General features: G+C 42.5%; 3 protein-coding genes and 2 long non-coding RNA genes across 18 annotated transcripts in view; 3 read left to right on the forward strand and 2 right to left on the reverse strand.

Moving 5' to 3' along the window:
* The first annotated feature begins 420 nt into the window (after nucleotides 1-420).
* On the forward strand, nucleotides 421-5,303 carry LOC108496816. The gene is made up of 2 exons (XR_001874597.1): nucleotides 421-976; nucleotides 1,722-5,303. It is a non-coding gene; the product is annotated as an uncharacterized LOC108496816 (long non-coding RNA).
* A 1,781-nt stretch (nucleotides 5,304-7,084) lies between these two features.
* FAM181A (family with sequence similarity 181 member A) lies at nucleotides 7,085-9,462 on the reverse strand. The gene is made up of 2 exons (XM_017813881.1): nucleotides 9,363-9,462; nucleotides 7,085-9,044 (listed from the first exon to the last, which is right to left on the reverse strand). The coding sequence occupies exon 2, from the start codon at nucleotides 8,971-8,973 to the stop codon at nucleotides 8,104-8,106; it is 870 nt and encodes a 289-aa protein (XP_017669370.1). The 5' UTR covers nucleotides 8,974-9,044; nucleotides 9,363-9,462; the 3' UTR covers nucleotides 7,085-8,103.
* Nucleotides 9,463-16,020: 6,558 nt separating this feature from the next.
* LOC108496831 lies at nucleotides 16,021-56,405 on the forward strand. 4 transcript variants are annotated; one of them, XR_001874604.1, is made up of 4 exons: nucleotides 16,021-16,113; nucleotides 16,340-16,621; nucleotides 18,359-18,564; nucleotides 55,455-56,405. It is a non-coding gene; the product is annotated as an uncharacterized LOC108496831 (long non-coding RNA). The 4 variants fall into 4 exon arrangements; XR_001874603.1 differs by lacking the exon at nucleotides 55,455-56,405 and adding an exon at nucleotides 42,793-42,945; XR_001874605.1 differs by lacking the exon at nucleotides 55,455-56,405 and adding an exon at nucleotides 39,133-39,627.
* Nucleotides 56,406-58,587: 2,182 nt separating this feature from the next.
* PRIMA1 (proline rich membrane anchor 1) lies at nucleotides 58,588-113,589 on the forward strand. Of its 3 annotated transcripts, XM_017813921.1 has the most exons (5): nucleotides 58,588-58,826; nucleotides 59,166-59,299; nucleotides 65,522-65,672; nucleotides 90,900-91,029; nucleotides 109,161-113,589. In XM_017813921.1, the coding sequence occupies exons 2-5, from the start codon at nucleotides 59,207-59,209 to the stop codon at nucleotides 109,258-109,260; spliced, it is 474 nt and encodes a 157-aa protein (XP_017669410.1). In that variant the 5' UTR covers nucleotides 58,588-58,826; nucleotides 59,166-59,206; the 3' UTR covers nucleotides 109,261-113,589. The 3 variants fall into 3 exon arrangements, with proteins under 3 accessions (XP_017669410.1, XP_017669411.1, XP_017669409.1); XM_017813922.1 differs by lacking the exons at nucleotides 58,588-58,826; nucleotides 109,161-113,589 and adding an exon at nucleotides 105,970-106,930 and having other exon boundaries at nucleotides 59,095-59,299; XM_017813920.1 differs by lacking the exon at nucleotides 58,588-58,826 and having other exon boundaries at nucleotides 59,101-59,299.
* Nucleotides 113,590-140,518: 26,929 nt separating this feature from the next.
* Nucleotides 140,519-144,179, reverse strand: part of UNC79 (unc-79 homolog (C. elegans)) — a 108,419-nt gene continuing 104,758 nt past the window's right edge. For all 9 annotated transcript variants that reach the window (XM_017813902.1, XM_017813908.1, XM_017813901.1 and 6 more), the window contains 2 exons: nucleotides 142,620-142,661; nucleotides 140,519-141,952 (listed from right to left, as the gene is read on the reverse strand). In XM_017813902.1, the coding sequence (XP_017669391.1) occupies nucleotides 141,752-141,952; nucleotides 142,620-142,661 (243 nt within the window). In that variant the 3' untranslated portion in view covers nucleotides 140,519-141,751. The remainder of the gene's footprint in view (nucleotides 141,953-142,619; nucleotides 142,662-144,179) is intronic.

Consider the following 144,179-nt stretch of genomic DNA (forward strand, 5'->3'; position numbering starts at 1 on the left):
AGATGAGGCTGACTGATATAATATACATATTTAGATTAAAGTGAGACGAAAAGTCACCACTTTTTTTGAAATGAGACTGCCTGAAGTCAGGTCCTTAAGTCTATTCTGCAGTATCTCCATAAGCAGCCCACCATGCAATGGCTCAGTATTCTGCAGCTCGCACTGTGGGCAACAGAAAATTTGCCTGATCCAGGACTGAGTAAGGAAGATGCCTCTCTATTAGGCCCAGGATAGTTCTCTCGTAAGTGAGTAAAACTGCCTGGGATTCATCTGAGTAGAGACTTCTTCCATTCTCCCAACTTGTTTCTAGTAAGGTGTTTGGTCCCCAAAAGCTGCAGACACTAGTGGGTTCATAAGAAGCAGGAGGTGCTGTACTCTGCTGAATCTCCCTCTTTCCCTAAGCCTCCTTTTGCATGGTAGCCCCACAGAGCCCCTCCCAAGAAGGGGAAGGGACCCAGAATGCTTGGTCATAGTGCCCTGGACTGCATGGACTTTTCAGCAGCCCCTCACTGACTTGGGGCAATTTTCCCCTGCCCTCACACTTCTGTGGAAGTAGGACCTTTGGACTTGTAAACAATTCATCATTCTTCCATGCTCCAAAGCTAGGACTTCACCAGGGATTTGTGTCATCCTGGGATTGTAAAGATGGGGTTCTAATCTCAGTTGTCAAAGAATAGGCTTTTAAGTTTTCTGAAGGGAAACCGGTGATTTCCCTCACAGCTGGTAGAAGGGTGGGACCATTGAAGTTGTCAGGGCCATTGTTATTGTTGCTGTTTCCACAAGTGCATTCATTGACTGTAGTCAATCTGTTTTTCCTTGAAGTTTTGTGAAATGGTGTCTACTCCAGAGATAAGTCGCTGGGCTGGGCCAATCATTGATGTTCTCCTGGATTATGTGGGTAATGTGCAGCTCTGTTCCCGGCTCAAGGAGCATATTGACAGCTATGAGGACTGGGCTGTCATTAAAGAAAAAGCAGGTATGGTCACCCAGGAGAGAATCTGACACAACTAGTCCCATTGTTAGATTCAAAACCTCAGTCACCATCACCTAAATATTCATCCCATAAAATGGAAAGGATTTCCTTGCTGTAACTGAATTATACTTTGGACTGGGTATTAGGCGCTAGAAATTTCTGAGATGTCATTGACTGTGATGTGAAACATACACCAGCCATGGATTTGACTCACTGGGAATGAGCACTGTGATGCAGAAAGGCCCATTTGGCTGTACCTGGGGTGCAGTCAGGTCAGGACAGGTGGGCAGTGTGACAATCCCCACAGCAGCCTTATGACCAGAGGCCTTTAAAGTCTTTATTTGTATTGAGCTCTCCTAAATATCCTTTCCCTCAGGATACAAAGTCTTTCATAGACAGTATTAGAATTAGGTTTCTGGTATCAAGGTAAATTTGGTACCTACTGCATTTTTTTTCAGTGGGAAGGCTGAATACTTTGAAGTGGCTTATACAGATCCTCTTAGAAAGCCCACCTCTAAGGCTGAGATGGGTACAACACCCTACTTTCCAACCACACTTTCTTCCCTGTGTCATGTCCCAGAAAGATGATCTTCTATCAATCTCAGACGCCTTATCCCTTCATTACAGAGAACCACCCCTTTTTATATTCCTTCTCCCATTTTCCTCTTCACACTGTTCTGGCCAAGCTGAGCTGCCCATTTGAAGTTAAAACTGTTCTGCTCATGCTTCTAACCTGCCTGTCTTTCAGAACCTCCGCGACCTCTTTCCCATCTTTGCCGCATCAAGGTACGAAGCCTGGTTGGAAGAAATCGCATTAAGCTTCTTGACACCTTGCCTCTCCCAGACAGACTGATCCGATACTTACAGCACGATTACAGACAGTGACCCCAGGCACGATGGATATGCAGTGGCTTTCCAGCATGGCACCCAGCATCACCAGCATGGCAAGGGCCCACAGCGGGGAGGAATTGCTGCTGGCTTGGTCAAGCACCCTCCAATGACTAATCTAAGAGAAATATGCTTTTGAAGCGTGAGTGAGAAGAAAATGGAGGAGACAGAGCTAAAGATAGGACTGTTGTTAGGTTTTTCAAGAGCAAACACATATGATTCACCTCTGCGCTTGTTCTGTAAAGAACAAGAAATGAAAGCTGACACTGACAAATGAGTCGTACCAATATTTGGAGAGGAATACAAAGGTATCCAAGGGTTGTGGTGAATCTTAGCATCCTTGCTGTGATGACAATTAACAAATTGTTGAGAGTCAACATATTTGGGAAGACAATCACATTTCCTTCACTGACTGAGATTTTTATTGTATTTTCTATTCTATTGTTTGGATTTCTGCTAAGTGTGCGGGTTGCTAATTCTCTGATACTTTTACACCACCTTGCTAACACTTTTACTTTCTTTTTTTGTATCTTTCTTATTGAGTAGAGTACTTGATTTCTGAACATTCAAATCTCAGATTTCTTTAACAGACTAAAATCCAGAAATGATGAATCCTTTAAAAATCAAGGAAAGGTTTATTTAAGGAGGAAGTAAGAACTGTATTTGCACATAGTGAATGGAGTTCATTCTGTATTACATTTGCAATGTCATTCTGCTTTCTGTCATTCTGAGAGAATTTCCTAGACTGGGGATTTGAAAGTAAATCTGAGCTCTTTTTTTTTCTTTTCTTGGTGTAAATTAGAAGTAGCTGCACTGTAAACAGTAGGTTTACACTGTCATGAATCTGGTGTCAGAACAAAACAAAGCCCTAGAGGACAGGGAACAGAGTGGTGTGAAGGAGAAAGGCAACACTATTACACAAACTTAATCTGTTCCTCCCCTAGAAGATCTTATCTCTAAAAAACCCAGCCTTTCCTAACTCCTTGGACCTCTGTGGCTACAGCAATACTATCAATGGAAGAAAGAGAAATTATTTCAAAATTATGAAAGTCAGACTTCAAAATTCATGAAAATGAATATCCAGAATTAGGCTTCCAAATCCTTATTCAGGTGCCTAAACAATGTCAAGTTGCTTGCACTAGGTGTAGTTCCACTGAAGCCAGGCGGATCACATTTAGTGTCATCTATTAGTGAGGTAGACTAAAAACCTTGGGATTTAGCCCTGAATTTTCTGACTTTGGAAGTCTGAAATATCTATTAGCTCCCTTTGAAACTGATAAAAGTTATTATCTTAGCTTCTTTGAAAATTAGGTCACCTATTTACAGCTCAGATCCTCAACTGATTTATGGCAGCTTAACAAGTTACCATCTATCTGCTGAACAACTATAATTGTCCGTGAAATTCTTTTATTGAAGTTTTTAACAAGTCACATTCCCTCACAGCTGGGGAGGCCAAGGAGCCCATGAGTGGTTATTGGCAGTGACTACAGCTCAGCTGACAGGTGTGACTTGCTGAACTGCTTTGATGAGTGCTTCATTCCTGAATAGGCACCTAAGAAAGTATGAAAGAACTGAAATTTTGGAATGATGTCTATGCAGATCTTATGCTAGAAGCACACTCATTCTTTCCTTAGGTGATAAAGGAGCTGTGCATCATGGTCTGCTTGGAGTCCCCCCCAGACATGGCAGATCTGGTTTTATTTGTTGGTCTACATACCATGCATGGAATCAGATAGAAATGTAAGTAGGGAAAATGCATTGCACTGACTTTTATTTGTGTGGAGTTTTAAACCTTAACACAGGACTAAAGTGTGTTGCACACATACAGGTCTGTCTGGGCACACAAGTTCAGATTTTGTGATGACTTTGTGCAAAATGTGCTCAGCACTTGTGGGACAGGATGAGAGCAAACCTAAATTGGTTACAGCTACAGCATTCTGTCACAGCTGTCCCCTACCTGGATGCGAAAGTTGAACAACCCACAGAGTTTCAATTCACACTGAACGATGATCTTCTTGCAAAGCTTTGGAAAGTCAGGTGAGATTCCTCCACTGGTGATGTTTCATCCAGTGACTTCCTTTACTGTCAGTTTAGGATCTACCTCCTTGTCTCCTCCAGTGTGAACAGGGAATTTCATCAGGTTAGAAAAATACTGGGTGGAGAGAAAAGGATGGGGTACAGAAAATCTCTAGACCAGTTTTGCCAGTGGAGGCCCTGTATTGGTAAGCAGTACTTTGAGAGACAGAAAATCACCTGTGGAGTTCATCCATCTCTCACTTTCTGAGGCTGAATAGCGAAGGCCTGGGTCCTACTTACGTTGATATAAATCAGAAGAAAAGTCCCTGAAATTAAATAAGTGTAACAAAGCAGAGTTGTAGAGGGTGATGGATACAAACACAGCTTGCTGGAGACCACTTTAGTGTTTGTTTGGTGTGCGGTGACAGCACTGGAGACCCTGGCTGAGAGAAAGGATTCACAATCACCAACTGCAGGTATAACCAGAGAAGTGGGATTTCATAAGCTATCCCAAAATGGGAATTTCCCCTGAGCCAACACTGTTGTGTCCACAACAGTCTAGCAAGCTGCAATTTCTTTTTATGTCCTTGGAGAAGTTGAAACTAGGTTTGAATGGCACAAATATGGAAAGCCCATTTTTCTTTCAACCAAGAGCCCTTCATTTCTATTGGGAGACCCAAGTCCTGGTTTGCTGTCAACCATCTGTCCTGAGCAGGAGTCACTAAGCTGGAGAACACTGGTCTGATGGGAATATAACACAATTGTGGGAAGGATAAGTGCATGCTGTGCACAGAAACTGAGGTGAGAAGAGTCTATTAGAGGGGGAATCTGGTAATTACAATGTTATTGAGTCCTTTCTGCTTGATCGTTACAGCAAAACTTCACATACTCAGTTTACAACTATTTGCACTGAAATGGAGCCTGCTACCTCTCCGCTCCAGTCACTGACATACTATTTTGTGCAAAATACTGAATCTGCACAAATTCAATGTGCCTTTAATGCATCTGCTTAGAAGTTACTGTGAAAAGAAAAATAGCCCAAAACCCAACCAAACCAGGCTTTATAAGCAGATCAGTAGTTCTAGTGCAAAGTAAAGTGGCTTGTTTTTACTGAGTGTGATAAATATTCTCCTTCCAAGACAATGAATTTATGTGAAATGTTCTAGGAATATTTCACGACCAGGTTACTGTACTTTTTTTACTGCAAAATGTGCAATTCACTTGATGTTCTTGTGCACTTTTTTTGATTTTTTTTTAATTTCATTTTGTATGAAAGCTTTTTCATTTACCTCTCCCTTCCCATTATTTATAAAAGCTATTGTGGTTTTAAAAGTTTAAATTTGCATTGTTTTTGTAAATAGCAGCTCTCAAATGTTATGTTTCCATCTTTCAAACAAAGTATGAATAAACAAGTAGATTCTGAAGAGCTATCAGCTGTCCTGAATAACAACAGCCAAACACAAAAATATCCAGGAAAATTCTGATTCAATCCCAGCTTGAACAATTAATAATTCTGATTTTAATCTCAGGGATGAGAGAACAGTACATATTACTAAAGAGGAGACAGAGTTGCTATTCTTTGCAAACCTTTCAGAAAGTCTCACACATCCCCATTCAGTGATTTTGAATATACTTAACAATTGTCTTCTGTTCATTTATGTTTTACTTCACTGCTGCTCCAGTTCAAAGCCCCAGCAAGGGCCATCCATGTCACAAAGGATTTTAAAAAGTAACATTAGTTTAAATCTGAGAGTAAGAGTATAAATATCTGAGTCAGAAGTCATTTAGAATGATCTGGTTCGATCCTTTAAAAAACACTATTCTACTACATGGAAAATGTGCAGCAACATACATTTAAAAAAGAAAGACTTTAAAAGAAAAAAAAGAAAACAAAGAATTTAACATTCAAAAGAGAGAAACTTGATTTTAACTCTCTTCTTTCTCTGGATTTCTCCAGAAATAAAATTTATACAGAGGCTATACACTTTGCCAAGTATTTTAATTTTGATAGAAATGCATATGCTGGTGTGATACACAGCACTGTGAAATTTCCCTTCTGAATTCAAGCAGGAACACTTGTGCACAGCAATCTCTGCAATACCTGTAGTTCATTCCATGACCTGCTCTGCTCACCCAGACCAACACCAAGGAGGCTGCTCTGCACTGACAGCACTGAGACAGAGTTCAGCATCTGGCTTCATCTGGATTACAACAGTGACCCAGAGCTATTGATGGACCCTTATTTCCATGTAAAAAATTCCTTGTCTACAGCTCTGTAAATTAAAAGCCATTGCTCTCCAATTAACTTCAATGGGGGTACTGCCTCTGGTTTCTGTTAGTGTCCTTGGGGAGAGGGACAGCTTCCTCAAGGATTTTTTTCCAAAAAGGGAAAGGCATATAAGTATGTTCCTATCTTCACTTCTGGATCAAGAGCTAACTTGATGTCTTTAACCCCTAGATCAGCTCTTTACCACCTCATACCTTGCATGTAGTTGCAGGTATGTGCTATCAAAGATAGCTCCTGCTCTCTTCCTAAAGGAATAGTTTATGCAGGATTGATACATATATTAAGTGCTGGTAGCAAGGAGAAAGCAATGAAAGCCATCTCCAATTCTACTTTTGTCTTGCTCTACTAACACATTACAGATGTTGTTTCCATAAAAGTGAACATTGTTGGGATATGTGAAGTTTGGGGAAAGAACTAAATACTTTTAGCCTGTGAGTAGTTCGTATTCTAACGAAAGTTGCAACCTGGTTATACAACACCAAGGCCCATCAGAAGATCCAAAATGGCATTCTACAGTTGCCTCAGATGATAATTTTTTCATGACTGCAATGTGCTTGAATGAAATGTTGCCTGTTTTTTAACCCTTGCAGAGATACTAGGAGTCATAAAGAGCTTCACTAGTCAGAGACCAAATCAATCAAGGCCACTTTTTATTGAACCTGGGTGAAGTTCCCATTAGCTCCAGCAACAGTACAGGTTCAGGCCTTGGGATATCACAGGTGTCCATTCTCTGGCCCTTTTACCCCTCAAAATATTCTTCTTTTGACTTCAGTGATATACTCCAGTATAACTGAATAGATAAATACACCTGCAATATTAAACATCTCAGATCTCATGTTCTGTGTCTTAGTAACACTTTCGCCATGGGTTTAAGAGAAACCTAACTTTAAAAAAAATTGTAATAAATTCTTCAATGCCAATTTGTTGAAATAATTAGGAAAATACTAGGCAAAACATTTACAGCCAGGTCTTGGGATAGCATCTTAAAATCGGGCAAAACAAAAAACATCTGTGAGCCAGAAATCAAGGCAGGCTGTTCTTTACACTTTTTTCCTTCTATCATACTTCATGGTTTTGTATTAAACTAATACAATTCTTCATTTGTTCTGTTAGTGCAGAGTAATTCCTGATGTGGGAATTCATCCTGCTTCCATTTGCACCAGCTTAATGCTAGCTAATTTCCCAGCATCAGAATTACTTTTAAGTTTATATCAATCTGCATAGGCAGAGATTTCAGCCCTCATATCTCCCCACCAGTTGCAAATAAAACCTGTGTCTACTCCCTGGGATAAAATTAGACAGACTGCATTTGCAGAATCACCAAAATAAAATTAACCTCCTTTCTTCCCTTATTTTTTTCTTTTAATTCTTTCAGTATTTACATACAACAAGAGCTTAAATCATTCACAAGTGTGGTTTCTACATTAAATACTGTCCTTTCAGTCTCCTGCATGCAAAACCAAGTGACCTGAATGTCTTGACTTCTCCGGAATGACTTTAAAGTACAAAAACTTTTTGAATGGGTTTAATTCATGTCATTTCACTGCTGCTGCTGCAGGGTAGCCCCAGAAAGATGTTCCCACATGGAGGAGGTCTCCTAGGTGTTACAAGTGCAGCTATGAATGGCCTGCAGCCCCGCTCACCGCGCCTCAGACAATGCCCATCCATGAAAGAGCCCTGGTTTGCCTCATGCTCCATGCCACCGGCTTCGTAAGGTTTATTCTCGATTTACACCCGCGTACTGAGAGGAGAGTGGAGCCCAAGTAGCTTCCCAACAGTTACTAATTCCCCCCAGCCCGCCCACGAGGAAGAGGGTGTGATCACTGGTCTCCTTCCCTTGCCGCTCCACGCTGCCAGCAGCTCATGCCTGGTGGCTGACCGGGCGTTTCAATTCACCCTCAGGAGCTGTCGTGTTCAGCATGACTCTGACACTGCCCCGCTAAAGATAGCCAAAAACATTGAAGATGGGTGGGGGGATGGCAGGCTTGGTGGGGATGGGTTTCAGAACCATGGGCCTGTAGAGTTTTTGCCCCGTGCCATCGGCCTCCTTGCAGAAGTGTGGCACCTCCGCCGGCAGTGTGGCTGCACTCTTCCTCCACAGTCCCAGCCCTGGGAAGGGCGATGGGGGCAGCGCTCCCGGGGGCTGGTACACCCCTGTCCCGGGGCAAGGGAAGGGGCAGCAGGTCCAGGCACCCACCCGGCCTGAGAGGACCCCGGCAGGGTCCTTCTCCCCGGCATGTGGTGCAGGGTCAGGAGGGCTCTCTGGGCTAGCAGCATCTGGGCTCCATTTGCTTTTCTTCCCCTCATAGGGAGGAGGGTCTCTGGGGGCTGGGAGCCCCTCAGGACTGGCAGGAAAGGCCCTGGCTGTCAGGCTCTGAGCTGGCCGTGGCTCTTCCCAGAAGGAGGCAGGGAGCTGTCGCTTCCTCATGGGCACCTGGTCTGGCCGGACAGCCTCAGGTTTTTGCTCCTGCAAAACCCGTTCCCCAGTGAGGCTCTCCTCTGCCTCGGCTGTCTGCATCACCTTCTCGGCGGCAGCCCCACCATGGGGGCTGGGGTCAGGTGCCTCGGGCTGGGGGCCATGGCCTCGATCCTCTGCCCCCCTGCGCCAGCCACACTCAGGGGGTTTGCTGGGGTGACACCGTGGCATCCGTGAGTACTTCTGAGAAAACCGCTTGAGCTGCTTCTGTAAGTATTTTCTGTGGTCAACTGACCGGCGACAAGGAGCTGATTTATCCAGAGCCGCTTTGATGTCGCTGGAGGCCAGGTTGACGAAGTTCAGTAGGGTTTTTACCTCACTGTCTGATGCCATTTCACTGGATGCACCGTGCAGAGTTTCTCATGAAAAGTTTATAATCCGCCTTTGGACAAACCTTGGCAAACCTGCAAAACATGACGGGCAGACTTAAGAGCAAGAAGCTTTGGTTCAAATAGCACCAAGCAAATGGAGGGAAGGTGGGGGGACGTGTCAAAGTTCTCAGCCACCCAAACAAGTTGTCCGTCAGCTCGCCTCCTTGCAGGCAAACTCCTGTCGCAGCCGACGCGTGCCCGCAGCCCACCGCCCCGCACTGCTGCCCCAGCACACACCGGCACGGGGACTGGCTCATGAATGCCAGCCAGCTCGGCGCCTAATCTTGTTAGATAGCTCTGAAGTGGGCAGAAGCCGGGGTGGCCTCCCTGTAAGCAAGCACGGACACTCACCCGGCGCGCGGCAGCTTTTCTCACCGGTGCTGGCGGCCGCGTCGCTGCAGAGAAGAGCCCCTTCCCTGCTAATCTCGTTAGGCAGGTTACACACCGCCAACCTCGGCGGAGGCAGCCAGGGCCCGCCAGTGTTTGGATGCAGTTTAGCAAGCACTTGAGCAAGCTGAATGAATATCGACTCCGGCGAGTTCGGGGCTCTCCCAGGCCAATCAGAAGCCACTTTGCCAAATACAAAGCATCCCAATCAGGCATCAGCCTCCCCTCCTTGCATTCTTTGCCATCACAAATTGTCTCCATGGGGACAGCCGCAGAAAGACAGCTAATAAATACAATCATTTCCCCACGATTTCTACCATTCTCCCCATCCTCTTCACCCCTACGGAAGCCTTTCTTTTAAAAACAACACAATCTAAGAGAAAATGCTTCAGGATGAGGACGAGTTAGGAAAGTTTAGACACCCTTTTCCCTGCACTCCCCAAAGCTCTCTGGGGGCTGATACTAACCATGCTTCATTGGCACAGGACAATGTAATACGGGGGACTGGACTAGCCTACTTTTAACCGTTCCCCATCAGAGCCTTTTTTTTTTTTTAAGGGGAGGATGATGTCAGAAAAAGGTAGGAAAGGAACAAATCTCTAAAGAGATGTGCAGATATCCATGGAAAGGGAGCTTGAGCGCTCAAGAATCTTGTCTTTATGTTTGCCCCCTCAATTGAGTTACACAAAAGCTGAATTACCCATTCAAACTACCCGAACAAAAGGATGGAGTTGGATAGTACTCTTGCATCTGTAGTCAAACAGTTAGAGACTTAAATCGAGTCGTCATGATGGAGAAAGAGTTAGACAAAGCCCATAGAATTGCCATCAGCAAACATTTTCCTGTGTCATATTAGTGGGTCTCCATGACTCCCCCTGGCCTGGGGACAATAGCACAAGTTTGCACACTCGACTACTGTCACCCTGCCAACGCTGGCAAGGAGCAGAAACAGGACAATCCTTTAAGGGGAAAGCATGCCCGCTGCAGGGAAGGTAAGAAGAGAGGGAAGAAAAGGCGTGTGAAATGCTAATTGAGCTGCTTCCTTTACTGATGCAGAGTTATGTGAGCCCTTCGCCTTCTCGCAGGCTTATCCCTAAGGGGTGGCAATTACTTAATAGCACAGTAAAACCTAGAGCTGGAGGAAGAGGAGAGCAGAAGAGCTCCCCTTCATGTGCACTGGACACACTGATGACACAGAGCTGGCAGCAGCCTATATGCCAGCCGGGATTTGTTGCCTTCCGCAGCTGGAGCAGCGATGCTCCCTCTCCAGTCCACACTCTAGGGATGGGAAGACTAGAGAGGGCCACAGGACCTGTGCACCCACTGTCACAGAGATGCTGCCAGCTCTGAACCAAACACACACATACCGTGCAGAAAGCAGGGACTGAAGTCCAAGCCGTTTTGCAAGTAAAATCTACCTTACTGATGTAAGGCATCAAAGGCCTGAGCACTGAGGGTTGAAAACAGCTATATTTTACAATTATTTTACTGACAGTTATTTTACTTTATTTCTATCAATCCAATTTTCATCAGAGGAAGTCAAGATCTGGACTGTGCCGTTATACGAAACTCTGGGCAGAGGCCTCAAGGATGACTCTTCAGTGTCTCTGTATTGGTGCACGCAGTGCTGACATCCCTATTCACATAATTTCTTCCAGTGTGGCGTGAGCCACATATGATGGTGCCCAGGCTCAGGTGTTTCAGGTCTAGGGAGACCCTGGAGTCAGGACATCCTGCAACAGAATGTGCTACAGAGTTTATGGCACTGCAGTGGGCTGTAACAGAGTGGCTAATTTGCTACTTGCAGATGTGCCTCTCTCCTCCAGCTTCTATTTCAGAAGCAATTCATTCCCTAGCAAACCTGGGGCAGCAAGCCCTGTCTGCACTCTCTGTCATCTACTTATGCCAGCATTCAGACCTCTGTTCTCTTTTCAGATCATTTGTGGGGGGTAATTTCCAGTCACCTACTTGAGCATCTATTTCAGGATTCACTATCTGGAGCTTGGCCCCTCTCTGTGGCCCGACACAGACACTTCTGTGCACCTGAGGCTATAGGGAGAGGTTTTGTCTAGCTCATTGAAAGAGATCTACACCAAGGGATCATGTCTCTGTTTGCAGGAACAAACTGCCTCCAGTGCTTGAACTTCCAAACCCAGTCTGGACATCACAAAGCACCGTGCAGTCTCCCATTAGAGCTAGTTGATCTCCCAGGGGGGTAACAGGGGGAGACAGAGAGACATGTGACAGATGCCTGGGAGTAAAGGATTGTCTCAGCATTTTAATGAACTATATCCTCAGAGACCTAAGAAACTCATGCCATGTATTATGTGACCTACATCCAATCACAGAGGCTCAAGACCCTGTTCTCTGAGACTGATGGCTAAGGGGTCAGTTGACTGAGGAGGGTGGATATGGCTTGCCTGCTTAATGGGGGATAATGAAAACCCAGCACCCCTCCAACATACTTACTGCAGAAGCCCATTCCAAGCTCCTAGACTACAGCCATGCCCATCCTGTCCCAGAAGGATGCTTGTGCAGGATGTGGCTTCTTGGGCACCACATAGCAGGGCTGGAGGGGCTCCCCATGCCTTGCTATGCTCAGTGCTCCTGCATCTCATTCTCCTGCAGCTGGGTAACAGTGGGGTGCCACAGGGGAATGAACCAGCAAGCAGGATTTAAAAACCAGAGCAACCCACCCTTTCAAGGTCAGACTCAGGTTGAGCTGCACAGGGTTTTCTCTAAGAGGCCACCGGAGCCCTTTTGTTCCTCGCTGCTCTCACCATGTTCATCCCAATGTACATGTGAAAGAAACAATTAACAATAGGGCACTCCTCTACGAGGATCCAATGCACTTTGAAGTGTCCACCAACCAAAGGCTCAAGAATGATACATCATTTTCCACTGTGAACGTGTCAAACTAGTACAGCAATTGAAAAAATGTCTCCACATGCCTTCCCAGCATGCAGACAGGGACCAGCTGGAGAGCCACTTCATATCCGACATGTCACCCCCTGACAGCTGTCTTCTTGGGAATTTTTGGTATGTAAAGTTTTCTGACTCCTTTTTTAAAGTAAAGCACAAGAATTAATCAGTTCATTTGAAAATTGCAGCCAGGTCTCTCCTAAAATGCAGTATTTCCTTCAAGACTGAATGAAGAAGATTTTCTTGCACAAAAATACCTGCAAAGTGTTTTTAAAGTGTCACTCATTGTAAGTGATGTCAATATTTAGTCACTTGTACATCAAAATCTCCCACAGCTTTTTTCCAGGCTGAGGGGCCCATTCAGCAAAGGTATTCCAGCACCAGGCTGTCCTGGACCGTGTGAGCAGACGCACTAACCACAACACACACCATTAACCAGGGCAGGGATCCCTCTCTCCTAAGTGTCACAAGCATTTCAAAGAGCAGGAACACCCAAATCATGCTGGTAAAGCAAAAGGCAGCTCACTAAACAGATGAGCAGCAAAAAAATGTCTGAGGTCACTGTTCTGACACTAGTTCACTCAAAATTCTTTTTCCTCCACTAAAATGAAGCTTTTTCTACATCCTAACCTGAGCAACAGGTTTTGTCACAGGGTTCACCCTACTGTCAGGAGGAGAGGAGAGGTTCGGAGAGGAGAGGACTCCTTGTTGAGGCTAGTGGATGTGCACTTCAAAGCAAAGAGAAAATGGGGCTCCAACAATTGGGAAACGTAAGACAATAAGCTGGAACATTTCCAGATGGGTCACCAGTGAATTGTTCCTTTACTTTGTCCCCTACAGGCAGTTAAAAGCAAAGATATTTCAGTTGCATAGTATCTTTTCACTCACCTGCTGCTTCCTAAGTCTCTGCTTTGCCTCCACACTTGAAAAAGAGAGCCAAGAGTGTGAGGGGAGGTGATAATGGTTCATGTGAAACCAGAAGTATTGGCCTGGAGAGTAGTATTGAGATGGAGGAAGACCACTAACACTCTTACTCAGGGATCCTGATTTTAGATTTCATGTTGACAGTGACTGAAGTGGAAGGATGTCAATGACACACTGATGGTATAAAAATGGATGTTATTTAACATCAAACTGCAAGAATTGGGTAATCTTAGGAGTAAATGGAATGAGAGAGGAAAAGATTGCAGTAACTCTGAGCCACGCACCTCAGGAACTGATAGCAGGAATTTCTGTCATGAGGAAAAATATCACTGCCTGGAAATGAGAAGGAACAACAGCTCATAGGATGAAAACAAACCTCCCTTCATCTAGTCTGACCTTCAAAGTGGCAGGGGGGAAAGGGGTGAGGGAGACAGGTAGTGTGGTACTGATACTGTTCAGGCCTCCAAACAGGTTGTTCTCTAGACTTAGAGCCTGGTCTCAGCCTGGGATGTGAGCCTGGCCAACTCAGGACCTGTGGGTTCATATGAAAGGAATGTCTGACAGAGTGTGCATAGGGGTGCAGCCAAAGCCCTTGGCATCCCTTCCTGCACCCCAGCACACAGGTGCTGCAGACAGCAGCAGGGATGTCTTGCCCTGGCACTGATCCTCATGAAGCCTGGTCCTGCCCCAGAGCTCAGGGAAGGAGTATATGAGTCCTCTAATCTCAGGGAAGGAGAATATGGAATTTCTTCCCAGATTCCTGCTGTCCAGTTGTCCACTTTGCTCTCTCCCCTCATCTTCTCGTTGAAACTAACACCTCTGCTCCCAGGAGAAGAGCAACCTGGCTCTCCCAGCAGATAAAGCTTTGACTCTTTTGCCCCACTCCTTTTTCTTCCCTTCTTGATAGTCTGCTTTGACCTGAGTGACATCCTCTCTTTGCTTTCAATCCCTGATTTTCTGCACTTGGGGACAGACTTTGAGCAGGCACTAAGTGCTGAGGCTATGCAGAGACGGTGAGGGGGGGCTGCAGCTACCCCGCAGCCTGCCATTCAGGCAGATGGTGGAGAGGGCCGATATGAATAGCTCCTGTCAGTCTCATAGAGCGAACTTTACAATTGTGCTACGTGTTGGACTGCACGTGACTAATGCCATTCTTCTGCAGGCTGCAGGCAGGACACAGCTGTTTCTTTAAGGAGAATTTTGTTTTTCTGGGCAGAAAAGAAAAGCACCCATGACAATGTTGTATTCATGTATCCGATATTACACTCCATAATTGGGCACGATCAAAGCTCATCCTGCCTCTCTCTCACTGCGTCTCTTTCTAGTAAATAAGACAATGTTTAGAAAAGAGCATGGCCTTGATTTGGTCCTTCTGGAGGTTTAAATTCTACCTCCCCACACAGCAGGTATGCACTGAGAAGAAGCAGCAGGGCCAAATATAGTGTTTTTTAAATAATTCTGAATTAATTAATTTCAAGATCAGTAATGAACTCCACACCAAACACTACATGGAGCTTCTGTTGATGAGAAACTGTGCTGCAGAAAAGATCAAAAAAATACAGACATCAATATAAACGTGAAAAGGTGAAGACCTTCTCTTAAAAACTGCAAAATAAGAAATGCACAATGGGCGCTGGACAGGGGATGAGTCTGGATCTTGAGCTTACAGTGCAGAAGGGCCATGTGAGACCAGAAGTGTAGTGCTCCTCCTACCCACATTTTGGTCAGGCTCACAACCCTGTTCTCTGTTCCACTGTCTTGGATGAGGCTTCTCCACATCAGTGTTTCAACACTGAAATCAGTGCTGGGTGCAGCCAGAAACACACCCCTGACACTCCTGCACTAGCAATTCCTTACCCTGGGGCATGACCCTGTCCCACAGCCCAGACAGGGCTGCATGTGCAATTGGGCAGCCCTTGGCATTGGGATAAGGTGCAGACAGCCCCAGGCAGTGCTGCCCTGAGCTGGCCCCCAGGGCAGTCTGGCCACGAGGCATGCAACTGTCTATTTAGCAAGGCACAGTTACATCCCTAACATTTCCTTCCGATTGCCTCCCTTACTGTGTTTCCAGACAGACCATCTGCCCACCAGCACTGGTGATCCACACCATGCAGCTACACTACCTTTTATCTTATCTCATAACTTTAGCACAATTCATAATTTGGGGAGTTCAGCCACCTTTGCTGTAGGCAGCAGTTCTCAAAGAAGTAGAATCAAAGTTGTACCAAGTTCAGTGTCATCCCTCCATCCCAGTTTTGGAAATGTCCTTCTCTAAAGTTGTCCTTTTGCTTCAAAGGAGTGTGGAAAGGTGATGAGGGCTGTAGCTGCTGCTGAGGGTCACCCTGGGAACCCCTAGAAGGGTCCATGGGAGGTGAGTGTCGGGAAATGCAAACAGCACACTGCACTTGCTGAGCAAGCTGGACACAAGGAGCTTTGCAGGGCCTGCTTTTCTGCAAGGTGGGTAGAAACTTCCACAGGAGAGGAAATTATCACAGAGACGGAGAAGCATACACTTCTCTGGAGTGCTGCTGCCATCCTTACTACCCTGACGGTGCCCAAATGTGCGCCTTTGTGCTGAGCACCTTGGGACTAAGTGTGTATGCCAGGGTCTGCCTCTCAGCGTGCCGCATTTGATTCCCAGGCTGTGCTGGCACAGGTACGTGGCCATCACCCGGGGAAAACGCCTGTCCGCCTCGCCGCTCTGCTCCGGGGAGCAGCCACGTAAATCCACGTGCCCTTCCCCGGGGTGCGCTGGAACAGCCCGAGCCGGGGCCGTGCCGCGGCGCTGCCGCGAGGCGGCGCTGCGGGAGCCCGGCTGGGCCCGGCCCGCTCCCTCAAGTTCGCGCCGTGGGTTTTCCTCTTTGCTGTGGTCCGTCCTCTTCCCTCTCTCCCTCCTTCCTTCCTTCCTTCCTTCCTTTTCTCCCTCCCTGCTTCCTTTCCTCCTTTCCTGCCTTCTTCCTTCCCTTCCTCTCCCCAGCGCTGCTCCCGGCCCCGGCAAGCCGCAGCCTTTACTCCGGTCAGAAAAGCCAACATCAGGGGTTAACTGTTATTTATAACAAATCCCCTCCCTCTCTTCTCCCCTTATCCCCTTTCAGACGGTGCTGAGGGGTGCGTTCGGGAGTTGCTCTCATCTCCCCACACTGTGCTGCTGCTGCTAAAACGCTGCGCACCAGGAGAGCAGGAAAAACCATCGCAGGGAAACAAACGAGCCTCTGTATCCAGGAGTCCCTTGCACGGGCAAAAGGTTCAAGGATGCCTGAGCAAAACCCAGGACAGCCCTAGAGCTCCCTCAGTTCAATGCTGCCTGAGCGTCCTCAGCGCCTTCCAGGCACTTGAATCCAAATCTTCGGGACCAATCCTGCATTCATAAAGCATCGGTAAGATTTTCTGAGGAAAATAGGGTCTGCAGCACATATTCCGGTGAAGAAATTGAGCAAATCACAGAGCCAATATTGATCGAGGCATTAGTGATCAGAATCAGTCTCCGCTGGAGCTCAGCATTTGCTCTAGAAGCTCTGGGCTTGGTACTCCCACTGAAGCCAAATTTTAACTGGGCATGGATTTTTACAGGTGCCAAATTAGGTTCCACCATGAGTTTTCCATTAAAAACACGAGAGCTGGGTACTTGGAGCACATTAGCACTCTTCTTTTCTGGGACATTACATCCCAGTGTTTATGTCCACTGGGATTCTATGGTGGGTGCTGACAGGAGGCAGCAGAGTTTGGTATGTACTCCTGCAGAATGTAAACTACTTTGAACACCAATATGCTGAAGTAAAAAAAAAAAAAGTTTGTTTGCCTTAACACAATCTCTTCAATCATCTTTTGAAGAGAGAATGCTAATAAAGAAAAAAATAATGTGTAATTGCTCATGACAAATAACAATAAGAATATATTGTCCAAATTGGGCGGCCAAACCAATTTTTCCAACTCTGATGCCAAGTTTGTCATTTTTCTTCTTTTCTTTCTGCCCCCAGTGAATGTAGTACATAGGAAAGCCTGTCACTGTTGCACAAGCTAGATCTGTGCATCAAGCTGCCAGGCACGAGCAGAGCTTCACATGAGAGATAGTGGTATTGGAGAGCCTGGTCTGATCCATCATGGGGGACCAGGGAAATTAATCCAGATGGATAGTGCTTTTAAGTAGTGCTTCGCTCACAAAATTCTCTAATCAGTGCCTCATGGTGAATGAGAAGTATTTGTAGCTATTTGTGAGAGTAGCTTAAATGTCTATTGCTTGCAGTGTGATTTGCACCTTGGCAATGAAATTAATAGACTTTTATATCTGATGAAACTTTTATGTCCGAGGAGGCTTTTATACCTGAAATACTTAGCAGAAGTTGTGTTCTTTTCTTCATGGAAGTATAATCTGATGCTAGGCTCAAGGACAGCAAAGAGTGGTACAAGCAATACTTTGGCATAGCTTTGGCAATCCTCAGCTTAGTGACTGCTGTTTGTTCTATCAGATAGGAGTGACACAAAGTAAACTAGAGGAGACTTACAGTTTGCCAGCCTGACTAAAACAGAGTTCTGCCTCTGCATCTGCTTGTCAGATGTCTGTAGACTATAGAGCTACCTGCACTGAGAGTAAATAGGAAAAGAAAGGGTGAAAATGCAACTTGCTGTCCTGCTAGGAGTCTCCTTCTCACTGACAGGAAGAGGTATGAGCATATATGTGTGCTGCTGTAGATCCCAGTTCAGAGGAATACATGAGCACGAGCTTATGTGCACTCTAAAGATGTCAACATATTCTTATTTATATGGACTCTACTAAATTAACCTTTGATTAGCAGCAATCAGTTCTCCCTAACCCACTTGTTTTGGACAATGCGAAAGACACTACTCCACTGTATTCAATGCTGAACAGAATGCTAATTCCAGCAGTCCAGGTTTACAATGCGACATATTTGAAACAATTGTCCAGTTGCAACTGATAGAACTTAAATGTTGGATATTGAGGGAGTCCTCAGGCCTGAGCTGGTCGAGAAATCCCCCTCAGTCTAAGAGCTTAACCTAGATGTACAGGACCCTTCTGTTAAGGATTAGTTTTGATGGAAAATGCAAAAGGTTTACATTTTCTGATAAACAAGTGATTACATCTGCATTATTCCCAGAGCTGAAGCTTTGATGGCAAGGTGGAACATCTTTGGACAAAGAGAAGTGCAGCCAGCCTCTGAAAAGCAGACCCTTTTGGATAAATTGACCTGGATAAAACAACAAGGACAAGATAGCATTCAACTCAGTGTGCTGAAAGAGCAAATATGAAATTTCTGAGCTACCAAAGCAGAACTTACACCAGCCACCACCTCAAGGAACAAAGGTGAGTAATGTGATAGGGAGCCGTATGAATAACAGAATAAATATAGCAACATTTCCTCTGGATTGGTGGTAGGTTTACAAAAGGGGTGTCCAAAGGCTTATGCTAGGATCGATGCTGTTCACCATCTCTATATGGGGCATGGCAAAGCGGGTGAATACTGGCAAAGTTTGCAGATGATACAAAATTATTCATAATAATCAAAGCTAAAGCTGACTTTTGCAGAAGGAGCTTATAATACCAACTGACAGTGAAGTGCCAGATGAAATTCAGTATTGACAAGTGCAAAGTAAGGCACTTAGGGAAAAAATAACTCTACTTATACATCTGCAGTGACGGTCTCTAGATAGCAACACTCAAGAAAGATCATGGGTAACTGAAATTGAGGTTTCTGAAAACATCACTTACTGCCCTGCAACAGTCAAAAGGCAAATTGGATAGTAGGAATTGCTAAATGAGAGAACACAATAAAACAGAACAGAAAATAGTGTTCCAGCACTGAGCTAATAACTTTAGAAAAGATATAGAACAGGTAACAGGGATGGTCAGAGTTTTGTAACAGTTTATTTTTCAGGAAAGACTAAATTAGACCTTTTCAACTTGGAAAGAAAACTACCTGAGGTGACTAGATGTAAGTGTATAAAGTCACCAATGGCATGGAGAAGGTAAACAGACCAAGGTTAATTTGTATTTCTCCGATACAAGAATTAGGGATAACAAATTGAATTATCCTACAATAGATTTAAACCATAAGGAAGAAATTTTCCACATGATGCATTAAATCATGGGACTTGTTGCCAAAACAGCAACTTGTTGTTGCACAAATGTGTTTAAATAAGACTTAGACAAAGTCATGCCATATAGGACCACTGTTAGGATGAAAAATCCACCTTCAACCTGTAGCTCAGGGACTCTTGAAACTATCAATTGCCAAAAACCAGAAGAGGGTATCAGGTGCAGATCACTGTATACTGCCCCTGTCCTTGTGCCCTTCCTTAAATATCTACATAAGCTGATATCTGAGGTGAGATACTGGGCTATAGAGACTTTTCATCTTATTCACAGGAGCATTTTTTATTTGAAGGAATGGGAAAATACATCCTGGATATGATTACACAGTGAGAGGCAAGGAATGTGTGTACTGGAACCATGTGAAAAACAAGGTCCCATTTCCTTCCGTGCACTACTTACAAGTTTGTTTGGGACTATTCTGCATTGATAGCAATTTTGTTTTGATCCTCATAAAAGGACGTCTGCAGCTCAGGAAGATTTAGTTATGATTTTTTTTAAAAGACGAGGTTGTTCTAGGGAGCTGACGTAATTCAAAGTGTCATCTATCATGAAAAAAATATTTTTTTGTGAAGATTTTGTTTGAGTTGTTGTTGTATTATGGTCTCAGTCACAGCACCTTTTCTTACACCAGAATATACAGTACTGAGCCCATCAAAACAAAAATCCCAGTCCAGTTCTGAAAGCAGCAACATGCCTGCTTACCTCTGAAGCCTCTCTCCAGCATGGCAGGAAGTCAGGGTGGCCATTCATTTCTATACACTTGAGTGTGTGTGTGCTTGCAGATTTGTGGTGCAGGAGAAAATCCAAGCCAGAGAGAGAGAGAGAGATAAAATTATTTTTCTTCTTATTTGCTTGTTTGCAGACTCTACCAGGGGCTCAGATGCACTAGCTCAGTTGGCACAGTGTCTGCATCTAGGCTGACTGTGGGGTCTAAAACATAAACAAAGTAGGCAGTTGTTGAAGGCAGCACGCAACTGGCAGCAACCAGATGCGGGCCTGACAGCAGGAGCAGACAAGCTCCTGGGGCAGCACAAATTCAATTTTGCTCAACTTGCTGCTGAGTCTCATGTTGCATTGCCTGGTTTGCAAAGACAGGGAGGCATTTTCCCACTGGAGCTAAAAACCACTGAGATGGGGATGTTTCTGCTGTCCCATTTTATCATACAGGTTTCATGACCACATTTGAGGACATATCTGACATAGAGACAAAGGTGAAAGACTTTGAGATTTCCCAGGAGTGAGACAAATACCCATCCTCAGCCCCATGAGCCTTCTGATACTGCAATGAAGTGTTTTTGGTAGGAAAACTTTGGTTGCTTTCTGTTCCAAACAGCTCAGCTTTGATAAATGCAGCAGGATTGATCTGTGCTGTGTGTCCCTTAACTGAGTTACCATGTATAATCCTCTCTGGAACAGAACATTTACATTCCACTGACCTAGTTGAAAAAATGCATTAATTTTAATTTATGCAAAATTCTCCCAATAGAAGAGTGAGAGGAGAGAGGCGATTTTTTATTTGCAGTCCTTGCCTGCTTGGAGCTAGAAGTGAAGGCCAGCTTTTTAATCAGGATTTTTTTAAAATGTTGAAGCATTTCAGTGGGTGTCTTGTTCATGTAAATCCAGATAGAGCTTTATTACCTCACATACATCTCATGGAGTCACAAATACAAAATGTACCATCAACCTGTCTCCTCTCCACTGCAGGGTGTCTCTCTGCCTCTGGAGAACCCTGTGCAATGGGGCACCAAGGATAGTTTAACACAAGAAAGAAAACAAAGCCTTCACCGAGACACCTCATTTCAACTGGCCCTGTTGCACATCTCTGTGAAGGCTGATCCCATATGGAGGGATTGGGGAACTTTATTGTTGAAGAGGGGTTTAGTGGTGCATATTCCTATATCAGCTGACCTGAAAAGCTGACCTGAAAAGCTAACCAGAGAGCATGGTTAGCCCACAGCCCAGCCCCAGTGCTGCAGTTCCATCAAAGGAAAAATGGCCAGTAACATTTGTGAGAGTTGGCTGTGTAGCCAAAAATTTGGCTGTAGGGTCACTTCATCTGTCTCCATGAGTCAAACACAACAGGTACATTTACAAAAGGAACTGAGTGGAGGGTGCTTTGCTATTGCTTCAGCATGGAAAAACAGAGGGAAAGATGCCTCATGTTAGAATTCCCTTTAGTGAGAATCATTTTGGGGTCTTGACTCAGCAATGTGGCTGCAGCCAGCCAGCCCCATTTCCACATGGGAGGCTGGCAGAGCAAGGAAGAGGTAGGAGCCATCATAATTGCTCAGCAAGCTCTTTGGCGGTTACCAAAATTGGTGCAGTCAGTGTGAAATAAAGCAAATTCAGGAGCTTTTCATACCAAAATGGCCTAGGAACAGGAGAGCACCACAGTGTCTAAGTCATCTTTTTCTTTACTCCTGCATAAAGGGTAAATTTGGGGCAGGTGAGCACAAGGTCTTTTCTCTATCCCTGGGGGCTCAAACCCAGCCTGTCTTATGCTGACAGCCCAGCTGTGGCTGAGGGGACTCCTCTTTCTGTGCCCAAAGCAGGAGCTCTGCGAGCCTGAGCAATGCCACAGCTGTCCACAGGAGCCTGTGTGTGACCTGAGGGGGCAACTCAGAAACCCACTGGTCTGAGGAGATGTTTGGATCCCAACTCTGTCATGAACCCTCATCCTATAGCGGAAACATGAAACGCAGCCTATGCTTATGCACTGTTGCTGCATAGTATTTTGTCTCATGCAGTCCTTGACAAGGTTACCATGCAAACATAGGAACCACAACTTGAGCAAATGAGAGGAAAAAAAATCCCAAACCATACAGTTATCTGCAACTGTGTAATTCTTAAATCTCCTTATCATGTAGTACCCTGCTGTTTACAGTCTTGCACCTTTCTTTGTTTCAAAATCATCTCTATAATAACTTCAAGAATGAGAAAAACTTCTCTTGTAGGTGCAAGTAAGCATCTGTGTTTACTGGAGATATCACAGGGATGAATTTTATTGCTAATGTGTAAGGGCAAGAGCCACCATGCTTCCAAGAGACTACTGCCCACCTGACATGATATTTTTTCTTGGTTGCTGGTATCTTTAGCTTACAGTAAAGCTCATTTCAGATGGAAAGTACTGTAGATGTTTCGCTCATTACCAATGGAAATGTGATGGTGTGTTCTCAGTAAGGCTCTGAATGTGCTTATCTCCAGCTGTTTAAGAACACATTCATGTTGCTGAAGAAGGGCAATCCCTACACTAAACTGCAGCTGCTCAGAGAGATATAGTATTGTAAAATGCAGACAGTGATTTGTGACAATAGAGAAATTTTCCTTTTTTTCCCCAGCCAAAAAGCAGTCATTTTACAATCTATCTTATGCAGCATGAGAAAGCTATTATGGAAAGTAACCTTTCCCTTTTTCCAAATGAATAGATACCAAGAACATCAGAGGTATAGTATCAGGCAGGTATAAATAATGAAAGGTGAGGAAAGCAGAAGGTATATTGTCCACAAAAAAAAGTACCCCATCAGCTCCCTGAACATATACAAAGATTTATTTGGTAATTAAACCAGCAGTATTAATTTCAAACATTACAATCCAATTGTCAGGTTTTCAAGCCTAGATAACTCACAAGCTGTCAAATCTCCTTCCAAACACATGTACACTCTTACAAACCTGTCTTTCTCTGCAGCTGGACTTCGGCAGAGTCTTAATTACTTCAAGAGAGAAAGATGCTTATGCAATGATACAACTTTTGCTAAAAATAAAGAAAACAGAAATCTATAAGTAATATCAATGAAACAATGCACATCTCTCTATACAATTTAAGGTTTGGAGAACTCTGGCAGAATGGAGGGAATTTTATCAGCCATTCTTCCAGGTATGGAAGTGTTGAGAAGAGACCAGACAGTAGCACTAGACCAGTTGTTCACTTGAGTAGCTTGGTAAAAGCAGTCTGCAGGTGGAGATATTTTTTCAGAATAATCTTTATCTTCCATGGAATTTGTCATGATATTCAGGAATTTGAATTACTCATAGTTTATAGGGATTTGCTATTATTAATCTAGTTTGTTTTAAGATTTCAAATGTCATTCTGTAATGTCACTCTAAGGACAAAGCAGACCAAAGCTTTCTGACAGAGAAGATCATTCCACAGTTTTGAACACACCTGGTGTTTTGTGCCATCACATCCAGACGCTTACTAAGAAAAGCAGCACATAATCATGAGCGTCCCACCTCTGTGGTCAGGTAGGATTTGTTCAAATAGGGGTGACCCACTGTGCTATACCCTGGACCAGACCCTGTTCTCTGTGCAGGGTCTTTACCAGTGCAAGGAACTTGGCGGACCAAACTGGAGATGTTGCTAAATCTGTTTTGAGGGAAGGAGTGATCTATCAAGAGTTTGGCAAGGCTTATTGTATGAGCTGAATTGGCCTGATGTGATCCTACAACATCTAGGAACAAAAGTATCCCTGAACATGTGGGAATTTTGCCACCTTCAGGACAGGCTTGGTTGCATACCAGAAGGGCTTCTGGCATGGTAGCCTCACTGGCTTGATGCAGATGCATTAGTCTCTTCCTTCTTGCTATTACATTAGTTCATATTTGTGCAACCATACTGGTCAGAAACTCCTTGAAACTAAAATAAAGCTTTTATATTTTTTCTTTCTAAGAATTAATCATTAATTATCCATTCATGATTTCCTGGACCATTTAGGTAACCCACGTTTCAGCTAATGGGTTAATTCATTTTATGTCAGTTCAGCTGTGTCACATTGTATCATGTTTTTTGATTGGGTGAACGAAACCTTTAAAATGGGATGTAGCAAGTAATGAATACCCTGTTCATACAGTAGAGTAATTCTTCGTTTTGTGTGTGACTGACTATGCAAACAAGATTACATCCAGGCCAGTGCAGCCAGCCACCACAGGGTGAATGCAGCAAGCCAGCTGCACAGGGAGTAAGTGGAGTTTGAAAATGTCATGGCAGACCTGGTCCAAATGCTGTGAATGAAACATCCCCTTTTCACAAAGTTTTTGTAAGAAAAAAATTAACTGGCCCTACAAAACAATCAGTGCTATCATCTGTTTGTTTGCTTGTTTGTTTTTGTTTAACAGTGGCTTTTTAAAACCTTTAAAGCGTATTGTTACCACTGGACTGAGTCTAATTTTGTTATCTGAATACACTTCCCAGGAATAGCTGTTACAAAAAAAAGGAGTAAATATAAAGAAAACCACAGTAAAACAATTTTAAAGTGAACAAAGTGAACAACTGAAAATTGAACTAATTCAGAAGAGTTTCTTTCTAAAATTGTTTTTGTATTTTAATGCACAAGCGTGCCCATCAAGCATGCCCACTCAGCATTATTTCTGCAACTGTAGTACACAGAAACCTCAACATGAGAGGGCTTCATTGTCCTTTGCTTTACTCTTCTGTACAGGCTGAGCTTCAGTCATGAAAATCTATTGCTCCAACAATTTCAGAGGGGGGGGGAGAGGATTTTCTAGAAATATCTGTGAAGGTAACTACTGTACGGATCAGAAACATGGATGAATCCAGCAGCATTCAGAGGTTTTCACAAATATTTACAAACCCTGTTTGCAGTGTGCAGGCAGCACTAATCACCAGTACAAAAGACATATCAGCGTAGTGTTTAGCAACTGTGGTGAGCACTAAGAGTGTGAATGCTTGTTGGCTCTGGAGAGATTGCTTGGTAGTGGGAATATTGATTTGCAGACAGAAGATTTAGATAATCCATTTTCAGGAAGGCTTGTAGAAAAAAATAAATTCTGATTGCTGTGTATTTGACACAAAAGAAGGCTGCACTTTGTTTAGTTACATCTGCATTTTACACATCAGAACCTGAATAGATTTCCCTTAAAAACTGCCTTTTACCAGACTTCACACTGTTCTACTACAGGCAGATAGAAGCAAGACAAAGGGGTGTAGAAATTAGTTCTATCAGTGCAACTAAAATAGTTGGAAAAAACAAGTAAACTTTTGAATACAGAAATCATTCTTTAGGTCTGAAACAGGCACCAAGCTTCAAACTCAGTTTAAATTTGTTATGGTAACTGAAACAATGGTTCTGACTGATTACGTACAAAGGCTGGTTGGTACTCATGGAACAGGTGAACGGAGCAAGAGGAGACGCGATGAAGTCCTGCAGCCCAGAAAGAAACATCTAACACTGGAGCAGCTTTCAGAGTCACAGATCATACCGAGTTGGAAGGGACCCACAAGAATCATTGAGTCCAACCCTTAGCCCTGCACAGAACCATCCTCAAGAATCACACTATGTGCCTGAGAGTATCATCTAAATGCTTTTTGAACTCTGCAGGCTTGGTGCTGTCACCACCTGACAGGCTGGGGAGCATGTTCCAGTGCCCAACCACCCTCTGGGTGAAGAACTTTTTTCTAATATCCAACCTAAACCTCGCCTGACACAACTTCAGGCCATTCCCTTGGGTCCTGTCACCAGTCACCACAGAGAAGAGATCAGTGCCTGCCTCCCATCTTCCATTGCAATGAGGTGTCACCTCAGTCTCCTCTTCTGCAGGCAGAACAGACCAAGTGACCTCAGCCATTCCTCACACAGCTTCCCCTCAAGACCCTTCACCATCTTCATTGCCCTCCTTTGGACACTCTCCAATAGCTTAATGTCTTTCTTATATTGTGGCACCCAGAACTGCCCCAATATTCAAGATGAGGCCACACCAGTGCAGAGCAGAGTGGGACAATCCCCTCCCTCGACCAGCTGGAGATGCTTTGCCTGATGCCCCCCCAGGACACGGTTGGCCCTCCTGGCTGCCAGGGCACTGCTGACTCATATTCAACTTGCCATCAACCAGGACCCCCAGGTCCCTTTCCACAGCACTGCTTTCCAACATCTCATTCCCCAGTCTGTCCGTACATCCAGGGTTGCCCCATCTCAGGTGCAGAATCCAGCACTTCCCCTTGTTGAACTTCAAATGCTTGATGATTGCCCAGTCCTGTAATTTGTCGAGGTCTCTCTGCAGGGCCTCCCTGCCTTGGAGGGAGTCAACAGCTCCTCCGAGTTTTGTGTCATCTGCAGACTTGCTTAGTGTCCCTTCCAGTCCTGCGTTGAAGTAATTTATGAAGATGTTGAAGAGCACAGGGCCTAAGAAGGAGTCCTGCAGAACCCCACTAGTGACAGGTCACCAGTCTGATGTTTCCCCATTCACTGTTACCCTCTGTGCTCCACCCATGAGCCAATTGCTCACCCACTTCATGATGTGTTTATCCAGAAGGATCCTGTGAGAGACAGTATCAAAAGCTTTACTGAAATCCAAAAAGATTGCATCAACTGCTTTCCCTTCTTTAGCACAAAACTGATGTCTTTGCTGAGCTGGTAATACCTAGTCTTCAGCAGAGAGATTTTTTGGGTAGGTTGGCTAACCTGTTGAGTACACCTTATCTGCTGATGTGACAAGGAAAATGGAACGGATCCTTCACAGTGTTATATCAAGCAGATTATATTAAGTGCAACTGGTCAATGAAATACATCCAAGCTGACATGTCTCTGAAATGCTGAGACGTTTATTCAAAACAAGATTGTGAAGCAGAATGAAGGACCAGTGGGAATATATGTGGCTCATATTGATTCAGTTAGGAGCTAAAACACAACAAGCTTCCAGTGAGTTCATCTGTCTGTCTCTGTTCCAGGCCCTTCAGTGCTTCTGTCCATTAGTGAGTCTCTTTTAGCTTAGGGTGAGTTGTTAAAAGATCTTGGACTGCTCTGGATCAGGGCTTCAGGTTCCTCCTCCTCATCCTCCTCTGCTCTTCTGCACCAGGACTCCTTTCTCTATCATTCCTTCTCTTTGTATTTTCCTCTGTCATAGATTCATATCATTTCTATCATCATCTTGCTAACAGTTCTTATTTAGAAGTAAAGTAGGATCTCTCACCCGTATGTTTATCTTGCTAATGGAAATTATCTGAATAGAAAATGAACACAAGCAGCACTCATTTACCATGAAAGAGCAAGCTGGAAAGTGTCAGAGAGATGCAATGAATGAACTCCTCTTGCTAATGGCTAGCTGGCCTTGTTATTAATATAGTTATAATAATGTTAAGCTTCTTTATTAAGTCAGCAGACTGGGGCTATTGGTTACACTTCATTTCTATGAAACAGGCCCATTTTTCAATTACATTGTAATTCATGGTGCCTTTAAATGCCTGGAAAATGCAAAAAGTTCGAGAACATCTCCAAAGTTTAACTAAAACAAAAAACTCTGTACAGAAAGACCACATCCACTGGCTTGTGATTTACTTCTTCCCTGTTCCCAGATGAAGAGAAGAAAGTGATTACGCCCATGCTGATTTGGAACCAAAGTTTGTGACAGATAAAACTGAAAGTAAGCGAAGATTATCCTGAGGACATAACTGAAATTGTCTTCTTGAAACCCTCTGCCAGAGACCTCCAAATGCTGAGTTACCTGGTTGTGCTTAGCAGTCACATACTGGTGTGCAGCTGCAATTTCAGAGAGCCTGGCAGCATGAGGGGACACGTGTTAGAGCACCTTTATCTCTTCCTCATGCCTCTGTGTCCCGATGTAAGCGCTGGGTCCATTTTCAGTCCCTACCTATTGCTGGGGCATAGACATGGTACAGTCCATCCTGGGGCTGTAGGCCACCCAGGGGAGCACTAGGATCCTCATGTCTCTCAAGTTTCTGGTTGTGTGGGGAAATAGCATTACCCTAAGGATGCTCTTGGACAGTGATGAAAGCAAAATGCTGTTTGCCTCTGGATCACTATAGACACTGTATATATCTGAGCTCTCAGCCTTGCCCAGGTCTCAGCAGCACTATTGCCCTGTCCTGCTGTTCACACTGATGTGAGGGCTGGCTCTCAGTTACAGCTTGTCTCATGATGCCTGTTCAGGAGGGAAGCAGAGTCTTTTTCCTTTTTGATGTCCTTGTTTTCATCTGTTCCATTTAGTGGTGTTTTGAGGTCTAGCAGGTAGGAGTCCCAGGGGATTCTGTATTCTGGTTAGAAATCCTTTTCAAAGGAGACAGTTAATGGTTGCTGAGGAGGGTGAAGCATGACCGTGGAGGGAATGGTTGACTCCCAACTTCATCAGGGAAGACAAATGTAATAGTGGTTGGAAGGAGGAGAGCAGAAAACAGCTATCTTTTCTTTAATTCTCTTTTTCTGGGTCTCCTGAGTCCCATCTCAGTTGCACAACTAGGCATTATCTTTAAGCTTACCCCTATCTTTCCAAGACAGTCAAGTCCTTTCTAAAGCTAAAGCTATGGTTACACCCTCACAACACAGGAGGAAGAGACTGAACTTTGAGAAACGATTGGAAAAACTGCAAATATAAACTTGAAGTTGATCCAGTTACCACCGTTTGGGAGACCCAAGTGGTAGGTTTTTGTAAACCCTTGGCTGCTGATGAAAGGCGGTTCAATTGCTCTCTGACTCTTTCTCATTCTATTTGTATTGTTCCAGTGTGACAGCTCAGCTTTTGCCAGCATGGCAGCAGTGATTTACTGTTCACATTATGGATAGGGACAGGACCTGAGGTACGTCCATTATTCCCCCATCTCTTGGTCTTTCAGCTCCAGTGATTTCCACTGCACTGTGACATGAGCACACCTTTGCCTGGTGTCCAGCTCAGCACAACTTACGGTAAGGGTCCTGGTGCCAGGCAGTGGGGGCTGTTGGTCAGCTAGTCATCTCCTTTTGTTTGGGCGTGTAGGGGTGTCTATGATAACACTGAGCATCTCTGATATTCTCAGGGCAAAGCACTGGCTGCAGAAAACAGCCAGCGACATTTCACCTCCCTGATTAGGATGAAGCAGCCTTTTGAATTTGAGAGTGACTGATATTCATGACCTTTTCCTCTCAGAAGTGAAGAACTGTCTTTAAAACATGCTCCGCCTGTGTCTGGGGATGTGCAGTCAGCTGAGCTGCCCTTGAAGACGGAACTTGAAAGGACTTCACTTCCCAGGGTCTTGGTCCTATGAAGGGAGGGGAATAGGGGGTTTGCTTATTGAGGGTAAGAAAATGCACATGAGCGATCAGGGGTAGGCAGCTGCACTTTCTATCTTGCTCAGCTGTGACCAACACCGAGGCATCCTGTGCCTCAGGCTGGTGATGGCAGTAGGGCTGGCTGGAGGAGGCATGCCAGAGCCTGAGTGCAGGTTCCACCACAGGACACAGGGCAGGACCTGCCCCAGTGCCAACTAGGTGATGATAGTGTGTAGCTTATCCTCCCGGTGTATCTTGTGCTGCCATTTTGTGGTGGGAAAAGTTTCACCCACTAAGAGAGTTTGAGAGTTAAAGCTGCCAACAACTTGTCCCACTAATGGACTTGAAACCCTTAGAGCTGCCAGGAGGTTTGGAAAACTGAAACCACATTCTGCAGATTCACCAAACTGTTGCAGTTTGTCATGCATGAGGAGGAACCCCTGCACATTGTGCCAGAGATGAAAAGGCTTCCTTAGAAGGGATGAAAAATTAGTTTAAGATATGAGTTATCTCCATGCACAGACTTATAAAGACAGATGTACAGCTGAGCAAGGGGGTTGAGGTGTTTTAATCACAGCTACAGGGCTCTTTCCTAATTTCCTACATATCTTAAGACAAACTAGGGGTCTGATGCCAGTTCCTTGCAGGAAGTAGCAATACCAGGATTGTAGCTTGCAGCCTTATCAAAATTATAGCAAGATACAATTCTGTATTAAATGATTGAAAAAATAAAAAACCACCCCAAGAAATAGAACCAAGGAGTCATAGAAGATGATCATAGCACTCTTATGATCACAGTGAACCTTTTAAGCTTTGAAATTTTGAGACTATAAAAATGATATTATTTTCTATGCAATACAAAAATGTCTACTCATTGCTAAAAAATATTGTTTTCATTATTGCTACTACTGTCTATGCCAAGGCAGAGTTTGTTTCCTCTCTACATAGTGGAAGGGAAGTCCTGAGAATTGCAGACCTGCAGCTGAGAGTCAAATTACACTGAAGATATTTTTACAGCTTTTGGCTTCTTTTAGTGGACCTCCTTTTGCATGGATACTCTTTTCAAGCTGGAGCTTTGTGGATGTAAGTAGGCACAGGAAAAAAAACCCAGGAAACTTTCTCAAGTATATGCATTAGCAACTAGTCCTGAGGCTCATCTGAAGCTGTTGTACCTACTTAGGCGGTGTTTGAAGAGCTTTCAGATCATAATGAATTCATGCACCCTACTTAATTTAAATACACGGAGGCGCCATTTTTCAGTGCATAATCCTGAACTCTCCTGTTTCATTTTGCACAGGAAGGTACTTGGGATCAGTCTGACCTCATGCACACTGCCATTATGAGAGAATAAAAACTATTTCAATGGATGCAATGTTTGGGGCAGTGAGCAGCATCCAAGGGATTAATCCAGGACCCCTGGTGCCCAGCCAGGCTGGCAAGGGGGAGAGCACAGCTGAGGGGCAGTGTGTGGCTGTGCCTGTGAGCCCCCCACCTCAGTCTGTGCCAAAACTCCCAGAGGGTCCCAGCCCTGAGGCAGGGCAGGGGGCTTGAGCTGCATCTCTCACTCTGTTCATCCATCTATCAACCTTATGCAAACAGAGGAAGGGATGACAGACTGATTACTGCAGATAATACAGACAATACAGGTAAAATAAGAGCTTTTCAGACGTTGGGGGAGAGGGGAGGACTTTTGCAAGCACGGAGGAGGGTGTGTGTATTGATAGGCACATCAGTTGCTGCAATTCCCAGGAAAGAGTGGCTTCTACTTCCAACAGTCTTTCCATCTGCATACTTTTTAATGTAAATAAGTCTTTCAGCTCCATCACCTCCTTATCCCAGTGGTGGACTTGGACATGTCCCCATACAGCTTTTGGACACAGAAGCTTACTGTGGCTTACATGGCAAGAAAACTGTCCCTGCCTATGCAGAGCAGCCTTACACGAAGGCCACAAGTTACACATGTTATACACATATCTTTAGTTAATACAAGGGCATCTCCACAAATGTGTAGTGTGATGTGTGCTACACAGAGCTCTCTGTGACAAAAAACTTGTCTCCTCCATGACAGCCTATAAAGGTGCATGGAGTTTCTTGTAATGCTAGTGGCAGGGGCTTGGTTTGGCACAAGAAGCTCTGACCACTAGTTATATGACCTTAGAGATTTTCCCTCTTCCCTTTCCATCTGAACCTGGCCCAATCCAGGCCTCTCCCCAGTAGGGAAAGTACTGAAGAATGGGAAGAAAACAAGGGAGAAGAGATGCCAGGTCCAGAGGAGTTACAGATGGCCATGGTGTATCGCAGAAATCTGTCTGCAGATGAACCCTGGACTGGCCTAACACTGTTACCATCATTGGCAGCAAGTGGTGGAAGTTGATGGCACCTAATCCACCCTTGGCCCCAGATACCAAGCTCTCTACCTCCAAAACGCTTCTGATGCTCAAAGTGCACCTCACCAGACCTTACTGCTGTGAAAACTGCAGTTACTTCAGACTCACTATTGCCTTTTCACACCTGCCATGGCTGCTCTAATATGCCAGCACACTTCAGCCCATGGCCACCCTCCTCTCCAGGACCCTGTCTACAGTGTACTAGCCCTTCTCCTTCCTCAGCCAGGCTTGCCAATCGCTGGTCTGGGGTCATGAGTGCAGTTCTGGAGTACTTCAGCAAAGGGAAAAGGGGAAAAGCCTGCTGCAGGCTGTGCCATAGGTACCTGAGCAGGTCCAGCAGGCACCTCACTAGCTTTTTGTGTCTCTTTCTGTGCAGCAGCTAATCCACAATCCAGATAAAGTAGTTGTGGGTGATGGAGAGCTGACAGGACCACCCTCTGTGCCGTGGGGATCATGGACAGTGAACTGTCTGGAAGAGGTGGCTCTAGAGAGGTGCCGTGGGGATCGTGGACGGTGAACTATCTGGAAGAGGTGGCTCTAGAGAGGTGCCAGCAGGCCCCATGCACACTGCTGTCAGTGAGAGTGCTTCCGATCATGCACTGCCTGTGGCTGATTTGCAAGAGTACGCGCAATGGATGCAGTCTTGCACATGAATCACAGAATATGCCTTCCTGTGTAATTTTATCAGCCGTAAATTGTGAGTCACAACCAGGTGTGCCAAGTATTGAGTTCTGCGTGAGCCCACAGACAGAGTCCACACCTGGAAGATCCAGACTTTGGAGCATTTTGAACAGAATCGTTTTGCCATGTTGCCCATAGCTTGGTTTTTTACCTTAGGCAACAAGCTTGAAGAGGTCATCTAAAGCACAGTAGATCTCCTTCCCTACATGTGCCCTATTACTCTTGTTTTGAACTAGCGGCATCCAAGCCTTCCCAGTGTCTTTCAACGTCCTTTTTGCCATCTCCAGGATGAAGGATGAGAAGCAGGAAGAGCTATTTTTCCATACATAAAAAAAAAAAATTAAGTAAAAATTAAGTTAAAAAGTACAAAAAGTAAAACATGCATCTCAGGCCCAAGTAGACCGAAGTCACTATGTACTTCAGGGGACAGATCCAGATGAAGCCTCACCCATGCAGATGAGGCTGACAGCTGCCCTGTGATGTGAAGGGGGAAGAAGGCCACTGTCTCCTGAGACAGTGATACTAGGAGCTGGCAAAGCAGCAGCAAAAATAGCTTCCACAGGAGTCTGCAAGGTGGCAAGTTTGCCCTAGCAGACTAGTTAAAGCCACCTTGGGTACCCTTACATGACAGGGCAGACATGCCAAGATCCTTCGGATCCTTTTGAAATTGTACTGACCTCAGCTTGCCCCTTAATCCATGCTCTGGTTGCCTCCTGTCTAAAGAAGAAAGTCCTTTGGCAATCCCCCTGCTCCGCTCACTGACACTGCCCCTTACCAGTAATTAAATAATAATGGACTAATGGAATATGTCATGATGGTAAGTGCTCAAAAGATTTATCTTTGTGTCTTCATTTAAGGCATTTTAGCATCACCCAGCAGTTTCCAGTCATCATGATAATTTATTTGAGTGATTTATATGGAAAAACAAGACATTCCACAATACCTCTAAGACAGCTCCTGGAGCGTGGCTTGTTGCTGGCTAACACTGCCTCTGGGAGCAGAGGTACTCATTTACACCGTGTACTTCTCATCTCCGCAGGAGGGTGATTACCCCTGACAACACCACCCCTTGCCAGGGATTTTAAGCATTTCTGTTTGAACAAATATGAAGCTGCATGGAATAATTTAAAAAGCACAGAGCATGGGAACAACATGGGAAAGGATTATTTCAACAGTGCTCAATGCTGCAAAATGAAATGAAAAGGAAAAAAAACCAAACCAACAAACTCAAAGAATAGATCCTAAGTAAAACCAAAATGTATTTAGGGACTCCAGAACAAAAACTGAGGGGAGAGGGGGCCTGATTAATCTGTGGGAATAATCAGACGCTAGACACTACCACGTTAAAGCTCTCGGAAGCACTGACTGAGAGCAGCTGCAGAAAGTACATTTTTGTCCATAAAAGAGCAGTGAACCATTCTGCAGAAACATACAACCAATTTACAGGCTCACCATTGCCTCTAGAACTGCCTGGTCTATCCATTTGCAGTGAAATATTGCCAGTTAAACAATACTGCAGTGTACTAAAAGTTGACTTATTGCATTTCTGAAACCCTTCAGTGATCCGTGCCATCCTTTCCTCCCTGGACTCAGTGATGTCCCTGCATGTTACATTCATTTGCAGAGCATCAGTGGCCTGGCCGCTGGCACACAAGTCATGGAGCCAGGAGGCAGAAGGGAGCATTCCAGCTCGCTTTGCAGTCAGAGACAGACAGCAAGGCTGGAGGAGACATATTTCCAAATATTAAGTATCTCTAAGACTAAAGAGCAAGTTATTTTCTCCCAAGGACCATGACACCTGTTAAGCAGTACAGAGGGATCGGCATGTTGAGTCAATCAGCAGATAGAATGTCTCACCACAAGCTGCACCCAAGCAGGGGGTCTCCAGGCGGAGGACAGAGAGCACAAGTCTGAGGGAGAGACTGTCCTTGTTCTCCTGCGCTCTGCTGGTGTAATGAGACTACCAAAGCTTTCCTGTTACAACCTGAGCAAACCCTGCTGGTGCTGCCTAGGGAGTAATGTGCCCTGAAACTGCTGCGAGTGTTTGCCATGTGTCTCCCTCCTTGTCCCTGCATCCTCAACCCTATTTCTCCATCTCTGAGATAGCTGGGGTAATACCTGTTTCCCAAGGCCACTGCCGATGTGAACAAAGTTAAATAGCCTTTTGTCCGACTGGGAACCTTGTCTCTGAAGCACCTGCAGTTCAGGAATTTGTTATTGTTACACTCTGCAACAAATTCCACCAGTGAAGGCTTTCTCAAAAGCAATAGATTTTTAATAGACTCCTTAGCTCTGATGAAGTGATGTTTTTTGATAAATAATAAAATACCCAACTCAGAAATAGCTATTAATTATTCAGTGGAATAGCAACTACAACTTCAGATGCTTCATGTCCCAAACCAATGGGGAGGATGGATAAGGGGAACAAAATAAAAATAAGCAAAAAACCCAAACAAAAAAGCCCCCAACAACACAACAAAATAATCTCACACAAAACTCCCTTACCAATTTGTTTCACTCTTTGCTCCACAGTTTACTGAACCTGTGGGCTCACAATACTGCTTCAGCTCCCTGGGAGCAGAGCTATGTATTTACCTATCTTACACCCCAAGGAAGTGAATATGCTGTTATCAGGTAAATTAAATTAGTTTGGTAACCAGGCCAAGCCAGTGTAGGTCCCTGGTGATTAAAGAAGATATGTCAAAACACATCAGTTGCAGTCCAGCCTATATTACTCATATTAGCTTTTGCAAGAAAGGAAAGCTCTGAACAAACTCTAAATTCCCTTGAAGGGACTCTGGGACTGCAGTCAGGCTGCAGTGTTACTTGAGACGAGCCGGCAAAAGACCATCAAACACACAAGATGAAGTACTAAGATAGCAAAACGAGCTGACTTTTCAGGATCACTCTCCCCAAGTGCACCCCACAGGCATGAACAAGCAAGAAACCTCCAGACCCTATGTCTAGTTAAGCCCATGTCATTTAAAGAAGTTAGGATTTTCATGCCATTTATCAATCTATGGTAGTGATAGGTGATACCTGCCACCAGGCATTGATGCTTTCCTTATTGACCTTTCCTGCATGAGTTATTACTCTAGAAATAAGGGAGGATGAGCATGATGAAGTAAAGTGATTTGTACTAATGATCACAGTTATTATGGAAAGAAGCAACAAATGAAAACAACCCATTGGGTTCCCAGGCTCAGTGAGCACATGAGTCTTTGCTCTCTGTTGCTGTCCTCTTTTCCTAAGCAAAGGAAGGGGAGGGTGGTTGAGATAAGAAGACCCACATTCCATTTTTTTCATAAGTTCTTTCTAATAAGAGAGGCCTATCCAGGAAAGTAAACTTTATCCCTGATTATTGCTAAAAAGAAATGTTTAGGAGTATATATTTGTTTTAAGAAATGTTTTGTTGTTCCCTAGTGCACGGAGAGGGCTCTGCGTGTGCGTGTGTTTCTCTTTGTGTACAAGGCTCCCATGCAAGCCATGGAGGAAGCCTCCTAGTTTGGTCAGAGACAACAGATAAAACTGTACCCAGGCTCCTATGGCATGGTTGCTGCAGCAGCAGCCACCCAGCCACAGCAGGATCTTTGATCTCCTCCAGCTTTCTCCTACCCCCAATATATTCTTTGGAGATGTTTTCATTAAATGCTTGAGAACAACATTTGTGCCAGCTTTCCAGTCTTCATATGCATCAGTCATTCCTCTTGAGACAGAAGGGGACTTTTGCTACTGACTTAGGGCTTTGTACTTACAGGTTTTTATAAGCCAGTGGTAGGAATATTAAAACCAGCTGTATTTTTAGCACATGGAAAAAAAATGTTGAGGTGTATTATTGAAAGCCAATAATAAAGGAAACATAGGTTGTAAACAAATACTTGGGGGGGGGGAGAAGAAAATAATCCCCAACACCACTGTCTGTACTTCCTTTTCTCACCCAAGGAAATCCACAAACCAGCTTAGTGACCACTCTTTCTTTCTCTCTTGAGTCTGATTCTCCTCTCATTTACACAGTTGTAAATCCAGAATAGTCACTTTGAAGTCAGAGGAGTTTGAGAAGTTCTAAACACATGTAATAGGAGAAGAATCGGTTTATCTATAAACAGACACTCCCCAGCTGACCAGATCATGATCCTGTTGATTTAGGGTATTTCTCAGTTAGTTCAACAAGAGCAGGAGAAGCCACTTCATTCAGTGAATTTACACTTGCAGACAGATCTACTAAATCCATGGAAGTTATGTCAGTCTCTGATGTCAGAAGACTGGGGGTTTGATTTTGTGCATACTGGCATAGCTCAGCAAAAATATGATAAGTAGGAGAAGTCCAACTTAGATCCATTATTTACAATGAAAAATACCTGCATTATTTTTCATCAAAACACTCATTGTTTGTTAATAGCCTGAATTGAGCAAATCACTAGCAATAAAATATCATTAAGCCTCTAGATGAAAGTTTGATAGCTGATAGGCAGTTTTGAATATTAATTGATGCAAATAAAAGGTAAAGAATACCTAAGGACAGCTCTGACTGTGGACCAAGATGAAGTCAATAGATAGGTGTCAAATGGGTACTAAGCAGGAAAAGCAATAGGCCTTGCTATTAGCAGAGCATTTTGATTCACATGCTGTAATAAAATGACATTGTTAAGAGGATGGACAAAAACCTGGAGTTCCGGAAAAAAATATCTTTGGTAACAGAAGGTCTTGTTGATTCCTATAGCAATCAGATTCCCCAGTAAAATCTAGCATCTTACCCTTGTGGGGATTTTAAGAAACACAAATGCTTTTTTATGTTTTAAAACAGAATTATCTTTTGTCTTTGAAGAGTAATAGCTGATCACTGGTTCTTCAGTGATCTCTTGGAATATGGGTTCTAAAGAAGGTGCAGAAGTTATACTAAAACCACGATTTATAGAGCTGAAAGTGCTAAGGGTTGTTCTTCTGTTTGCACACATGGCAGTAACTGACTTTATTTTCCTTTAACACACCACAGACTACAAGATATAGCACTTTTCTCCCACCATGCTTTCTCCTGAGCATAGATAATACTGGAAATGATGGCTCCTAAAAACTATTAAGGGGCCTAAATACTGTGGAGTATGGTATTTGCTTTGACGAAATCAGGCAGAAAGTCAGGACTGAAGCAAGCCAACATGACCAGCTGAGATGGGATGGTCCTGCTGGTGGACTCTGGACTGACACAACCACTGAAGGAAAGCCCAGCTAGGAGGCATGTGATAAATTCATACCCACAAAAGCATTATAAGATAACACCAGCACTGCTGTGTTTTCCAGTTTGGAAGGAAACCATATAACCACAGATTTGATTGAGCTTCTGCTGGGAAGTCAGTGTAATCATCACCTTGAAAAACAGGTCTGTTGTCTGTCACATAGACACAAATTGCTTATGACACTTTGGGTTGTTCAATTATTCTTACTTCTAACAAGATTAAAAAGAAGTTTTTCAGGGTGCTTTTTATCACTTCCCTTTGCAGCACTAGTGAGGATGCTTGGCTTTAGCAGGTCTTTTGATTCCCTAAGTTGAGGAAGTTATCATTTCCAAATAGCTGGGCCTCTGGCTTTTTGTATCACATGTTGCTCTACAGGAACCTTTGGGAGCTGGCCACAGGCAGGTCAACATGAGAAAATGTGGCAGAAATCTGCAGGATGTCATTGGCTTCAGCTCTTCTATCAGCACATATTGCACAAAGCAGAACTTGCCCTTAATATTCTTTTGTTGTTCTAACATCAAAGGGCTAAATTATGCCCACTAATATGTGTAAGAGGCTTTTCAGTTATCTTTCTGATGCAAATTATATCATTTTGCATTATCCACTGATTATCTGTGGTTTGAAAAGTACCGCAGATGTTGAGCAAAGCCTATATGTCAGTTCTCTCCTCTGAGAACAGCATCCAAGTAAGAAAAATTGAAACAGCCCTGTAGGAATTCTAGTTTAACTGTAGCTCAAGGGTGAAATCAGTTTGGGCTTTAAAAAATTTGTCAGGTATTTGATGAAACTGTGATTAAAGGACTGGGTTTGCCCAGCTCAGCACCTGGATGTATACCAAGTCATCTCCAGCACATACATCCTCTCCCCTTGCTAGATACCTATATTTAGGATGCTGTTACATTTAACAGGCGCTCCAGGTCCATTAGACAACAGCCCAGTGTGAGATCTGCCCTTGGCTCTCACTGCACAACATGGAATAAGTTGTATTTGATTGTGGCAACATGCCGACAATACCAAGGTTAATGAATTAAAGATGTAAAACAAAGAATGCTTAAAGAAGTCCAATTATGAGTGATTGTTTTACTAGGTGGTATTTAGGATTCAGAATAATGATTACAAAATAAATCCTCTACTCGCCTCTGACTGGGCTCTTGTAGAGGTGCACAGCATTTCAAAAAACAGTTGAGTTGAGAAAAAGCAAATACAACAAAAAGCAAGGCAACATCAGCCAAATGTGGTATTACTTCCTGGTTTTAAGGAGCAGTGATAGGAAAGTATGGGGGAAAAAAGGAACTATATCATGACTCCGCCTTGTGAGTGTTATTATCATAATGTGGATAGATCACCTTTCTGTTTTTGCTTGTGTTAAATCTCAGTAACCTAGCTCATTTGCAAGTGCAAGCTTTTGTATGTCTGTAACATAGCCTGTGACTGTAGTCAACAGTTATTAATTTAATGGTAGTTTCTGGACCATATCTTATTATCTAGTCAGATATATTGAATTATGACAGAAGACTTCTCCAGAAGTCCACTGAGGGCACTCACAGAACATTGCCAGATGATCCAACATCCAAGACAAGGAGGAGTGAGAGGAGCCTTATCACCTACTCCCATCTATGCCTCTGAAGGTCTGAAGCTCTATCGAACTCACCCAGTCCTTAACTTGTGGAAGTTAGGGAAGATGTGATTCTATTAGACTCTCCTTTTTCCTCCTATGCTGAACACCCTACAAGGTTGCAACAGGACCACAGACAGGCCTTGACCACACATTGAAGGGCACAGTATGAAAGGCAGCTGCCAGAGTTGGAAGAATCAATGTCAGCTCTTTCTCTTTGCCAAAAAGACTATTGATTCTCTATACTTACTCCTGTAACTTGGCTGACAGGTTCGTAGGACAACAAGAATCTCAGCTAAGAACAGTGCTGCTTCAGCCAGTTGTTCTTAATAACACTGCCAAGAAAAGATTTATAGACAGGAACACGACGAGAGACTTTTTTTTTTTTAATGTAAGAACATATTTCAGGAATTTGCTTGGGTACCAGTTTTCTCATATTCTTTTCCACAAAGCTGCAAGAGTACAGTCTCTCTGGAGTGCTTGATGAGTAAGACGTGATATATGAAGTGGAGTAAGAGGATGTACATAAAGCTAGTCTATGTGTTCCCTCACACAGGAGCAGCTGTACAATAGCATGGGTTCTTAAACCATGACCTTCTAGACTCACAACTAACCCATTCCCTCTTGAAGTTAATTAGAATTAACTTCAGATCTTGGTGATCTGTATGCAGATTATATGTTTACCACAGTCAAGGTCTGGCCCTCCATATGTCCTCTTTTCCTAAGGCCGTCCACTTGTTTGGCTGTTCCTGCCATGTGCATATATTCTTCTTCAAAAATAATAACCAGATCTTTACACGACTTTTCTGCTTTATCAGACATCTATATCCTGACCTGTTGTTTGAGAAACACTACAAAATCTGGCACAGTGCACTGGCAAATAAAGGCAATACAATAAAAATAGTGGTGATTGGTGGGATGTTACTGCTATGGTAGAATATATGTCAGAAGAGGGAATACGCTATGCTGACTATAGGATAGCTCTGATTTACTGTACTTTCAAACCATAACTCAAATACCCTGTGTTTTTCAGAATGTCTGTAACTTTTTTTCTCTCATCTTAATGCAGTCCCTTCTATCCATTATCTTTATGTACCCTATCCTGTCCAGAGAATATCTGGTGGAAATACCAGCACAGAGCACCTTGCAGGCTGGCAACTTGGGCTTTGCAAAGCTTTTATGGGAGCTATAAGGAAGACAACCAGCAAAAATAGATTGATATCTGAGATAGTGTCTACACATGCTTGTTATGTGATTGACTGTGACAATGCCAGATGATGGAAATAGATATTTCTCAAGCTTTACTCATCAAAAAGAAGCAGACAGAAGCACGAGCTTCTTTCATATGTTTTCTTTTTGTAAATCATGTTTCAGTAAAACACATGAGTAAAGTCCTATTTAATTTGAACTTTAAGTCTTAGCTATTTGTTGAACAGCATCAGGCAGGTAATGTCTGGGGGACTTCTGAGGACTTGAAGCCTCTCACTTTGGTCTTCCAGCTTATTTCATATCGGAACAAAAAGCCAGCATCCTTGAAAACAAAAAATCTTGTAAAAACATTACCCCTCTTGGATTCTGGCAATACACTGAATGGGAGTGAGCTTTGAACTCTGAGACTACAAGGTTAGGTTTAGTGCCCAGGTGAGGAAGTCCCCGGCAGAGCAAGTACTGCAGGGGGAGAATTCAATCACTAAGGTATTTTCAGGCTGAAACACCTGGATGGTGGATTAGACTGAAATACATTCACAGAATGTGCTGAGAGGTTTCTTCCAAGCAGGAACCAATTACAGAAAAGAGGACATTTGTTTCTTTAAGTAAAAATCTAATTTTGGTCATTCTACTGGATATACAATATAGAAATTTTTCTACTTTAATAGATAGGGATGAATTCTAACTTGTGCCTGAGCCTCTCCCAGTACTAAGCAATTATTTCTCCCTTTTTCCCACCCAGAAGCCTTAGGATAGTATATAAAAAATAACAATATTCTTCTAAAAGATTTGGCTGTCAATTTGCTGAAGAGTGTCTTCTGGCTAATAGGACACAGTTCACATTCAACCTTAAAAGGCCTGTGATAGAAACTATTAAATACCCCAATTAGGAATGAGAATGAGCAGTCCCTTAGGGACCTTTGCACTCGGATGTTCTCACTGCCAGTGGAAGAATAAATAAGTGCAAAGCCTGTCACCCTAGCTAATAACTCCCAGAGACAGAGGTTACAATGACACAATGGGAGTTAGCCCATGTTTCAGTGATGTTTTGCTATTAAATCTGCCTCTCTGAAAGGCTTTTTATGACTGTGAGAAAAAAAGAGGTGTCATGCTCAAAGCATATGACCCAGCAGTCTGGGTTTTATGACAGCCAGCACTAATCAAGCACAGGAGACTTTTATTTTTTTAAAATAATGTACCAGTAGCTTTCCTTTGGAGGGGAGTATGAGCTAGAATTGACCCTTCTACAGGGAGCAGATATTTCTTGACCAGGCAAAATCCTGGACAGAATGCTGCCAGGTCCCCAGGTCCCCAGTAAACATAACAAATCATAACAAGGAGGAACCAGGAGAATGATGAAGATTCAGCACTGCAGTAGACATCACAGGGGCCAGTGAACCCATATTCCTGTTATTAGGAGCATCTTCATGCCACAGTCTTGTCCTGCTACAATTTTGATGACTGCTGGATAAGCACTCAGATTAATGTCTGATCTCTCATGATTAAAAAAAAATTTTGCATGCTTTAAACCTCGTATTTAGATAAATGTGAAAAAAAAACAAGTGTTCTAGAGGTATTTTTTAAGTGAAATTAAATTTCATACGCATTAACAGAAGATGTCATGTGCAGCAATATGGCTTCAGAGATGCAGAACATTTAAGATGAAAATTCTGCTTATGGGAGAGTCATGAAAGGAAATGATTGCTGGAGCCTGCAAGACTAGGAAGGGTGATGTTAAAAACATTTAATGTTTTTACAGGTTGGTCTACATGAATCAAAGTCAAGTAAGAAGGCAGTAGGTGTTAAAGTTGTTAATGCCAATTATTAGTTTAAGGAGTTAAGAAACAGCAATGGAGACGAATTATTTAGGGCTTTTAATGCAAAAAGAACAAATGATCTGCAGTGCTGGTTAGAGCAGCCAGTATGATGGATACACTGGGAGGTTGGTTTAGGCAAGAATGGAGAAACTCTGGTTTTCTTACAAAGTTTTCAATTCTTTACCTTCATCATATGTCTTTATTAAATTTTCAAGTAAAAAATGGAGCTGGATGTCCAAGCTGCAGCAGAAATAAATAGAAAAGCTTTTTTACAGTGTGTAGGGATTCCCACTAATTGCACCATGAGGGCAGATTTACAATCCCTAAAAAAGCCAAATCTGAGGATCTGACCCCTGCTTGAAAAAAAAAAATAATTAGAAATAACTGAAGTTATAACACTTCTTTAACACCTTTTTCATTTGCAACCCTCAAAGTGTTTTACAAACATTAATTTTGTGCAGACCCCAGGAGAGCTTCATTACTCTTCCCCGGCTCCCTATTTTACAGGTGAAAAAACAATGCAGAAGTGAAATGTCTTTCTCAGGACCACATACTGCCTGCCTTGTACCTACCAACTTCGATGCCCCTGCTCATACCACTAGATCATGCTGACAAGTTAGTGTGATAATTCCCAATGTGAAATAGTCTCCTGGAAAAGAAATGTATAACCCATTAAATATACAGCTTACTTACATTTTCTTACTTTTAAAGTACATCTTTAAATAATATGTTTTCAGTGAGCAATTTGAATAGTTCATAACATTAAATCATGCCAAGGTGTTTTTTTGCAGTCAAATCTAATGAAATTGCTGTTAACTTCAAACCAGAATTTGAGCCTGTGATTCATTGAAGGGTTTGTCACTGTCAGATTTGCAGTTAAACATATTAAAAATTGATCCACTTATATATACTTTGCTGCAGTTGAAGTTATCAAGGTTATAAATTCCGAACAGTTCCCATGCTTGTGGTGAGGAATACCAGTTTTAGGATGACAACATTCAGCATAACCTTTCTTTTTGCACTAAAAAGCATTTTCCTCCACAACCTGCATGTTTAACCTCTGAGATTTCCCCTTTACAGAACACAAAGACTTCAGTTTTCCTTGTGTTTTAGAGATCATCAAGAAGCAGTATACTTCCTTTTTCTTTTCTTCAATGAGTGACTGTCTTTGAAATCACTTTAAGTGCAAGGCATGAAATACTGCTTTGTGAGTTTACATACCTCTTCCAAAAACACTGGAAATGCCAGACTAATGCATTCAAAACAGATTGGTTTTGTGGTTGTTTTTGTATTTAGGTGTCTGATTTGGGGTGTCTGGAAAGAGCCCAATGAAAAGGATGGATTTTAAACTTCAAGTGTCTCCCCAAAGATAATATATATTTATATATGCAGTATGTGTGCCTATGCACTGAGCTCTCTGAGGAGGTGACTCTGGTCTCTTCTGTGAATGTTCTCAGCCCCCTCGAACGGAATAAAAATTCCCAGTCTTGTTTCTCCTAACTGTTCATCTCAAGCCTTCAGATCTTTCTTGGATCTATTTTTAAAACTATTTTTTTCCCTATAATATATAATCGGCACTCACCTGACAAGAGAGTTTACTCAAGACTTTGAAAAAGCTTCTTTAGGACCACATGATAATAAATTCTCCTTAATCCCAAATATATACGAGATACAGAGCAGGGCCCACAACAAGTTTTATAGAGAGCATTAGTGTCATCAGTTTAAAGAGAATTAAAAAGAAAAATAACATTGCATTCCTGAGGAAAAATCCAAGTAGTGCATAATACTAAAAGGAACCTTTCTAGAGGGAATTGCTTATGAAAGAGATTTTTAGTTCAAAATAAAGAAATCACTAGGCACTGCATTAGCATTATATTCATCAAAAAATAGTCTTCTGAAATATCAGGATCCAAAGAAGAGACCAAGTAAAAGACACAAAGGAAAGTAAGCAAGCCAAATGGAGAAACTCCATCTTGCATTTGCAGCAAAGAGTGTTTGTGATCAGATTCACAAATAAGACAGACTCTACCTGCAGTTGGGAACATTCGAAACCTGACTTATAGCTATGATCCATTACACTGCTAGATTTATTGACCACCTGCTGTGAAAACAGACCCTTTTTCACAGCAAAAGCTCAGCTCACTGTTTGCCAAGTATCTCCTGTGTTATTTTCCCCATTTCCTCGAAGACGCGATTAACCAGTGCTGCTCCATCCCTGCACGCTCACCAATCAGTGCAGTATTAATAAGATGCCAGGTGAGACAACTGAACCTCCTGGTGAGCTATTGAAAGGAAAGTGAGCTTGCTAAAAATATTTAGAGATTTATTTGATTTCTCTACATGAAGTCCTCTATAATTTATCACTTCAGCTCACACTTGTTCTGTTTTCTGCTTTGTTTTATTTTAGAAGGGGGCCTTTCTCTCCTGATATACAGTAAGCACATCAGATGTTTTGATCTATGATGGTTATCTGTGCACTCCAGTCCCTGTGTTTAGCTATTTTCCTATCTGGTACACTAGCAGGCTTCTCTGGTTGTTTTGCTGAGCACAGAGAGGCTGAGATATACATCTCAAATGTGTATGTATTGAGCAATACGGTTACAGTGTTCTCTTCTTTAGGAGTTATATTGTTCATAAATATCCAGATATGAATGGGCACAGCGCTGGGGAAAGCAGGAGATTGATTCTTATTCTTCTGAGATGCAGAAGCAGCCTGCTCTGCTTTACTAAATCACAGTAAAACAACCCCTCATATAATGGTTATTTAATTTTATCAAACAGGTCCCCTTGGAACAGGCAGGTTTTCTGTGAGAAGCTGAAAGCAAAATCAAACATGACATTTTGTGATATTCATCAAAAGCAGTTGAATGAATGAATGTCTGAAAACAAACACTAGTTTTTCCCCAATATTTCAATAGCCAGGGTTGGAGACATGACAAATTTTAGAAATAAAAAAAATCATTGGGTTTACATTGTTAACTGCTGACAAATAAAAACAATCTGTTAAATTTGTTTGAAAACTTGCGTTTGCTTAGCATTATAATGGAAAGTCTTATAAGCATAGAAACAGTCTCATGGAGCTGTTGGATGCCATGTAGTCAGTAACAGCAACTATTCTGTGTATGAAAGTCTGTCAAAATCAGTAAGGACTGCAAAGTCCGAAAGCAAAATAGGTACGGGAACATACAGGTAGTGGATGTAGTTGCCACTCAAGATGACCCAGAACTGGTTATCTCACTACATTTACTAAGAAAGGTAACAAGGCACTTTTGTTTCTGGTACTTCTAAATGAACACCAAAACTGACTACAGGACAAGTACATGGAACAGACTGGTTGATACTACAGAATAAAATTAAGTTTTTACTATAAATCAGTCTCAAAATGGCCAATCCTAGCCAGATTGAGAGGTCATTGTATATCTAGCCATCTCCTAGGTAATGTTGAAGTAGGAATAATTGATAGATTCATATGTGCCTGGGTGGAAAATTACCTGAAAATGTAAGAGGTCAGGCCTGGTATAATACAGAAGGCATGAATGATATCCAGAAAAATGTTTTGGTGAATGGCTTGAGTTATATCTCAAAAGTCTCAATGAAGTTGATGTTGTTATCTTAGGCTGAGCACTCAACAATGCTGCTCAAAATCATTAACTGTCTTTGGAGATCTTGATTTTTTAATGTGGAGAGCCATTTGCAGGTGAGGAGTTTTTTTTAAAAAAACACATTGCTGTATTACATTAAAAATACATTATATTACATTGTATTACATTTAAATACATTGATATATAGCCATGTAAGTAAATATATAAATTAATTTATTCCGTTCAAGAGAGGGCTATGGGCATGTTATATTTATCTCCACTGAGCACTGAATAAAAGCTTAAGAGCCTGTGGAAAGAAGTAAGGGCTGAGTACTCCTGAAAGATGGAAGCTTACCAGTGTTTTACTGCTCAGTCTTAGTTTCACAGGATTTAACCTCAGGCAGAGATTAAATGGCAACTTTTTACAGGTTTAGACAAACTTACTGAGCCCATTGCGTGCAACAGGGCATTTTCTTTCAAAGGTGATTTATGTCCTCTGTGTGGCTGGAGCAATAAATACTCTGCAAATTAACTCCATGCTGGCTTGTAAAACAAAATCTACATTAATCTCAACTATCAGAGACAACTATAAATCGAATGAAAGTGAAACAGGGTAAAGAGAGTTTGGAAACAAAGCTCCATCACTGGCAACACAGCCCTCAGCAGACATTTTGGCAATGTTGGCTGAGTTCAGCTGTCAGGAGGCTCCAGAGGACTGACTCTTGGGGCACCTTCAGCAAGGTTGAACATGAAGCTTCAGGTCTCCATAGGCCACATGCAAGGTCCTGGAGACCACTGTGGGGAATAATTACCTCTGCTCCAGGAAGGAGATCAGTAGGAAAGCTGAATTTTTTGTCAACGGGAGGAGGAAGGAGTAATTGGAGAGCAGGAATAGGAACATGGAGAACGTAGCAGAGTCTTTAAATTTTAACATGAGGCACATTGGTCCTCATGGGTCAATAGAACAGAGAAACTTCACCTTTTCCAGTTGATATGTATGAGTCACATGTGTTTGTACCCAATGTGTGAGTTATCCTGGCTCTATCTTTCTGCAGCCAGTGCTCTGGGAGAATCACATTATTGAAGCCTTCTATAAAACTTGTTTCCAAATTATCTTTCCTGGATGAAAGGTCAATGCTCTTCTTTTTGAGCTAGCTCTGAGGAACGTCCCCCATAACTAAACATACAGGATTTCCTACAAGCAGTGCCTCCAGCTAATGCCAATGGAGGAAGCAGGAGTTGTTTCAGATTTGAGAGCTAAAGGTAAGGAGGAGAAGGAAAGAAGTATACATAGCTGTTGTAGCTATTTCTACTGGACTATGAAGTGTGGCGAAATTCCTATAGTTTTCTTAGCCTGAATAAATATATTCATCAAGGCCCCTTTTCATCAAAGAATACTGTATGCAAGTATCTGTAGGTGCGTGGACCCTACATCCTGTAGATGATACACAGATGCGGTGTTAGGTATACACTTACAAAGCCTCCTTAATTGCAATATAAGCAAGCACCATTTGCTATCGGATTTGCAGCACTCTCATATTCTGTGCTCCAAATTAGTCTTGGGTGAATTCCATCCCCGCAGCTCACCCATTCTTCTATTACAGCTAATCCAATTACTTCAGACTCTTATCTTCCTTCCAGTGTGCACATATGCCATCTTCCTCATGGAAGTCATTCTGTAGAAAAGTTAATAAGCATATTTATGTTACAGAAGTAATGCACCAAAGTTTTTATGAGCACAGGAATTTATTATCTTTGTGGTAAGCAAAGCAACACATTGATGAACAAGATGGATGAGCAGTTTAAACAAATGAAAAGGAAGAATGAATGGATGACTGAAAAAGGCTACACCTCACCCCCAGTTCAGACTGGAAATAGCACAAAGAGCAATGTTCTTGAAAACAGATGGTTGACACTACAGAAAGCTTTTGGACTCAAAATTTCCCCCTTTCCAAAATGAAAATATGCAGAGTGCCTGTTGATGACGGAGTTTCCCAACCTGTAGGTGTCAGTAGGATCTGACAGGGCACACCAGAACTCTCTACTTGAATCAAGTCAAAGCTGAAACTTGACCTGGTTCTAACTAAAACTGGTTGTAAGGAGAGGAGAAGCAGTGTTTTTTTGCACTTGAGCTAGTTACAGAAATGAGTTTGAATTGTGAGAGACATGTTATCAGAGCTGAAGGTGCCTGGAGGCCTCTGTGTACAGGTGGCTCACTGCAGACAGGGGACCCCACTGAAGCCTCTGTGTGAAAATGCAACCACTGAGTTTGCCGGCTCACATTCCAGCAAATGCATTCTGGTGCAATTATTCTCTTTCTGCATCTGTGTGGTGTCTTATTTTCCAAACTGGCAGTGGAGAGCTCAGCTTCCAGATTCAAACACCAAAATGGGATCTAATAAGTGCTCATATGAGATGCTTGGGAAGAAGGCTGATGACTGAGTTACATTTTAAAAGATGAGAGGGGCAAGATCTGTACTAGCTGAGAGCTAATCATGTTCCAGCACCATAAAACTGGAGAGAAAAGGACTAATGCACACGCCAAACTCCATCAATGTGGCCAGGAGAGAATGTCCTGGGACTCTGGAGTTGCACCCCGGGACTGGCTCTACCTTTCCACCACCACCAGGGCCAGGGAGAAGAGGATATCAGCACCAGGTTAGCCTATAGAAGGAAAAAGGAAGGAAAAAGGGGAAAGAGAACCAGCCTGTTTGCTCTGGCACCCAAAGCAGCTCTTAGCTGTTCTAAACTGTTCTGTGTGGGACTATCAGCATAGTTGATGCTGGATTATTACAGCAAAAATGAGCATTATGAGAATATATTTAAGTGCAGGAGAAGGATAGGGTAAATCAGCATCTGGTAAAACAGCTTTATTATGAGGCAATTTTTTAACTCAAGAGTAAACATTTGTTCCCCTGAGCAAGAAGTCATCCCTCTTAAAATCCCCCATAATGAAAAGACCCATAGGATATACCATCTTCAGGACTCTATTTCCTTTCCCAGTGGGAGGACTCATTGCAAAGACATTCAAAAGGACAGTGGGGTTTTTTTATGGAAAGCAGCATGGCAGGCCCATGGAGGTCCTAACTCTTGTCGTGTCGCTACCTGAAAGCAACAAAGAATTGCTCCTGCCTGCAATATCCAGTATACAATGGCAGAATTACATTCCTATATGTCTAGGACAAATGTGTGGAGCTGGACTGTGGATTTCCAGTTCACTGGACAGTGTTCTACAGGCATGGGTACACACAGGCTGCTGCAGGCATTTCAGCTCCTCTCCCACAGCTGGGACTCAGCAGGACTGCTGCTGTCACCTGGTCAATTTTTTTAGGGGAAACCAGAAAATGGCAGCTAAGGAGCTGATTAGATAAATAACATGGTGTTTCCAAGAAAAAATAAGCTGCCCTTTGCAAACAAAGATACTTCAAAGACAGTTTGCTTATCACTTTCCCTTAATACCATATAATTTATATAATTTAATACCATATACAATTGGGTAAAATATATACCTTCTCAATGTTCTGCTCTTTAAGACTGCAAGTGCACTGGACATCCCTGCCTATTCCTTAGCATTTGACCTGGGCCATATTAAGTGAAGGCCCAATACTAGTTCATCCCTTGGCACTACAGCAATAAGGAAAAGGAAATGATATTCACATTAAACAGTCACTATAGCTTTGGATACAAAGCAAGTAAAATGGATTCACCAGTTCATAAACAGAGAAATGTTTCCTTTGGTTATGGGTTTTCTCCCTGTTCATACAGACAATTGCCAATTATTCCTGCCTATAGGTATAGAAAGATTACTCGTCACCAAGTTAACAGCAAGGTAATCCACAATTGCTTCTGTAATTCAGGTTTAGAGTTATTACAGCAGCACGAGTCAGAAGGATTAAATGAGAAGGAGGGTATGCTGAATACAGGAAAATATTAAATGCAAATTGTAATTATTCATGACTGACTCACGAAAAAAATTTGTATTCAAAATCTGTCATGATTTAAACATTGAAGAATACAATGCTTTGCATTTATGTAATGACTTTCATCAGAGGATCTCAAAATGCTTAGGTGGCACCGAGATGAATGCAAAATAATGTCAATCTTGCAGAGGGGCTTTAGGTGTGTTTCTTCTCAAATTAGCAACCAGTGGAAGGTCCTGCATTTGGGATTTGAAGCGAGGGATAAGCTAAAGGACAGAGGAAGCATCTTAAGACAGAGCCTAACAGTCAGTTAAACAAGACAAGGGGGCAGACAAAATGGTGCGAGGGGCAGTCAGCAATGAGAGACATACCACACATCAGCATGTTACTCCTCTGGGAGTGAGTGACCCCAACCAACACTGCTAAGGCTGCATGTGGCTGTGTGCTTAGGTGGACACTGTGCCAGGAGAAGCTGAAATGTGTCGTCATTAGCAAAGATCAGCTACTGCTGCCTCCATTATCTCTTCATAACACCTTGTACACTAGTTATCTTCCACCACTGCATCAGATAAATTGATGGGAAGGTTCCTCAAAACAGTGCCTCCCAGGGGTTTCCAAGACATCAGAATGAGGAAAAAAAAATTGCAAAATTAAAAAAGAAAAGGAAAAAAAAAGACACAGGCTCTTCCTCCACCTCCTGTACAGACAAGCAGAACTAACAAGCAAAGAAAAATGGAAAAAGTGAAAGCAGCATCATTCAAAACCTAGCCCACTTTGAAATAAAACCATTGTGAAAATATGGCACAAACTAATACTTGATGGTCTGGGGAACAGAAAGGGCTGACAAAGATGGATCTGATCCATCCTCTAGTCCTCAAACTGGTTTAGCCCTGTTGATCCTTACAGATGCATTTCTAATATCCTTTAAAATATCCAGTGATAGAGTACTTAAAAATATATCGAGCCTCTTTCATCTCTCTGATTATACCACAAGTAAGCAGCAAGCAAATATGTTGCATATACAAAAATACCCCAAAAATTTCCTCACTAGCTAAGAATTCTTAGTGCCAGAAAAAACATGATGTGGCTCATCACTCATCACAACAAAGACAGCATGGGAATTTTGCAGCACGTTCCTTCATCCCTTTTCATGTAGGCTGAGAAGGATGGTGGGCATTTTAAAGCAAGAGAGAGCACACCTCAGTCTGTGTGGAACAGAATGTAGGCACTGATGTTAGGGGACATGAAGATGGAAACCTTAACCACTGTCTTCCTGGAACCTCCTGAGAGCTCTCTCAGTTTCATGAGACAAAGCAAACTGCAAGATAAAGAGCACTCCAAGGTGTAAGTGCTTCGGCTGGAGGAACTGTGGACTGCCAGGCCCTGTTGAGAACTTTCTTCTTTTACCTAGTATTTGGTAGAAAACGTATTTGTTAAAACACGTATTTGTTAAGATGAAGAAGGAAAAAGAACATATCAAGGGTTTGAATGTTGCCAAAAAGATGGACTCTCAGAAACATAAAGATAATAACTGAGATTTTATTAATAAGAGATGATTTCAGAACTTATACTTTTTTTCTTAGAATTGTTGCCTAAACATATTGTTGCCTTTCCTTTATGTCTAGCTGAGAAAATTCTTTGCACTGCGTATGCCTCCAGGCCTACCTCTGCAGTGGGCCTTGCTGCCAGAAAAATGCCTTCTGACCCTAGAAAATACATAGAGGAACCCACAGTACCTCAATGTTTAAAATATTTTATAATACAGATATTTTAACTTTTGTACCAGCATTCATCTGTTCTTCAATGGCCAAGCAAGGATTGGTGCAGTTTTCAGTTCTGAAACACCTGTATGTTTGGCTGTCTTCTGTACAAGGAAGGAGACATGGTCTGTCAGGCAGTCTATGTGTGTGTGGCTCTTTGACAGCCAGTCTAAGCCACAAAGAACCATCCTCCTATCTACTGGCCTAATATAACAAGATTCTAGCAGTATCTTACCAAACACTAAGATAACCTACCACCTATGATCTGCAGGCAGATCCCAGTATATCTTCTGCAAACCAAAAAGCGTAGGCACCAATTTAGGTATCTTCTTCTCTTTCTTCAGACATTAGAGACCACACAGGATGTAAGACATGACAGCAGTGGCCAACTGGATTGGTGTGCCTCAGGGTGACTTCAGACACAGATGATGCAAAAGACTTAGAGAGATTTAACACCCTGTAAAAGTCTAGAAAACACTGACAAACTGCTGGATCTTCCTTCCCAGCTGCAAACAGAGAAGCAGTATATTGTCAGGAGAGTACAAATGTGCTGGACAGACTTGAATCAATATATTAAACAAAAGCCTGTATTATGGACCAGAAGACTTGTTGGGAGAGCTGGGAGCTGCTACCAGTAATGCCAGTGGCAGCTGTCAGTGTTTGTCCCAGAGCAGTGTTTGGTTCTCAGCATCCAGATGTTGGAAAGAAACTCTCCCCATTAACCCCAGCGCTATACGACCGCAGCAGATCTCAGTGGCAAGCTCTGCTGCTGGTGGTATCTTTGTGATAGTCCCCCACCAGCTGTGATTTATAACCAATCAATAGCTCTTGTTATGAGACAGATGGGCCCATTACAATGTGACCTGCTCAGAGTCTGGCTCTTAACTCTTAACCTCGGCTGATATAAATTATTCACCAAAATTCTGTGTTGAACATTGGCGCAACCTTGTATTTCTTTCCGTACCATTAACAAATGTCACATATTTGTCAGTGGCACAGATTATCTCATCCACCTCACCACAGTAGATGCCACGTTTGTCAAATGTGTTGTTAAAGAAACAGCAGAATGGTTCTTTACCAAAATCCACTGCTCTAGAACATATGGATCCATGAATGAAAATTGAGGCCATGTTGCTGAGAACACAGCTGCATTAGGCAGGGCACGTCTCAAGGATGAAGGACCACCGCCTCCCCAAGATCCTGCTTTATGGTGAACTTGCCACCGGCTGCCGCAAGAGAGGAGCCCCAAAGAGAAGATACAAGGACTCCCTGAAACAACATCTCAGCCTTGGCCATATTGATCAATATAACTGGTTTACTCTGGCCTCCAATCAGGAGGTCTGGAGACACACCATCTATAACACTGCTGATGCCTTTGAGAAAGCATGCAGGATCACCCTTGACGAGAAAAGACAATGCAGAAAGAATCGTGCCTTGCAGAATACACCATCTAAGGAGTCTTTCTGCTGTGCCTTTTGCAACTGATCATGCCTGTCTTGTATTAGCCTTTTTAGCCACCAATGCGCTTGCAACAAATGTGGGTAGAGCCCTTCCCAAATCTTCGTTGGCGAAGCCCAGCCATGAATGAATGAATGAGAACATATGGGTAAGTGAAGAAAAACAAAAATTACTTTGAGCGTGTTTCTGCCAGTATTTTCTTATAACAATTAATAACACCTTCATGATTTCCTCTCAGTATCCCCACAGCTTGGAACCCAGATATGAACCTAGATGGTCTATGTGCTCACAGCCACCAAGACAGGTTGGACAACCCATACCTGAGATCTGCAGACCCAGAGCTTAATAAAATCTGGTTACTAGTTTTTCAGACTAGGAATCATGTTAAATAAAAACAGAGGTAAGAAGTAAGAGAGAGGGAGAAGAAAGAGAAAGCAATGTTCTGAGAAATGGACCATCTTTCAAGCATTTTTTAATGAAACACTGTCAAATATACAGACCTGCACACAGTAGTTTTAGTCCCCAATTCAATCATACTTTTGCTAGGCATAGAAACTGCTGGACTTCTAGTTTTGGGGAATATTCTGATGCTTGGGATTCAGTAAACTGACAATCAAAATTATATCAGCCACACTAAAATATATGCAGGTTTCTCATTGAAGGGGGACTTAAAAAAAAAAAAAAAGTCAGCTAAACTGATAGTTTCGTTTTAGAAGCAATGATTCTCCATCCTTGCCTTTCATCTGGAACTACTTCGACTCCTGTACGTTCACTCAGTCCTGTCCTTGCTATCTGTTTCCATAATAGTCTTGGCAACCATGGTTCTGGTCTTATATCGTTCTTCATCCACAAGAATCTCAAAGATAGTACAGAAACACATCCTTAACAGTAGTATGGAATAAACAACAAGGTACCTTTTCAGGGCTTACTAGGGTTTGCTGAACTTTTATCACCTGACCAGTAATTTTCCAGAGAAGCAGCTACAGACCACAACTATGAGACATTTGTACTGGATTTCCCTTATAAAGCAGATGAGGAATTCCTCTCGGAAATGTGTAACCAGCCCTGTCTTTTATATTGGATCTGCAAAGGAGCCAGAGTCCAAGAGTAAATGTGAAGACAGTGTTTTCATACTGTCTTTTACACATTCAAGTAACAAGTATTTAATCTTCTGTAAAGACAGATGAGACCTAAGCAGCAATACATAATGAACGAAAAGTGATATAGCATTTAAGTGATTCCTGCAACCCGTAGTTCACTCAGGATGTAGGGACTTCATTATGATAGCCATAAGGGACTAAGAATGTAATATATTTAAGAAGTAGTAATATGTTGTGTAAGCAATTGATAAAGCTGAAAAAACCAGACATACTTGGGACATACAAGCTCTTCCTTACATCTAGGACTCTTCTGGACACTTTAATCCCACACGTTTTATCTTTATAAACAAAGAGTAGGGATACTGCTGAGCAAATCCATTTGCTGAAGAGAACAAAATGTGAGAAACTACTGAAAGTGAGTAAGCAGGAGGCCTGTTTATCACCGAATGCAGCATCTCAGAGCTAGAAAACTGAAAAGACAAGAAAAGGCTTACATGATGTATAGCCACAGCTTTTTTGCCCATGAATCTGCCATGTCCTGTAATTTCAAGTGATGGAGTACAAGCTAAAGACTACATGATGGAGTTCTCCAACATTGGTCCTATTCACTCCTCACCTAAACTGACATGGAACCATCGATTTTGATTAAGATATTCCTGATCTATGGCAAAGAAAAGGAAACACCCTGCTTTTGTTTTCCAGATGCAGTGCAGTAGCCCATTTTTATGTGAGAGAAAACTTGAAGAGCACTTACTGAAATTTGGACACTAATGAAACTTAAAACTCATTTCCAGTCCTTGAGTATAATGAAAATCAAAGAATCAGATGTTACAACAATTTATTCTAAATATCCTCAAAGTTAGGAATCAAATTTGAAATGATCAAATCTTCCAAAAATCAAATCTATTCTTTGCATGGTCCTCAGTTTTATCAAATAATTGGGATCATCAAGAAGAATCCTATCCCCTCCCTGGGAACTGATGATGGTGTTTGGAGAAATGCAAATTCCTCCACTGTTTCGGACACTGTGACCTTTATTGATTTCTGATCTTCTAAAACCTTCCCAATAAGGTGTGGATTTCTGGCAGAGACTTTCAGTCTAAAAACAATAAATTTGTTTTCCACATGTTGAAAGCACTGCTTTAGATATATGGAGCAATAAAAATATATTTTAAAAATAGCAACAAAAATATTTTCAGTGCAAGCCAAAGTGATGCTGTACATTTACTTGCTTGCTGATGGTTTTCTAGACTGAACCCCAAAAATTCATCTGAGACAGACCATGCTTTCAGGCTGCAGAAGGCTTTGAAAATTCAGTGCTGAAATATTTTCTGTTTATGTTTTGGCTAGCATTTCACCAGGTCGGACATTCTTCTTCAGTTCATTGACGCAGATCCAGAAATGTCATTAGGAAAAAAAGCTTAAGTGGATTCTTCCTAGGCCTGACTGACCACAGAGCCTGAGAAGAGGTCGCCTTCACTTCCTCTGCCACTAGCTCCAGCTAAAACTCTACTCTGATGTTTCGGAAGACATAGGGACAAAGCTTGCCTAAAGTCAGACTGGGAATATCTGTTGATTTTAATAAAGTTTTGACAAGTCAACCTCGAAGGGAACCTACTCCTGTGCCCTCTGAACACTTGAATTCATGCTGTAACTCCATCAATACCAACAAAATAAATAGCCTCCTAAAGTCTATTATAACCATTATGGCTACTTAGATTAAAGGAGTACAGTAATATTTGTTTGTACAGGTAATCAGTGCAGCAGTCCTTACTAATGTTTCCTGAGTAGCTGTTGCACTGGAGTGTTAATAACAATTTTTTCAATTATCAGCAATTGTTTTGAAAAAAAGCCGCAAAGTAAACAACATAAATACTCCTTTGGTAATCAAACCAAAGATGAAAAGGAAAAAGTAATGGTCATCATTCTATCAAGTGTTAATATTCAACTTAAAGCTTAAAAAAACCTGCTTGAATGATGCTATTTGTGCAGTCTTTTTCTGAAAACAAATAAAAAAACCCTTTTAAAATAGCTGAAGTTATTATTTTGAGCTGTAACACTTATTTTTAACACACTTTTCATCTCCAGAGCACTGAGCCAGAGCATGGACCTTTGCTGATCACACCAGCAAAGGAACTGATATTGGTCATGATTTCTGTGATGTGCTAAAAACATTTTGGAGGACAGGACCCTGTTACTACTTTTCCCACCAAACACAATACAACTTTCAGGTAGCTAGATCTGGTCATGCTGGTTTTGACAGGCAGGGAACCTGGTGTAGGTAATTTTAAAAATATGCCCAAGGTGGCAGGGAAGCTGTGGCTGGTAGTGGTAATCAGGAAATCCTGGTTCTGGTTCAGGGATGGTAGCCCTAGCCATTATCCTGCTCAACACTTCAGTAGTGTGACTGCTACAAACAAATCATTCTGTTCTTGCACACACCAGTCCTGGTGCTACAAAATACTTAACGCGTTATTAAGCAAAACATATTTCAAGCCTGTCATTGATTCAGGGCCTACAGTCTTGCAAGCATTACATCATTTATCTTCCTTGTAAGTGGGGAAAATTCCTGGACTCTATTTTCTCTCCATAGAAACTACAGAAGAGAAGCCAATGTAATTAATTAAAAGCACTGGTGTCATGTGGACAAGAACAGGGCACATATTCAGCCCTTTCTTTAGCCATTCAGACTAATGGCAAATATGCCTGTATGTGGACCACATGACTGGGTCCAAAGGATGGATTTAATATATCTGCAGACCAATCATTTTCCCAAGGGAATTGTCAATTACCAGAGTGAAACAGAAAGGATGCTGATTACCTGGGCTAAACTCTGCTCTTTTTTGTGTCAGAACAATATCCCTGATTGCACTTGCTTCTATGCGACGGGGTTGAGTTTGGCTCTGTCTACTCAGTTCCCTGGGTTGTCTTGGAACCACAGAAACAGTGCTTTGAGACGGACAAATAGCTACTTGGACAATTGCTAATGGCAGGCAAATCCACAGTTCTTCAGACATTAAGGCTTTGTAAATACTGAAAGAAAATAAATCTGTGTTGTATTTTTTTGGCGTACAATGCCTAAAGCCTTATCTCTCATTCTGTCAAGAACCAAGAACTATGTATACAGATGGTGCAATTTATTATGTTCTGTACTGTGACCAAGTGCTGAAATACCTTCAGGAAATCACCAGAAAGCCTGAAAAGCTTTGCTGTCTCTTGTGACTCCAGCTCACTAAAACTATAATTGAATGAGCACAATATATTAAGCCCTGTGTATTACACAGTAGGCTTACAGAAAAGGACACCATCTTTTTCAGCATCATTACAGAAAATATATTTGCTGTACAATTACTGCCCACAGTGTCTCTACCTCTCAGTATTCTGCCCTTACAAAACCACAAGGAGGGATTTACAATAAATGTCTAGGTTCAATGAGTCTACCTCAACTCAGGTGTAACACCATTACATTCCAGTATGCTGTTCTCATTTGTAAGATGCTGCTGGGCCTTATAGTCCTGACATTTAAACCAGCACCTGTTGGGGCTGAAATGAATGGAGATGGCAGTGTAACAGTGGTATGAAAAGAAAATTTTAGCTGTGTATCAGCTGAGAAATTAATGTATTTCCATTCCCACTTCTCTGAGCAGATTTTTATGAAACTGATTATTAAACTTGACTCAGTGGGTGCAAGAAATACAAAGAAAAACTAAATTCAGTATCCTCAAACCTATTCATCTCAGGATACGAAATATAAACCCTGTGTCCAATATTTTGTTCAAACCCATGTGCTTACTGCATTCGAAACATTGAAAACAGGACTCCTGTGCCATTGACCCAACAACAGACGTTTGATGGTCATTCTGATACCCACAAAGCCCAACTTCCAGCAACGGCCACCATTCACACAGCAGTTGTTTTGCTCGTTTACTGCTTCACTGAAAGCAAAAACCACCTTCATTCTTGATTGTCTACTGTTTCCTTCTTGTGGGGAAGCCGGGTTGCGGTGCCTTGCTATTGTGGGGGGGGGGGCGGGGAGCGGGGAAGGGGAAGGTGGTCTATCCACTTCCCCGCGAGCACTGTTACACATTTCCGCGTGCTTTCTCAGAACATAGAAACACAAATGCCATGAAGCGTCTTCCCTATTACATCCCAGAGACACTGGGCTGACCCAGCCCCAGCTCCTGCCTGTCGCAGGACAAGCCCTTGTATCACTCGTGAGCGAAGGGGGGAACACCAACAACCAGCAACCCCAAAACCACCTGTCCGCAATTCTGGATGAGGCTCCTCCAGGACTGGGGGTGCCGGTTGATTCCGCGCTTTCCCCTTGGCTCGGTCCCGCTCTCGGCTGCGGGGAGGGCGCGGTGGGCGGGTGCGGCGCTTCCCGGCTGCCGGAGGTGCCCGAGCTTCCCGGGGGCCGCCCCCGCCTGGGCTGAGCGGAGGGCAGCCGCCGGGAGGAGCCCGGGCGGGGAGGGAGAGACGAGGGGAGCCGTGCGCGGAAGGGACTGCCTTGATGGGCTTGAAAAATCACTGCAGCAGCAGCGGCGGCGCCGGCGGACAGGGGGGAGATGCAATCCCCGGGCTGCGCGGCCGCGCCGCTCCCCTCGCCTCGCCTCTCCCCTCAGGCTCCGGCCCCGGCCCTGCCCCTTTTCCCCTGCGCCCGGCTCCAAACTTTTTCCGCCGCCCGCTCACCCCCTCGGGTGTGAGGGAGCCCCGGGCTCAGCGGTGAGCGCCGGCCGGGGAGCCCCCGGCACGGGCAGGCTGCCGGCGGCTACGGCCAGAGCATCCCGTGGAGGGGGAGCCGGCGGGGCGGGCGGGGAGGGAGGTGGGCAGGGCGGGGGTGGAGGCGCGTCTCCCTGCTGAGGGAGCTGGGACTTGAAGGGCTCTGGGTTTTCCCGACCACTCTTTCCCCTCCCCACCCGCCCATCTCCCTGCCTCCCTCCCCCCCCTCCTTCCCTCCCGCCTTCCCTCCCTCCCCTCCAGAATTAAAGTTGGGACAGTCGCGCTCCGGGCATGGGTGCGAGCCAACGCCTCTGCCGCCGGCTCGCTCTGCTCCCTCCCCAGGTCGCCCGGAGCCCGCGCCCCCGCCCACCCGCCCAGGAGGGATGCTGCTCCGGCAGCTGCTGGGGCTGCTCCGCTGCTGCTGGCCCTCCCTGCTGCTACACTGTGCCCTCCACCCGCTCTGGGGGTCCCTCCAGGTAGGGTCGCCCTAGCCCGCTCGCAGCTGCGGGGCGACGGGGGCGGCGGGCCGGGGCCGGGGCGGGGGCAGAGCGGGGGCGCGGGCAGAGCCCCTCCGGCACCCCCGGCACTGCGGGAGGAGGCCGTGGCGGCCCCCGATCGGGGTGAGCTGTTGCTCTCAGGGGCGCGGGCCCCGCTCGCTGGGCGCTGCGGGACGGCGAGTGTGCGGGACGGGCGGCCGGGGACAGCCCCGAAGCGCCGAACTCGGTCCGAGAGCGGTCGGTCCGAGCAGGATGGAGTTGACTTTCTTCGGCGCGCTGGCGGCCGGAGGGATGGAAAGCGCATTTTGCTGTAGGTGGCAAGATGCACGGAAAGAGGCAGTGGCGGAGCGGAGACCCGGCGGTCATGCCTTGCCGTGGGTTTTCGGTGTTGATTGCGAATTGAGGATTCTGTGGGTTAAGGGCTGAATCAGCTTTTGCCAACTCCGACGCGGTGGTGTTTTGTGACCTTGATTGTAATGTGAGGTGACCAGCAAGAGAGACTGGGAGAAACTGGTATACAGTGAGGGAGAGCGCCCATCCAGTTTGGAGACTCAGAACAGCAGCAAAGCTCAAACTCAAATGCGTCACTTCGATATTTTAAAGTTTATTTATCATATATGTCTTCAGAGAAGTGATGATGGGCCAGCCAAGTGCCGTTCAAGAACTGACCAATTACAGTTTCTTTCTTGGAGAAAATATAGTGGAGACTCCACATCTTTTACTCCCTGATCTAAACTTAGTGACTCCCAAGAGATTAAAGAGAGATGTTGTTTGTTTTAGCATCTTGTCTCTTGCCATGAATGACAAAGAGGATTTGTGCTCCTTACGAATTAAAATGAACAGAAATACAACAAAAACAACCCAATTCCCCTGTCATAGAAATCCCTGCCAGTGCTACCTTCCTGCTGTCCTGCTTAAGTATTCAGGTAGCTGAGCTTAAGTTAAAACTATAACTGCGTTTTTCAGGGAAGCATAGTTGGGTGAAAAGAGATGCCTCGTGCAACCTCTCTCCTGTAGTCAGTCAGTCAATCAAATAGAAAAAAAAACTTGCATAAACATCTTTCTGGCAAACTACTCAAATAATCTAAGATAATCTTTCAAAAATAATTATGTTTATAAAAATTGAAACAGGCTCTCAGAAATGCAAAAGCCAAGGAGCGCAAGCTTTCCTTGCTGTAATTTGGAAGTTTTGTTGTCCCATTCATCAACTGTACTTCTGCTATTGCCTGCTGTTCTGTCAAAGAGCAAGCGATAAAGCTGCTCAAGCTTTTGTCCAGTTCTTCCAAAACTAGGCTTAATCTAGGGCTCCTATCAGCAGGTACCAATGGGAAGGGCAGGTGTGGAATCCTCACCTGCATGCCAGCCTTCCGTCCTTCCTGTGACTGAAACTCCTTCATCTTTGAACCCCTCCCATGACTCCCTTCCCCATGTTGAGTCATAATCCTTGCTGTTTATCTTCAAAGTCTCACAAGCCATGTTCTCCTTGACTAATTCTGTAATGTCGCATCGTGTCGCTCCCCTGCCCCTGCTCCATCTATAGCAGCCGTCATGTTTTCTCACGTCTCTTCTCCCAGCCCCTTTTCACCCATTCGTCTGTGCAATGACTTATGTGTGGCATTGCCTTCCCTCCCACCTCTTTGCATTCCCTCCCTAGGCCCTGCCTTGTGACACTTAAGGGAATCAGTCAGATGCTAATCAAAGGAGAAGCATTTATTTTATTAAAAGCAAAACCAAAACAAACCTCACAATTTTTTCTCATTAGCCTCATAGCCAGCTCTGTGACAAGAAGGATGGGATGATTCTGTCTGATGCTTTTGACATAATTTAAAAAACAGAGCAGTAAGGGTCATGATAAATAGCAGGGTCACATTTTTTCTGGTTTCATAAACATGGATCTGGATTAACTCTGATGTGAATTACACAGAGCTGTCCTGGGATTTATGCAGTAGTGTTGAGATCTCATCTCTGTAGGCTGCTTCCAAGAGACAAAGCTCTTGCTACATCAGGAGGCTTTTAGAGGTCCCTGTGCCTTTTCAGTCAACTGCAGTTTTCTTTTAAAGCTTTCCTCCTTTTACCCTATTAAAAAAGTCACAAGAGGGCCACCCTCCAGGGAGTGTATTAATCCTGTTTTCCCATCCCACTCTGTAGAACATGCTTGTGGACTGCTGCAATCACATGGGACTCTGAAATACTAAAGAGCTCTGGCCACATGCAGGCGGCCCCCGATCGGGGTGAGCTGTTCCTCTACTTTATGTAAAGCAGGACTAGGACCACTCTTTCTAAAGGAGATTTTGGATTAAAGAGAAATATCCTACAGGTACAAACTTCAACAGAGACTGCAAAAGGAAACCACCAGTTACCACTTTCTGTTTGTTTTTCCCTGGACATTTGTGGATCAGATTTTCATTTCCATAAATATTTTAAAACATTTGTCCTTTTTGCAAAACATGTTTGCATGAAATGCAAAAATCCATAAAGTCAAGTCTACATATTTTCAGAGCAGAGAAAAAAAAAATGCATCAGCTTGAAGTCCAGGCAACACGTCTAGACTGGCCAGCTGCTGAGTGTGTTTTAAGAAAGCCTCATGCCAAACAAACAACCAAGTTTAAGACAGGCCATGGCTTCTCCAGCACCCAGACAAATGGCTGGAAGGTGCAGAGGTAACAGCTAGGGAGCAAGCCCTGGGGGGTCCATTTCCAGAAGTGAACCCTTGCCAAGGCAACCTCTGTGCTACAAACTGCCTGGCAGCCTGTTGGGTTTCTAGTTACACATGAACCTGCAAAGGGCTTCCAAAGCCATTCTGGGACCATGAAAGTGTCCAGCAGAACAAGCAAGCAGTAAAGTTTGAGGCCAGATTCAATTAGCAGATCTGGCCAGAAAAAGATTAGGGTCTTTCAACATGCCTTTTTCTCCTGCCACATGCTGTAAAAACTTACCTTGAATTTCAGACAGTAAGAAAGAAACATGAAGTATTATTTTATCATCTTTTGCCAGAGCAAGATTGCATATTTTTTAGTGATTTGTTCTGCTTACCTTTAGGAGACACAAGTAACAGCCTTCATTTCTTTCATAAGAAGACTAATAGACATCAACAGGGGGATTTTTTTTTCCTTGAAAAGAGTCCAAATGTCTTTCTTTTTTTTCCTAATTCTATTTTGCTACTGTTATCTACTGTTTTATGTTACTGTTGCTATTCTGTCTTCTTGCAGCAGTACTTGGCTATTTGTCTCCTCTTCGAGGCCCTCAACCTCTATTTGAGTCTTTCCTTTTCCTGCCAGATTTCAGCCAACTTACAATATCTTTGTTATTGAAAACTAACCATCTAAGAGAAACCCCTGCAAGGTAATATCTGTGTTCCTACAGGTATCTTCTAACAATCAGACATTTTACTCAGTGACAAGAGAAGGGAAACAAATAGGTGATAAAGCCTCTGCTTTTAAATGTCAATTCTTCCACGATTCTTTAAAAATGATCATACGGAATTTTGCTAAAGGTGCAGGCTCAGATATTAAGAGACAAAGGAACTTTTTTTTTTTTCCCCAAAAGTAATATTTTCAAAGTAGACAGGAGCAAGGAGTGGCTGGTCATGTATAGGGTTAATATTGTCTGCAAAGTAATTGAGAAAATTATCCAGTGGTTTCTGAGGACACTATTACCAGGCTAGGGTAGGAGAGACTCCGGGGATTTAAAAGCAGTCAATAGCTCTAAAAAAAAAGACAGAGCAAGCTTTTGGTTCATGTTCATATTAGGTTAGAGCAATAAGTCAATGTAGCTTTGCCATACCAGTACTGTCTTCAGACTTACATACACAAAGCTGCTTCTGGTTTGCAAACAAAGCTGGCTCCAAGTCTGCTCAATGTTATTCTGCCCTGTGTCTATCTTCTCCCATCACACTGGCTCATGTGAGACTGTAGTGAGCTCATAGGATTCAATAACAAAGGATCTAGTTAGGGGACAGTAGTTATAGCTAGGAGTTAATAGTTGCTTCCTGATCAGTTGCTGGGACCAGTGGAGAGATGGTACCCCACCTCCTTCCATCAGCACAGTAAACATTGTCACACCCATTCAACAAGGTATGCCACAGCCACTGCATGGAGTGGATGCTTTTCTCATGGGGCTCTTCTTGGGAGCGTGCCTAGCACCCCAATGCCACGTGTGAACAGTGTTGCAAGAGCTGAGGCAGTATGGAGGATATTCTGCTGCCTGGGATCACTTACTTTAAAAATAAATAAACCTGCTTAGCAGACAGATTTATTACCAGTCATGAGGGATTATGCAGCCGAGTCACTTTGATTCATTAGGCCGTTCAGAGAGTTTGTGTAAGTTCCTGGAAGCTGTCTGAGATGGTCTTTAACCGTCCTCTTACTGTTACCTGATGGTGAAGGGGAAACTTGGAAAGCACTTGTGCTGAATTTGTTTTTCCCTATGTTTGGTAATAGATTTCGACAAGCTGTTTAAAGAACTGAGCCTTCTGCCTTATGCTGTGCTGAGCTGTCCTTCCGACTCAGCTACATGTAGACTTTTCTATTCTTTCCTCCTTCCCTCCCTATAATATTTAATCAACAAAGCCCTACCTCCATTTCCCTGAGGCCAGAGTAATGCGTCTTTCTGCATTTAGAAACCTCCTACGCATGTGAACGTGTCCTTTGTGCAGTGATGTTGTTTTAATTAGCCACATCTCTCTTTTTGGCCAGAAATATAAAATGACTGTGCACAGCTTTCCTGCAGCTAAGAGGCAGTGCAGCCCCCTTGGTGCCCAGCTGTGGGGAGTGGGAGAGGTGCCTAGCCTGGGGGCTAGGGTTGAAAAGGTGGAGGAGGCAGACTGTGCCCGGAGCTGGCAGGGAAGGGAAGCAAAGCTTGGACGGGAGAGAGAAGCGGGGAGAAGGCAACCCCGGCTGACCCTGAGGATAGGCAGAGAGGCAGAAGAAGCATGCCTAAAAGAAATCAGAAAGCATGGCATGAGACATCCTCTTTGTAATGACCGACATGTTGTGGAAAAACCCTGATTACAGAGGATGATGTTAGGCCAAAACTATTAGGAAAATAACCCGTCTGAGACCAAACTGCACGAGGCAATAGTTGAATGCTAGTGTAACTGTCCTTAGCTTCAGCAAGACACAAGTCTGTCCCAGGTGGTCTCCTGATACTTACATTCAAAATGCTTGTTAGATAACATGCTTATTAATCTTTTACACTTTGCTTTGTCTCCTTAAAATTGTATCCAGTATTTTCCATCTGAGTATAAGTCATTCAGAAAGAGCTGGCTTAGAGACCTTTGAAGTTAATATGTCTCAGAAGCTTCTGTGATGCTCAGCAAATTTCCTTTTCATTAGGGACTGACTCCATTTTGTAGCATTATATTAGGAATTTTAATGAATATTCCTTAAATCATTAGTTATGTAAATACTGCTGATGATAAGACAAATTTGCTGTTCATAAGTGGTCCTTGTCATAACTAGATCAAGCTATTGAATATATCATATACCAGTACCGGCTAAATCATTGTCCATTGCCAATCGATGCCCATACTTGGGTTCTGCAGTGCCTCATCTTCAGCTTTATTAGCCAACACTGCATGTTACACAGGTTACAATGTGGCATTTCCATTTTAACCGTGTCATTGCTGTGGTCTACAGATGAGTAGAATATGTGTTCGCTCTCCTCTTGGTGGGAAGTGAAACACCCTGTGAAATGCTCTCTCAACTTCAAAGTGATGCTGGCAAAGCAAAGGAGAGATGTCCTCTGGCTTTCAGTTCTGCCATAAGGAAAATGAACATAATCCTGACCCTAACTGTCTTGTAATTTTTATTAGCTCTCTTTGGCTTGCAGCAATGACCCTGTGAATAATGCATGCTGCTAGATGGCTTTCCTAAGGAAAGAAGGCTTACGCAATCATATTGTCTGCCACTGCCTGCCTTCTCCTTACTCCATAATAACTCAAAAAACAGCTGGCCAATTTCAACCAAATTTGACAGAGGCAAAAGGAGTCTTGAAGATATTATATTAAATAAAAAAATAAAAGATAAAAAACGGGAACCACATAGGGAATAGACACTCTTGTAGTCACCTTAATGAGGAACGTGAGCTCAGTTCTCCCTACAGGTCTGAGGTGCCACTCGGATACTCAAGTCTAAGAAACACATTCATGGAAAATCAGTTGTCACTGTTCTGCTGCTCATGCAATGACTTGTTTCTTCACAGATCACTCAGGGTGAGCCCCAGAAGTCATGCTCCAAGCCTGTAGCAGAGAAAGTTACAGAGAGCTGCCAGGAAATTTGCCAGTGCAGGCCACCTCCACTGTTACCACCGCCTCCTCCACCTCCACCGCCCCCAAGGTTGCTGGCGGTGCCGAGTAAGTAGCCACTGGTACAGTTGTGGTGCACTGAAGGAGGGCAAAAGGGCAAAGCGACGGGGAAACCTGGACAGACAGAAGGAGAAAGGATGTGGGAGAGGGCACAGCTAGCTTGTTTGTCATTTTCTACTTAGCAAATGGAGGAAGAAGTGTTCTCAGTAGAGATGGAGATCTGTTTTCTGATCAATGAATGATGCTTAGCTTTTGGAGGAAAGCCAGACAAGTTCCCTCCTATCATTGTATTATATATGATTCCCTAGTTTTAAATGGTTTCCTAATCCCCTAGCCCTGGGAAATGCTTTCCTACAGAGACTTAGCGCTGTGCTGACCTTTGAGTTGCATGAACTCCTTTTACGCCAGGTACGCGGCTTGACAGTCTGGGTACTCCAAGGGAAATTAATTACAGCTGTTACAAAAATCAGAGGCATGTCAGAAGTCAGTGGCAATTGAGCAGTTTTCCCACTAATGCACATACAGGCTAAGACTCATCTATTTCTCTTCATGAAAATCAATGCTTCTCATCTTTATCCGAGTTCCCCCTAATTTCCAGCCATGCGTCCCCATGTCCAGCACACTTGGTGCCTTCAGCTCTGCCAGCTCCCTTCCACATCAGTGGTCCTGTGATCCCTGATGCACAGATCATTTCTGGAGAGTGATAGCTGTGCTGGTGGTCCCCCAGAGGCAGTCCCTGTGCAGTGGGACAGACCTCACCAGTGCTGTGTGCGCTCACTGGGTGCAGAGACATGGACTAGGTCCCAGGTATTTGGTATTCCAGCAAATCTCCTTAATGTTTATGCATTTTCACAAGTTCATCTCTCCCTATAAGGCTGCCTATTAATTCATCTCCCTGCTTATATAAACTCTTCTGGGAGCAACGTTGCAAAGTGTATCTAGTATCCTCAGCACTTCCCCCAAGGAAAAATAAATCATTAGGTATCATCATTGGGCTGTTTGTCTTTATCAGTGCCGTCTCCAGATGTGCAGAAGATACGAAGTCTTCTGCACAGCTTTTAGTCAGACGGAGGACTGGCAGAATTTTTCAGTGTCTTTTCTGCCAGGAGCATGATTTGTACTTGTGCTACACTGCAGAAAATTAAGGCAAAGGCAGAGAAAAACCAACAGGGAAACACTTGGGAAAGAAAGTACAAAGACAGCTGGGAAAGGAGAGAGGGATGTTTTTTATAGCAGAAAAAATCTCTTTCAATGTTCAGGAAAATGTCATGGACAGTAATATTGAAAATTACCTTGATCTTTGTATCACAGGCAGAAAATTACGTACTTTGCCACTCTGTTTTCTTGTACCTGGGGCACCCTGTTTCCCTGAGGGAGACAAGATGTGGCATTGGCACAGGGACCAGCCCTGCTGTCCAGCTGCAGTAGGAAAGGGGGACTGCTGCCAGGCTGCTTCCCCTCCCTGGGCTGCCATCAGGCAGCTGCTTTGAGTGCATGGATTTGTCTCCTGTGAAGTGGGAAGGAAGTCATGTCAGAAAAAAAGAAGTCTGTCACACATTGCAAAAAGATGAACAAGAATTCAAATGGGCCTGTGACTGGGATAGCCTGATGCTTACTCAGGCTGGATTGCCAGGTGCTAACCCAGTTTTAAAAATGAGCTATATATATCCAGATGACTAATATTTAAGCAAGTGACTTCATTTCAAATACAATGAAAAAAATAGATTACACATTTCTTTCACCAGTAAGCTTTAGAGTAGCAATCAAGTGCCTCATCTTGAAAGATGCTTTCATTATTATCAGCTGTCTAGGCACTGTGATTTAGCCCATGTGTACAGCAATCCTCATCCTTGTGATAAGGAACAAGCCTAGTGGTTAAATATTGATGTTATAGATACTGCTTTTAAAATGGTATTCAGAGAAGAGGGCACTAAAAAGCCAAAACAAGCTATTGTGAAGTGGTTGAAGCTAGACTTGCACTTTGCACTTTCTAAGTGATTAAAGTTTAGCATTGGAAAGACCTTAGCAAAAAAGCAGCAGCCTGGGAGCTGCAAGATTTTTACCTTTACAAGGTACAGTGTCTGCCCCACGAGGCACTCCATAAAGATGCTGGCATTGCTCTCAGAGGTCTGTGAGGCACAAAAGGCTGCAGTCTGCTAGGTACTGTCCTTAAAAGCTCTCTCAGCAATCAAACTGAATCTTGCTGGAGGTTTAGATCAACTCTAAAACAGCTGCTGTGGTTTGGGCTGGATGATTAAAGCCAGTACATACAAAATTCCTGTCTATCCAATAACTACAGACACTGACAGTTCAGTTACCTGCTAAATGAAGCCATCTAGTGCTCTTTGATGTAAGACCTGCTGCTGTGGAAAAGCAGGGGATCCTCTATGTGTCCTCTTTATTAGTCCCACCTGAATGTTTTGCAGCCCTCCTTGGTTGTATGGGATGGCACTGGGTAACTGTTTGTGAGCAGCTGAGTCATTCTCTGAAAGGCTATTATTGTTCTTGAGGACAACTGAGGACTTTCAGGAACAGTTACAGAATCACAGAATATGCTGAATTGGAAAGGACCCACAAGGACTATCAAGTCCAACTCCTGACCCTGCACAGGACTATCCCCGAGAGTCACACCGTGTGCCTGAGTGTATCATCCAAATGCTTCTTGAACTCTGTCAGGCTTGGTGCTGTCACCACTTCCCTGAGGAGCCCATTCCAGCATCCAACCACCCTTCTTCTGTGTGAAGAACCTCTTTCTAATATCCAGCCTAAACCTCCCCTGACACAACTTCAGTCCATTCCCTCGAGTTCTGTCACAGGTCACCACAGAGAACAGATCAATGTCTGCCCCCACTCTTCCCCTCATGAGGAAGTTGTAGACTACAATGAGATCTCTCCTCAGTCTCCTCTTCTGCATGCTGAACAGACCAAGTGCCCTCAGCCACTCCTCATACAGCTTCCCCTCAAGGCCCTTCATCATCTTCATTGCCCTCCTTTGGACACTCTCCAATAGCTTAATATCTTTCTTATATTGTGGTGCCCAAAACTGCACACAATATTCAAGGTGAGGCCACACCAGTGCAGAGCAGAGTGGGACAATCCCCTCCCTTGACCAGCTGGAGATGCTTTGCCTGATGCCCCCCAGGACACTGTTGGCCCCCCTGGCTGCCAGGGCACTGCTGACTCATATTCAACTTGCCATCAACCAGGACCCCAGGTCCCTTTCCACAGCACTGCTTTCCAGCATCTCATTCCCCAGTCTGTCCGTACATCCAGGGTTGCCCCATCCTAGGTGCAGAATCCAGCACTTCCCCTTGTTGACCTTCAAATGCTTGATGATTGCCCAGTCCTGTAATTTGTCGAGGTCTCTCTGCAGGGCCTCCCTGCCTTGGAGGGAGTCAACAGCTCCTCCAAGTTTTGTGTCATCTGCAGACTTGCTTAGTGTCCCTTCCAGTCCTGCGCTGAAGTAATTTATGAAGATGTTGAAGAGCACAAGGCCTAAGATGGAGCCCTGTGGAACCCCACTAGTGACAGGTCACCAGTGTGATGTTTCCCCATTCACTATTACCTCCACCCGTAAGCCAATTGCTCACCCATCACATGATGTGCTTATCCAGCTGTGTGCTGGACATTTGTCCAGAAGGATCCTGTGAGAGACAGTATCAAAAGCTTTACTAAAATCCAAAAATATTACATCAACTGGCAGTGCATTAAGCATCTCTTTAAACATTTTGATATCAACAGGTTGATCCAGCAACAAATCATTAGCTCTGTTTCTTGCAGATAGATTTGTACAAAATCTATTAAATGTTGTGAATTCCATAATTCATATTTAACTGGCAAATGTTGCGTTTACTCTGAGTGGAAATAAGCTAATTCCCTCTGCAGAAAATTAGTAGAATTACACACAGCTTAGCAGGCAGTCTAAAACCTCGAGCAGTGTTAGGAACACCAGCTTTCCAGGCTTTAGGAGACACCTCCCTGTTATAGTTGTGTATTTACAGCAGGAATGTGTGGATGTTCAGGAAGGACATCAGCTGTGCTGCCCCCTGTGGATGCTGGTTCTCTCAGTTTTGCTGGGTGACCCTTATCTTTTTCTGCAAAGTGGGGCCTATGGAGGATTTAAGTTTTTGGTTTCCTGAGCTTCATTCCAGATGCAGTTTGTTGGCAACACATTGAGATACTGCTGTCTTGTTTGGTATGTATACCTTGCTGAGGTTCTTCAAGGAAAGGGGCTCCAGCCCATGTTAGAAGAAAGTAGGATGGTGGGGACTGTGTGATGAAGTGGTGAGGACTGTCAGGAGACGTGGTCTCAGCGCCGATTGAGGTTCTTCCAGACAGTCTGGCATATTGATGTTTCCGGAGTAAGTCCCCTTATGCAAGCAGCAGCCTGCACTTTAACCCATGCCTAGAAAACTGCTCATTGATAAAGTGAAGGGAAAGCTCATGAGGCTCTGAGGGGCTTAAGGCCAACTAAGCTTAGATGCTGACAGCAAAGGAAGGAGGAACTTTCAGTGAGTGTGCTCCCTCAATAAGGCTCTGGTGACCTGAAGGAGATAGAGATGCTCAGAACCTGGCCTTTAATTAGCTGTGTCTTTTTTCCCCCACGATCTGCTTTCCTCTTTGTTTCTGGATTTCAGCCAGGACTAAGACAAGGTGGATGGAGTACTTGTTTAGGCAGCATTTCTAACCTGCCTTCATGGACCCATGAGATTAAGCTAGTTCAAATGATGTTGACCCTTAAAAATCTAAGAAACTGCTGTTGTCAACCCTTAAATACTCTGTGAGCATGCAGGTTTCTCTAGGGGCATTGCAAAGAAGAAAGGACTTTGTCTGAAAATGAAAGGCAGGCTTTCAAAACAGGAAAGGGTTAGAGCTGCAGTCAGTATCAGTTTTAGACTGTGTAAGGTCTGAGGAAAAAACCATTTCAGAAAGTACTTCTTTAAAATGGTACAAGAAAGAGAAAGGATGTTCTACATGAACTCCTCACCTGCTGGTGAGCAACATTTGCTGTCTCTGCTCTACCCATCTCCTGAACTGTGTGAGGAGTCCACGGTACTGCCATCTGCTCTCTGTATGATGGAAGGGTTCAGTCAAATATTGCTTCAGTCAAAATTTAGAGGATGAAGCTTAAGCTGAGTCTGGATACATGAACCATGTTGTATGCTTGCACACAGGTACACAGTGAAGTCTTTACATCTCTTGACCTCAGTGACAGTTTGTCCTGAGCTGACAGTTGAGATCAAGCATGATCACGTCAGTGCAAAGCCAGAGTGAATGACATCACTGCAGAAGACTCTAATCTCCATGCAGTAATTGTATAATTCTGTTTTTAAGGTGAAATCTTTTCCTTTATCTTCAGAGATAGAGCATCTAATTAACTAATTATTTGGACTGACAAAAATGCCAAAATAAAAATGACCAGCTCCAGGAAGGCTGAAACCTTTTGGCAACTATATAAGGTCAGATGTACAGCTTGATTTCAGAAAGTGTGCAGGGTCCCTTCAGTGCAAGTAGGAAAGCTAAGGACATTTAGATCTTTTGGGACAGATGATAGAATCATGGAATGGATCATATTAAAAGGGACCTTGAAGACCGTCTAATTCCACCCCTCTGCCACAGTCAAGGACACTTTCACTAGACCGAGTTGCTCAAAGCTGCATCCAACCTGGCCTTGAACACTTCCAGGAATGGGGCATCCAGAACTTCTCTGGGCAACCTATTCCAATGCCTCACCACCTTCACAGTAAAAAATTTCTTCTTAATACCTGATCTAAATTTATGCTCTTTCCATTTAAATCTGTTACCCTTTATCCTTATTCCTACATGCCCTTGTAAAATGCCCCTCTCCAGATTTCTTGTAGACTCCACTCAGGTAGTAGAAGGTGCTACAACATCTCCCTGAAGCCTTCTCCAACCCTCTCAGGAACAACCCCAACTCTCTCAGCCTGTCTTTGTAGAATAGGTGATCCAGCCCTCTGATCATCTTCGTGCCCCTCCTCTAGACTCACTCCAAGAGATTCACATTCTCCTTGTGTTGGGCACCCCAGAGCTGATCACTGTTCTGCAGGTGGAGTCTCATGAGAGTGGGGTAGAGGGAAGAATCAGCTTCCTCAACATGATGGTCATGCTTATATTCATGCAGCCCAGGACATGGCTGGATTTCTGGTCTGCAAGCTCACACTGTTTCTTGTTCAGCAACATTCCCAAGTCTTCCACCTCAGGGCTGCTCTCAATCCAGTCTCCACCCAGCCTATATTTGTGCTCGGTATTGCCCTGATCTGGGTGCCGGACCTTGTTGAACTTCACAAGGTTTTCACGGGCACACCTCTCAAGCTTGTCAAGGTCCCTCTGGATGGCATCCGTTCCCTCCAGTGTGTTGACTGCATGACACATCTTGGTGTTGCTGGCAAACTTGCTGAGGGTGCACTCAATCCCACTATCCGTGTTGCTGACACAGATGTTAAACAGCGCTGGTCCTAATAGTGACCCTGAAGAACTGCACTGAAGGAGATATTTGGACACACCTGAGGAGTCTTGGGTTGATTTCTCTCAAGTGCTGATGTCCAAGGGAATTGTTAGCAAACAGACAGGGCTGGGTTTGTTTTATAATATGGGGAAGACGTTTTCCTCCATGCTTCATACAACATAGTGACTACCAAAACTGAACAGCAGAGAGAGAACTACAGTAGCCCCAAAATGGCCAGGGCCACATCATCTCCTACATGAAGACATTTGTGGTAGTGACTGCTACTGTGAGAGCAAGTCTGGTCTAGACAGTGACTGTTTTTAAATGCAAACAGTATGCTGAAACAGGGAAGCCCTTCCAGTTTTGGTAACACAGCTGTCATACTCTGAATTGCAGTCTTCTGTGAGAGCATTGTTCATAATTTACAAAGCAAAACCAAAATTCAATTCTTGTCTTCTCCCACATACACTTTCATGTTACTGGAGGAATGTGACTCTCAGAATTGGCAGTAGAATTTTGAGGCTCTCAAATCTAATTTGAAATCCAACCCCGCAGCCTGGAGTCATAGATAATGGCACATATAGAGTCTAGTCCAGGTCTCCATCATGTTTTCACATCACAGACACTCCGATCTCTCTTAGCACAGTGAACCAAATCATTAAGCGTCCAAGACTGGATTTAAGCAGAATTCACTCACCTAAATCAGAAATGCAGTGATTGGATTTTCTGCCTCAAGCAGCAGGCACCTCTGATTTTATCACTGAAGACATAAAGACTTCAAAATCCTGATGTTTTTTGAATTTAGCACAGTTATTTCTGGTGTAGGAATAAAAGTTACAAGTCCTCACCTCTCAATCAAAATGAGAAAGTTATTTAGGGTGAGGACATTTCTTAAACAGCAGTCAAATAAGAAATTTGAAATAGTTCAGGCATCTAAAATGTTATAGTAAGTCTGAAGAGCTGGATTAGTGACTAAAAAGCAGGTAAGATTGGAAAGGTTCCTGCTAATACTTCCGTGATAGGATTCTGCTGTCACTTGTGCACCTGACATCTCATATTGGGTTGTTGTAAACTCCCTGTCTGTCTGTGTAAAACACTGGTTAGAGCAGACTGTCAATCACAGATTCCACTTCTTTCCCAATTCAGAGTTTTTCACCACAATAAATTCTGAAATGTTTTGTCAAGTCTAATTGTTATTTGGGCAAGTGATGAATCTTCCCCCTGCTCTGGGACCTTGTGTATTTGTTTTGAATTTTTCATGCAGTAATAAATCTATATAATGGAAAAATCCTCTCTCTTGAAAATGCATTTTGAAGTATTTAAAAGTAAGAGCCTCAGGACAGATTTTGCAGTGCAGGAATCAGTGGGAGTTCTGCTATCTATAGATTAAAAGCATTGTCTAATTTTTTAAAAGAAACATGAGATATTAAACTGGTTCTGCAGTAGAACAGTCCTTTCTATTCTGAGATGCATACTCCAACAGCTTGTTTTCTTTGTTTTTTTTTTAAACAGAAGGAGTTGACTAAGCTGGAGACATTAATTCCTTCTGTGGATGGCAGTCCATTTGTACGTGCCTACCATTTCACTGATTAGGAAGATAACAAATCTTCAGTGAAGTTACTGATGAGTCAGGCTGCTGATTTACAAGTAATTGTAGGTTCACCTGCCCCTGGCAGAAGGAGTTGTGCCTCATCTTGACAAGTCAGAAGTCAATGCTTAATTGGCACAAGCTGTTCCAGCAGGGAGGGCTAAGCAGCTGACCTCTCTAAAACAGACCCACAGAAATATGTTCTTGTAATAGTTGTGAGCATTGTATTTTTGTGAACATGATATAAAGGTGTTGCACTGCTTGTGTAATTGCAACTTATGGGTAATTTTTGAATCAATATAGCAGATCAAGGAAGCAGCAGTCTGGGAATTTGGGATGTTATCCCAAAGTGAGGACAGTGTCCATTAATGTACTATGAACATAGGTTAATAACTGATGCCACTGCCAAAAACTGTCATTAATAATTATGCAAGTTAATTTAATACTTCCACTAGTAAATCATATTACCATTATAACCACATAAATACAGCAGCAGATTGTGGATTCTTAATTGTTATTTAAATTAATCGTTTTATAATTTTGAAGTGTCTTTTAAATGGAGCTGGTATTTCATCAGTTCATTGGTTAGAAATATTTTTAGACAAAGATCTGTTCCTTGACAAATGCTGCTATTAAACTGGACCTTTACCAATGGAGCAGATTCTCTTGAATCATCTCTGGACATTTTCCTTTCCTTCTGGAAGCAATGCATAATCTTATTTCATAGCCACTATCAAAGGAAACTACTGTCAGTGGAGCACAGGGAGGGTTTGGTATAACCCTCGCTTTGGTTTGTCAAGCTGCAGGTGCTCTACCTCCTCTTTATAGGGCACCATTCTACAGCATGGGCTGCTTACAGCTGTAGGCTTCAGCAAGGAGTGATGGTGAGCAGCACTTCTGCAAAAGCTTGCCTACCTGTGCAGGTCTAGACTTTTGTGTAAAGCCTGAGGACAATGCAGGCAGCAACCTGCTACCAATTTGGTTGTATTTGTGACTGGAAGGTAACCTGTGCCTTTTCTTTTACCTTTCAGAGAGTTACAAATGGACTGAGTGGTGATTGAGGACTTCACATTGGGCATTTGGCATGGTGAAATGCCTTGGTCTGTTAAATGTGATGTAATTGCCTTTTTAGTGTTCTATATTTTATGGAAACTGCATGAAAATTTATCAGTTGAAAAATACGATTTTATTTATATTAGAATTAAATTTACTCCTGGTTTGGAAGGCATTACACACGTCAGTTCCATTTTACTCTACATGTGTCATCAACTTAATTTCCCTTAAGTTGAACCTGAATACAATTTGGAAAAGGAACTTAAGTGCACTAGGTATGGGAATTATTTATTGATCTCCTGAGGGGCATTTTTAAGTGATCACTGTAGCTCTTATTTCTGGCAATAACTGAGCCATTGAAATTATAGAAGGAATAAACCACGTAATATCAAACAGAAGGATAATGTTTATATAGATGCTGTACACCAACAGAAGTATCAGCTACTTAGTCAGCCGACTGTTCCATAAAACTTAGACATATGATTTGCAATATGGCTTTCTTAGTAAAGTAAACTCGTTAAAGCCATCTATACTTACCAATCCAAAGTGTGTGACTATTACAGTCACTCTCTCCATATAGTGGAGTGCTCAACAGGCAGACCATTAATTTTTCAGAGATGAACACAAACTAGTGCCTTAGAAACCGCTGTATTAACACATTAGGAAAATGTTCTGAGTATTTCCAAGTCTTCCACAATCTGTGTTAGGAAATTCAGTCTGCAGTTGGCTGAAGCTGGTTTTGTATCAGGCTTCTCTGAAGGCACTAATGAGAAAGTGTCAGCTCTAAGACGTGAGGTTTGTCCCGTCTTTGCTCTTACCTGGAGGTTCCTGACCTCTTTAAAAAGCTTTCCGCAAGATAATATCTTAGTTATACCAGTAGCACAGAATTTTATTCACATTGCATAGCCTGTGATTTTGATGGCACCACTCGTGAATGCTGTTGAACTCGAAGAAGTTGTGCAGATCTGGACTTTAATTTAATCTGTACATAGAACATTATACCAAGAAAATCTGTCATCTTTCTGTGGGCTTGAATCTACCAGCCCTGAGGTATCTCATTAATCATTTGCTGGTCAAAGACTGATCATCAATATAGGAGTTTAGACTTCTGAAACCGTGTTACAGCTGTTTGAATTTCAGCCTATATCATCCCTCCTTTGAAGGTCTATTCACTGCAAGAGCTGAAAGATTGATAAGCTCTCAGAATACTTGATGGTGATGTACTGTGACTCCTGCAAGTGAGGCATCTTGCCCACCCTCTGGGGAACGGTGAAAAGAGAGTCCAGGGCACTGCTTATCCCTCTTGCCACCAATCTGCTGGGAGATCACAAGAGAGTCAGCTACCCTATCAGCCACTCAGAGTTGTCATATCTGAAACAAAGATACGTTTTCACCTCTGTAAACTTTGGATTTGAGACTAGTGGACATCAAGCACTGAATATTATTATTATTATTATTATTATTATTATTATTATTATTATTATTATTAGGCTCAGAAGTGAACTATAATTGCTATAGAATTGATCAGCTGTGTCCTGTTCTACCACTCATTGAAGAGGAGGCTGTACCATCACACAGCGAGGATGACCATGCCAGGAGTGAGATGCAAAGTCTATGGCCATGCTGTTACCACACAGTAATGAATGAAAGGAGACAGCCTGAGGAGCTGGACATGAACCCACAGTAGAACACAGCACTATGTCCTGTCTTATTTCTCCTCTGTCAGTGATGATACAGCTTCAACAAAACCCTGACAAAGGAGTTTGCTATATCAGCAAATATAGGAATTAACAACCTGGAAAGGCTATCACTATTTGTACTTACAGTGTCCACACAACTGCCACTACCACAGGACCTTGACAGGCTCACTGGAACCTGCCTTCATGGCACCTTTTGGGGCATGGATTTCATCCAAGGGTGCCTGAGGCTCAGTGGAAGCAAGAGCTAGCTTTTTAGGAGCTTTTATCACCTAAAAATGCAGATGGATGCTGAATGAGCTCTCCAAACCACTTAGCTCTCAGCAAGTGTCCTAAGCCATGGCCCACTCCACCTTATTTTGGAGTGGAGAGATGCTTTCTATGTGTTGTTTACAAATCACTTCCTCACTGTTGATCTGAGGTGAGTGGTGGCCAGCAGGTCACAAGGGAGGATGAGGCCAATTTTCTACTTAATTAATGTCTTTGCTCTTTGGCAGTCACTTCTCCATGAGATGCCTCCTGCAGCTTCACTGCCCCATGAAGGAGCCTATCTCTCCCAGAAATATCTGGTAGCTGGTGATGAGCCCATCTTCTGCCCTAAGACAGCCTCTGAAGCAGCCTGAAAGCAGGCCAGCTTGACTGGGGAAGAAACTCTCCAGAAGACTCATTTCTTTTCATAGTTATCTTACTGCAGTGGATCTGGGAGGGGATATTGGCTATGTGATGAAAGTGGGAAAATGCATCTGCTTTCCCTAGTGAGTTCCACTTTGGAAGCAACCCTTCTTTCACTGGTCCCTACTTTTGTCTGATGTCAAATGGCTCAGGGCCCAGTGCCATAAGCCTCCAAGCAAAGGTAGCTCTTTTCCCAGGAAGCTTGAACAAGTCTCTGATTCCTAACAGCAAACCTCCTCCTGCCCATGTTAAAGTTGTTCCTGCCTGTACTGAGCTACTTGGGTCTCAGCAGGCAGGCACCCACCACAACAAACACCAAAACAGAAGCTTCTGGGTTGTTTCAGCCTTGTTATGAGATGCAGCAAGGAACGGCCTCACACAGTGGGGCGGCCAACCAGCTGCTTGCAGAAGTGGCCACAGGACACCATACCTGGGGCATGCTGGCAGGGGGACAGGCTGCAGTATTTGCTTGCTCTGCAAGGCTGATGACAGACTGTTACAGACACCAAACTCATCTTTAAAACATGTTGGGAGTCCACTCATCTTTGTGTGTCATACTGGTTTTTAGATCCTCCCTGGGAAATCTGTGCCAGCCAGAGCAGAATGGGGGGAGGGACACATCTGTATGCGTGTCTGTGTGCATGTGTGCAGTCTTGTTAATGGAAGTATGCTTGTTAATGGAAGTGTGCTGAAATGGCAAAGGCAGACTTAACATGAAGGTTCAGTGTTTTCAGGCCGCTTTTTTTCCAGGATGCTCTTTTCACTGCTGTAATGTGATGAGGTCATCACGTTTGCTGGGACAAGCAGATGATGCTTAGCACTGATTTTTCCCCACTGAAGAATTGCCAGTGCTTATAACGTGCCTGTGCACGTCACTCGCTGCTGGAGAGTCAGACTGTGTGTTTGTGCAATGAAGTGGATGGTACTGTGCTGGCATATCTCTGTGTCTCTCAGTGGTGCCTCTGTTCAAAAGAACTGAGAATTACTGTCCCCAGGTCAGTGCTGTGCTCTGCTGTTCTGTCACAGACTGTGGCCTTACTGCTGTGTTTCCTTGAAAAGTTAGTTGATGGGAAGGTCAGGGAAATAGAGCTAGTCCTTTAGAAATATAGATGAAGTACTTATAAGTGGGCCTATTTATTAAAGAATCGGGAAAGGAATAACAATGGTGTTGACATGCAGCCTTATGTTGCACTTTTTATCTTTACATCTTGCAGCTATTTAGAAAGATGGGGCTATCCTGTTCCCATCCTGGAGAAGGAGAAACAAGGCTGGAGTGGAGGTCTTTCCAAAATCACCCAACAATCAAGGGGGAGAGCTAAGCGTGGAACCCACATCCTGAGAGGAATTTCTTGTCTTCCACTCACGGTGACACTCTGCCTAAGTAAAGAGAGGTTAAAGCCTGTACCATAAAACTCAGAAGATTAACTTAAGGTTTTGTATCTGCATACCCGACTTAAATCATTCTGGTTGTCTGAGTGCTGAGAACCTCTGGAAATCAGGTCACCTTCTAAAATAAATTCCAGGGTACTAATTTAACAGCAAATTCTCAGGCACTCATGACCTGTTTCTTAGAGGAATCAGATACCCAGTAGTTTCATCAACATCTCCTGCATTTCAGAAAACAGGCCACCAAGTACAGCAGGGCTCACTTAAGCATCAGCTCCCACAGAGGGACAGGACTTAGGACTACCCGAAGGTGTCACTGGGACTGTCTCAGTGCTGCTTAGCCTGGCAGTGATCCAGGTTGTGGAGAGCAGGCAACTCTGAAGGTACCCACGAGGCTCTCCTGAATGTCAGTGTTAGCTGCAAGGAGAAGTCTGCCTTGCAAGGCACAGACTTCAGTTCTCATTTGCTTGGGACAGAAACCAATAGGGTGTGATTTAATCAGGGTAAAAACAATTCAATCCTTTATGTTGAGAGAGAATCAAATGAAGATGGAAAAACGGCGTCTCATCGGGAGACTGCTATTAGAAAAACACAGGACAAAGTCAGATCAGAGGGCAGTGGCTGATGTGAGCATGCATTGTAAAGATAAATGCCAGAGCTGAGTGTTAACACAGAAGCTAGCTATGATGTAATCTCCTTAAAAGCCTTTTTTCCACAAGGCCTATAAATGCTACTGCTTCTCCAGATCGTGCTTTAGAGAACAGATTCTCCCTCTTTGCTCTCTAACCCCACTCTCATCCAAAAGACCTTGGCAGCTGAAACCATGTTTTGCCCCTTCTTGCGGGGTTGTGCCTCAGTTCTGGTGGGTCCCATCAACTTCACCAACAACCTAGTAGGATTAAGACTGGCAGGTCTGGCCCTCAGCCTGTCGATCGTTTGGAACACAGACTTTCCCTCCCTACTTTGTTTGACAATCCATTGACTGCTTTGATCTATGCATTGGCATCCTTCCATAAGTATGTACAGTTGTACAAAACCAATACAGGTTATCCTACAAGCTTAGCATCATCCCTTCCTGGGCACCCTGTGGGATCCTACCTTGTTCCTGTCCGTAGGTCTTGCCTGCACAGAGCTCCTGGGCACGGTGTCAGTGTGCTGGCTTGGGGCAGAGATTTGGCACCTGCCTGGGAAGGCAAAAAGGGAGTTTTTTGCTTCCACCCCATAATGTAGTTTTGGCCAAATTAAGTGTTTGTGTTTACTCTCAAAGAAGAGGCAACATGTTCCAGAGGGTAGGACTGGCCAGGAGTCAAAAGACATTTTGTTTCCTGGCTCTCTCACAGAGCTGCAGTGACTTTGCACAAGCCACTTCTTCACAATGTGCTTCACTTATGTCTGAGAGACCAATACTTTCACCTGCTATTATTTTATTTTGGTCCTTATTATATGTTCATTTTCTATAGGAATCTCAAATCTGCCAGGGAAAAGCAGCTGCAGGACACCTACCAAGACAGCCCAGCAACATGGGGCTTTAGTGAAATCCACTGCAAAACCCAAATCTAAATGCATGCAGGTTCAATAACTCTAAAGGTTAGATCTTGAGCATCACACTTAAAAGTCCCCCACCCAGCTGCTCTCTTTCTCACAGACTGTATCCAGGCTCAGGGTTTTTCACCTGCAGTTTCAGATCTGTTTCTTGCAATGAGCCATGCACTACTCTATTGCCTGTGACCTTCAGAAAATTCCTGCAGAAGTTCCCCTTTCTTCCACCTCCTGCACACTCCAGTCTCAAAAACTAAGCATGTTTCTTGTTTCAGAAGGGAAGTGTTTTTAGAAAGGAAGAGAAAACTAAGGAGATGAGGGAACCAAGAGTGTAGAATAACAGCGTCTCCAGTGTAAGAGCTGCGGGGGAGGGAATTTCTCCAGCATCAATCCCACACGTTTTTATTATAGCAGAAGTTCCCGCTGTGTAGTGATTGCAGTATCCCCCTTAAAAGTGTAGTAGGAACATATGCATAGAACAGCTGCATGATATAAACTTGTCTGCAGCATAATGCAATAAACAGAAGTATCATCTGCTACAGGAATAGCTGATTTCTACCAGTGTTATTTAACCTAGCTGTTCCAGGGAGGCCGTAAATCAGGACAGGCTTCTGCTGAGCATGCCGCTATTGCCTGGTTGTTTACCCAACTGGCTGCTGGCACTCTGGAGATGGCCCTAAGATTACAGGCAACAGGAAGGGTGAAGATCTATAAGGAAGTTTTAAAAAAAACCAAGAACCAAACAAACAAAAAACAAACAAAAACAAACAAACAAAAAACCAAACATAAACAGAAATTTTTTCTGGAATAAAATTTGCTCCAGAATTACGTGATTCTTCTTTTCTTTAAGCCAGTTTGTTGCACATCATGTGCAGTTACAGCCACGCTCCAGAGACGAGTGAGTTGGCGTAGGATATTGCTTGTCGGAAGCAGTTCTTTGGTCTTTCCTCACTGGGTAGTATCTTCCTCCTGTTCTGTGTGCAGGATCTGAGGGAACAGGTCCAGCAAAGCAGCTTTCTGGGTCATTGCTCACTGGGGACTGTGATAATCCAAATTCTTTCCATCATGTTCGGATTTACTGGAGATGAACTTGTCCCAGGTGGTCTTTGTCTATTATTGAAGTTGTCTATTCCTGCTTTACATTCCTGCTGTGTTGGCCTAGTCCCTTGAGTTAATGGTGGCTGTAATAATGACCTGGCTTTCTGTGGTATTCATCCTGCACCCTTTTTACCCCCAACTCTCTAAACGGGAAACAATGTGTCCATCACTTGGAACAGAACAGCCCTGGGAAGCCACAGTGCTGTGGGAGTCTCATATTTTATTGTATTTCCTGGAGTTAAGCCACCTGAGACTGTTTTAGTGTTTGGAACTCTCCTTTGGAGCTTGCTTTGTTTCTGCTGCTCAGAGGGAAGCAATGGCAAAGCAGCAGCAGGGCTAAGGCTGTCTCTCAGCTGCTGTGCCAAGAAGCTGCAATGACAGAGCACCTTCATGCTGGACATTTAAACATCACAGAGCCACAGAACGGTTTGGGGCAGAAGGGATGTTTAAAGCTCATCTAGTCCAAACCCCCTGCCCTGAGCAGGGACACCTTCCACTACACCAGGTTGGCTCGAAGCCCCATCCAGCCTGGCCTTGAACGCTTCCAGGGATGGGGCATCCACAGTTTCTCTGAGCAGATATATGCAAGCATATGGCAGTGCACATGACACCGCCTTGCTTTTCTAAGATGGTCTGCTCCCAGTATCTCATCTACGTGGTTTCATATCTCCCAGGCGACCAACTGTAGCTGCCATTGGGATGCCAGGAGGGGGGCAGTCTTGCCCAAAGCCCTCCAGCCTGCAGTTAAACACATTTGGTTATAACCATGTCTTACCATGGGCAAAGAAGTTGCCCCATTGCAGTCCTGGCCAAATTCAGTTTATCTTTCTTCAGTGTATAATTGTGTGTTCATGCTGCTGGCGACAGCACCTGGTGCCACCATAAGCTCATGTGATTGAGGCTAGACCCGCTCAGACTCCTCCCATGTTGGCTCCACCATAGCTGAAATCTGGGAATGCCTCCACCCTTCCCTCCCAGAGTCCGGTCACAGACTTAGCTCTGGCTTTGCTGTGGGGCCTGGAGGCAGTGCAGAGGGGGATTATGGCTTCTTGCAGGCTGTCTCTGAGTCTGTAACCAGCCAGTCAGGAAGGGGGCTGGCCTAGACCCGAGGCTCCTGTTGATACCAGCATTGCTTTTGCCATTTGATGTATTGTGCCCGTACATCTCCCCTTCAGGAGTTCAAGCATGGCCAGGTGTGTTGTCTGCGGGCAACTGCTGTGAAGGGAGGTTGATGAACTGATTTTCAAACCTACCAGAGAGAAGGTAAAGTGCATCCATTCATATGGGCAATGGCCTCCTGGCCTGTATCAGGAACAGTGTGGCCAGCAGGACCAGGGAAGTGGTTCTTCCCCTGTACTCAGCATTGGTGAGGTCACACCTGGAGTACTGTGCCCAGTTATGGGCCCCTCAGTTCAGGAAGGATATTGGGGTGCCAGAGCAGGTCCAGAGAAGAGCAACGAGGCTGATGAAGGGACTTGAAAACAAGTCCTATGAGGAGAGGCTGAGGGAGCTGGGGTTGTTTAGCCTGGAGGAGACTCAGGGGAGACCTCATCACTCTCTCCAGCTCCCTGAAAGGAGGTTGTAGCCAGGTGGGGGTTAGTCTCTTCTCCCAGGCAACCAGCAATAGGACAAGAGGGCACGATCTTAAGCTCTATCAGGGGAGGTTTGTGTTGGATATTAGGAAGAAATTCTTTACAGAGAGAGTAATCAGACATTGGAATGGGCTGCCCAGAGAGGTAGTGGATTCACCATCCCTGAAGGTTTTTAAGATGAGACTGGATGTGGCACTTAGTGCCATGGTCTGGTAACCATGGTGGGGTTGGATCCAGGGTTGGACTTGATGATCTCAGAGGTCTTTTCCAACCCAGTTGATTCTATGATTCTATATCTAATAGCTCCTATATCTTCAAAATAAATAATTTCAAACACATACAGAGGTGCCCCAAATGTAAACATTTGTCTTTATATGTTCAGCTGATGAAAGAAATCTCAAGTGCATGGAAGAGGGAGAAAGAAAAAAAAGAGTTGGTAGAGGAGTTGGTGGGTTCTCTTATTCTGTCACCAACAGTTACTAATAAATCCTGAGGAACCACTGAGAATGTAAACACATTTAACAAAATTATTTGCAGAGGTTTCGTTTATATGGATGCATAGGTATACCCCTTTATAGACATACATTAAATATATATATTATATATATCTCCTTTCTATGTATATATGTGTGTTTATACACATACATACACATACCTATACATGTATATGTATGCACATATGTATACACATATATGTAATCATATATTTTGTGTGTTTATATGTGCAAACACCAGGGAGTTCCCCCCACAGCACACAGAAGCCTGACATGGTTAGACAAGCTGCTTCTTCATTAGTCAGTGGAAAATGTCAATCCTTCCATCCTTCCTTCCTTTGGTGAGCTTGTCTGCACCTGATCACCAGCCTGAGCATTGCCTTCTACAGGCAGCTGCAGCTGCCACATGAATGAGAGCTCAGGGTTCCCTCTGGCCATACACAAGCCACGGGGCTCTTCGCTGGGGCAAGCATGAGGATTCGTGTCATGCTTGGCTTCCTGCTCCAGGAACAGGCACCAAGGTCGCCCACCTCCTGGTCAGCCTCCTCTGCCCCATCCTCCCAGGAAATTTTCCACTTAAATCCAAGAATGTGGAAGGGAACACATACTTTGCCTATTCCCAAAATGTCTTTCAGGATAACAGCTGAAGATCTATATTTGTGTCAAGGTCTAGCAGCAACATGAACTTCACTAACAGGCTCTTTTGAAGGATTATTTTCCTGTGCTGGCTGGCTCTGGCTGTTAGCAGCCCTGGCTACATACAGTGTGTTTCTATCACATGGATTATCCAAACACATCTGTAGCATTTCCTACGTGGTGAAATACAGCAAACAGGGGGGACATGAGCTGACACTGTCTCACGAATCTCTCCCCATCACCCCGAGTAAGGTAACAAATCTTGCTCCCAGAGAGCCCAGAGCCTCCGGGCACTTATGAGCATCATTATGCAGATGCTGGGACAAGATCCTCAGCTGGCACCAGTCCCATGGCTGTATGGACTGCTACTACTTTACATCTCTTGAGTCCCTGGACCTTTTTTATTAGCTGCCTAAAGCTTCTTCCAGATGTACAATTAAGTTAATCAGCATTAAGTTAATCAGCACTCACTTTAGGGTGAATTTACACTGCTGGGGGGACTAAAGGGCCTTATGTAAAAGTAGACAAGAGATCTCAGGCTAAGGACTGAAATCAGCTTTCTCAAAACAGATATAGGCACGTGATGGAGGCCCCCCTTTTTTCTCATGTTTTACACAGCATTATACTCATAGAGTAAATGTCTGAGCCTTGGTGTCAGTGTAACTGTTCCTTCTGTAGGGTTTCTCCTCACAGAATCCAAGTTATTTCGCATTAATCAGGGGATTCATTGAACTCCTGTATTCCACAGGGGCTTCTATAAGGCACCTTGATAGAAGGTACCTATTGCACCCAAACTGCAACAGACACAAAATCCATCTCCATATTTAACTGGGATTTTTTTCATATACCTTAACATCTGAAATCATATCTAAACCTCTTCACATTTTCTGAGCTTGTCCCTGCATCCCAGTGTGATAATGGGTGTAGAAACTAGTGTCTTGCAAATGGAGATGTCAACGTGCAACTTACATGAATATATCAAAATAATAGAGCAAATAGGAGGGAAGATGAAAGTAGAACTACAAACCTTGGCTTAGCCAGCAGATTAACAGGTCTCTGGAATATGTGACATACACAGAGATTGCTAAAAACACATTGCCTGCATCTCCAATTCCCATTAAGTTGCATCCAAGACTGATAAAACATTTGAGACCCTTGGTATATGAACCTGCCTTCAAATAAAATCTAGTCCTGCTTTCTAACATGCTAATTATAAGCGCATGGCTTATAATAGCCCTACAATAGCAAGAGAAGTGCTGCAGGAATAGAGATGGCCCCTCCCTGTTGTGAATATACAATATAACCACCAATAAAATGTTGTCTCATAAAGATCATTCTGACAGCAATCTTGACCTTTCTGCAAGAACAGGAATAAAAGTAGGAGGAAAAATCGTAATCAGTTTTGCTTTATCTCAGAAGCTCTCTTCCTTTTTTAGGCATGAAGTTACTGTTCTTGTAGAGAGGTGATGGGGGTCACTGTCACCCTTCCACATCATATCAGTGGACACTCACCAGCTGCTTGAAGCTGAGCCTGTGAGTGAATTGACACACTCAGACCTCAACCAGAGACAGCTCCCCTGGGATTGCACATGGAAGCATGGGTCTCTACCTCCCTTAGCTATTTTCCACCTTAGCCCTGTGTTTGATTTTGGTTTGTTCTTTGTTTTGTTTTGCTTTGCTTTGCTCTGCTCTATTTTCCTTTGGTTTGCTTTGCTTTGCTTTGCTGGGCTGGCTGATGGGGGATGGCTGGTGGGAAGGGATGCCCTGATACAGGGTCCCTGTCTCGACATCGCTGCTGAGGGCTGCACAGAGGCACCAGCTCAGCCCAGCAGGGCCCCCATGATGGAACACTTTCTGTCTTCTGACAAACTTGGTGGTGTTACTTTGTCCCGGCATTCCCATGCAAAGAGCGATTAGCCTAAAACCCACGTTTGTAAGGGAAAGTAATAACCCTAAACAAAATAAATTATAGGAGCACTAGAGTTCAAAAATACGAGCTTCATGAAGTACAGCCAGGACCACTAAAGATAACCTCATGGTGTATCCAAGGATTACAAGTCCTGTTTCTATATCTGTCTCAGGCAGTACAAGAATGTGTCACTTTTATAACTTATACAAAACAATTTAATACTTAACCCAGAAGATTAAAACAGCTTCATCAGAGTTTTGTTTTTTTTTGTTTTGGAAGCTCAGAGCAGTTTTGAGAGTGACCCATTGAGATTTAATAAAAAGAAATCAGAGACTTGCAACTTTATGTAAGCATTCTTTCCAGTGATACAACCTCTATTTTTGTGCCTGAACATTGAGGGAAACCTTCTGTAGCTGAGCTAATCTTTCCTGGTATGCACATTTCCTGCTAGAACCATGTGTGGTCAGATACCTGCTAACATTAGAACTGGAACTGTGTCTTTGTGCTGAGCCTTCAAAACAAACTTAGTCAAAGAAAGCAGGTGTAAGATTTTTGTGGTGCTGAAATAGTTTGCAGGATGCCTTTGCTCTAAAAGTACTTTTTCATGAATTTGTTTTCAGTAAGTTGGATCCAACAATCCACTGTAGGTGTGAAATGGGTTTGTTCATTGTATTTATTTAGGCCTGGTGCTGATGGAAATAAGAGAAGGTGATGGCCCTCTAAGAGTAAACCTTACCACCTTCATGTACTTCATGAATTTAAAGGCCAAGAGAAAAAAGGCATTTGCTCATGTGGACTTTGCAGAGACAGAACATTTTCTTTACTTACTCAGTTCTTATTCTGAGTCCAACTCTTCAGCTGAATTTAGACTTCTTACAGGAAAAAATAGAACCTAAATTTTTCATTGGAATGCTTGACCAGAGCTGAAAGACTATGGTAATGGTTAATTATCCTTAATGATAATAATTACCCTATTTCTAAGCTAAATATGTTTGTCTCTGTTTGTATTGGAGCACATTCCTGAGTCATTTACAAATTCTACCCGTATCCTTCACACTATTCTGGGGCAAATGGGAGGTCACTATTAAAATCGCACATTATCTCAGCACTGACTTTCCTGTTTAGATTTATAGTTAGATTTTGAGACATACCAGTTCTCTGGCTTTTAACTCAATTTATGTTTGCCACACTTACTGTGTGGCTTTATAGTTTCATAACCCCAACATTATATCGAATAAAGTCTAAGGTTATCTCACCAGCACTAATACATCTATTTACCAAACTAGTAAACTCCTTGGAAAATATCTAGTTGGTTTGACAAGATGTATCTTCCTAAGCCTGTGCTGTTTAGCATCAATTATTTATTTTAATATTTTATTTATTGAATGAGATATCATTATTTTGGCAAGATTTCTATAAGGATGTCAGACTGTGATTGCTTAGCTTACCCTTCTTATCTTCTTTAAAATGTCATCACTTTCCTATCACTTTCCACCCAGCGGTGTGTTCAGTGTGCAGAATGACACTTCAAGGTTTAGGAGAAAAAGTACATTTTCCTGAGTTTTTTGCTCTGTGAAAATAATTTGTCTCCATTCACCTGACTTTGAGAACAGTGAAGAGCAGCCAGGAGTGAGTCAAACCAGGAAGCAGTCATGCTGTGAGCCGCTGAAGCTGCTCACGTGAGACTGGTGATGGGTGCCAAGGGAGCACCCACCATGGCCAGGCTGGACAGTACTCAGCCCTGTGATGACAGGACTGCAGGCATCCAGGGATGTCCTCCACTTCCCAGATACACCGCTGCAAATGACAGCATTATGTGGCTTGTTGTTTCTTTACACTTTTTTTGTAAACACGAGTGTAAAGAGCACAGTTCGGTTCTGAAACCATTGCAGGTTTTTAAGGTGTTTGAAAGAGGTGGTACAAAGAAGGAGGCGACTGTGAGAATGGTTTCCCTGCATTTCATCAGAGGTTTTTTAAGACAATGAAACAAGTGGAAAATGACATTGTTATAGATAGTGTGGAACATCTGCTCAGTGTGTTTTGTAATGATTTCAGTACCTTCTTAGAAGAGGGTTTGGGACCCATATCTTTGCTTCTCCAGAGAGTGCCCAAGAAATACATTTCTATTCCATGCAAAGCGGCACAGTCGCAAGAGGTTGTGGCAGCTGCCCTCACCCCAGGATAATTTCTGATCTTTGAGGGCTTATTGACACATGTGGGCTCAGCCCTTCCCAGATGAGACCTGTTTTTTCTACACTGCAGTGTGCAGCTGGGCTCTGAGAGTCCAGCACAGGATGGAGAGCCTCCCCAGCCCAGGGGTGCCTCAGGGAGCTGAGCTGTGAGCTCCAGCCCATGGAAACTGAGACATCTACAGCTCCCTAACATCAGGAGCTCAGTGTGGGACTCACTAAGAGGCATCTCTCTGAGGACATGGTGCTTCCCAGGCACCTTGCTGGCTCTTTGGGAAGTTCCCCTCTCAGCTGACATTTCTAGCTGCACACACAGTCATCCACGAAGGCCAGACTCAGCCTTCCCATCAGCATAAGGGATTAAAAGCAGTTCTGCTCTTCCTCAGAGGATAATTGTGAGGAGAAATGCATTAAGGACATAGAAATGCCAGGGTAATGAGGGCTATGTGAATGCATACAGGGAAAGGCAGAAACGTGCATGCAACTAGGAGCTTATTAAAAAAGGAGTGGACATTTCTAAGGAAAACAAGATTACCTAGCACTACAGTAATAAGGGGTAGAAATAGAAAATAATTTTTAAAGCTGTGTGAGGCCATGAGCCACTAAGAAAAAGGATTCCAGTGTGACTTCTTGTGCTTCTTTCCGAGTGCCTGATCTGGACCAGTGGGGAAGGGAACTGAGCCAGATGGATTAGGAGTCACCTCCACATTAGCAGTTCATATTTTCCTGTCATTAATGACTACATACAGGCTGTCAGAAGTAATATTTACTATTGAATCCCACATATATCTGTTTATTCTCCATGTAAAAATACAGTGATAAACCATGAAGGAGCACAGACATGTGGCAAGCATGGCTTTATACCCTGTCTCTGCCATTTGTCAGTCTCATTTGTTGTGCTGAGGAGCAACCCAGTCTCACTATCATTTTGCTTTAACTACTTTGGTTGATCCTGCCTTTGAAGAAGAACGAGGATTAGATAAGGATAGCTGCACTTCTCACATTTTCTGTGACCTCATCAAATTTTACATGACACCTGATGATGGATGTGTTTCCTTTGACTTCACTGCAATCTTTTGTGTTTTTCAGGACAACATGAGAAGGGTAAAATTGACCTTGAGACTGCCTGCTCCTTCATGCAAAAATTTTGTCATCTTTGAAATGCCTTTTGTTCTGCAATCTTAGAAAAAAATGACATTGAAAACTTTCAGAGAATATTAAAATCATTAGCTTTATCACAACAGAATAAATAGTTCCATCACGCACTGAAAACTGACTTCTGCAGCTGACATAGTAATAAAGTAGAAATTCGGTTGCTGGGACCGTCTAGGAGTGGACATAGTCAATGAAGAAGCCAGGAACCACTAGTTTTTAAAATCACTACATTTTTCAGCTTTCTTTTTCTCTCCCATAGGGCAAAAAACAACAAACAAATGCAAAAAACACCTCACCCTCACAGTCAATATATGCACAATAAATTGAAGGCAATATTTGCTAGACAAGTATGATCATAATGATAGAATGTGTTGAGGGCTGATGCATGTGAGAAAGACAAGACCTTTTATTGGTACCAAATGCTGAACTGCCATAAATTATCAGGCTGTTGGGTTTATTATTTTGATTACTTCTTACAGTGCTTTACCTAGTCTTTTCCTAAGGTGCCCCTGGAGATTTCTTGGGATGAATATTGCCAACTCCTCTATGCCTCTTGCAAATGAAAAAAAAATCTTTTCTCAGTAATTCTGTAGTTCAGGATTTAACCTGTTAGGAGTTAATCTAAGGGTCTGTGTATGTCTTTTCCTAATCAAACACAAGAGATAAAGCAGAGGTCAAATCACAATAAATAATGCCAGACTAATGACATATTTTACCTTGTGCAGCTATTTGTGATGTATGTAAAAGGGAGTTCAGAATATCAAATTAAACAATTAGACTCAAAAAAGACCTTTTTGTTATTTAATTAATTATTAATTTTGCTATTTAATTCTCTCCCCTTCTTAGCTGAGCACGGAGATATAGAAAGTCCCATTGACTGATTCGTTATTAAACTTCACTTAAGGTGACTGAAATTCTCATGGATTTATGTGATTGCACATGCTGCATTAAGGGTCTCTTTGCCTGTCATAACACACTGGTACTGCTCGTGGCATTGGCTGTTGCTCACTGTTCTTCAGGAAATAAGTATCCCCCCAAAGCATGGGAAAAGGAACATGGCTCCAAAGAAAAATATATTAACTAAATGCTACTGAACACAAAATATTGATTGAGTAATATTTACATAGAAAATTCTAGCCCCAATTGTAATAGGAAAAATGTAATAATAACTGCTTATATTTTCACAAGTTAACATTTTTTAATGTTAACATTTCTTAACTGTTTGACTTAGAATTAAAAGACAGTGCAATGAAAAAGAATCTTGTCAACTATAATACTCTGAACATAATTAATAAATGTAATAGAATTCATATTCTTTTAAAACAAATCCCTCTTCCTCACTCAAAGGTTACAGTAATATTAGCTGCAATATGGATTGGTAGGCACTGCTGCAGATCCACAGCAAACCTCCCCTAATGGGCTTTCAAAACCTACTCTTATCAGTTTAACATCTCTCTCTAAAATTAAATCTGATGCAGCAGGAGATGGCAAATGCAGAGGGAGAAGATGTTTCCTACGAGTAGCAGAGCTGAGCCTTTCTCCTTCATGCTGAGCGCCAGATTGTAGACAATGCTAACACAGAGAACTTGGTCGTCTGAGGACCATGACAAGAAATATCTAGTACCCAAAAGAGCAATTGGTTGCTTGGGGGAAAAAAAGAAACGGGTTCTAAACGTGAAATAACCTCTTTGCCTGTATCTGTGGCCCTGGTATAGTGCTACTGCAGGGGAGATTGAAGTGTATCTGATTATACCCTGTTGATTTGGGGGAACTCATGTATTTTTCTACTCTGTTTTTACAGCTCCCAAGTCTACCTTCTGTCCCACTGAAGAGACCTGGTGGCCAGGCCTGATTATTATCATTGCAGTATGCTGCGCCACACTAGTGTTCCTCTTTGTAGTTGTCATCATTTGCTACAAAGCCATAAAAAGGTAAGGCTCCAGATGCTTTTACTGTGCCTAAGGCAATGTAGCCCCACAAAGGTTGACCCAGGAATTTGCCTGACACTTTGTTTTGTTTAAAGGCATCCTAAAGACAAAAGGCATCCTGTAGTCAACATGTGTTTCCATTGGAAAGTTGCTTATGTACCGTGTCTTGCCTGTGTAAAGGGTGAAGTTCAGTCATGGGCATGAGGAGGGGAAAAACTAGAAATGGGATAGAGTGCAGTGTTCAGATTAATAAGAACTTACCTGAAGTCAAATTGCTGCAGGTCACTGGTGAATGTGGAGAGCTTTGGCTTGGCCAAGTATAGAGGTGGGAAACTGTCCTGTCCACTTCTGGTAGTGTTCAAAATTTACATGAGGGATATGAGATTTTTGGCCCAGGCCCATCACTAATTTTAGCACTTCAAATTGATGCAAGCTCTTTTAACTCTAAGTCTTCATTTGGAGGCTCTACTTCTAATTTATTCTTCCTTCAAAATTATAACCTATGGAATGAAATTCAAAACCTGTCTCTTTTGATGTAAAATCCTCTGTGAAACCTACGTACAACACTGTGTGTAGTAACCATTTCAGGTCACTGTCTTTGCAATAGCTGTGCTTCGTATGGCCTTGAGTAGTTAGAAAGTATTGACTTCAGTTACACAGAAAAATGGGAGTGAGAATAATTTCTTCACTTAAATAACATTTTATATTCTAGTGAAAAAAGTCAAAACTAACATTTCTGTATGAAGGCTCCAACTGCAAGTCCAAAGGGTCAACTTAGAGCAGAAAGTAACTTGTGCGACTTGTAGGCTAGATGGATGAAGATTCTTTTGTCCTCTGTTGGTTTTAATATGGCTCTGACAGCACCCCACAACAGTGTCTTCATGGTGTCATGTTTTATACTGTGTCTTGGACAGAAGCTCTTAGTATATCCAGGTGCCCCAGCCTGAAGTAGAGATCGCAATATGCCATCCATACCTCTCATGAGACACTGCAGTGACACTGAATTGCAGTTTGGATTAAATAACAATTTTTCTCAACTTTGTCATTTTTTAATTATATTTTCTTGGGGGGAAAAAAAGGAAAATAAATGAAAATACGTTTAATGAAAAATGTTATCTCCATGCAAAGCGATTGCAAGATTTCTGTTGAGCCTCAGCAGGGACATCGCAATGGTGGAGCATTGGACATGCTTTGTGATTGTTTGAAAAATTTATACAGGGTTTGAAAGAGCATCAAAAAGGGAGAATTCAAACAAGAAGAGAGAAGTCTCTATTTTATTTCTTATTAAATTTACAAAAGTATCTTTGCTATTCTAGTTTAGCTGAAATGAATGTTTATTATTTGGGGGAAGTTGTAAAGTTTTCACTGTAGCAACAGCACTTTTAAAAAATGATTTCTGGAGGACAGAGATCACAGTCCATTTGAATTGGTAACACAGTGAAAAATCTCTCACTTATAGATCCTGATCTATCATTGCTGCTTATTTGTATTTGTCTGCCAAATTGTGAATGATTTGTGTCAAGGCTGCAAAATATACATGTGGGAGCAGTAACCCTCCAGGGCAACTTGTGCCTAGCAAGGAATTGCTTTTCAAATCTGCCGTGATGCTGGTAGATGGGAGGAGTAGATGGGAGGAAGAGAAACAAAATTTAAATAGACAAATTTAGAGCTGCCTTGCAAAGGTTTGGGGAATTCACATAGCAGCCTCATGCTTCATGTCAGTGAAGAATAATACTGATACTTGATGAAGATACCCATAATTTGTCAACAATATGAATATCAACATACTAGTTATCTGCTTGAACAGGCATTAAGCTCAGAGAAAAATGAAAATTCCTCTTAGATCTTCTTATTGTTGACATTCACACTGCTGACAAATGCTAAGCTAAAAACTGCTCGAATGTGGGATGGACAGCTATGAAGGAAAATCTTATTAATTAGAATTTTACAGACTAACTAGAGCATTTCTTTTCATCAATGAGTCCTTCTTAAAACAGTTCTGCTAAAAGAATGCCCTAAAGTGCCTGGCAGCATTCCCCAGCAGTTCAGGTTTCTTGATCCACTGTAAAAGATATCTATTGATAAATGCTGGGAAATAAGATCAGATGCTTCACAAGAGAAACATCTCTACCTTCAACACAGAGTATTATCATATATTGTTGAGCTGAATTAGCTTCAGTTAGAGTGAGAAATCCTCCACTCTTTTTATTGGGAGGTAGAAGTGGCTAGAGAAAGAGTAAGGGGATTAATCTGGGTGACACTGAAGCCTAGAATCCCTCCAGTGGGTTCCCAGCCTCTGGCCCTGTAACTGTTGGCTGCCCTGTCCTTTCTCACACCCCCATCCCACCAGCTCTCCTCTGCACTTCTCCCTCTAGGCCCTCCTTCCTGCACATCTTCTGGAACTGTAACCTCTGTCATTGCAGCATCTCTGACAAATCTGTCTCCTACCTCCACTGAAGAGGTGGTGAAGAGTGAAATAAAAGCAGTCATCTGGTTGTAGGGTGTAACAAGGGTTAAATGTTTTAGTAGGAAAGTGCAGGCAGGGATTTATTTGCGCGGCATTTGTATCTGTTGTTAATCCCTCACTTTCATGTGAATCAAATTTGAAGTAGAAAAGGAAAAATCCTATTGTGCTTAAGTTGAAATCTCATTTCCTGGTTTCAAAGGGCCAGACCCAGTCAAACTCTCTCATGTCTGCTTTTCTGAAGCAGGAAGAGAGGGACTAACTGTCCTCGGGGTATCATAACTCAGATGTATTTTTATTCGATCTGTATATAAACTGTTTCTCTCAGGGTAGTTTGTTTTCCCTCGTAAAAACTGAAACTTCAGCATATCACCAATTTTAGGCACTAAGATATTTTGTAATAAAATGCAGCCTAGTGGATTGGTGCTTCTTTGTGTGTAATAACTACCTGAACCAAACAAGCATGCTACTACCTCCATCCATGCGTCTCCTCTGGAAATACTCAGGTTCTCCCAATAAGAAATGGTCATAAGAAATGCTGAAATCCATTCCAATGAATGGATTTGATCTCTCTTGTCCATGAGGGAACTAATAGCAAATTGCTTCTATCAGCTTTAATATTCAGAGAAATGCTAGGCAGGTTAAACTCTTAGGAAAATAGATATGGAGCCATACTTCAAAGGCACTTCAAACAACCTCTAAATTTCCTGTGTGTGTTGCTGGTGACTGCAGCATTGGACACTGCATGACCAGCACACCGGGTACAGGTGTGTGTTGCCACACAGATCAAGCACCAGAGGACATCATACATGATAGTGTCGCTTAGCACCATCTGTGACATTTGCAGATTTCTAGGACAGGCTTAATCACTGGCTGGAGCTCAGCCTCAGTGTAAACCAGTGGGACTTTTCCACTCATTTAATGGATGAAAAAGTGATCTCACAACCAGTGATTTCAGTAAAACATAGCAAGAGCAGATGAATAACTGGTTCAAAATCTAGAATACCTCCAAGTAATTACCTATCATGTCTCTGTCTGTAAAAACTTGCCATTCTTACTCTTGCCCCAGAAGACTGTCATCAAGAAGTAAAACCAGGAAGTCCAAGGACAGTTCATAACTAGAATAAGCTGGAGGAAGCTGGATTATTTCAGTATATTACATGATCTGTGGGCTTGCACAGTGAATGCCAGCAGCTCATCTTCATCTGGTGTAAATCCATTCAGAATCAAAAACAATCAGTGGAATTTAATTGATTTTAATCAGCTGGGGAGGTGACTGTCTCAAACTTTTTTTAACATCTGCAAGCACCTGAATAATAGTGAGACAGTAAGACTGAAGGAAAGTGAGAAGTAAACAAGAGTAAAGAGGATTAACGAGAGTTATTTGGTAAATAAGCAGATGAGATGGGGGAGAGAGGGACCTGCAATATATAATCCTATTTCTGCAGCTCACTGGTGTGTCAGTGTCTGTGAGAGGAGTAAGATATTTACATAAAAGGGAAAAATGCATCCCTGGCTTTCTGTATGAAATTAAGATACTGGAGCCATCTCTTAAACCTCAAAGGGGAAAACAAAGCTGAGCATCCTGGTCTCTGTGACAAGTGATGTGCCAGCTATGCAACCGGGCAGGAGGTGTTTCAGATGGCTTTCCAACATGTGAAAACCATACACTTAGTATCTTCAGAACATCCGTACAGACTGAGATGACCCATGAGCAGCTCATTGTGTCTAGGGATGTGGCTCCTTGGCTGTGCTGGATTTTAGGTAGGATGGATACATCTATTCTCAGATGTACCACAGGGCTTGCTGCCAAAGAGCCCTCTTTCTAAGTCAGCGGGGGAAAACAGGCTGATGGTAGGCAAATTTTTCATGATACACCTTTTATTCACTATTGTAACTTTGTCAAGCTGCTGTTTTGTATGTGTCCCATAGCCTCAGAGAAAGGTACCATAAATACCTACATATGCACTTCCTTAAATCGGCACTGAGTTCACCTTCAAATAATAATTAAACGGAAGAAAACATTGTACCAAAATAAAACAACAGGTCATATTTAAACTGTCTTAAAATTCATTGCTCAGGTATTTCTAGGGTGCTTAGCATTAGTGTATGATTTATGGTCCCTGTATACTGCAAGATCTAGTTTCAAAAGTGGGAGCAAGGTTCTGAAATTTGGCTTTGTTTAATGAAATGAGGCAGATGCCTGTGAGGCAAAAACACTGAGGAGGCCAAGAAGTAGCAGTGGGGGCCATGGTGAGAGTGTCCCATGGTGCAGGAATTGATTGCCCACTAAACAGGTCATGGCCCTGTACCTTTCCTCCAGCCCATTTTGTACCACTAACTCCCCCAAAGAGCAAAAACTGCGTAGTCCTCTACGTGGCCATCTCCTGTGAGCCACAGAGGCCAAGTACAATCTAGTCCAAAATCATTATTAATTGCAACAAAACAGTGCTGTCTATTGTGGGGAGGGAAGACAGAACAGCATCTTAAATGTTCTTATCTGCTTAAAAGAAGATACTCATGGCATGATTGATGACAGATGGGTCAAGGTGAATTGAGATTGTTGATCTCTTCTACCTGACATATTAGAAGGTTTTGTACTGAAACGGTGCCTTAATTCTCAGCAAGTGCCAGCAAAGACAGCAGTTACTCAGGAGACACAGAGTAAGACAGTTAATAGAAAAGCTGGGTTTAAAAATACTGTTTGAGTGGGGAATGCTGAGAGGGAACAAGATCTATGGGGGCAGATCTCTGTCTCCTTGATTCAATTCATTGATGTCAGACCAGTTCAAAAGGGAATAGGGTCTTCATTGAAAGATCTTGGGAATGTTACTGAGGGCAGTTGAAAGACTTGAAAATTTTGGAAAAGCAAGGAAAACACATTGTAGCCCAATTCCACTGTCTGAATGTTGATGCTTAACAACAACAGGATCAGTATCTACTACTGAACACCACTGTCCAGGTCTTCTGTTACCCCCAACCAAAGCCCAACATCTCCATGTGTTGCTTAGCCTCTCTGCCTAATCATCTCCCAGTAGTTAATTTACTCTCATCTTTGGAATGAGGCTGCAGGTGGTCTTATAAAGACAATTTAAATACCCTGAGCAACCAGTCTTTCTTCAGGAAATCCCATATTTTAACCATCAAGAAATGAGTTCATAGAATCACAGAATGATTGAGGTTAGAAGAGATAGCTTCTAATCCAAACTTCTGCTCTAACAGAGTCATCTAGAGCAGGTTGCTCACATCTGTGTTCTGTTGGGGTTTGGATATCTCCACAGATGGAGAGTTCTTGCTGGTTTTCTTGTGTTCTTTCAAAGCTATCACTATTTATTAAACTAAATGTAGCCCTACCTGATGAAAACGGTGTGCTAGTACAAGGAAAATCGGTTGTTATCCCAAACAGTATTGAAGTCTAGATGTTGGTTGTGCAATAATTTCCAGGGTAGTGTTTATGAGACAAGCAAGCTGCTGAACAGCTTTACGACTTGACCCAAGCCCACTAGAAATTCCAGAGCTCTGCTGTATTTATTCTATTAATTTAGTGGCATCATTGGGGATTTTGGACAGGTTACTGGTAGTTAGCGCTGCCCCGTGTTTTTTGGGTGCATCAAGATGAAGGAAGATTTGCCTCATTTTTTAAGTACAACAGGAAAAATATTGCTACTACTTGTTAGGTTCCTTTGACAGATCAAGGACTGCTGTATAAAGTGGATGAAATAGTCTTTTACTTAGAAAGACAGCTGAGCCAAACTGTATTAGCACTGCTGTGCATGACAGTTTGCTTTGCTGTTGCCTCTGCAGAATGTGTTGGTTGGATAAGCAGAAGGATCTGCTCTCCAGTGATGTCAGTCTGGGATTTTTATAAGTGCTACATGTTTTCATAGATGTTATAGGGCAAGATTTCTCTGTCTCTTCTAAGTTGTACAAACTCACATTCTGCTAGGGAGAAAGTTTGTGGTCATAAATGGATAAAATGCCCCAGTGTTTCTCATAGCTGGGAAGACTGGAAGCCTTCAGGAGGCTTTAGTCTTTAGCATAAAGCAAGTGGTCCAAGCGTTTCACAGAATGCTCTCTGATGGATCATTTTGCACTTTTTCACTCCTAATTTGTGATGTATTGATAAAGATGCCAACAGAAATCTGAAGAGCATTACGATCTATCTTGTGAACAATTAACTTTCCACTGTGACCTGAAACAAACTTCTCTTTCTACTGCAGAAGAAATTGAACAGGCAGAAGTCTACCAATAGAGCCAAGTATTGTAGAGTTACTGCCTCAGTGCAATCTAGTAGCCATGGGTGGATTTTACATGCTCATAACAGACTATAATGCTCATGGTGGTCTAATTGTATTGGTTGGATTTACCCCAGCACAATTAGAAGACACAGGTGAATGCTAGAGCTTTAAAATATACAGGAGAGGAGAGTTGCCAGGTTTACCATGATGTTTTATTAAATTTTTTCCTGAAGGCAAAGAAATAAAATTTTCTTAGACCTTCATATAATTTTTAAGCCAATCATAGTTTTTGCAAGCTGACAGGAGGTCACTTGTGGCTGACCCTGTTGGTGAAAAGCCACAGCTGTGGCTGAGGCATACCCAGCACATTTGAAGAAAGGTTTTGTCTTGATTTGAGCTTAGGACTGTGTCTTTTACAGCCTGCAAGAACCCAGCAGCAGCATCCTGGGGTTCTTGGGTCAATCTTTTTGTAACTCAGAAGAAGAAATTGTGCTCGTGGTAGTAGGGTGGCTGTGTGGATCCTTTACTCCAGCTCTGTGTGACCCAGAAATTCCCTCTACACAGTAAGATTCCTATAGAAACCTCCTGGGTGCCCTTGTTGCCCCTTTTGCTTTGCATTTGCATACTTCAGATGCAGTGCATCTGGAGTAAAAGCAATAAAGCCTGATTTCTCCAGTGTCTGAATAACTGCAGCTCCTCGTGAGTTCAGCACACATGGTGAATTTGCAGGAGTTCTAAACCACCAAAAGTTAGAACAAAAAAGTTAAAAAAGCATGGGAGTGCCCTAGCAGTTCCCAAACATGCCCCACACTGCCCCAGGCAGGCTTTGCCAGACTCGGTCTGTTCTGCCTCAGCCTGACAAGAAGCCAGACCTGAACGAGAAGCAGCTGAGCACCAGTTGATCTCCCACCCATCGCAAGCATCCAAACACTTTCAGTATGATCAGACCATTCAGCACCCCTCTCAACCCTGTGCACATGCCCCTTTCCCTACTCCCAATCTCTACCCTTTCATGTTTTCTGCAGAACTTTGTTTTTTGCAGAACTTTATTTTCTGCATCACCCTACCATTGCCCCAAATTTGGCCACGTAGAAGACACCCCCTTCCTGCCTGACCTTTCAGCATCCTTCTGGCCAGCAGCCTTGGCTTGGTGCCACCCTTGACTCCCCTAATTTGTGGCTTCTGCTGGCTTTGATTTTGATGCCTGGCTCTAACCTGGACTCCAGTGTGCAGAAACCCCAGGGAAAGGCGGAGCTCGACAGCAGGAGCTGCACTCAGAAGCACTTCCCTCCTGTGCAGGGAATCCCAGCCAGAGGTAACAAGGCATCTGACCAAAACAAATTTTATTTCCTACTGTAATTTATGTGCATTAGCTTCACACCTTGTTTAGTTAGTCACAACTTGGTGCATTAACAAGATCTCAGCTTTCCCATGCCCTCACAGAGAGCAGGTGTTAATAAAGAAATGCTTCAGAGGTTCTTGTCCACTTGAGCTGGTTTCAAGGGTCCCCACTGAAGGAAGGTTACATCCTGCACATCCCCCCCTTGCTGTGCTATTTACTACCCTGCAGCCACACTGCCCAGCAGGAAAGGGTGCAGACAGGGTCCCCCTCTGCAGATCTGTGACACACCAATCTGTGCACATCAATCGCTTGCAGCCACCCTAGAGCTCCTTGCAGCTGTGCTGCCACCACTTGTGTGGCTGCACTGTCTGATTTCTGCTACCTCTGTCCTTCCTCCTCTGCACCCCGTGTATTTACTGCTGAATGTTTATTATGCTGCAGGGTTGCTAAGCAGCACATAGCTCCCTGCTTTGGAGAGCCTTGCCATGAAGGCGACACACGCAGTAGGTCAGTGTGGGCAGAGCTGGGGGTGGGAGAAGATGGCACTGTCTGGGGTGGTCCTGCTCTGCCACACTCTTGCCGTGCTCTCACACCAGTGTCCCCTCCATCAGCAGGCACATGGCCACCCCCTCCAGTATGGCTGGGCTGGAGAATGATGCTCCTGGTTTGTCCATCTTGGAAAGCTGCTGGCTAATTAGCCACGTCAGAGAGCATTCGTGGAGATGAACGTCACAGCATCCATTCCCCAAGCTAATGCTGGGTGAAGGAGTGAAAGACTGATAACAGAGGGTTAAAGACGTATGTAAAGAGATGTATGTAGAGTCTGATCCCAGCTGTGTGCAAGGTTGGAGTGGGAAAATAGGTCATTCCTCATTCTGGCCTTTAAAAGAAGCCATGAAAAGAGGTCCCACATGGAGAAATAGTGCTCCCTTTGGTGTTTGCTTTTTGAGGCAGCAGCATGAAACCTTATGAAATGTTAATACTCTCAAGCTGCTGGAACTTCCCTTCAGTTGCTCTGAGCCCTGAGAAACCAGTGTGGAGACTGGCTGAACTCAATTTCTTCCTCAGAAATTGTCCCCAGTTACAATTTTCTAAAGCCACATCTGCACAAAAACGAATCTTTGCGTAGACATCAAGGTGTGCAGGACTTTCTGGTTGCTCTGCTTCTGCATGGACTTGCCCCATTGCACACCTGGAACGTGGGAAGGCTGAGACCACCCTGTCCAGTCCATGCACAGCGGGTTTGCATTTATCCTGCAAAGAGCAGGATCTGGCTCTGCAGACTCTTCGTTGTGAGTGGAGAAAGCCAGAAGCAGATGCTTGGAAATAGTGGTTTCACTCTAGTTGGAGGTACAGACAGATTGCCTCAAATGAAAAGGGATCTAGATAGCTGCAAAGGTCAGTTCATTTTACAAGTTTTGATTTTCTTCTCAGTTCCTTGCATTTATTTGTGTTGCAGACACTCTTCTCTTGAAGACATTTATATAGCAGAAAATCTACAGAGAATTCTTGTTCATCTGCACAGAAATTAATCATACTATTTAAATAATTTTGTGAAATAGCAGTAGCCTTGTTCTTGTGTATGGATCAAGTCTTATCATTCAAGGTCTTGCCTATGTTTACCAGTGATTAAATGACAAGGTAGTCACTTGTATTCAGCAAAAAATCTGGGCACAAAGTAGCACAGATCAACTTTGTTTTGAGGATGGAAAAGTCCATTGCCTAAAATGGCAGTATCTACAGTCACTTGGCTGGTGAGAGACATACTGTCCTTCAGAGACAGCAAAAGAGCAGCGAAGAGCAGCCCTTGATCATCTCCCCCTCAGTCCCTTATTATTCCAACCCCACATCTTTCTAGTACTGATGCCCAACCTGACTGGAAGCATGGGCACCAAAAGCCATTCAGTTTGCAGACATGGTAGGGGATTCTTGTACCTTTTCCTTCTTCCACTTTTCCCTCCAATATAGAAGCTGTGTAGTTTTCTCTCTCTCCCTGCTCTCTCCTCCAGGGATCCCAGTTCAAATTGGTATTTTGAGAGTGAAAGAAACTTTCATTTGCATCTTCAGCCTAAATTTACCTATGGCTTCTTCCTTTCAAATGCCGTTCTCCTTTTCTGGTGTTCCCTGAGGCCAATCCCATCCACTCTTTCTTTTCATTAGACTAGACTGTTCAAGCTTGTTTATTGTCTTCTGTAAGAAGTTAGGACAGAAATTGGAGCCGGCTACTCTCTTTAAATTATAGACTTGTTAGGACAGATCAAGCCTAATGCAATAGAGTTACATATAATTCCATTTACCTGGGTGGGACATATATATTGCCAATCCCAGGCTGTTTCTGGATTGCTTGGAAGATCGTGGTGCACCATGAACTGAGCTCCATGAATGTGCTTTAGCTGCCTGCACTGCTCTGCAGCAGGACAGACCTTTGAGGAGCAGGAGTGTGCCCAGCTCATCCCTAAATGGCACTGCCCAAATGGCAGGGCCATGGACATGACCATCCTCCAGACGTGTTTTGACTTTGTTCCATACATTCAATGTCTTTTTTTTTTTTTCATCTTTTGGGTTTTGGGGTTTTGGTTGGGGGTTTTTTGGTTTGTTTTTAGTTTGTTTGTTTGAGGTTTTTGATTTCATTTAGTGGCTTTTTGCCAGGCTGGAAAGCTGGCAACATGAACTCATTTTTTTATATTGGTCTCATTCATTTTTTTCTTTTTGTAATCAAAACATATCAACAGTGTATTCCACACTGAGAACACCTGACAGACGTCAGCTGTAATAACCCTCCAGTCAATAAAACCTTTTAAAGATCATTAGAGGGAATGCAAAGAATGGGTTGCAATGTGAGGGGTCACTGAAAGTACTTTTATCAATTATGTCAGTTAATTGTCCAGTATCCTAATAATAAAGCTGCTTCTCTTCCTTAAGATTGGTTTTGTGTAGGAGAAAAATTCTGAAGTTAGCTTCATTGAAGGACTTAGTAGGAAATGGGATTGCATCACCTTAGTCTCCCAGGGACAGATCTTCCTCTGTAACATCAGAACGAATCTTCCTCAAGTCCAACAAAGTCTGTGGATTTACTCTGACTTTGCACTGCTCAAAATAAATGAAGACTAAACTCCACTTCTTGAATTTCATGTGCGGCTCAGCAATCTACTGCAATTACTTGCAATCTGAACGGGCCAAATCCTTCCTTCAGATATACCCAGAGCGACTTTAGCAGGCTGGGATAGATGCAGTTCTGCAGAAAGAGATCTGCCTGCCACGCTTTGCAAGCCTGAGTGCACCAGCTCAGGGAACCTCTAAGTGCTGATGAATGGCTGCAGAGCAGTTATGTATGGATTTTTTTTTTCCCCAAGAGAAGCACTCAGCAAAGGCTTGATCTTCAATCTGTGCGCAGAGAGAGGGATTTGAGTGTGAACCATCCCAAAACAGAAATCACCCACACACCTGCAGGGCTTGCTTAAATATATGCCAGGAACCAGTCAGCTAAAACTGGCTGTGAGGGAGAGTCAAATTAGCGGTAAATTGCAGGCTTCGAAATGCTCATGTGAACAGCTAGAAAACAAGAATCTCTCCTTGGGAGATTGTGTCTTGGGGTTAGATCAAAGCCTACTGCTGCGATATGACTTCCAAAGCTGTGAAAGAGACTTTCCCCTTTTGCATAATAGTCCTAACACTGTGCAGGGCACTTGTGCAGATCTTCTCTCCTTCTCCACACAAGACAGACAGAAAAGGTCTGAAGATGTAAAAATTGTGTGCTTACTTGCTCTTGTAAATATTATTTATCACCTGATCACTAGTTTTGTTTGGCCAAGACTGAAGTACTCAAAGGTCTCTAGGGAAAGAATGGCCTTTTCTGATTCACAAAATACTTTTTATTTATTTTTGTAAGGAAGAAAAGGGGCAATGAAGCTTGAGGAAGGAGAGCTCCATCAAATGTCCAAAACTGAAAATAATCCAGTATACATAGTCCTTCCAAATGCTGCAAGTAGTATCATCCAAGTTACCTATAAAACTCTCTAGTTTGGAAGAGTAAGTAAAGAAAAAATCACATATTGGGGTAATAAGTAATAAACACTGGGACAAGACAGTTTGTCTTTTAGATGCTGGACTATCTAACTTACTAGAGAGGAGATGGAAATATGGGCAATGTAAGAGCCTTGGGAGACTGGGAGTACTGAACGTTGGTCCATGACAAACACTGAGCAGTAGTGAATGTGTTGCTGAAAGTTGTCCAGATGGAGCTGTGTTTTATTATAACTGTAAAACATTTACCTTGTACGTGAAAGGTAGTTGAGCCAGTAACCTCTTTCTACAAATAATGAGTAGTATGCTGCCTTTTTTCTAGACAGATAAATGGTCCACATATATGGCCGTTAACTAATTTAATAGAGAAAAAACAAGGTTTCAGAGAATTTTCATCATTAGAATTTCTTCTTTGATTTCTGTCTTTAGATTATCAAGTAGAATATATCTGGACTAATTTTTTTTGTCCTTCTAAGACAGTTAAAGGGGAGAAGTTGGAATGTGATTCTTCCCGTGGCTCTGAAAACTCTCACCAGACAAGTGTCCTTTTTCAACATGAGCCCCATATGTCTGAGCCATAGCACCAGCCTGGCCAGCAAGGCTCATTGTGGGTGGCTGCACACAAATTTGATGGCTGTGTCCCTGAAAGCAACTGTTATCAGTGCACTGAGCTCCTCTAGCAGGAGTCCTGTTCACAAACCAGTCTTAAAAGCAAGTTCACTTCTCCCACCAGTTTCTATTGTGGGAACTGATTTGCCTCTGATGACTGATGGCCAGCATGAAGCAAATGGCTGTTTGATGAACACCCCCAGTACTGAGATGTAAACAGCCTCCATTCATGTTCTTTATATTCTTATAAACATGCAAGTTATGCGGATTGATGGTCTAGTAATTGAATAACATTACAAAATTTATTCTTCCAGTCCTACCCTGTATCTGCTAAATAAGGATGTTTTTGAAGTGTGACTAGAGCCCACACATCATCTTGTCTGGGCTTCCAGCAGTGAAGTCTATCTGAGAGCTCTAAACATAGCTGCCACAAGTACTGCTAGCATCCTAGTCCAGGAGATGAAGCTGAGTGAAAATATGCTTAATAGATATTTACCTTGTTTCTTGGACAACTTTTTGTAACCCAAGAAGATGCCACTGCAGTTTGATCTCTACTGGTAAATAAGTAGCTTGGATATTTCTGCTGTGCACTGAGGACTCATAGGATAGACCAATCCTATGAAGTAAACGGGTGTCTTGTATGAGACCCAGTTTTATTGAAAAACATTTTTTATGTGTCGATAGCTAATGAAATATTCATCATTATGGAGAAGAGCTTTGAAATCATTGCACTTATAAGCAAAACAGCTCTCTGATTTACCTCCTCCTTTCAGCTGCTTTTGCTGGTGGGGCAGCTCCCCAGCTGCTTATCCTTGCACAGCCCTGTGCTGTGATGTGCACCAGTGGGGCTGCCCAGAGAGCTTGGTAGCAGCTTTGTTATGGGTAGGAGCTTTCTTGAGGTGAAAGTGCTGTGAGAGGAGAGACAAGTTCTTTGTGCGCTATTAAAGGCAACTTCCCAAGAGGAGCTGAAAACACAAAAGGATTTTTTGCATGGGTACCTTGTGCCAACATTGGCATGGGTACAGTTGTGCTAAGACAGTACAGAGACGCCTCATAGCTTTCACCATTGGTAAAATCTCTGTCAGTTGATACTGATACCCATACAACACAATCTTTCAGATATATATATATAGAGAGAGATGTATTTTTGTAGATGGCTTTTACAATTTTGTACCACTGCTCGGGGAAGAGTGAAGTTTCACTTTGATCTTCTGAGCATTGGGCATCTCCTTGAACAACACACACTAAAAAAACAGTCTTTCCTCCTCTAACTGTATTTGAAAAGAAGAATGACACTCTATTCCCATTTCATAAGAAATAGGATATGTGTTTCCTCAGGGAATAATCCAGGGCAGCAAATCCCAAGTCGAGACAGGTGTCTCCTGGCAGTGCTGAGTCGGGTATGGGAACCCCAGAAGGAGATGAATTTGAGATCCTGTCATCTCTCTGCTGCCAGCCCAAGGTCACCCCCTCCTAGCTTGACTGGGTTTCCCCAGGGCCCAGCCTTCCCAGATACTGGCCATGATGCACTGGCACTCAACAGAGGCATTGCTATGGAGGTAGGCCACAGCAAACAGGTTTGCAATGCTCAGACTTGCCTTATGAAATCAGGTTTTATTCTTAGCTCTCATCCCTTTCAAGCATGAAGCAGCTGCAAGTGTATGAGTTGTGGATTGCACAGTGACTTTTAAACTCTGTTGCAGTTTACTGTTCTGGACAAAACTTAAATTCCCATTTCTAAGTGGTCTTATTCTCCTCAAAGCTTCAGTAAGCCTATAATGAGGCATAATAAAGTCCTGATTAAATTAATAGTTTGCTCTGCTCTTCCTTGATTTCATCTGAATAGTCACCTATAGAGATTTTCTTAAGTATATACAAGTGGGACATGAGGTGAAGCCCTCCCCTAATACTCTACCACACAACTGCCTTACTGACTCCCTGCCAAATTTATACCAGTAGCCAAAGCTGGCAAGAAGAGTTTTGTCAAATATACTGAGTTTTGTGGCTAGACATAATAAAGAGCCAAAAATTATGTTTCCTCTAGGACATTTTCTGAATACAGAACATACAAATTATGTTTGAATGTGCATCATTACATTGACCCTTACACAGGACTCTGCAAAGGATTGGTACAAGCCAGTATGACAAGCCAGTATGAAATTCTTTGATAAATAAGGTTTATAATGTGATCAGAACCTCCTCTGAAATTTAAGCTTGATATGTGAAATACACTATTAAATTAATGTTTCGTGCTTTCTTGGTTTTAGGACTCATGCAAGTTAATGCATGTGTGGTGATGAGGTCAATATGGAGTCTGAGGCATCATTTCAGGCATGTACTAAGCTGTACAGAATTGCACGGCCCTTTCATTCACAGATGTTTGGCATGAAGAACACACCAATTTGTTTGCTAAACATCCAAGCACAATGTATAGCAAATCATACTGTAAAACAATGCAAACCACTTATTAGCAAACAGCCTGTTTCGCCTGCCACCAAGTGAGTATGTCACAGATATGAATAGTTCCCTACTCATTCCCTTACTAATTTGAAACATCCCTTTGACCAGTGAAGAGCAACCCTGGAATGGAAATGCATAAATGCGTGGCCATAGCTCATCCTCTTAAAGGGAGCTTGGAGTATTACACATTGGAAGATCATGCATAGTCTACCTTATTAGGCAGAAAATAGGATAAAGGGGTTCCCCTTGATGTGTAAGAGGAAAATTTGCATGCTTGGATCTCAACAGTCAACGAAATTTGGAATAAAAAAGAGCTAGTGGCACACAGAGAGCCATGCCCTAATGCAAGAGGGCACTTGAAAAATCTCAACAGGCCAAAATGACCTTGCATATCTAAATACATAGGTCGGTTCTAATCATGGTGTCAAGTGCATGCAAGTGTGCCAAGTCAATGATTTAAATAGTGTAACTTGGTCAAGTTTGACCCCAAATCCATTCCTGATGTGAATTTGGAAACAAATTGAGTGAAGGAGTTAAACAGAGCAGTCTCCAAGCCTGAACTTTTGCATCTGACAGTAGTCTTTTCATTGAGACAAGAAATAGCTGCTCTGTTTTGCTAGCACTAACCCTGAGCAATTGATAAGGCAGAAGAAGAATCTTGATAAAATCTCCATTCCCCTATTTGCAGGTTCTGAAAAAATACCCTTCCAATGCATGCAAGTGCCAGTGGTGTCATACTCCTGGCAACCTCTCCAGGGAAAGAGCAAATGGCAGCTCTCAGGGAAGAGCAACTGAAGAAAAAAAAAAGAAAAAAGAAAAGAAAGAAAAGAAAAAAAAAACACAGGGAGGAAAGTAAAAATGTTTCAGGAGAACTGAACCAGTCTGTCTTAAAATCACTTCTAGAAAAGAGAAATATGTAGATAAAAATGAGAGGAATACATTTTTTAGCATAAAGAAAGAAGAGGAAGATTAGACAGGGTAAAAGAAAATGGAACTGGAGAGGTGCAGAGAGAGAGACCAAAGAAAGAAGGGGTAAGCAGGAGACAAACAGCAATTAGAAGGGGCCAAAATGTCTTCATTTTTTGATAATTGATAGGTTCGGAACTAGGGGAAAAGCAAAAGGAAAGTATTTTTGAAAGCAGCAAAGAAGTTTAGATAGCCACAGAAATTTTCCTGCCCAGAAAAAAATTAAGTGTTGCCATCAAATTCTTCATCCCTTTTGTCAAGGATGTGGCAGGGTGCTTTACAATGTCACAAAAGACAGAGCCACAGGACCTTATGTCAGATGCAGACAGGCACTGCATGTTAAGGACTGAAAAACAGTTCATAAAACCCTTAGTCTCAACAACTCTTAGTCCTCCCTTGCCTTCCATTTCCATTCTGGAATCATGGCTAATATTAACAAGTTTTAACTCTAACCAGCTAAAGAGAGGCATAAAATAACACAATCAGAAGTATTGTCTTTGAAATAACAAGCAAAGAAGTTTATCTTCTTGTAATCATTCTCCATAAATCTTTTATTAATACTTTGCTGAAATTAAATGTCATTAACTGTCATTAATTGCTGTTTGTTTTTTTAAACATTGTCAAGAACAATAGCACAGACAGACTGTTTTATTACATGTATCTGGTCCTCTTTTTGCCCTCAGAAGCACCTTAAACTCAAGGCCCTAATGTCTGCAATATCTGTGTGGAAAGCACAAAGCTTTTTCACAGAATCACAAAATATGCAAAGTTGGAAAGGACCCACAAGGATCATCAAGTCCAACTCCTGGCCCTGCACAGGACCATCCCCAAGGGTCACATCATGTGCCTGAGAGCATTGTCCAAATGCTTCTTGAACTCTGTCAGGCTTGGTGCTGTCACCACTTCCCTGGGGAGCCTGTTCCAGTGCCCAACCACCCTCTATCTGAAGAACCTCTTTCTAATATCCAACCTAAACCTCCCCTGACACAACCTGACACAACCTCCCCTGACCCTGTGATCCTGTCACTGGTCACCATAGAGAAATGATCAGTGCTTGCTTCTCCTCTTCCCCTCACAAGGAAGTTGTAACTGCAATGAGGTCTCACCTTAGTCTTCTCTTCTCCAGGCTGAACACACCAAGTGCCCTCAGCTGCTCCTCATACAGCTTCCCCTCAAGGCCCTTCACCATCTTCATTGCCCTCCTTTAGACACTCCTTAATAGCTTTATGTCTGTCTTATTTTGTGGTGACCAAAACTGCACACAGTATTCAAAGTGAGGCCGCCCCAGTGCAGAGCAGAGTGGGACAATCCCCTCCCTCGACCAGCTGTTGATGCTTTGCCTGATGCCCAGAGAATGCAGAGAAAAACAAATGCCTTGGGCACAAAGCATCTGACTTATTTTGGGTTTCTACTTTAAGCTGTTCTGAACTATGTTTTATTAGTACCTGTTTTTCTCCATTGACTGTGAAGATTGTCAGGTCACCACAGGTGTACGTATCTGTGCTGGTCAGATGAGTCTACTCTTAGTGACCGAACACAGTGTGGTTTTATGGGTTTTATGGTGAGTTGGGTCCTAGGTGGACACAACTGGTCATCATCCCAGTTTGAATGATGTAACACTTTGAGGAGGAAGGCCAGGACTGCTCCGAGGCAGAGCCCAACCAGCATCCCAGCCTCTCTTCCAGAGATAGAGGTGATGGTGGAGGACACTCCTTCCAGCAGCCTTCATCTCATGTAACAGGTACACCTGTATCTATTACAGGTATCCAAATTAGCATGGGCACACCAATAGCACATCATGAGACCTCAGGATCAGACCTCTCGCCCTCCAGGTGGATCATGATGCTTGACAAATTTTAACTACTGATTTGGTCTGTGTTCAGAAAGGGAAAAAGAGATAGGAAAAGTTCAGCATTGTGATGTACCTTACATGTCCTCGCTTTCAATCTATATTGACAAAGAAGATGTTTATCTCTGTTCTTTCTTTTCTCCCCACCCTACCTATACATCACCGAACCTGGGATCACTCAAGGAAACCAATGAGAAAAGAAGAGAACGGAACCAGTCGGTCGGAATATGCAATGACCTCCTCCCAGAACAACAAAACAGTTGATAACAATGCGGTCGTATAATCCCTGAAACCCCGCCAAGGGCGCAGGAGGTGGTAAACTTTCAAAGCACACACATGGAGTATGCAAGGTGGGTGAAATAAGGCAACGAAGGGAGCTGTGTGGCCAAGGACTTCATTTCAGAAACAGCGCACACATCAGTGATCCAGAAGGGAAAAGCAGGCTGCTCTCCAGGCTTGCTGCTTCTCCAAGGGAGGATAAACTCACCCACCTGGGCTGCCCGGAGAAAAGGCCTCACAAAGGCATAAGCATTGCATGCTGCATCTCATGAAAGCGATGTTGCAATGCCTCCCGCTTTTCTTCTTCCTCTCTTCCCCCTTACTTTTATGTTTGTATTGAGTATCCACAAAAAGCTGCTGAAGTAGGACCTTTTGAGGAGAGAGTGATCTACCAGAGTGGTGGCAGCTTTTCATAAATGGGTCAGAGGGAGGTGTCTCCCTTTATATGGGAGGACACCTCCCTCTATATGGTGGGAGGTGTTACCTACATGCTTCTCCAGCCTGTGCAGTTTTGTACGCTAATAATTCATTCTTAGCATTCTTATTATTTCATTATTAAAAGGGGAACAAAGGTTTTTGTTAAGCCATCAAGGAAAATTTGCATGAACTTGTGACTTGTCCCAGGAAATTTATCCGCAGTCTGGTGACTATGCAATTTCCACGGCTGAAGACTTTTCAGGCAAAAGAAATCAAAATGTAAGATTTTAGCAATTATCATTGCTATTGAAAGAGAGATGTTATTACGAGGTACTTTGAACGTTATTACTTCATAATCAGACTCTTTTTTTTTTCATCACATTTAAATTTTATCTTTAAAAATGTCCTTTCTTTGCAAAATTCTACACATTTCTCTGTGTTTGCATCACATTGATTCCCCAGGAAAACTCCTACAGGGAAGATATTGTTTACATCTTGGCGTATTTGGGCGGGATTGTGTTGAAAGGACTAGCAGCCCTTTGAAGTCCTCTTCATTCACTGGTTAGTGTTGTTTTCTTAAAGTGTTAAGTCTCCTGAACTGACCTACTGAGGACATTGCAGGTCTGGCTTGGAGGACCACTTTTGAGGGTCCAGTAAGCTGGTTGTGCCCACGTTAACTCAGTCTCTGCCTCTCCTGAGCCGAGAATGCTGATTATGCCAAATTCAGTGTAATAGCTTAGTATACGTTCCGTGAGGTGGATTGCAGACTATTTAAAGCAAGGCTGAATCTACCCAAATTCATTTCATGTAGGATCTCAGGTTAGACTCAGTAAATAACCCTTAGGATAAAGGTGATGAGACTAGTTGAGATGCTGGTCTTTCCCCACCTCCTGAAAACTTTTCTTCATGTCATACCTCCATGTGTATGTCTCCGTTTATCTCTGTGCTGAAAGTAGTGATGCAGTCAAAGACAAATTTACACCCTGGCTTCCTGTCCAGACATAAAGCTTCAATACCACTGGGTCTCCGCATCTATGAGTAACTCCCAGGTATCAACCCAGTCTCTGGGATGTGGCTGTGCTCTGGCTGTTATGTCCCTCGGAACTGCAGCACACCAGTTTTATATAAGGATGTGCCTGAACTGCAGAAATCAGACCTTGATTTGAATGTGTTCCTGCCTGCAGTTGGTCTATTACTGGGATGCAGAGTTTGGCCTGATGGTAGAGGAAGACAATGTTCTGCAGACCTTCCCCAAAAGAAGCTCTAGGACGTTCAAATCAGCAGTTTCAGCTCAGGCCCATCTGTAGCTTTCTATTACCTGTTGAACAATAGGGTGTATGTAAATATAAGTATCTTTTCAATGATAAAATGAAATGCTGCTATATACTGCTCTTGAGAAATTTATGGATTTATTCATTTAGCTTTTTAGTCTGTCATCACTATGTAGAAGTTTAACCACGTAAAATTATTTTTAAAAGCTAGATCTTCTTGGGAAGTGAATGCAATTACAAAAGTGAAAGGGAATAAGTAACCCTTTGCCCAAGAGTACGATCATTCCCAGACACAGTCATTTTGTGTGCTTGCACAAGACAGAGTGATATGTTCTTAGATCCAAAGTGGGATTAAAATGACAGGATTTACACTTTGAGTCTAGTATCCCAAATGATGATTGCCTAAAGCACTTAGCTCCTAAATACTATAATAATAATATTACAAGTATATTTCTAGAATATTTTTTAAGCTATAACATTTATTTTGATGTAGTTACCTATGTTTGCCTTTCTTTCTTTACTCCACTTGTTTCAGCCTAAATGTGAAAATGTGGCATAGTTTGAGACTGGTTGCATGTGTCTCTGAGAGTATAAAGTATGAATGCAGATAAGTTTAGCATGACACAGGCTCAGGATTAGCACTTTCTCCTAAAGGTTGTTGGTTTTATTTTATTCCTAATTCAGCTTTAAAGGCATGTTCTGTAAGGTGAAAATCACAACAAGTCCATCAAAATGCATCTGTTTTTGCAAGAAAGAGATGGTCACTAGACACTGTCTGATTTTCATTGATGTAAATGGTAAAATGTCCTCACTAGAGAAGACCCTGGTGCATGACACAACCCACAAGCAAACCCCCCCAGGCCTCCTGAGGACTCCTTAGGAGAACATAAACATTAAAAACTTCATGGAGAGCGGGGAGGCGGGGCATTGCAAGATGTACTACATGCGGACTAGGATCTGTTTTCAACTCTGCCACTGAATCTGCTCTTTACTAGCAAGTAATTTTGCCTCTCTGTGCCTCAATTTACCCATCTGTATAATCAAGATAAAAGTATGTACCAGCTCTGTGGCAGTATTTTGAGAGATATAGATGTAGCTTATTTGCATAGGCAGATATACACTATCGTTATATGCAACATGCTGATAAATGTATTTGGGCACATAATCACCATAATAGTTCTTGGAAGAGACATTTTCTTTGTGCTTTTCTAATGCATTGGCCACAGAAGAGCAGCAGCAGACAGCCCGAGAGCTGCTCCTCTGCTTGCCCAGATACTTTGCTCTCAGCCCTCACACCATGGCACAGCAAGGAGAGGTGGGAAATCTTCCATGAGGTAGTTTTGCCTTTAGATTCCTGCCTGGATACAGTTGACTACACTGCACTGAAATTTAAAGTGATATTCAGAAGTGCTTAGAAAAGTATACTGGAAGCAGATATAAGTCTTCAGAAAAGAAAGGCTAGAAAGGCATTGTCTCTCAGGAGTGAATTCAGAAGCCTGCTGATGTGGTATGAGCTTGTGTTTAACACTCTACAGACTACTTGCAAAGCTTTTATGAGAGGCTTCTATGCTTCCTTATTGTACTATAATTAAATACAAAAGGAAAGGATGGATAAGCCTGATGGATAAGCGCTTCACTAAGCAGTGATCCTGGGTCTGGGGAACTGGCAATCTAATATGCAGCTTTAAAAGCATTTTGAGTTCCTTTTTAGCCACCAAAGCATCAGGGATAGAAAGGTCCTTCATAGCTCCATTCACAAAATAGCTGGATCCCCAGCAGATGCAAAGGTGACCAGTTTCTACACAGAAGTTACCTGTTCTGCTCTGACCACCACCAGACAGACTGAGCAAACTGCTGTGCTCAGTCTGAGGGAGAGCAGCCACTCAAAATCTCTTCTCAAGGATCACCATTAGCGGGGAGTGCACTTTAAGGGCCTGAGCTGTTGAGTTTCCTTGTTCCTCAGCAGCATCAGGAAGGTGGAGCTGCCACCCTTCCTGACCCACACCCAACTCAGCGGTGTGCCTGGGAAAGCATCTCTGCCTTGGACAGATGCTGCAAAAACAGACATGGAAGGAAAGAGGAAAGTTCTACTAAGTATAAGATATAAATATACTGAGATATATATATATCTATACAGAGACCTAATTGTCCGGTCTTGCATGCCATATGGTCACAGCATGTGAAGAAAGTGTGGGCATCCTGCTCCAACCAGGTCATGACCATAGACACTGCCAAGCAATGGAGAATCAGGCCTATGGTAGATATGTATTTACAATACTCCTTGCACCTGTACAAACAAAAATATATTATTTTAAACTGCAACATAGTGTGTTTAAATCAATGCATGAATGTAAATATTCTAAGATCTGCCTTCTTGACTGTGTACCACATGTACAGATGAAAACGAATATTGTTTATAGGAAATCTGTATCAGTGGTTAAATGACTAAAGAGAAAAAAAATATCACAATTAATGTTGTCATGTTTCTCAAACAAGCCATTAATATATATTTAGTATTTAAGGATATTGCTCAATAAGTATGTTCCGTACCAAAAACTGTGTTGCATATACAGATTGTGCAGTACCCTATTTTAAAAAGCCACCATAATTAATTTTTATTTTAAATAAAAATGTACTTGTAAAAAGTCTCCTGTGTCCTGTCAGTTATGTAGTTGAGAGCAGTCTACATGTTGAAGGGAGGAATGGCTGCAGTGCCTCTTCAGCACTCTTTTATTGCCCAAATTCACCCTGCTTGCATGAACACTTTCTGTTATGGTTTTGGAGAAGCTTGGGGCTGCTGCTTGTGCGTGTGTCCAGCCAGGTTCTGGTTCTGTCTCACCTAAACCTGCAGTTTAATCCCAGATATGTGCACTGCTGGTGCTGTGTAAGCAAAGGAATCACACTCAGACATTCTTGCAGCCCCACAAAGTTCATGAAATCCTTTCTCTTTATGCTGAGAGGCTAGAAGTTTCCCTAACATAGTCTGGTTTTAGACTTATTTCTTTGTCTTTCACATAACACTACATACCTTTATTTATTTTGGTGCAAGAGATAATATGCATCATTTTATATTCTAACTCCCTGGGTGGGCTTCACCCTCCCTTTTCCATGCAAGAACAAAAGCCAGTTATGGACCAGTCCTTCAGCAGACCAACACTGACACAGAGTAATTAAACCTGTGTCCTTTTGCTGGTATTCACCCCTCCCTGTTCAGAGCACACCCTGTGTGAGGTTCTCTGAAGCCAAGGGGCTGCCACAACCTGAACCGCTCCTTCACAGTGGGGTCTTCCTTCCCCAGCCACAGAAGGAGGCTGAAGTAATTCCCCAGGGACTGCCAGGTACCTGACTGAGGTCAGTTGAACACCAGCCACGGGATGGGAGGATTTTATTATAAATCAGGAGGCATCTTGGTTGTCTTTAGTTCTCAAGACGATATTCCCTAATAGTTTTTGCTGTTCCTTTAGGAATTATTTCATGTCCCAGCTGGACAAAAACCTTAAATGGGACTGAGGAACACTAATCATCTAGCATGGCAGGAGTATGAAGGGTCTGGAGCACAAGTGTTATGAGGATCGGCTGAGGGAGCTGGGGATGTTTAGTTTGGAGGAACAAAGGCTCAGGGGAAACCTTATCTCTCTCTACAGCTACCTGGAAGGAGGTTCTAACAAGGTGGGGGTCAGTTTCTTCTCCCAAATAACAAGCAATAGGACAAAAGAAGAGGGCCTCAAGTTGCACCAAGGGAGTTTTAGATTGGATACTAAGAAAAATTTCTTCACCGAAAGAAGCATTGGACGAGGCTGCCCAGGGAAGTGGTAGAGTCACCAACCCTGGACCTATTTAAAAGACATGTAGATGTGCCACTTAGGACATGGTTTAGCGGTGAACAGGGTGGTGCTAAGTTAGTGGTTGGATTTGATGATCCTTTTCCAACATAAGCAATTCTATGATTCTATAATGAAAAGTGATCAAGTGGCAGTTTAATGAATTACAGCAATAACCATTCTGTCATAGACTATGATATCCAGCAGACTTAAATATCAGAGACATTTCGCAGAAGAAAACTTCCACATTAAAATTTCCCTGTGACCACTGAGAAAGAAAAATGCCTCTGGAAGTCATTGACCCCTGCTTCAGGCATCAAAGCTGTTGGATAAACATTCCTACCTCCCACTTGCAGCAGAGGAAGAAGGATGTCACTTTGAAGAGGAGATCACCACAATCAGGAAGAGACTACAGAGAAACCATGCAGCAGAAAAAAAGTAGGGCACACCCTGGTGAAATTCTGGTGAGGTCCCTCAAGTCCTACTTACACTAAAAATATCAGCCCAGAATTCTGTGCTGTTTGGTTGAGCTCTTGTCATGCTTTAGCTATGGTGAAATAGTCACAGCAAGCAACAGGAGCATTGGGTGCAAATTTGATTAGACTAGAGCACAGTAAAAGAGCTCCAAACCTAAAACCAAGGTTACATCTTGAGCATAGCTGAAAACATTGTTAAATAATGCAATATGCAGCAACTTGCTGTGCTGAAGAGCCTGGTGTTGCCTGGTATGCTTTTCCTCCACTGTCCCATCACTGGAAACCTGTGTCATGATACCAGAGAGAAATTAGATTACAAAGTTTTAATATATTTGGAGAGGGAGCAAGAAATTTGTAATGAGAGGGATGGGGCGTATTCTGTGATTTCGGTAATATAAAATCATGAAGTCCTTTTCACTAGTTTCATCTAGGCACATGCATTTCCAAAGTCTACATCATTTTAAAAGATGTCCAGTACAATTAGTTTCAAACTAGAGCTTTCTCCATTTCTGAAATATGCTCTTGTTTGGGCATGCTTGATTCATGCAGTTGTAATCTTTGCCCAAAAAGCAATCAAATGTTTTAAAAAAACAACCACCAACTGATGTTATAGTGTGTATTAGTCTTCAGTTACTAAAGTGTTAACATTTTAATATATGTTTCTTTCTTATCAAAAATATCCCTTCAGAGCTGATCTTCCATTAATACAGATTTTATCTAAGCCATTTCCTTAAGGTTCTTTCCTAACTATTATCTCTTCAACCAGAAGACACACAGAAACAGTTGTTTAATTGCAAGCTAACAAGAAGTTGCCCTTGAAAGTGGCCTGAAACTACTTTTTTTTTTTTTTTTTACTGTTCAGGAAAAGATACTGAGAATATTAATACCAAGATGCCTAACATGTTTTGAACTTGTCTTATTTTTTGTTTTAGTTGAAATAAAAGCCCTCACTTTCGTGAGTGCAACATTTAAACTCTTGTCCTGCTGCCTCTGTCTTATGCCGTGGCACAGTTTGGTATATCCATGGTGATTGGCAATTCTCCTGATTAGACTGAGTGTCCTGCCAGCCCAACCTGTCTGGGTGTGAGCATCCATGCAGTGCTGTGAGCCCTGGCAAGGGCTCCTTACCTGATCAGCTAATATATAGCACATGAGATGTCCTGACAGCCATGGAGGGAGGTACGAACCCCTGGATGAAGTGTGCAGCCCCTGCAGGGGTGTTTTCTGGGGAGAGGAGGAATGGTGCAACTGCTGAGCACAATATGGAGCACCAATACCCACTTTGGGCCTTGGTACAGACAGTCACTGAAGAAGTTAAGATGCAGCAGCAAACCAATTGAGGCTGGAAGTAGGTAGTCAAACCCCCTGTATCATATATTATTAAATGCCATAAAAAATATTATACCCATGAAAGAAGCATTCCTGCACTAACTAGAGTTTCTGATCAGTCTCCAGTGTTGCTGGAGAGGGGGCAGGGCAGATGTGATGCTTGGAGACCCAGCTCTGCCTCCCTTAACAACTTACAAAAGAAAATCCTATGGATTTAAATTTCTCCCTTGTTGTATAAATGGCAAGGCTTTAAGAAGCTGATTTTGTCATGAGTGCTGGCTAGAAGCATAAAATCTTTTTAATGGCTGTTGGTTTCCTTAACCTGTGAGCTCTCATAAAAAAAGTAGTTAAATTGTATATATATATGTGTATATATATATATACATCTGCCTGAAAGTATTTTATATGATATATCACTGTGGCTGAAAGAGAAAGGAAGTTTCTTTGTAAATAGCAGCTGGCTGTTTTCCTTTCCTGTGCATGGAAATAAATTTCATGAATTCATTTTTGTGCAGCACAAAAAGAACTTGGAGCCTGAACGTGAATAAATTTCCCTTTACGTTCGGCATCACTTCCCCCTGCACACACAGACAGAAATGCTTTCAGTATTTAAGTTTCATTTAACACGGGCGTAGTCGGAAGCAGAAAAGAAAATATAAAGAAAAGCAGCAGTACAGCAGACACATCCCAGTGAATGAGCCTGTGAGCCAGAGACAGCCTCTCCTATTTTGATTTGTAATTTGAGGATAATTCAATTAGACATTTCAAGCAATTTAAACATTCATGTATTGTCCAGCACCAAAGCATGAACTGTTCAGCAGCAAACAAGACCTGACAGCCTTAGCAGGCTGAGTGAAAATCCCAATGTTTAAAAGGAAAAGCCCTCATCTAATTGATGCCTACCGGAAAATTAAAAAAAAAAAAAAAAAAAAAAGAAGGGGCGGGAGGGTGCAGGGGGGTACCAGGAGAGTGAGAGAAGTACAAAGGACAGAGTGAGGGGTGTATCCTGGCTGTGGGCTTCACACCTCATTTGCAGCCATTTGCTTAACAGAATATTTCAAAACCTGTGTGTTCCTTTTAAGGAGGGATTAAAACACAAATGCACCTGATCACCCATCTGCTTACCTCTCCAGCGGTAGCAGAAAGGCAGGCAGGCATTCAGGAGCAAAATGGGAAATTTTCATAAGCAGCTGCTTATGAAAGCCAGGTCCCTCCTGCCCACACTCAGCCACATTGAGGTATCTGAAGGTATTGCCCCATCCCAAGGTCCTGGTGCTGTACCCAAGCAGCAGGAGGAAGTCCTGCCTGGACCCATGGCCCCCTCAGAGGTGGCAGGGAGAAATCAGAGAGCAGGAAACTCCCAGAGCCTATTTCACCACAACAAGGCATCACACAGCTCCTTGCTCAGCATCGTGAGCCTGACACCTGCTGCCCTGCTCACCCTGGCTGCCCTGGCCACCAGCAACCAAATCCCTGTGGGTTAACCACGGAGTACATGGCTCTGCACCCACAAATGGAGATATTGGCTGCTGGGGTGATAGCTTAGTGGTATTAAAACACTGGATGTAATAATAATGCAAGAATTTCAGGTGGAATTTCAAACAAGAGTGTTTTAGAGCCTTGTTTGCTTTAAACATGTTGTCCCTTGCGACCTCTGGACCCAGGGGAAGAAATGCTATTTGCCTTGTCCCCAGCAAGTTGCCCTGGAAGCAGGAGGTCACCCTAACCTATGGACTGGCTGACTGACTGCTTTGATAGACACAGACTTGGATTGCTCAAAGTCATTCCTTTGCTAACAACTTTTAGAGGAAGGTGATGAAAGCATCATCAAGTAAAATTTTCTGGCAGGCTATGTGCCTCTGATGTCCCTTCAACAGCCCCTCAGAAAATCTCTGGAGTAGAAAACTCATATGTAAAATTTTCTAGGAATGTATCACACCTACCCTCTCTTCATTTTAAGCATTACACAGGACCAAGTTTGGATGGTAAAATCACAAAAAGTACATACAGTACACATGGATGCCAGAAACAGTGGTAATTTTCTTGGGCCATTCTATTTGAAGACCCAGTGTTTAGCATGCTTATAATCTATAGGTGTGAACAGTTTGTGCTGAAATTTTCCAAGCTGACTTCTGCTGCAAGCTGACCTTTGCATTTGTCCAGGAGTTGCAGAAGAACAGTTTCTTCCAATAATGATATTTGGGGAAAAAATATTATAACAAAACCTAACAGTAACTTCTGACTGGTTTTTTTGAGAATCTCTAATTCCTTCAATCTTTGGAGATGGATTAAATTTGATAAGCAGAGCAATGTTTTTATTAACAGTTACAAGCCTCTGGAAACTCAGGGTTTCCCTTCTTTACGGGCCATTTATACTGGATGGGTAAGTCCACTGAAAAGCCTCTCTGCAGTGAGGTTGCTTCATTTCTTAACATTCCTACTAAAATTAAGACACTGAAGTTCAATCAGTTCTTGTCCAAGAATTATTCAATTCAATATATGTAATAAAAACAAGAGTTGAGCTAAATAAAAGAAATGCAGCTCATTTGTTTTTAAAGCTAAAAACCATTTGTAAATTTAGTTCAAAATTAGTGGTGAGTTTTGCTCAAAATATTTGCAATAGTTAGGATGCTCTCATCTTCAGATATCTTGGTAGAAACAGACCTTAGTAGAATAGAAAAAACACTTAGGAGAAATAAAAAGTAGAACCTTCCTACTCATGGTATTTTTTTACCTTGAAACAGGTGATGTTGGTCATACATGCAGATAGAGACCTTCAGCATTAGAAATCCCTCGAATGAATGACCATGTGAATCTGCTCCACTCTCCTGTTTCCTGATACCTTTGGCACTGCACAGACAAAGCTATGATTTTACAGCTATCTAAATCTGCCTCCTGCATGCAGATACATTCAGACACACACAGATAGTTGCTGTCTATAAGTCAGCAGCAACTATCTGCAATTTTCCATGGCAGCGCAGCATAAACTGTTTCAGGGCATCTTTTGAGGAAAGAATTTTTCCCTGCCCCCAACCACTGAGGCAGAATTGTCATTATCTGATTCTCCTTTGAAAAACTATGGGGGAAGGAGGAGAAGAGGGGGAAAGGGAGTGGGAGATATCTCTGGGTTTATCTTTTTCCCCAACTTTTTTTATGTACTGAAGATGCAAATCTGAAGTTACTGAGACTTTATGGGATGGAGGAATGGACCGGAATGAAGAAATTACAGATTCAGTGGCTATTTTATTTGGGGTTTGTTTTTCCTCATGCCTCATCACCTGTAATACGAATTCAGGTCTCCAAATTGGAGGTTTGGCTACATTTCAGTGACTCATGAGTTTCAGATTACAATCTTTCTGTGTTGAAGAAGCTTGTCCAGGAAGAAAAAAGAAATGCATATTTAGCAAGCAGTTCCTTAGGTGAGGCATCAGGCTGTGTGGTGCCCACAAGGTTGCATGCCATCTTTAATGGCCCTACTAAAAGCAGTAGAACTACTCCATAGAAATAGGCATGGGGAAAAGCACCAGAAGTTTATTTTAGTAATTGTAATTTGTGTAGGAATTGTGTTGATCAGATACCAGATGGAGCCAAGCACTTTTAGAATTAAAATTTATCATTTCTGAGAGAAAAAAAAAGTCTTCTCCGAAATGCTATTTACTTTACAAACAGGAAACTGATCCATCATAAATTTGAGGGATGCTCTAAATTCAACATTCCCTTTAAGAGTTTTGACTTACCAAGATGAGTCTTGTGATGAATTCCCATTTGGTATTTCTACTGTGCTGGGTGTTGTCTAAATGTGCTGAGAGACATTCTCTGTCCAGCACCATGTGATCTGAATTGGCTCCACTTCTGCTGTCAGTACCTTGAGGAATATCAGTAATATTGCAGTTTCATTTGTCATAGGGAGAAGAGGTTTATTCTCAACACCTGTGATTTACAAAGCCACTGAATACTTGAGGCAGGATTTCTCTCATGTAATTTCAACCAAACTAAAAATGTAGTGTTTAATACATCTAAATTCTCAAGAATCTTGTTTTCAGTGGAGAAAGATGGCATCTCCAGATGGTAACCCATCTTATCCTAAAATAAGTACCTATGCCTGGCGGGGCTGAACAGCCTCAGTCTGTTTGGTTGCATAGGAACAACTGCTGTAACACAGAACATGTCTCACAGGGTCTGAATTTACTGATGCTAAAAGGGCAGATCCTGCTGCACACAGGCAGTTCAGCAGGGCGGGCAGCATCCAGTCCAGTGATGTCAGACACCCATTGTAGTGGAACATTATGCAGAATTGGGTAACAATAATCAATAATCAATAATCAGAGTATGAACAGTCCATCCAAAACTGGACATATTCATACAAACTTGTACAGAAAATGCAACTTCATTCTGGAAAACACAGTCAATTCGTTAATATAAAACAAGACTTTATGAAATTCGATGCAAAACACCGTGTGTGTGTGTGTGCACATATTTGTATGTGTGCACATGGATGCAATTTAGTTCAGTCTGCAGAGATGAATGTTATTCTGAAAATAATAATTCTCGGGCAGACAATACCTTTGAGGTCACTTGCACAGCCTGGTCAGGCACCCACTGAATGGGACAGCTGAAGAGCCTGTGGTGCCTCCTCCTCACTCCCAGCCAGGAGCAGCACATGCAGCACAGGCTTTCACAGCAGTTTTGGGTCATGGCAGCTCAGAGATTCAGCTACTGTCTCCAGAGAAAGAAACCCAAACTGGGACCTCAGGAGGGTCTGGAGAGCACATGGGAGAGGACCCAATGATCCCAGCCCAGCCTTCTGGCAAGGCCAGCTCTCCAGTGTTGCACTGAACATGGAAATGCATATTGCAAGGGTATTAAAGCACTAAGCCCCTCTTCCTACAATCCATTTTCTTTTTTAGGCTAAGAAAAGCTGTAGCAGCCATAGGACACCTCCTTCAAATCTGTTTTTCCTCCTATTTTGAGCAGTTTCTCATATCAGGGAAAAGAACCCAGATGCATAAGTGAGGAAGAGAATCCCCTTTGACCCGGCTCGCCTCAGGGTGAGGAGCTGCATCATCTATCCAAGTGGGCTGGTCACACATTGTTGACAAAAATGACCGGAGCTGTCCAAAAAGCCAACTCAACCCTTCTGATGGCTCAGTCTGTCACCGTCAGCTGAATTCAGCACACATTGCACAGATGTGCCCTTTCTCCAAGGGAACCAAGCAGCTGAAAACAACATGACACTCTATCAGCTTAGGAAAGCTTAAAACCAATAAGCACTGAGTTTGGGTTTTCAGGGATTTTCTGCCTTGACTTACATTTAACCATCAGAAAGAAGGGGGGAAAAAAAAGAGTCTAAAATATACTAGCTACGAACCCACCTTTCCCAAACATTTCAAACCCTCAAGCCCAGTTACTCCAGGAAAACATGCCTTTGTTCTAGGAATGTTCCTGTTAATGTTATTCGTAGCATGAACAGATATTTTTAAAATATCTCTTTCACAATTGTTTTTCAAACCTGTTAACTGCTCTCCTGGTTACCCAAACAACTTGTCTATACAGGGTGAGATCTGCTTCAGGACAGTTTCTCTCTGTCAGATTATGCATCATTCTCTAGAGTGTGTCTGGAAAACAATCATAATGTCAGATCTTGCTTTGGCCTGTATTAATTTTCAGCTGTAACTGAATTAAGACAATGGCCTGTAAATAATGTGTATGAATGAGATAGATCATCAGCTGAGGCTGCAAACCCTTGATGTTAGATTGGAGAAGGAGATCCTAACTATCAAAGGTGCCCAGCGAATGATCCTGGCTGCTGATAATTAAGGCTCTGCTGAAACTGCCAGACCTGAAGAACTGAGGAGGGGAAATGGAGCTGTGTGGTTAATGTTTTTTATAGAGTGGTGCCCTAAGTGTACTAATATCCATGGCTTGACTCCCATGGACTGGGTTGGTATAGGACCTTGGCTGCTGGTCGGTTTGTTTTCAGGCTTTCCAGACCAAAGGGAGTGCTGTTTCATACAGAGTTCTGGGGCTTGAAGTAGATAAGATTATGTTTGTTGAAACTAAAATATAAAAGGTTTATCTTAAGTTTCGTTTTGCATAAAGGAACACATTTTAAAATTACACTGAAGATGAAAACAGTTATTCCATATTCTGTTCTGTACATTTTATTCCATACTTAATATGCCAGGTGACAGACTAAGGTGATGCACAAGTGATGAGATTCTTATTTGCAGTAGAGGTGGGAAAATCTCTTCAATAACAAAGACAGAATTCATCTCCTTATCATATGATAGTGATAACTAAAACTAATATACATTAGATATGACATTTGGATACTGAAGAATAACCTACATTGCACATTTGTTGTGATGATTCATAGCAATGAACTTGACCCAAAAAATGCTACATAATGCTCAGCATTATTAATAATCATTATTCAGAGAATTCTCAGATGGATTAATTCAACTTCCTTTCTGCGACAGCTCTGGTCTCTTTTTATTCTGCATGTTCATTTTATTCCCTTCTAATTAAATGTGATTTTCCCAGTAGATGCCTATATGTTTTTACTCATATATTTGACTCAACAGAGCTGAGCAATGAGCATCCCATCCTGCTCACCACCTCACCACTGAGGCTCAGCCTCACAGCCTCATGTGCTGCATGAAACCACTCAGAGAAAGTCATAGCTCTGGAAAAGCACTGGAGGGAAAAGTTGTCACATTTTGGTGAAGCCCTTGTTGCAGATCATGTCCTCTTCTCTGGATTGATATTGAATGGTAAGCACAAGGCCAGCCTGTGCATTCTTGATACAACGTTAATCAGTCTTACTGGTATGATAAATGAAACAGGCTACTGGGTCCTTGAAAACACAATCTGAAACTATCCTGGTGAACAAAGGTGTCATTTTTTTCCTAGTTCTTCATCTCTGCGATCCAAAATAACTCAACAAAAAGACAGATTTTTAGCTAAGAGCCACATTTTCAGGCCAAATTTAAAACCCTTCTCAGCTGTGATAAATGTAAGTTCACCCTGATGGACCCTACCTGCATCCACAAACCAGCAGGGCCTCAGGGGGCATCACCAGCTGTATGAAAACTGAATTTACAGAACTAGGGATTGTGGTAGGAGCTTTTCCACATGCCCTCTGGTAGGTTGAGGGTGCCTGTGCCAGGCTGTAGAGACAGACTCTCCTGCACTTTCCTGGTGGCAGAAGAGCCTGTGGAGGATGTCAGACTCTGATGGACTGCAGGTACTCAGATGTTCATCTTCAGATATGGCACTGCAGCTCATACAAGCATTTGTTTCTTCTTTGCTTGTTGCCTACCTGGATCTCATCTCACAGAGGACTGCAGTTTGTTTATTTGTTTGTCTCTAAGAATAAATATTTTCTAGATTCACCTTGCACTTTAAAGCTTTGAACAAAGGAAGGGACCCAGCTCAAAATATTCTGTGAAATCTGTGAAACATCAAAGCTTCTGTTTCTCCCTGGACCATGTGGGTGAAAGAGGTAACAGGCAAGTGCTGAGTTTACATTAGCCCTCACAGGTCTCAGAGTATGACTGCTCCCTCTCTTAGCCAGCATCAGTAAATATAGTCTCAAAGCTGAGGTAAATTTAGGCAACTGATTTGGGAACATCAATGCAGGGCCCATAAAGAGCATTTGCTGGAGTCAGAAGAATTTTTTTCCAGTGCCCTGGGGATCCAGCAGTAATTATTTGCATATGCACCCACCACCTCCCTGAAAGCAAATGTGATTCCTCAGACAGAGCCCCTTCAGCTTCCCAGTGGGGACAAGTACACTACAGTTTACTGGCAGTGGGTGCTGTAGGAAAGGATAAACTGCGGAAAAAGGTCATTTGTCTGATCCCATGTCCCAGTCACTAAGTTCAAATCATGGAGGCAATAGAACTGATACCACACTTCAAAATTTTTCTCTCTTCTGTTTTCCCTTTTCTCTTTTGTTCAATGTTTTAATTATTTACTAGTTGATTCTATTTTTATGGTTGGCACTTTTTTTCCACTTTACAATTTTATGTAGATAAAAAACCCCAACTTATGGATAACATCAATTTCTGATAGTCACCCAAGAACAGAAATACTGCAGTCTTGCCTCACTAATGATAGCACGCTGCAATCTGTCCCTCCCATAGAATTGTGCTACTTCATGCAAAATAGAGCAACTGCCATAAATCTGCTCCAGTCATAGAAATGAGCTGAGATCTTCACCTTGTAAAAGGTCACCTCACAACGGAGCAAAGGATCTTAAGTTTTACTGAAAGCAAAGATCCCTTTTTCTCCCTTCACCAAACTGTCAGGAAAAAAAGTTGTCCTGTTGTGAACTAGTATCTGCCCTATTCCCTCTCCCCATCCTTGTGACTATGGTTGCTTCTGCACAGCCTGTGCCCTCTGCCTGCAGCACAAGGATGGCTCCCAGTAACCCAGAGCTTTTCATTACCTTATCTCCATTATTTAGGCAAATACAGAACATTTTTCCAGACAGGTTCCAGGGCGCCAATTTATCTACATTATTATAATAATGATCCTTTATCCACAGTATCCAACCTCTCCTTAAAAATCAGTCACTGCCCAATTAATGTTCTTTAAATAGGGGGATCTCCACACTGCAGTACTAGATGTACTGCCCTGCTCTTTTGATCTGCTCTACTGTGTTTCACCGCTTGCTTCTTTTTTTGCTATTCTGACATCACCTTACTACTGGTTGTCTTAATATTTGTTGTTTGATTACCTGTTTGAAGAACATTTATGATCTGTTTAATGGGGCCTGTGTTACACATTCAAGGAGTTTTGCTTTAATGCATTTACCTTGATGGACAGGAGCAAAGGGTACCCAAGATGTCCTAAACCTGTGATATGGTCATGTTAACTCTTCATCTCTGTACTGCACATAAAATCTTTCCATGGCCAGGATATCCCGGGGTTTAGTGTGGCTAAGCATGATATCATGTAATTACCTGGAAACAGAAAGCTCATAACATTTATTTTATCCAAGGAATAATACAAAGCTACCCTGTAGCAAACTAGTCAAGCAATACAGAGCTTTTTAGGTGACGTACTTATTTGACATGGATTTTTGAAAATCATTTATTTCTTTTCAATGACAGGTTATAAAAAACCCTCATAGAAAGATGAAGCTGTATATTTCCCTTATGCTCTGGCTTCCTATGATTTCACAGATTATAGAAGGGCCTCGCAGAAATGTATTCCTGTAAATGCAGCCAAAAATGAAAACAGCATTTCAAATGCCTTCTCCTAGGGGCTCTAGCTGTGCTACTTAGGACAAGTATGCTTTTACACTATGTAGAGATCTTGGCAAGAAGAAGAAAATAACAATGTCTTTCAAGAATATGTTTCACTTAAAACAGATATGGGTGCTAGGATATGTGAATCTAATATCATAATAATGAAATAATTTAATAATAATAGTAGTAATAATAATATGGAACATGTCCTTGTTTTGAGTCTAAGATGGGAAAAAGGACTTAATAAGTGTCAGTACCAATATTCTGATTTCTCTGTTGGAACAGAAGATCTGTTCATCATAGAAGAATAATTATTCTCTTTTGGTTCTAAGTGTGAATTTCCATCCAACTATGCCTCACTGCAGATGGACATATCATGAGAGAGGTCCAGTTATGCTGGGCATGCATATAACAAGAGATATTCTGTCTCCAAATAACTGAAGAGATAGAAAAATCAAGGAGAAATTGAGAAATTTTATTCCTATTCTAAAATGGGAAAATTGTGAGACTCAGTGACCTGCACAAAAAAGCTCATAAGGAATAGCCCAAAAAGCCCACAGTTTTGGGGATGCCTATAACATCCAGTGGGGAGGACTCAGCAAGAGTCCCTGAAGCTGCTCCTGTGTACAGTCTGACCCTGCCAGCATGACCCTACACCCCCAGTCACCACCTTTAGTGACAGATACACTCTGAGCCACAACGATGTTTATTCTGTCACTGTCTTTGATGGAAATTACTGCATTTTCTTGCTGCTTTTTTTCTTGGCATTTTTAACTTTTGAAAGAAATGCATTTCTCTTTCAATGGAGAAAGCAGTTCAAAGGCAGTGTATCTTTCTCTAACTTTCCTGTAGTTAAAGAAGTTGGCATTTTCTTGTAACCACTTTAAACATCTGCAGACCCTCTTAGTTTGCTTGTCCAAACCAGTTAGGACAGGAAGGTTTCTATTTTTCTTTCTAGCTGGGGGAGAAAATTCATACGAAAAAGAACATTCCTCAGAGCAGCATTTCAATCAGAAATTTATCTACCCTGAAGATGTGAAACTCGATTTCGCTATATTTATGAGTTTCACAGCAGAGAAAGGTCAAAATGTGAATATATCCAGGAAGATTGGCAAAGCCTCTTAAGCTTCCACTGTCCCAACAGGCATAAAACTAAAACTGCTCCTTATGGTTTAATGTCAGCAGGGCTTGGCTTTTTGTTGTACATGAAAATGTTCTATAGAGGGTTTGAGGTATTCAGACAGTACAGAGTGAGAAAAATCAGATTAAAATTAACAGTGCTCAAATGTGGAATTAAAAAACAAACAACAACAGGAAAACAAACAAACAAAAAACCCACCAGGAAAAGTGATGCAGAACCACTTCTACTCTAGAGAGCCAAATCCATTAAGTTAATTAGTTGAGCAGCTGATGCTCTGATCTGACATTGTTTCTTCATTTAAGATCTTTAAGTCTTCATGCAAGAAGACTTCTCATTATTTCTAATCCAAACAAACCCTGATACAGGGACATTCTTCTGCAAACAGTTTGTTGATAAAATTTTCATCTAACCAATCACAATCTGAAATTTCAAACAGTGTGACCGATGTGACCTATTACAAACAACTTCCTTTGTTCCTCCCTCAAAGTTAGTTTCAGTCCAAAATAAGTTTCCTTTTAAGATTTATTAAAAAAAAAAAAAAGGGAGACAGAGACTTTTATGTAAATCCTCATTCTGTCATGTACTTCTCTGAAGACATGGACAAAACAAAGCCAGATCCCCAGCAGACATCTGACAGCAATCCAAAGGCAGGGCTTTCGAGTGCCTCTTGAGCTGCTGCCTGCCTTCACAGGGGCTTAAATTCACATGCTGCTGGGACACCCCCACCAGAGTAGGTCTGTTCTGCGCTCCATCCAACCGAGCAATGCTGAATGCTAAAACTCACCAAGAATCACAAACTGGTTGTTTTTTCTGACTCGGTCTGACTGGAATGTGCAGGGAGACTCCAGCTTTACAGCCTGGGGTGAGGGCACTGACCAGGGTGAAAGGGAGTCATCATCATTGGCCTGTCTGGTCAATATTGTGCAAAATGGGGAGAGGGGAAAGAAAAGAAAGAAAACCAAGAAACCCAAAGACAGTCACATCCTGGAGGTACGAGCCAGGGTCAAACCTCAGTATAAATCAAATCAGCAAAGCAGTTGCTTTATATTCCAGAGAAGTGGGAAACATTGCATCTCCCCATGCCCCACCATGGCAGCTGTACTGCATGCAAGTAGAGGTAAAATGAGATGGGTGTTTAAGTAAAATGAACACTAAGTGTTTAAGTATAGTTTTCACAAATGCTAACTCTGCACCAAGGAAGACAGATACCTCCAGGAATCATCCAGGCACTGAACCCCATAAGATAGACCAGTGGTGGCCAGTCAGTTCTGGTTGTGGAAAGCCTCCTCTGAAAACGTCAAACACAAGGATTGCTGCAGATATACATAAGCTTTCTTGTCTTCATCAGCTTCCACAGCTTCCCATAGTTTCCTAGGAGCCTGGTGTGTTATGATATTGATGACATGTCTGTGCTCTGAATGCAGGAGTATACAGAGGTACCTTAGTAGTGCAGCAGCAGGAAAGTGAGGCCAGCCCATGACAAGCACAGAGTCACACATCGCCATTCCATAAAGAGGGAGGAGAAAGCTGAGGAGCAGACAGGCCAGCAGACTGCAGTGGAATGCCACTGTCTCCATCTCTGTGACCACCACCATGCCAGACTTTAAAAGGCTTTGCTGTCTCTTCAGTATGTTTCTGCTCCTTCCCTCCTCCAGGGAAGCTTCTGAGATTAAAAGCTTATACATTCTTCCAGTCATGGCAGGAAAAGTGGGTGTGTTACACAGGAACTCTAGCCTCTCTGTCAGGATCAGGAGAGGAAACTGCTTGCATCCAGCCCCAAGCTTCCCAAAAGTGGAGTGCACCGTGTCTCCAGCACTGTTTCTGGGATGGGTAATTAAATTGTTCCAACAGACTCGCACACCTCCTGGGGCTGGCACAGAGGGGACTTAGCCGGAAATCTGGAGCACAGCAGGGAGCAGGCTTTTGAGTTCAGAGAGCTTGTTTTCTATTGCTTTTCCCACTCCATCACGCTCTCTAGAAAATGAACAACCAAGCTTGACTTTTCACAGTTTAATTTTCTGAGTGTGTTTTTCATTGATCAAGAAGTTGCCTGATTTAGACTTTAAGTGATTGTCTCTGAATTGTTACTCCACACACATGCCTGCAAGCAAGGCACTCTGTGACATCTTTGCTAAGCTCATCAGTTCCTGCCACTGAAGCTTAATAAATGTTACTCCTCTGCCATGTAAGGCCTGAGGTTGTTATGCTGAGGAAAAGAAGAGTAGAAATTGGATTTGAGGAGAAAATGTTTTCTGCAGGATCAGAATTTGATAGAAGCCTTTATCCTTAGCTAAAACACCTCATCAAAACTAAGAAAAATAAAACATCTACTTTTTTCCAAAAGCAGCAATATTTTTTCCAAAAAAAACCCCAATTTATTTACATGTCTGGGGAAAAAATGCAGATGGGATTGTAAAAGGATAGCACTGGATTTTGCTCTGGTATATTTGGAAGGTTCCATCTTTTTGGTTTTTTGGGCTGTTGGGTGACTACATTTCAAACCTTTGAAGGAGTGAAGAAGTTTGGATTTTTAGCAGAAGTTTCCCCAATCGGCAAATCCTGCCCTATGAGTGGGTGCACACACCACTCTTCAGGGAGAAGATTGGCTACAACTCCCTTGCGCAGAAGCAACAATTTAACGTACCCCTCTTGCATCACAGGCAGATGTCCTACATATACCAAGGAGCTGCTTCAGGCCCACAAATTCCCCTAAAGGGATCAGACATGTACTGTGTGATGTATGACCATTGGTAGCTCAGGGTCCAGAACTGTAGTGATATAAAGCATCAAAGTCATCAGATGTTCAGAGAACTGAAAGCCATCTTTCTAGAGAAAATACAAACCATTCCACAACCTGTCATGCTATTGCTCATCTCTTCGTCCTTCTGCCTTTTTATTAGTAAGACCTTTCTTTCCCAATTTCTCCCTTTGTTTAAATTTAAGAACATCTCTTTGCTTCTTAACAGGAAGAAATATTTCTCAGAAATATTTATGGGTCACTGACAATGATGCACAATTTGTATTTTGCTCATTAAGGACTACCCAGCTGAACTTCAGCTCTTCCCTGACTGTTGCTTCAATTAATCTTCTGTTTGGCATTTGGCTGCCTATTAGTGCTAACAAAATATTGTTATGAAAACATATCAAATTGCCCTTCTTAGGCTATAATCAGTCTTTCTGGCATGAAGTACTGGCAGGTTCAATCCAGACTATAAGTTCACTTCTAAATTTCAAAACATGATGCAATCTCTAAAGGTCGAATAAATTAAATTCTTTCTGCTCCATCCGATATGTGAGCTACTCTACTTCTAATTTAATTTTGATATGCCCTCAAAGTCAGGTAGCACATCCAGAAAAAGTTCATCTGAAATCCTTGTTGAGTGGGTAATTTTCCCTCTAGGAGTACTGGAATTTACAAAGAACTGGTTTGGCTTTATTTGTTTTGCTTACAGGTTCATGTGGAATTTCTTCCACTGACCCATTGAGACCCGATGGCTACCTCAGATCTCTATCTCTTGTGGCCTTCAAATTCCTTTTAAACCATCATTTGTGCACAGATCTTTACACAGAGACCCTGGGGATGGGCAAGTTCCTTTGACATTTCTCAGAGGGCTTTACAAATATAAACCTAATTTTCATAAAATTTCTCTGAGGGAGGTTAGTCTTACCTCCCTCACAATATGATGAAGGAACTGAGACACAGATGCATTGTCTAAGACTGGTGCCATTCTGGGACCAAGAAGATGGAAGTCAGTCCTCTCTTCTCTATGTCCAGTCCCAGGGCATTACTATGCAGATTATTTGACTGCTGACAATTACTCAAGTCAATGTAATCACAGTATCTCAATGAATACCATACATTAAACATTTTTTTTTCCTATTTGTATATTACAGAGTAGATCTATACAAGTCTCTGATTCAGTTTGCCTCACAAAAGCATAAAATGGTTGTATCAGTACTTCAGTGACAACTTAAATCTGTGTATGCTGGAACTGAATGTAGTATCAAAGTATGCACATTTTAGAATATGACTCTGTGACAGCAAAGGAGATCAGATAATTTGGGGACAAATAAATTTAATTACATAAATATTATTTCTATTATTACATATGTTTTGTTCCTAAGCATTAATTTAGAGGGGATCTTAGCTTGGCTAATCCAATAAAGAGCAATGACTTGGAACAAAACCAGCAACAATTATTCCAAGTCCTCTGCTTTCTCTTGTAGGAAGCAGCCTGTCCCATCATTAGCTTCTAAGCTTTCAAACACATCCTTTCCATCTCACCCACTGCTGGCATTTCCCAAATGAACCACCTCCATGGACAGCAGTGTTTCAGCAGTCATTCTCTCCTGTCACAGCACATCCTACAGCTGTCTTATCCAACGAACCTAATCAACCTGCTGGGGAGAGCTGAATTATTACTGATGTAAGACTGATTGAAATTAGTGATTCCCCCCCCTTACTCACAGTGTGAAAAAAACAAGACTTTGCATATATAAATACCAAGATATCACAAGCAAGTATGGAACAATAACAACCTGTAATACTGGGGTTTTCTGTCAGTAATGCATGAATTACTGGAATATTCTGTAAACCAGTGATTCTAAGTTTGTTTCAGATTGTCATCCTGGCTTTGTATATAAATGAGTCATAACAATTACAACTTATTAGATTTCTTAGGAAGATCTCAAGGCTGTAGCCCCAGCCACCTGCATTTCATAAGAAGTCCTACACAAGCCTTTGCAGATCTAGCCAAGAGTCTGTATATCTTTGAGACCACAGCTGATGCTGATGCTGATGCTGAAAGAAGAGCTTCCAGTGACAAAGGCATCATCGCAGATTCCAAGCCCTGGACATGACACCCCAGATATAGAATAGAATAGAATAGGACATATCTCTTGGAAGGGGCCTACAATGATCATCTAGACCACCTGCCTGACCACTTCCTGGCTGATCACAAGTTAAAGCCTAGGTATGCCGTGGCAAAAGGAAAAGTAATGTAGAAGTCAAGGAAGACTGAATGGACTTCAGAAGAATTCCGACACCACCACATCAGTCAGGGAAGGAAATTCCAGTCTGGCTGAACAAACAACTCAGATATCTCAGAGAGATGAGACTCCACCAAAGTACACTTAGTCTAAAATTGTTCTTGCTTTTTCACCCTGGGCTTTTAATCAGAGAATACTCTTCTTATGGTCCCTAGCCCCCATAGGCCAGAAGGTGAAACTCTGCTACTGAGAGGGCTCCCTGAACCATGAAACCAGTGGAGGACCATACTCCAGTCACCCTATTGCTCCAAGCAGTGACTTATATCACAAGAGACTGTAATGAAGTCATTAGGCCTAATGGGGGAGAAAAAAAAGATTTAAAGTAAATCTAGCACCAGAACTGAACTGAAGTGGAATTTTCCATTTTATACATATGAAAGATTAGACTGCAACTGCACCTCACTGCTGCAGAATTAGCCATGGATCCAATTATGACTCTTCTCCCTTCAGCCTTGAAAAGCTCCTGTCTGAATTTGCAGTAAGCAATAAAGCAGTCAATGTTTATCCAAAATGCTTATAGTGCTTCCCTCTCCCTTTTACTCCTTGTCAGTTTGTCCTCAGATTGCAAGAAAATGTATTGTTTTTCCACCCTGGAAGCATTTTCCAGATGCCTAGGGAAGCCCTTCACACATACCAGGTGCTGCTTTTAATGAGTAAGGCTTTTAACTTTCATAACTATGGTGCCACTACCAGCAGTCCTATTTGCTGCATGCTGTGGTTTAAGGGTGAAAAAAACCCCCACGACAACAAAAAACACTAACAAGAGTGTCAGCTCAGCTCGCAGCGTCTCCCTTCCTGGGCTATTACAGAGCATGAGACCTCTGAAGGTAACTACTCTACAAATTGTAGATATTGACCTTGATGTCCTGTCCCTTACAATATTCTTTAAAATCCATCATCTGCAAACTAAGTTTAAGTCAGCAAACCTAATTAGTAACGGAGACAATAAATAACAAGCTTAAGGGGAGGGAGGAGAGAATCTCTTGCAGGTGGCCAGCTCTTAGCTGAATGATTCTCTGTGCAATGGTCATGCTTCAAAAATTTAATTCTCTGTAATTTTATTTAGGATGGGGAAAACAAAACAAAATGAGCAAAGTGATATAGGATTTCATTTATATTCTGACAGGTACATTTATCTAAAGTTTAACTATTATAGCTGCAGTTACTGTACCTTTCTTTCAAAGCACTTAATGGTGTGAAACAAGTGGCAATAAAAAAAAAAAAAAAAAAAAAAGGACCTACTTGGGATTGCTATTTGCTATTTTTACTCCAGAAAAAGAAGTCTCCCTACTGTTGGGCTGATTGTATTAATCTGAGATTCCTACAGTCCTTCAGACTTGATTGCTTTTTGATTCTTGCTTAGTAGAAGTGGCGATAAAGGAGTTGAAATCATAATTACTATTTAGAAGGCAAAGAGGAGGCCACTTCAGTTCTGTGGTGAGTGGCACATTTTGTTGCTTTAATTAAAAAGTTGTTCTGAGAAGCTTAACTGCTTCTGCAGTATTCAGAGCACAAAAAGTATGGTATTTACAGAGACACTTTGGGGATCACTCTTGCAGTTTTTCTGAGCTATATTCATGTTGCTTAAGCATAGTAAGTCATTGAATTAGAAATACCCTTTTTATCTTGAAAAATTATAAAGCAATCCTCTCGATAATGAAAATGTTTTTTCCTTTATGTAGTTCTTAAATTGCTATCTGTCTCTATTAAGGCTCTTAAAGGGAGATTTTCAGCAACAGAACACCCTCTAACAACAAAACCTAAGCAACAAGCAATAACTGAAGGTGTTTAGATCAGAACTGCAATGTTCCTGCTCCCTTTGAGGTGAATACCCAGAAATCTCAAAGAGTCAAGGCTTTTACTCCCTGAGAGTGGGCTAAAAGTGAGCATCACTCCACAACCACAAGCTACCGTTCTCTTCTGGAGATAGCAATGGATGTCAGATTTGCCAGTGTATTACACAATCCCCCGAGCTAGCCAGACTCCCTCGAGACTCAGTTTTCACTTTTAAAAATCAATACATTTCACTGGTACTTTCAGCTTTTCATATGGAAGCAGCCCTGAGAATTAATATTTTACTGAACTTAAAGTGAGTGTACTAAGGAGGGCATGTAAGATTTGGGTCCACTTCAGAATCATGTGACAGCTCAGGCAAGATGCTGTTGACTCAGAGATAATAAGCTAAATCACATCTAGGTTTTTTATTTGATGATGCCAGGATCCTTCATGTTGACTGTGATTATAAGATCAGCTGTTCCTTTTGCACTGAAATTATGACAAAGGCCCCTCTTAGCTTTAGCTCTAAGCTCAACCCAAACCAGATGTATTTGAGGAGGCTTCTATGTTTCCCTCTGCTCTAGGTACCAGCCAAAACAGCTGTCCCATGTCAAACAGTAAAATTAGCTGCAAGGGATGTAAACGTTCCAACATCTGACGTTCATTTCCTGACCTCTGGAACTATGCTTTATTAGGAAAGTGAGTTTCATTTTAAATGCCCCAGGCTGCTATCACTTACCTGAAAATTAACCTCCGGGTAAAATTTAAGATCCAGGTTTCTCAGCTGGAAAAGTTGGTCAGGGAAACCTCACACTGGCACATGCCCATCCCAAAGCATCTTAGTGTGGCCTTTCCCACTCACACCTGGAACAGGGCAGGAACAGCACTTCCTTGGTTCTTCAGGTCTCTACAGGCCATGCTCCTTGCATTCATGAAGAGATAAGGGAGATCAAAGACTCACCAAAACCCTTCTTGTTTTGCTGAATGGTGAGGGAATAGCATTATGCCACACTTAGGGCTGGTCCACCAATGGAAGCCATAAGGGGGATTGGTTATTTGTCCTGCTCTACTTTACACATCCTAAGTAGAATAGTAACACTCACTATGAATCCCAGGAGAGATGTCACAGTACATAGGAAAACACCCTCAGGCGGGACTAAGTAGAGCCTTGAAATGCTGCTGTGGATTCTGAGCCATGTCATTCTGCACCTTTGTGACACTTGAGGCAACATTAAATTCCCTATATCTAATACTCTCATTTGAAGTGAAGCATCTTCAGCAGCCCTAATGTTTCATCTCGGCCTCACAGCTTGGGAAAACTAGCAGCTGTTTTGTAATTCAAAAGGAACAGAACAATAGCCCATTGAGGCTACTCCTCCTGTCTGTGGATGGGTGAGTCAGATGAATAATTGGACAATGCAGATCAGTTAAGCCTAATTCAGTTAATAGAATTAATTTGCAAATTAGTACACATTAGGTGAATCAGTTGCAATTCATTTTGACAGAAATGTAAGAAAATATTGAAGTAGCTACAATGAAACATAGATAAATATTGCTACTGAAAAGGTTCTGAAGAAGGCTACCTCTACATGGAAGTCTTTAACTGTAAATGCTGGGGATGGATAAGTTTAAATTTCATAAAATCAGTAGGAAGCATATTTTTGTCCTGGCTTGTACAGGTTTTCTCACCCTGACAACTCTTAATGGATCTTAAATAATCATTAGAGACAGGCTGAGAAAGTTCTGACTGGGATCCAAGCATAAATGTTTTTGAGACTGATATAAGGTCTAGTGCAAGGAAAAAGAAATAAACTATTTTAAATTTGAAAGCTGGTCTAACAAAATCAGTTGGTAAAATAATATGGTCCTCTAACACTTTTCCTGGGAAAGCTTGAAAACATGTCTGGGCTATTGTTACTCAGGACACACACTTACAGCAGATGAACATCTGACATGAGCCAGATCGGTATCTTAAGGGTGGTGATCACAGGGAGGAAAATGCCAATACTATGATTTTATATGCTATTGAAAAATGTGAAAAATGCTTTGATCAGGTACAGTTAACAGGATCTCCTGAGCAATAGTTGAGCTGCAGCTTCTGGAGCACTAAGATGATTTAGGAAGATGCTGGACTCTGTGTGTGATCAGAGCAAACAGGAGAACAGATGTGCCACACACACACGACAAAGAATAAAACCTGTTGACTTGATTCTAAAATGATGGCAAAACCTGGTCTTGAATAAATGCATCTGGAGGAAAATCAGATCATGGCTGCATCAGTTTAGCAGTTTAATCTGACACTTCCCTGGAATCAACTAGCACCTGAAACACATATTGCTGTGGTGCTCAGTTGCTTCACCATATCAGTCCTTGCTCCTTCTGAGCTATAAATACAGGGTGTGATCCGTAACAGGTATAAATCGTACCTCTCTGTAGATTTCGCTACATCTGGCAGTTTGTACTTTCTTTGGATATCACTAACGAACACCATGTACACAGGATTTCCTCACAAGTGCAAAATAGGTAACAGTTTTAATAAATAATTTATTTCTTTTAGTGATAGTCCTTTATATTCTGTTTTACTGACACTTTTCCTGCATGACAAGAATTCCCAGGTGTAGAAAAGCTTTTGTAAAGAACTTTACTGCAATCAATTTGACATGAAAGTAGTGGAGCTGCCAGAAAAGCTAACCTGTGTAAAAAATCTATTACCTATAAAATTTTTATTCTGTGTGTAAAACTTCACAGGTGTGCTATTGTACCTTTCTGAAAGGATTTAAAGTAGTAGAACAGCTGTAACAGTTATGTTGCCCAGCTGCTGAATTATGCATTGAGAAAACCGAACCTAGCATTACATTGTGTCTATCAAACTCAGAGCCTCCCAGCTCACAGTCATGGCTTGTCAGGTTTGATGAGGAGCTGTTTAAATGCAGTGTCAGAGTAGGTTACCTGGGGCAATGCACAGAAGGCTGCTCGCCAGTTGGCTGAAAGCCCTGTGGTATCTATCAAATCCAGCCAAATGCTGGAAAATAATTCATGATGTAGACTTCCAATGACTGAGTCATGGGTTCTGCTTTTCCATGTTAATGCTTCGTAATGATGAATGAAGAAACCAGCCACCCCTCCCAAGCCCTGCCAGCTCTTCACCTCCTCCTGCCCCTTGCACACATTATCATACACAAACCATACACAGTGATAGCTGAAAGCCCCCCAGTTGCCAGCTGCAGGATTTAGGCACCATAGCGGCTCACCAGGCTGGTCAGGCCTCATTGTCATGTGGCCTCCTGTTATCTGACTGGAGGCATTTCCAGTGATAGCCCGACTCCCCATCAGCAAGCCCCAGGGAGGGCAATGCCAAGGGTGGATTCAAGTTCTCTTCCTGAGCCCTTTGCAGTTGGAGACCACCAAGATACCTTCCCCTCCGGTTACAATTCTCACTGCTGTCCCTTGATGCTCAGCCTCCAGCTGAAATTGTTCTCAGCAGGGAGAGGCTGAAGGGCATAGAGTAAGTCAGAGTTATAAATCAAACGACAAATGCAGAGCCCTTCCTTCCAAATTTGCATCAAGTCCCACAAACTGTAATGCTGTTGCCTCTTCCTGACTTCAGGCAGACTGCTAAGATGAAGACCCACATTGTTGATTAAATGGCTGCTGTGCAATTGAGATTCAGATCCTTTTGAAAAAAACAGACTTCAGCCTTGCTGTAAAAGTCTACAAGAAAAACTGTGGATAGAACTCTCTCAGAGCTGCGTGCAGCTGGGGGAACAGCACAGGATTCTTGGCTGCAGAGCTCTTTTCCAGGACACGCTAGCAAAGACAAACAGCCCTGGGCTCTGGTAATCTTCATCCAGCTTGAAAGGAGGCTGTACAGGCCAGAGTTCAGAAAGATCTTCCATCTCAGAATGTTCATCAGTCCTAGAGCACATCGACTGCTGTCATAGCATGGAAAAGAGAGCCAGAAAACCAACTGTGTTTCTAGGGCCTTTGAACTGCCATGGTTCTAATGACACGTTGCAGAAACGTTACGTACAAGATAAGGCATGTATGTAGATAGTAACTGATGTGCTGCAAGCGCCTTTGTTTGTGTGACCCTGTGTGTAGCTCAGGCCATGGCTTTCTTAACAGGCAGAGGAAAGCACCCTGAGATGCCCACGTAGACATTAACCCCGCACTCAGGACACGGGTTATGTAACCCAGCGGTAGGACGCACTGCGGCCGGTGTGAGGCTTTAACCATCGCTTCATCCAAAGTGCCCCTTGTTGTTGGAAATTTCACAGTTCAGCACACAGTAAATTGATTCTTTTACTAGGTCAGGCCTGGTAACAGGCGTTGATTTAAGCAGCTTATTTCAACAGAAGACTAAATGCTCTTCCTAAATGGCAGGTCTCTATGATCAGACAGAGGATGGATTCTGCTCCTAGTGACACGTGCACAGAGACACAGCCGTGCTGGGAGCACGGCAGAGCAGAAAGATTGGCCCCTGCTACTTGGTAGCATTTTCAGGGAACACCAAATGTTATTTACTTCCTAATCTTCCTACAGAATATAAAGAATTGCTGCTCTAGGCTATTTCAGAGACTTAATGTGAGTGACTCACTTGAGTTGTATACTGACCTCAGGCAGAGTAAAGATATATTTTACAGTGCTTTAAAAAACTCCTAATGCAGATTTCTGTACTTCTGAAGATCCCTAGAGTGCACTTAAAGAGATTTTCATGAAGTGTTAAAGCACACATACCTGGCCAAGCCCCATGCTATTTGTTTTTATTAGTCAACATACCCCTAATCATTGGTCATACCATCTTCCAGGCTGTATTCTCTATGCTAAAGCAGCTTCTCAGTTTATAAGTAGTCTTAATTTGCCTACACATGACAGCTCCATAGGAACTGTATTAATTATAATCAGTGACAGATACATACTAAACCCTATGCTCAAACATGGAAGTAGATTCTGTGACCAGCTCTTATCTCTAAACCCAGAGCTGAAACCAGATCTCAATTCCCGCAAAGGCTTAAAGTGTTTAGTTACAGACCTGGATTCAGCAGGTCTGGTTTTTGCCTGTGTTTAATTTTAATAACTACCCACCACTATATTTGCATTAATTTTGTGTTTTGCCAGTCTGAACACTAGATGCTTTGAAGCAGAGATTTTGCTACGCGAGGAAAGCACTTATGCCATGTTGTCTACATGCATTATCTACCAAGTGAGATGCCCGATCATAGATTCTCCTTTCCAGAAGTTAGTTTTAAAGACAAATTTTCTCAGGCTCTGCTCTTCCCTGCAAATCATGTCTTCATCTTTCAAGTTTCCACAGTTCCCATTGTACCCACCTGAGCTCATCCACCTGACACCCGAGGGCCTCATATTTCCTCCCTCTCCTTGCCTTTCAGTTGTCTTTCAGATTCACCGGGTGACAGCACATCAAAACACAAAAATATCTCTCTCCTACACGTCCCACTTTTCAGGGGCCCAATAGCACTCCTGTTTCACTAGGGTGATCCCAGTCCCCACAATAGTGAACCTGGGCCCTATTTATGTGGTTACCCAGCAAAGTTATCACCTGTGTTGCAGACACAACCATGAAGAAGACACAGTGAGTGCAAATGTGCTCTAGCAAATGTACTATGAATGTTCCTCCTAAAGACTCTTAAGCATGTTAGGTGCATAAGTAAGATAGGCCTATAAGTGAGTTACCGTTTATAGTAAATTCTATAGTATCTTTTGTTAAATTGTTTAAATTAGACTATCAATTAAGTGCTGTTAAGTGCTGTTAAAACCTTTAGGCCTAAACACTGTTGTTCAGTTTGGCATGAAGATCCACTCTGAACCCTTGTGACTCAATAGGAGGGTGTCTCTCATTCCTTTTTATCCTTATCCCTTTTTCATCTCCAGCCTCCACGTAGATCCGTTTAGGTTGATTTTAGTTTTAGAATGATTTATTGATTTTAGTCTAATTTTTCTCTGTGTGCTATAGCCACCGACTAAAATAGGAGAGTGGACCTTGCCAACTTTCGCTTTTATATTAAACCTGCTTGTGCCGATACCTTTGCCGGGGATTTTTTGAGTGACCTAAAACACTCATTCATGACAATGCCAATGAGTTGAAAGTCAGACAAAAACACCAGTAGACCTGTGTGGACAGACAAAAAACTCCTGGCCAACCTCAAACACAAAAAGGAGGCATACAGAGGGCAGAAGCAAGGATGGGCATTCTGGAAGAAATGCAGAGACATTGTCCAATCATCCAAGGATGAAGCTAGGAAAGCTAAAGCCCAGCAGTATTTGAAGCTGGCAAGGGATATCAAAAAGAAGGGCTTCTATAAGTACATAGGGGACAAAAGGAAGACTGGGGAAAATGTGGGCCTGCTGCTGAATAAGACAGGGCACCTGGTTATACATGACATGGAAAAGGTTGAAGTACTGAATGCCCCCTTTGCCATTTAAGCTTAGACCCTATAATGTGGGAATCTAAGAAGGAAGGAAAGCCAAATCAATTTCTCCCCATTGAAAACACAGATGGGGGCTATTTTAAGCAAGCTAGCACATGCCTTACTGTCTTTTCTTTATTTCATAGGTTAGTTTTATTTTTCGTTGTTGTTTTTTTAATGTATAATGGTATTATAATGGCATATATGCAAACATTCCATTCTTATTTTAGTAAATGCAGTGAGGTAAGATTGACCCTTCACAAAATCTGAGATGTACCTAGGCAGATTCCGAGAGTAGTAATAAGGACTAGGGATTTAATAGCATTCTAATATACAACTTAATGTTTGTTATTCTTCTAATCAGTGCATTACAGAATAAATACAGAAAATACAACTGGGATTGCACAGATTTAAGTATTTATTACAAGAGGTGGTAAACTATGATGCTTTCAAGATTTTATGTAAAATCCACTGAGTTAATTGATTCTCCTTAGATTCCAATGGGCTTTGGCTGAATCCCCTAATGATATTAAAATCCATCTGTTATTAAACATCATGTTTAATACAGCAGTATGCAAATGCTGGGATTTGTAAATACCATTATGCAAAACTTCAGGTCCAATCATGCTCCTCTTGAAGTCTGCAACATAAATTCTGTAGACATCAATAAGAATAGATCTGGGATGTCCATTTTTAATTGCACTGTATACAAGTATTGACAGAAGAATACAATACAGTAATCACAAAATTAAAAAGGCTTCTATGAAACCTACAAAGAAGAGCAGCAGAGAATCAATGAAGTAAAAGCAGTATTTCAAAGAATTATAAATCAGACTTGGCAGTTTTGGAAAACCTACTGAAAAAAAAACGAATGAATTGGCACAGTTTAACAACCTAATTTCTAAGTGCACTTCATAACAACTCTCCTTACAAGCTGCTGTTTTCCCAGAAGATGATGACAAAAAGCCTCATTAGAACATCACTGTTTTATAGTGACAGATTTTATTGCATTGCCAGCTGTGAATCTAAAAAAAAAAAAAAAAGACATCCCCCCTAAAAACTCCTATAAAGGTTCCTAAAAACCCAGTTTTCTTTTGTTATTGTCAAAAAAATAGCAACATAGCACTTCCATGTTTGTGAATACTCACAATTCTATTTTTAAAAAAAATAGAAGTTAAAGAAAAGTGATTTTCATCTTAGCTTCAAAAATAATGTAAAGAAACATTTAAGAACAAGATATTTCAATGATCAGAGAGATATGTACAATGTGATAGATTTGAATCCAATTCTCCTAATATATGCTCATGAATGCAGACTTAGAACCTGTTGATCCTGAGTAATTGTAACTATAAACTGGCAGGATCAGGCTCTTAGCTTCACCCATTATAAGCTTTTTCACAATCTGTCCTAGGCTAAAAAGTATAGATACAGTATATACTCTGTATACTGACTTATACAAAAGGTCTTTTACAGCTCTAACTCTGTTATTGCTAGGCTAAAAAATTAATATTTTGGAACAAATTACATGAATCATAAAGGATAAAATTGAGATGCAGCTTCTGATGACTGAATTTCTACTTGAGCCATTTTGAACTGGGTACACTGTAGCCATTTGCGGAGCACAGATGAGCTATTGTTCATTTGTCCTGACCCCTGTAACATCCTTAGGCTGTGATGGTTGACATTGCTCTGGATGGCTTGGAGGCGTAGCTGTAGTCCAGCAGATAAATGCTGTTGAAATAATGCAAACCATTCAGTTTCCTTCCTTTAATACAGCACTGTGACAGGTACAGGTTGTTGGCCAGGGAAAGTTCTTACAGTTGCCCAAGTGTTGAATTTCTTTCTTCCACATCCTGCACTGTAGTGTTGCCACAGAGGGCAAATGTGCTTACAGAAACAACTCCATATTGACACCAACTCCACGACTTTTATTCTCTTCACCAAAATTTTCTTGACTCACAAACCACTTCGATCCACCTTGCTCTCTCTTACAAGGAGGGCCAGCTGGCACAGTTTTACCTAAGCCCATAATATCTGCTTTAGAACGCAAATCTACCTCCTGAGTCAACAGTCACAATGCTGATTTGTCAGGGGACTCTCAAGCCTAAGACATCAGGAAAACCACAGATCAGGGAACAACCAATCTCAGTAAATATTGAGGAAAGGCCTCGATGCAGAACCAGGTTACAGGAAAGTGTTTCAGAAGGGAAAAGGAGAGCAGTACTGATCACAGGGCAAGTATCTCAGCCAGTGAGATGCTCACACTTGAGATCTTCATCTGGATACACTAAAAGGATCTATTTTGAGAGTGTTTGGAGACCACATCTAGTGATCTTCCAGAATTTACAGGAATGTATAACACCAAGAATAAAAGGATAAGGTACTAGAAAATACTCACCTTTAGGTTTGACTGTATCATTGGCAACCACATCGGTATGAGCTGTAAGATGAGAGGTGTATTTTGTTATTACACAAGTGACTGTAAACATTCTTCAGTTACTGTGAGACAGAGAAGGATATATCTAATGCATTTAGCCATTTGAACTGACATAGTTTGAACCACAAATCTGAGAATGTGGTTATTTTTAAATAATGCATGTGTTTTGGGGAAGGTAACTGTCAGAGGTAAAGAAGCCAGCTTCCCTTGTTTGTAGCTTGATGAATCACTGGTAACAATTATTAATATCCTGTTTAAGGCAATGATGAGAGTACAGAATAAAAACTTGTTAAAGGAAATCACTTATTTTCCTTGTGAGGGTGTTTCTGTATGTGCAGGTGAGCAGTACTGGAATGAATACAGTGAACATTCTGCAACGTGAGGCATTCATTGGGAACTGAAAAAAACATGCAGCAGAGGTTCCTAATAAAATGCCATATATTTAAATGGTAACCAGCATTTTATAAGCACTAGTCACATCAGTGCTTCACTGCAGGATGTAAGACATTCTCTAGGCCTGGTAAAACAGGTAAAAACTATCCAGAATTACAAGGTGAGGAGGTATACAAATCTGTCACTTACTATTGAACTGGACTGGTATGCATTTCATACTCCTGCTCCTTAGGGAAGTTTTACTTCTGAGTAAGTGTAACGTGACAAGCTTATGGAAGACAGAGAGGCATTTCTAGCAAAAGTATTCATGTTTTTCTATATTAATTTAACCACTGAGGTTACTGTTCTAAAATGTTCCTCCAAATGGCATTAAAATTTGCAATTTGCCAATTACGCTTCCGGGAGCTGCAAGTTAAACCTAATCACTACTGACAACATTAGATAAAGTGCTGCTTCCCTTGTGCAAGGAATGATAATTGTTTCAATTTCAGTGCTGTTTTGCTGGAGAATCATATGCAGCTCTGTCAGGACTCATTACTTAAGTCTACCACATGAAGAACCATAGTCAAACCTCAGCATTTACAGAGAGATGAATGCCAAAACAGCTGGAATGCAGCCAGATGCAGCAGACGTGAGCTCTGTACATCCTTCTGTGGGCTCTCACACTAATGAAGTGCTTAATAAAATCCAGTGACTGCTGGAGTGTTCTTTGGTGAGGAGGAAACAGGTAATTATACTGAGAAGCCATGCTCTGTGCCCCAGTGCCATCAACAAAATGTCACTGAAAATTTCATCCAGCATTAATGAAGTTCCTATGCAGACAGCCAGTGGTGACAGGACTGGTGTCAGAAGTACGTCAAGCAAGGAGGGAAGCTAGGTAGAAAACTTAGGATACCCCACTGCATCTGAACCAATTCACTGGACAACTTTTACAGTCAGCTGAGAGAACGAAGCACTTCACATCCAGTTCATCTTGTCCCAAAGCAAGTATCTAAAATAGATCAGGATGAATCATGTCCAAAAATACTGTTTATCTCCACTGACTATAAAGGACACTTATGGAAACTAGCTTATATTGACTCTCTTATGGAGAGGTCTAAGGTTAGATACAGATCTTTGTCCTCCAGC

The sequence above is a fragment of the Lepidothrix coronata genome, unplaced genomic scaffold, assembly GCF_001604755.1.
Source record: "Lepidothrix coronata isolate B3197 unplaced genomic scaffold, Lepidothrix_coronata-1.0 Scaffold43, whole genome shotgun sequence".
Taxonomy (NCBI): Eukaryota; Metazoa; Chordata; class Aves; order Passeriformes; family Pipridae; genus Lepidothrix; species Lepidothrix coronata.

Coding starts and splice junctions, on each gene's coding strand:
- FAM181A (XM_017813881.1), bottom strand. CDS start 8,973: ATGGCATCAGACAGTGAGGTAAAAACCCTACTGAACTTCGTCAACCTG.
- PRIMA1 (XM_017813921.1), top strand. CDS start 59,207: ATGCTGCTCCGGCAGCTGCTGGGGCTGCTCCGCTGCTGCTGGCCCTCC. Junction 65,673..90,899: donor AAGGTTGCTGGCGGTGCCGA/GTAAGTAGCCAC, acceptor CTGTTTTTACAG/CTCCCAAGTCTACCTTCTGT. Junction 91,030..109,160: donor TGCTACAAAGCCATAAAAAG/GTAAGGCTCCAG, acceptor GGATCACTCAAG/GAAACCAATGAGAAAAGAAG.